This window comes from Melanerpes formicivorus, unplaced genomic scaffold (assembly GCF_026170545.1).
Source record: "Melanerpes formicivorus ecotype bairdi unplaced genomic scaffold, bMelFor1.0.p_v2 SCAF_32, whole genome shotgun sequence".
Classification (NCBI taxonomy): Eukaryota; Metazoa; Chordata; class Aves; order Piciformes; family Picidae; genus Melanerpes; species Melanerpes formicivorus.
The window spans coordinates 4187250-4320551 of NW_027142384.1; the positions used below are offsets into that span (position 1 = coordinate 4187250).

The 133302-nt window shown below is 40.6% G+C and overlaps 3 long non-coding RNA genes across 4 annotated transcripts; 2 read left to right on the forward strand and 1 right to left on the reverse strand.

Moving 5' to 3' along the window:
* Window positions 1-26016: 26016 nt before the first annotated feature.
* LOC137449719 (uncharacterized) lies at window positions 26017-103936 on the reverse strand. 2 transcript variants are annotated; one of them, XR_010989470.1, is made up of 5 exons: window positions 103611-103936; window positions 61743-61795; window positions 41089-41131; window positions 37405-37594; window positions 26017-26510 (listed from the first exon to the last, which is right to left on the reverse strand). It is a non-coding gene; the product is annotated as an uncharacterized lncRNA (long non-coding RNA). The 2 variants fall into 2 exon arrangements; XR_010989471.1 differs by lacking the exons at window positions 61743-61795; window positions 103611-103936 and adding an exon at window positions 52774-52958.
* LOC137449717 (uncharacterized) lies at window positions 103082-109610 on the forward strand. The gene is made up of 3 exons (XR_010989468.1): window positions 103082-103390; window positions 106889-107279; window positions 107993-109610. It is a non-coding gene; the product is annotated as an uncharacterized lncRNA (long non-coding RNA).
* An 8917-nt stretch (window positions 109611-118527) lies between these two features.
* On the forward strand, window positions 118528-121517 carry LOC137449718 (uncharacterized). The gene is made up of 3 exons (XR_010989469.1): window positions 118528-118972; window positions 119983-120159; window positions 120716-121517. It is a non-coding gene; the product is annotated as an uncharacterized lncRNA (long non-coding RNA).
* Window positions 121518-133302: the final 11785 nt, after the last annotated feature.

Here is a 133302-nt window from a genome sequence, read left to right on the forward strand (position 1 = left end):
CTGTTTCATGCAACACTGTCAGAAAACAGTAATTTTAAGAGATAAGAATACAGTAGGTACAGAATGATAGATGACATTCTACGATATTACTTGTTATTTGCTCCTAAATAAATTTCCAGGGTTATTCCACCCTCTGAATATCAATCAATCCCAGGAGCACAGAAAAGAAAGAGGATGGATGAGGGGGCAGTTGGAGAAACAAGCCTTTCTACTGTAATCTCAATAACAGATGAGAGTGCATCTGCTCCTTTGCTGGATCACAAGCAAGAGTAAGGAAAAGAAATCTTCTGTAGAGTTGACCATAGACACTGGGTTTGTGCACACAAAGACAGCAATAGGATAGAATGCAGCAAGTTAAAGACAAGTTTTAACAGCTAGTTTTGGACCTATCTTAGATTTCAGAAGTGGGTTAAATATAATCTCAATGAATTGCTTTCAGCACAGCCCTGGCCAGAGTTCAATATGCTTTCCTGGCTTGGTTGTAAAGACTTTTTTAGAAATCATCTTAACCATTTTTAATTTGAGACAAGGTACCTTCAGTGAAGTTAACTATGAAATAATGAGAACTCTATTTATGGCTTAAGGGTTTATTTCAGTTTAGGTTAAGTCAGCAAGAAGCAGGTTCAAGCTACACTGAAGTATGACATTAAATCAGAATAGACATTTACGCTGGGGTTTATAGAGACATAATTAAAAAGAGCTGTACATGGCTACAGTCTCATATCAATCTAACATGGAGATTGGACTGCTTAACAGCAGCAGCATTAAAAGATCTTGAAACATGGAGAGGCATGGTGCCTGGTAAAAGGCTACTTAAAGCACTCAAAAACTAGGTGAAGCAAAACTCCATTTGCCACTCATGGATTAGAGCCAGGTGACAGACAGAGACACACGGGGACAGCACTTCAGTACTGTGGAAGTGACAATATCCATTGTTATCACTCAGCCAAACAGTGTTATGAAAACATTCTCCTTACTCCTGCCATCCCACCTCCCTTGGCTTAGTTATATTGAGTATTGAACTAAATGATTCCTTGCCTCCTAGCTACCTGGACAAGAATTAGCACTGCCTCATTGCATTTAGGTGCTTAGCCAAGATATTTCAATGTTCTCAAGGTCACCATCTTTGGTCTCCTGAGGTTGTTGATCCTTTGGTTTGCCTTCGGAGAAGCAAGGGAGATAAACTTCCAAAAAGGAGATAAAGGACAAAACTGGAAGGGGCAATCAAACTAGAGGCCATTTTTACATCAGTCAAAAGTGCTAGGTCAGTTAACCTTGTCTGAAATGTACCACCATGGCTCACACATGGAAAAAACCCAAATTATCACTTTTTGGTGGTAGATTGGCTGGGTTGGGTTTTTTTTTTGTTGGTTTTGTGTGTGTGTGGTTGGTTGATTTTTTGTGGGTTTTTTTGTTTTTTCCCCTTCTATCCACAGCGCAGGCAAGGACACCTGCTAGAGAGACTTTCTCTCCCCAAAAGCTATGACTTCATAATTTTAGGCTGAGTAAGCTACTGCTGTCTCACTCCTTTCCATTGTGCAGCCACCTCTATCCTCACAGCAATAACGAGCTGCATCTTGTCTGCTGATAGGTGAGAAAACTACTTGGATTTGTGCATTGAGCAGAAGCTGATTTTCTGTTGTCTATTCCTTTCCCCTACCCCATTCCAGGAAGGCAAAACTCACTCTGGTTCACCAGTCAATTCCCTTTCATGGTTGGTGTAGCAAATCACAGAGTTAGTCCTGTTATTCTTACTACTTTCCGCTTTTAACCTGGTAAACATCCACAGAAGCTGCATCATCCTAAGACAAAAATATAAGTAATGGGGCTGATCATTGAACAGTGCTGGAACTCATTTGCCATGAGGCCCTTAAAACATCAAAAGCTGTTAATTGTTTAGATGCCTGATGCTTACTAACTGCAGTGAGTTGCCCCTAGCTAGCAGCAACCCAGTCACTCACTCCTCCAGCACATCCTTGGAGTGATAATCTGAAGAGAAATGAGAACTAATGGAATAAGAGAGACTGGATGAGGCACTTAGTATTATGGATTAGTTGGTTAGATGATATTGGGTGACAGGTTGGACTCAGGTTTCAAAGGTCTTTTCCAACCTGGTAAATTCTGTATTTCTGTATAAAGGATGGGTATTTACTTATCATAATGTGCCTTTCTCAGTGGTTCTTTCTGTAGAGAAGTGTGACTGAGATTTCCAAGCCACCTTGAACATTTTTTTCCTCTGCATTTACCACCATGAAACATAACCACAATGTAGAAAATGCAGTCTTCTCCTGTCTCTTCTTTACGAAATTTGTCTTCTGATTCATAAGAAGTGATTCTCACTTTCCAAACTGCCTCTCTTCCTGAAGGCTTCCTGTTCAGAATTGATTGATAAGTGAATGCATTTTCCAGATATGCTTTATTGCTTTTTTTTTCCCCCTCCTTTCCTTCCTTATATCTGAAAACAAGCAGTGAGGGGGAAGAAATAGTCTGTAAATGAGGCACAAAAGCAGAGATTTATTGAATGATGAGAGCAGACTCAAGGGGGCCTTCAGGTAAAAGTAATGTAATTAGCATATCATATGACTAAACAGCTCCTGCTCTACCACCACCATTTTTGCACCCATCCCAGAGCTGGGGGGTAAGACCCTCACCAGCCAAGACACCACACAGAGGAGCTCAACCCCAGTAAGGAGGCCCAGCCAGCACCCATGGATGATATTGAAGTAGACATGAATCATGTTCCTAACAACCGGGGGGCCACCAGGCCCCCCGGCCTTTGTTGTCACCACCACCATCACCCAGTGTGCACCAGGGGCACTCACCAGCAATGAGAGGAGGATCCCTCAGCCCAGATGGGCTCAGCTTAGGGCTGCTGCCTTTCCTGGGGGGAATTAAAAAGGGGAGTGGGTGGGGAGGGCCAAGTGGCCACAGCTGGGGTGGGAGGAGACTCCAATAGAGCCCAGGTGCTCTGGGATTTGACCGGAAAAAGGGGGAAAATAGGGCAGGTGAAGGACTTTTAGGGTGTCAGGTAATGATAGCACTAGGGGGAATGGGAAAAAAATAGAAATGGGTAGATTCAGATTGGATGTTAGGAAGAAATTCTTCACCATGAGGGTGGTGAGACACTGGAACAGGTTGCCCAGGGAGGCATTTGAAGTCTCTTCCCTGGGAATTTTTACTGCCAGGCTGGATGTGGCTCTGGGCAATCTGATCTAGTGTGAGGTGTCCCTGCCCATGGCAGTGGGGCTGGAACTGGATGATCCTTCAGGTCCCCTCCAACCCCAACAATTCTATGATTCTAAAATAATTTTGTAGTTTAGGCTGGATGTTAGGAAGAAATCTTGCAGAAAGAGAGATAGGCCTTAGGAATGTGCTGCTCAGGGAGGTGGTGGAGTCACCATCACTGGAAGTGTTTAAAAAGAGACTGGATGAGTCACTTAGTGCCATGGTTTAGTTGATTAGATAGTGTTGGGTGATAGGTTGGACTTGATGATCTCAAAGGTCTTTTCCAGCCTGGTTAATTCTGTGATTCTGTAATTCTGTGATTCTGTTTCATTAAAAAAAATAAATAAATAAAAAGTAAAAAAATTAAAACTATACAGATAGTTTGAGAAGTGGAACAAAGCTGTAAGCAAGCAAGGCAAAATAAGTAACACATTCATTACACATTACACATTCATTCATAGACTGACAGATGTCTAATCATTTACTTGAAAGCAGAGCTTCATCACATGTAATGGCTACTTGGAAAGACAAATACCATAACCATGAATATTCCCCTCCTCCTTATTTTCCCCAGCATTTACTACTGAACATGATGCCACGTGGCATAACAGTTGGTCAGCTGGGATCAGTTGTCCTACCTGTGTCCACTCCCAACTTCTTGTGCACTTCCAGCCTACTTGCTGTCAGGGCAGTGGGAGAAGCAGAAAAGCCTTGTGACTCTGTGTGAGCACTGCTCAGCAATGACTAGAACAGCCCTGTGTATCAACACTGCTTTAGTCACAAATCCAAAACACAGCCTCATATGGAGACCTATGAAAAAAAGTTAACTTCCATCCTAGCCAGATTCAGTACAACTGCCTTGTTTGTATCTGTTTCTGCACTTTTATGTTGTGACAGTTCTCATCTTAAATTAATATCTCAGATATTTTGGACAAGGTCTGTCTTTACCAGATATTTACCTACAGGCAAGGTAAACAGTACAAAAAGCTGACAGTGGCAGAGAAATGACAAACAAATAGTTAAGAGAGTCATGACTTACTCTTTTTTGTTTGGTTTGGGGTTCTTTTTAATATTTTTTTTTATTGAATGTAGAAAATGTCTAAGGAAGAGTGTTGTAGTAGACAACATAGAAATGCTTACTAAGAAAAAAATAAATGTTCCCCAATGCAACTTTAGTTGAAGTACACAAGAGAAAGGTGAGCACAGTAAGTCAACCAGCAGAAACTCCAGAGTCTCCGTTCAATGCCTTGTCCAATGAACCATGATACCTCTACTTTGAGCAATGAGGTAACCCTCACCTTGCTCAAAAGATGGGCACTTCTTTCCCAAAGGGCTTTGGTATCCAGATTTGGAAGCTATTTCTATGCAAGTCACCAGAATGTAAAAACCTTCTTAAGAGGTATTTAACTTTCAGGCACATCTCCTTGGTAAAAAACAAGACACAATGTTTGAAAGATTCTCTGAGGAGTTTTATTTGCATCCAGCCTTGGTAGCTAAATGAAGATGTGTCTGTGGATATTTTCAAGAAGTCCCATACATACTATTACACTATTAGTGGATAAGAAAATCTGTCTCTTTCTTCCTATGGAGTTGTAACTATTTCTCTCTCTCTCTCTTTTTTTTTTTTTTCATTTTTTCCTAAAGCAGAAAAAAACCTTTATGTTTGAGGAAAACTCAGCTCATAAAAATGAATTGAGAAAAATAAATTGTGTGTAGTCTAATCAGTGACAGAAACATAACGCACTGGCTAAGTTTCTCTGTAGATTTTGACTGTAGATTCACCTGGAAAAAAAAAAAGACGACCACAAGCTGGCAAAAAAAAAAGACACTTTTGGAGCTTTATTCATGTGAATAGTCTTGCCTAAGCCTGGGAGTCCTCATCCTGCACCTCTGAAGATAATTAGAGTTTTATTATGCTGAACGAAATTGTGAATACTTAACACAATTTAGCAATGTGCTGCCTGGGACTCGGGAATAAGACATATTTCTTCCTCCTGATTCTGTGACCTAGGGCACTCACAGCATCTCTTGGCTTTGCATCTCTTCAAATGGAACCAGTGGCTCCTTCCTTCCATCTTTTCAAATAGACCTTCTAGAGGAGAAATGGTGTCAGTCTCCATAGCCACTCAGGCCTGAACTTCTGCTATGAAACTGCCTGCAATATACTTGTACCTGTAATATGGAGTTTAATCCATTAGTACTTGAGACTGAGTTGCTTTTATGTAAGTTGTCAAAGAGCTGTCAAAGAGACCTACTGCAGAGAAAAAATCCCTTCCAGTGCTGGTTTCCTGGGTCATCTTGCCTGTCTGTCCTCTGCCACAGCCCAGGTTTCTCACTACATTTTTGGGTTTTATTTAGCAGCTAGACAAGAAATAGGACTGTGCTTCTGGGCAATTTCAGAGGAAATAATACCAAGGGGAGATACAATAACTGTCTGCATATAAAGAAAAGAATGTTACACCAGAGGACAGGAAGCAATTATTATCATTAGTCAGCAATGATAGAGAAAAAAGTAATTAAACTTCAGCTGCATCAGGAAAATTTTTCAACAAAATATTAAGAAAACAGCTGAAAAAGAAGACTAGGCTGAGCTGCCAAGGGAAGTTGTGGTGTAACTGCAGTATTCAAAGTCACATCTCACAAATGCCTTTGTGTAAGTAGGCTAAGAACACACTAGTCTTATTTCAGCATTCTGGGGGACTGAGATGGAAAACATTTCTGTTCATGGGAGTACTTAAACGTGCTTAAATCCCACTGATACAATCTGAAAAGCCAAGTAATTTAAGTAGTACTGGAGCTACTGAAGGGCACTGAATGACAAGGGAGCAGAAGTGAATCCTCCTCTGACACCAATATCGTTCACAGTACAAGAAGACTCTTGAGAATCTGCTACAATGAGCCTTCAACTCAGATGGATGCTTGGAGAGTCAGAGAACCTGTTTCTATGTCGACTACCATCATACTCTTCAGAATTTTTTAGTCTCATGATGACCAGTTTAAAGTGCAAAGGGAATCAAGCCCCTGGTCCATAGCAATGTAAGAACAGGAGGGAGGGAGTATCAGTTCCCTGTGGCTGTGACAGGAGGGAAGAGCCTGATCACAAGAGCAACAGGAGACAGTCATTCATTTCCACTGTTCAGCTTTAGCCTTGCAGAAGGAAATGCACCCAAGGGTAACATCAAGAATCAAACAATATATATATTCTGAATTCTCTCTAGAAGAGCCTCTCTCCCAGAGAAAATGCATGAAAAAGGGTGAATCCTCCTCCCCTCCTCCCTACCCCTTTATCCCACATGAAGCCATTTGAAGGGTAGGTCACAGCTTTTTTTTTTCTTCTCTTCTGAGCTCCCTTCCCATGTATAGCATGAAGCAGAACACAGAGAGAAATTACAAGGAATCATGTTTAGAGCAAAATTCTGAAAAAAAAAAAAAAAAAAGGCTAGAGAGAGATCATGTATGCCTAATGGCACAGGTTTTACGGCCTTTCTGTCTCCATATTTCATTCATTTTGCTAATCCAATGAAGAAATGGCTTACTGGCAGGCAAAAACTTGAAGCAGTCATTTAAATTTTCTTGATGGCCCCCAAGGCAAGTCAATTTTCAGTCTGACTGGCTTTAATCCCAGTGGAGAGCTCCGCCACACCATTACATGGCACAGCAGGAGTAAGACTGGGAAGGTAATCACATTACAGCACTCTTCCATTTGGTTGTAATCTGTAAAGATCTCACGAAAGCATCAACCATTATTATGACTCCTGATGTCCTTCAGGCAAAGTCTTTGTGGAGTTGTGGAGAAAAGGAGTAAAAAAAAAAAAATCTAATAAAAAAAATCTCCACCTGTCTGAAGGAGACAGGCACTTTCATTCAAAGGAAAGGGAGGTGAGATGTAAAAGTGACACAATATTATTTAAACATCCTATTCCTAAAATTGCAGATCATCTATATAAAGCTGAGAGATAGGACCTTAGTCTGTCAGCTAGACCAATGTACCTGCCATGCTTGCAGAGATGCAATGAGCTGAAGAAGCATTTGGGAGACAAAATTTGCTGTAAAAGCTTCCAGTTTCAGTCCATCATGCCTGGTGTCCTTCCCACAGCACTAAATAGCTTCTGCAGAAGGCAATGATGAGGAGGGCAAGGATGGATCTTCTTTAGACTATTGGTGCCCCAGTTCACATCTGGAGGCTTGATGCAACTGTAGCATAATCACAGCTGGTTTAGGGCTTGCAGCTCTATTAAGAATTGTATTTAAAATCAAGCTCCTTCACCTCTTCTAGCAGATGTAAGTTGATTATACACTGTGTGAAGAAATAGCTATCATTAGCAAATCTGCACAGCTATTAATTAAAGTGGCCAGCTCCAAGATGGAGTGTATATGGACCAGACAGGGTATTTGCAGAATTACTCCACACCTTCTGTAGACATTTGGTATACCAAGACAGCACTTGGACCTTACTTTCTCTGGCTGTAAATGGAAACTCCTGCCATGTGTGTAAATGGGTGAGCAAGGAATCATGACTGCAACATGAAGCAAGGGAAAGCAGTCAGTTTCTATGAGTCTTTTCTCTCATTTTCTTCCTCAATATTTTCTGAACTGCCTCAAGGAATATCAAGGAGGCAGGGAGGACTGAGGAATCTCAGTTTGGGATGGTGCTAAACAGAGGGAAACAAATAAGATGCAAAGAAAAAGGCATATGGAACTCATCCACAAAGATGACATTTTCTGGAGATAGTGGCAGGACTAAGAATATGATGCCTTTGTATTCAGCCTGTAAGAGGTGATACCAAAAATGGGCAGTAATCCAGCAGTTACAGTGAAGCTGTTGACAGCAGGAAAGGGCATGTGAATTGTGCTAGGACTCCCAATTCTCAGGGTAGGATGCACATGGAAAACCACAGCATGAAAGCTAAGTAACCACAGGAGGTAACTCTGGGGATGCTGAGATACTGCTGTGATGACTGATACTAGTGATCTAGAGTCAAGGGGAGCTCAGTCAGAGCACTGAACTCTGTGTTGAGGGCAGGACAACACTCCCGCAGGACCATACCCAGCAACAGAAGATGCCTCTGGCAGAAATCAGGTAACCAAGGAAGGAAAGGATTGGATTACTACGAAGGATTTGGAATAGGTGGAGCCTAGACCTGTCTCAGAAGGGAATGGGGTTAATCTTCCAGAACAGACTGGGAAAAGGTCACAAAAGGCTTCATCCTAAACTGCAGATTTGGTTTCTGCTGTGGACTCAGGAGTAAGGTAGAAAACTAAAAGGTAGAAGAGGAGGTGATGATCCCTTGCAGGAAGGCAGAAAGGAGAAGTCCTAAACTGAGATGAACTGGGATGAAACAAAGCCCAGAAGAGGAAGGAGAACTTGAAATAACACACTTGAACAATCTATCCACTAAGGGGATACAGGTTTATCCCTGAGCCTAAGATGCCTATCCTTGTGGATATTTTCTTTACTAGCTATATATGGGTCATGATGCACCTGACCTGGCCAGAAGACTGTGAAAAGGGGTACACACTCTCCCATGTAAAGATCGGGCCTGCAATCACAGGAATAAAGCAGATTAAGAACCTGGATGAGCACAATACAGTTCTGGCAGCTCACTGAGAAGGAATCATCTCAGACCACACAGGGGTTTTTTTTGTTTGTTTACAAAAACTATACTCATATCAGAGATTTGTGGAGAGAAGTGACGTGGGAAGTTTCGACCCTTCTGCTGGATTTTAATGTGGTACTTGGTGACTTGTAATGGAAGCAGATCTATTGTTTCTCCAGTAGCAATAAAGTAAGGTTAAAACAAACTCAAACATAAATTTTACAAACAACCCCATATAAACACAGCTGTTCAATGAACTGACAGGACTGATTGGTAGCCGAGTACTGCCCCCTAATGTTGTCACCTAATGGAAGTGCCCTTCACAATGTCTTTTATTACTGAAACACCTCTGTGGTATTGTGGAGAAGATTAAAAAAAAAAAAAACAAACAATAAAAAAATAATTGCTCTTGAGATCAGGCTAAATTTAATGTAAATGTAACCTGGGCTTTAGCAGATGTGGTTTTGGCTTGGTTGCCTACAGAGTCAACTTTTTTCTCCATAATCAAACAGAGAGATGATGTTTGATAACACTCATGTTTGGTCAAAAAGCTTGTTCTGGTTAGATAAAGTTTCTTGGAAAACAGATCTGGGAAGTAGATCATAACTTGTCTGTGTGTGTGTGTCTTTTTTTTGTCTTTTTTTTTCACTGAACAAGTTCATCCCAAATATACAATGTCTGGGAGAAACAGATACTGCTTTCAGGCATCCAGAGGTTCAGGTGCTTCTCAGAGCCACTGGGAAATGGGAATTCAAAATGGAAAGAGTCTTCTATGGGTTTCTAGTGCTTTCAACTTCTTAGAAATGGGACCCTCCCTTACTCAAGGCTTTTCATATTATCCCTATACATAGAATTCATCTTGCATACTAATTTAAAGTGTGGATAGTTTGTACAGCCATCCAGGCACATGCATTCCTGCTGGGGGGATAGAAATGCAGCATCACTGGAAATAACTCATACAGTTAAAGGTTGACTTTTGCCCTGATAGGGAAGATTTATAACCCTTTCAGTCTTTTGGCTTAGGATTAAGTGATCAGCTCCTTGCCCGCATGTGCCTGATGGAAGTAAATCCAGACAGAGAGGAACCCAGGTATCCTGAGGCCAGCACACTGCTTTAAAACACACACAAAGCTGCCTTTCTCATCACTCTCCACATCATTCACCACTTTCCAGGCTTCTTCAAGACTTCATTTTTCTCTCTGGTGGCATCAGCCTTAATCTTTATACCTGGTACTGCTAGTAACTCTCACCCAAGCCCTCTCTGTTCATTTTAACAACGAATTCCCTCCCATGCAGCACAGCTTGTTATATTTCATGCAGGATGTGGTGTGCACAGACAGCTGTGTTTTGCTGTCACACTGTAGTGCATCTGCCTTGCAAGAAGGCACTGAGTGGGGTCAGGCACTTTTTTCCTAATGGCAACTGGCTCTGACTCACCTTTCCTGAGTCACTTTTCCTGACACTGTCATACCTATCTGACAGCATTAAATCCCCCACTGTCACTTCACCAAAAGATTAGAAATCTTTCCATTGTCATTTGCCTGGGACAGAACAATTTTCTTTGGGGGACTATTTTTTATTTTTCCTCTTCTTATGGATGCTTGACAGGAAAGTATCTCACATTGTTCTGCTCCAAAATGTCACCTATCTGTGGAGCAGCAGTTCCCTTTCCCTCTCTTCTTCCCACACTCTGATGTTGTACCTGACTTTGTAATGGCAGCTCAGCAGACATCATAGAATCCTCTGTTTGTTTGTTTGTTTGTTTATATATATATTTATTTATTTATTTATTTAATGCCCAGCAAACTACAATTGTATATATGTATATATCTGCTGACCAGGAGCATCTGATCTGGAAACACCAAGAAATTCCAGGGCAGACTCTCATGGTTTGAATTAATAAGCAAAAAAATAACAGAAGACTGAAGTGGTATCTAGACAGGGAGGTAAGATAGTTTTTTATTTAAGTACTCTGCCTATTACAATTTAAAGGCAAGTGCCTTTACACAGATGTGAGATCTGCTGCCATTTCAGAATGGATGAGACTATGTGCTCTAAATTATTGCAGGAAACAGAAACACAAATAGCACTGTCTCCTGTATCTGGACAGATTCCCTTTTTATTGTCAACTGCCTGACAGCCAGGCTGTTGCTGCTTACAAAACCTGTCTGTAACTGAAATCCCCAGGGTAATAAGCTCCCTGTGAAACAGGTTCCTGACTGGAAAAATCTGCACATCTCCAGATTAAATCAATAACAATTAAGAATTCTTTGAAATCTAATTGGAAAAGCAGCTGTTTTGATCAGCACCATGATGTTATCTGGAAATTGTATTTTGTTTATCTACAGCAGAAGGAGGTTTTCTTCTTTGTGGGATTGGTTTGCCAGCTTCAGACACATCCTTTGATCTCTCAGATGATACAGTGAACTGAAACAGGGGGCAATCAGAGGGATTATCACAGGATGGGAAAATCATTTGATCTATTTTTAAAAGTATTTTTTTTATTAATAACTATGGGTGTTGGTTATCATTAAGAAAGGAAGAGACTTCTCTCCCATCTTTAACACTGTTAGATTTCTCTGAAGATGACTGATTCATCTAGTCAATAATACTTAGCATTTATACAGTGCTTCCTAGCTTCAAAGCACTGTGTGAATATTTCTCACAACAAACTTCTGCGTTATTACTTTCAGGGGGGACGAGGCTGTTTGATGTCTCTCACATTTCTGTGTATGGTTTTATATTCAGGTCCCTCTTTACTTGTCTCGGGTTAACTGGGACAGAAAACCCCACTGGGAGAGGGAGAAGGAGAAGGAATACAGTGTGACTGTTTCAAACACATCATCTGAAAACTCTCATACTCATCTTGAAGTCTTCTACACCTTGTATGGACTATTCTGCCAAGTCAGATGAGCTTCTAGTGTTTATTGTAAGGACAGTACTCTTGTTTGAAGATCTCCAGCAATAGTAATGCTCACACACACACAAAACACACCAACAAAACAACAAAAACAATGCAAGAACATAAGCACTGAAGACATACTGTGATTTCTGTGAGAATATCTGATGTTTAAAACAAAACAAAATCCAAACACTAGAATGAACTTGAAACTAAAAGGTTGGTGAGGCCCATCTTTTTTTCTTTTTTTTTTTCTTGAACCTACTTTTCTTATAGTACACATTTGTGCCAACAAATAGCAGATGGTGATGGCAGATATGTACTAAAACAGCTAAAATTGTATTCCTTGCAGGAGTATATCTCATGCTGGTTGGGTTGAACAGTCTGTGCTGGCAGAAACGTCTGGTTCACACTTGGAAGGAAAGATCAAAACCTTTCTTGAGATTTCTTTGGATGGTATTTCAAGTGATTCACATTACAAACAAAGGTAGATTTGCTCCTGCGGCTCCTGGCAGCTATTCAAGATAGAAATGTTGTTGTGTTAGCCATGTGTCTGCCCTGAGAGGACAGCTCAAAGCAAGTCAGCATCAGGGATGGAAAGGAAGGACCTCAGGTGAATGGTGCTCCCCTGCTCTAGCAAGTACCCTTTGTTGTTCAGGGAGTGGAAAGCAATTTACAGCTGAGAGCCACGGTCAACAGATGAGCTGGTCAGATCCAACATTTCTACTCATAATGTAACTTTTTCTGCTTTACAGGGGATTTTCTAAGAGATTTCTGAGTCTCCAGGTCTTTGGCTTCTGTCTGGCTCACTGCAGTCAGCTGTGAAGATGTTTCTTCCAGCACTGAAATTTGTTCACCAGGAACTGGCATAAGATCCATTTTGGAAAGGGCACTGAGGCTGTCACGGATAAAAGAAAGAGAATTAAGGGAAGCTTACATGTACAAGAAGCTCATTAAGGATCATGGCTGCCCTGGCCTCCAGGAGATCACTCCATCTGTGCTAGCATATTAAAGAGGGACCTTTGAGGGATTAGCACTTTTTCAGACACTAATATTTTTCAACCCAGTCCTCCAAAACTTCAAGTGGTATCCTTTGATCTCTAATTAAGGAATTTCATAGAATATGAACACAGACCTTACCCTTTCCGATCATATTCCTTCTCCAAACACTTTGGCATAAGACTACAGGATAGGATTATGCTACAGGAAGAGCAGGTGGCCTGAGAGTCTTAAGTCCTGAGCTTTGAACAGATCTGTCACTGCTTTGCATTGTGATCTCAATCCAGTTACAGAGGGCCTGGCATTGGGGAATGCTGACACCCACATCTCCCACTGACTTAAGAGGAAGCTTTGCGTCTTTGGTACTTTGGAACCAAAGAACCTTGACCATCCTGACTCTTTGATGTCTGTAACAAAAAGACATCATTTCTCATACCTATCTCTGTGGGATATTGCATCCCTTTGCTGGTAGTCATATGGCATTGTCAGATACACACTGTGAAAGAAACTACAGTAACTCCACTATGTTTCTCACAGTACTGGTCTAGCACAATTCCTGGGCTTTGAGAAATTGTCCAGATTTTTCTCTACAATCCTCCAGGCACTTTAGCAAGCTGTTCTCTTATATTTGACAGAGCTGGCTTTCTACAGGCATTCTGGCTGATAATCCTACATGGCTTTTTTGTAGTTATACTAGTTTTCCTTTATTTGTGTTGCCTACTGGTGATCTGATTTGAAGTTACCTGTTGCTTGTGGGTTCAGCCTCTTGTTCAGTTGCTTTGCACTCTTTTATTTGATTGCTGAAGAGAAAACTGGGCTTAGCTCAGAAGCAAAATCACAACAGCAGCACCAAAACCTGGCATTCATGTCCAGGCTTTGAAAAATGCAAGTGTGTTGGGCTCTAATAGAAGAGAAAGCAGACCCTGCTGTGTCTGCAGGGAGCACAGCCAGATCCAGCATATTTCATAGATGCCCCATCAGTCTTCATCAGTATGCAGATCCATCTGTGCTGCTGAGATATCTCCATGGTACAGACAGAGAGTGGGGGAATGCATTTATAAATAGGATCACTTCATCTTTCCCTTTCCTGCTGTCCCCACTCTCCTGTAATCCCCACTGATTGAGGTACTTCACCACTGAGAGCTTCTAGTTCCACCCTATCTTCATACATGCTCTAATGTCACCACACACTTTCTTCTTTGCATTATAAATGAAGTAAAGAAGCATGGGGTGAGACATAGGGATGAGGAAGGAGGAGTAGACTCCAGTGGCTGTTAGGACTGACAAAATACCTTTTACCATTTGATTAACAATGACAGACACTAGAATTTAGGACAGTCTGCCAATACAGCACCTGCATGTTATTACTAATAGATGTCTTTTACAATCTAAAGGGCAAATAATAATCTTCTTGGAAAGGGTGGACATAATAAACCACACATGAGCCTTCACCAAATATCTCAGAACACTGGATAAGGCTACCTCTTCCTGTGCACTGCACTAGAAGGTTGTTAAATGTACACTCACAGAGAAATGTAGCATTGTTCTTATTCATGCTTACTCACATGAGAAGCTGTTGAAGCTGTAGTCTCACTGAATGCAGCAATCATGTTAGTACATCACAGTAACAGTTGCTTGGAAGAATAAAACATAGCAAAAAAAACCATATGAGACACAGCTTCTTTGCAGCTGAGTTGAAGATTTTCTTCTGGCGCCACACTGTGATTTTCTAGCAAAGTCCTTATCAGAGTCCCAGGATCCAAATTTTCTTTCCCTGTTCTCCAACACATTAAAAACCTCTAACAAAATTGTTCCATGCACACAGTCCAGGTTCTATTTTTGTCTCACTACATGGCCTTTGTCTGTGTTCCCTCCTTCCCCAAGTTCACAATGCCTGTTGGTAAGATGATTTACCCTCATCTGGCCAATTGAATATATAGAAATTGAGCTTTGCCTTTCAGCAGTAAAGAAGCCACCCCAAATTCCCTGGGAGAGACCAACATCCTCCAAAAAACTTTGAAAGTCACATTTTCAACTCTTGTTAAGGAAGTTCTGGAAATTCCATTATCTGTCACTGGGGATGTAAATGTTCAGAAACAAATCATGCAGTGATGATCCAAATAAAAGAGTTACTTTTAAAGAAAAATGGAGAAGATACTGAATCTATTTGCCCTCTAGACAAATGAGTGACAGATATGTCAGAAGTCAAAAGGTCATAGCAAACACTCAGGGCAGTTCTACCATTTTCCCTGGGAAATAGATGCTCTTGTAATTGTTGAAACATGATATTGCATAAGAAGAGACTTCCTCCGCTGGCAGATAAATCTATCTGCCAGGACCTCCACAAATGTCCAATGGAGCAGATCAGCAGACTTGGTTTTCCAAACACAGCCATCCAAAATGTCTGTGAAGAAATAGTTACTCTTTAATGATCACACTGCCAAAAGGCTTACTAAGGAATCTGAGACAAGATGAGCTTGCATTAGGCAGGGAGAAAGTCCATTCCAAAGTGATTCCCTCAACACAGGACAGAGACTGTCCCTAACAGACAATCCTCTTCAAGTAGGTTATTACAGGCCTGCATTTCTTGACCAGCAAGGCACAACTCCTAATTGAGACAAAACTCAGTGAGACACTGACCTCAAGATAAGAAGCTCTAGTGGGAACTGACTTTGGCAAGCTTCAGTGGTTTTGCAACACCTCCCAGACTCTAGAGTGTCCACAGCTGTTCTGGATAGAGTTATGCAGGGGAAATTAGATGTGCTATGTGTTTTCCAGATCAGGAAAGAGCAGAGACAGGAGTTGTAATAAGGGATAAGCAAAGACATACATGAAGGGACAGGAAGGTAGAAGGCAGAATAAATTTGGAGGAAGAGAACAGAGTACACAAGTAGGAAAAGGAGTGTGCTGTAATCACAGGAATGAGAGATAACAACAAAGACGTGGTACTGGAGATCACAGAGGAGAATTCAACAACAGCCATCAGAGAGAACTCAGCAGTTTGTTGTACTATAGTTCATGAGCTCTCGAGCCCTCCTACACTCCTGAGTCTCTTCACTCCTTCTCACATGTCAACTCTGTTTACTAGTTTTTCCTTCACCTTACCTGGAGGAAGTCATCTCAGCAGCCCAGCTGACCAGGAGCTAACTGCATATGTATTTTCAATTCTGGATTATCTAGTCACTCTGTCAGGTAGGGTGCTGCTGTCTGTGTAGACACAGGGTAGGTCCTGGCTATGAACACATTGTATGTGCTGAACATCTCTACAGTGTTTGCTGAGTGTGACTAATGCATCCTAGAGGTGCTAGCTTTCACTCCAGACATGTTTGCAGAGTACTCACTCTGCACAAATTTCTGTCGAGGCAAACCCCAAGAATAAGTATGGCAGCCTTCACTCTGCCTGGGGTATTAGTGCTACGAGACATGCACTACACAACCTGTGCTTGCTTATTTCTCTCTGAGAAACTCTGATGGGAAAAATGGGATTGTTTAGCCTGGAGAAGAGGAGGCTCAGGGGTGACCTCATTGCTATCTACAACTACCTGAAAGGTGGTTGTAGCCAGGAAGGGGTCGGTATCTTCTCTCCTCTCTAGCAACCAGCACCAGAACAAGAGGACACAGTCTCAAGCTGCACCAGGGGAAGTTTAGGCTCGAGGTGAGGAGAAAGTTCTTCACTGAGAGAGTCATTTGTCATTGGAATGGGCTGCCCAGGGAGGTGGTGGAGTCACCATCCCTGGAGGTGTTCAAGAGGGGATTGGACATAGCACTTGGTGCTATGGTTTAGTCATGAGGTCTGTGGTGACAGGTTGGACTTGATGATCTTTGAGGTCTCTTCTAGCCTTGGTGATACTGTGATACTGTAAAAGAAAATATAGGCTTCAAGTCTTTGGGTATTCAAACTGGAACCTTTCCAGTACAGAACTGTGATGTTTTTCTCAACTGATATTTGGCTGTGGAACAGCAACTTATTCCACCAGTGTGATTGCTCTGCCAGTGGTTCATCCTATGCACCTTCTCAAGCATCAAACTTCAATACAATTATACCCTGAGACAGGGATAACTCCCTAGACCCTGAGGTATCTCACCACTATTTCTGTGAAGCAAAGCAGCAATGATACAAAGATGCGGTTGACAGCAGGCCCCCGGGTCTAAGCAGAATTTTAGGACTTACTGAAACTTTGCTTCTAGTACATTTTCTGGTTAGTAGCCAGATCTCACAACTTTGTATTTGTCACTGTAAGATAGACCCTACAGATCAATCACCTTGCTTGGCAATGTCATGTCAGTTTGGGATGACAGTAGATTTCATCAGAACCTGGCGTGGGTGCTTTTATCACTTACTTCACATATGGAAAATCTCATCTATTTTTGCCAAAATTTCATGTGGAGGAACTGGGAAGGGATGAAGAGGAGTAGAAGGGGAGAGGTGTGACAGCATTGTCAGCCTGTCCCATTTCTGACATTGGGGGGTGGGGGGGGTGGGGGGAATAAATCATATCACTCTGTGCTTAGTTCTGACCAAAAGGAAAAAGAAAAAAAAAAAAATCACAATGTATTCAAAAGCAAAATCTGAACAAAGTTCAGATGTTCTAAAGAAGTATTTAATTTCTTCTTGTACTCTTCATTCATAAAGATTATCAATATTCTTGCTGGGTTTCATTCTGACTTAGAACAAAACTGGACTTCAAACCCATATTCCTTCCTGGAACAGAGTTCTCATAGTCCCCTCCTGCAGTGCCAAGCCAGCATGGGTTCAGGAAGATGGCGCTGCCAAGAGTACTGTTGCTGACTCCACATTTATATCTTGGTCTCACCTTCTGAGTCAGTATATTAATTATAATACCTGTACAACCCCTAAATATTTAATAGCCTAAACCATGGGCACACAGGCCCAGAGGTGACATTTCTGTTATGCCAAAATCAAAGGCTGTCACAAATATGGATACCTAGAAAACACCAGGCCCACTCCCCTTTGCCACCTTGATTACCCTTGGGTAAAGCCAGAAAAGCCAGTAAAGCTAGGGGCACATTAAGCTACAGAAAAGTGAATAAGGCAGAGTTTAAGGCACATATAATGGGAGAAGCAAGAAGGCAGCCAACAGGAATAACCTTGACTGATGAACAACAGGATGTGTGATGTCCTTTCATGTGGAACAAAAGGCAAACATGAGACTTTACCCCTGTTCTTTCTGCCTGAAAAACACTGCTGATTACACACAGCAGAGGTGAAGTTAGAAGTCAAACACAAGCCTTAGCCTTCTTTTTTACAATCACAATCAGACAACAGATTGAAGGGGATAAAAAAATGTAAAACAGTGCAGTTGCAATGTAAAACCTTGCTAGAGGGATCCTAAACACAAAGAAGGGACCACAGGCACTTAGCAGTTTACGTGTCCTCTTAGGTGTTTGGGAAAGAATTGCCAGAGGGCGGAACTATAAATCTGTGATTTACTGAGGTTGTGTGTTGACTTCAAGCACCCCTGGCTCCCCTAATTTCTTTTTTAGGAGAGGAAGAGGGAGGGATGCTTGCTGAAGTCAACCCTTGAATAAAAACAGATCTAAGCAAATCAAGAGATTCCAGCTGAAAACTGACTAGGAAAGACTCTAGAGAAACAATGAGCTACAACACTGATAGATTTTCAGAGCCTTTCTCAACTGATCAGCAGTAGTCAACTGTCCACAGTGAGACAACACAATACTAACTAGAACACCAATAGGCCAAACGGGGCATAGAATGGATGTTATTTCAGGTTTTCACTTGCCTGCTTACAGAAGTGTTGCGAGGCACCTTTAAGCTTAATTTCAGCCTGGGGTCATTACTATCTTGATCATTCTGGACATTTCTTTTTTTTTCTGGGTTTGCTCAAAAACATTAGCTGAAGATCTGCTCCACTGAAACATCTAAATTTCAGGAGGTGAAAATGAAAATACTAAAAATAAAGCATTTCTGATGAATTTTCATTTCCAAATGGAAATCTAAAAATAATTCCCAACTAGCAGTAGTATAAATCACACATTATTCATGGTACCATTATCCAGTGAGAGTTTCTCAGGAGGGATTGCTTCCCCAGGGCCCAGGTTTCAATCTGACACTGATGTGTTTGGCTTCTCTCCCATTTCTGTAGAGTATGAGTAAGACTCCAGCCCCATGACTACAAATTCACCTGGGATGCCAGCATCTGCAGCCAAACAGATTGTTTAAAATGGTTCCCTTTGTCCCTGTAGAAGCTCATTTATTCTGATCTGTGGCAGGTAAGATACCTTTCCCTGTTTTGGCTACTACATGAAAACAACAATAAAGCTCTAAGTTTTGTTTATCTTTCTCCTTATATCCACTGTGTGCTCTGAGCTGTTACGGACTGACAATATCTCTGCCAATTCAGGCCTAGGAACATCTTTGCATCTGTACAGTTGTCTAGAGATTCCTTTCTCTTTCCCTCCGCATTTCACAATGTGTCTAGGGTATTGTTCTACTTTCTTGGTTACCAATGACTAATTTAAATTGCCCCAATTTTCAACTCCCTTCTGATAGCCTCCTCCACTGATCTCAGAGGAACTGCCCAAGACACTTCCCCTCCTTTCTTTCTCTCACTCTGCCTCTCCACTCAGTATCTAATAATTTATGCAAATGAATTCATCAGTATCAAAATAACATTGGAGGGAGAAGGAGGACCTGACTGATTATGAAAAATATGTGAGCAGCTCTGGGAAAACACTGCTGTCCTTTAAATCTCTACATGCTGCAATGCACCTCCTTAAAACTGCCTTAATCAAGACTCTGTTCACATTAGCCAGTGATACTTAAGCAATCTTAAGATAATAATTTACAGGTGAACTACATTTTCCAGGCAGTAGCCATAAGTCACTACTTGCAGTTCAAACACAGCAGACCATTTCTACTCCTAAAACCTAAAATTATCTTCACTTATAAGTTCTGCTGCTTTAAATGGACACATTCCTTAAAATGACATTTTCCACAAGTGTCTTACTTGTCTTACGGAGTAGTAGGAAAACAAAGATCATTTACTGATGAATCTTTGGCATTTGCAAACTTTAAAACCATGTAACTGCCAGAAAAAGGTTTTGCTGAGGACCCTAGGAGGCCACATTTCCTTTTGCCCACTAGCATCACTGCAATGACTGAGAATTTCTTCATTCAGTGACACAAAGGCTGATCTATTTCACTGTCTCCTGTGGTAGCTTTCCATCATTCCGTATTTTTTGGTGAGGACATGTTGGACTTGATGGATGCAGGCAAGAATTTTATTTCATTATCTTAAAACCTTCGAATTACACATGCAAAATAAATATTCAGAGGGAGGTGACATGAAGATTTTGCTGCATCTGACAACAAGAGTTACAAATGGCAGAAGGGACGGTGTAGGGCAGGTGTGCTAAGCACACCAAAAAAGGCTTGTGTCTCTTATTGGTGCACACGGTGCGGACTGATGCCTGCTAAACCCCTTATGAATCAGGCCCTACATACAAGACATGTTCTGCTTAGATCCATCTCCTAACACCTGTAGGGAATTGGGGGACGTTTTATGTTTCTACATTCATTAACAATTCTAAAAGACCAGTAAGTAATTGCATAAATTGTCTTGTTCATAATTTGTTATTATTTTCCTTTAAGTGGTACTTAGAAGAAAGTGCTCACAAATAAAGATAGGATCATAAGATAATTCAGCCTAGAATAGACTTCAGGAGCTCTGTCACCTGACTTCCTACTCAAGGGAGAGTCAACTACAGGATCAGAGGAGGTTGCTTGAGGGGGACAAGCCTTTAAAACCTCCAAGGGTGGGGAACTCACAACCATTATGGACAAGCTCTGCTTCCAAAAACTCTTCTCCATCCCACCACAGGGAGGGGGGCAGTTGTGTGAGTGGCTGGGGCAGACTCAGCTGCTGTCTGGGTCTAAACCACAACAATGTGCAGTTATGAAATCTGGTAATTAAGTTATAATATAAGTCCTGCCTCTGCCTTTTGCAGCAAGACACCTGAGCTTCTCATCCATTAGGCCTCCTCATCACTGCAACCATGAGCATGACACTTTAGAGAGACTCACAGGAAATTTTACATTCCTGAAATTTTTTTCCCTGTAGTCCTGGGGCTGCTTGAAAAGTAGTTTAGGTATGGGTGAGTGCTATGATGGTGAAGTAGGGCAGGTATGGGAGGGAGAAAAGGGGAGCAAACTGACAGTGATAACCTCATCAACTTTTCAAGGTAAGCCATTTCCACTCATCACTTTGGGTCCCTAATCACAGAGGAGCACCTACAAAACTGCAGAATTTATCTGCTGGAAGTAACCCTTCCTTTGCAGCCACCACAGGACTACAACATGGGTCTAACTAACACAAGTCTGTTTTGAGTACAAGATTTGTTTCAAACTGATGCAAAACACAGAAGCATGTATTATCACTGAAGGACATTTCCCTCTTCCCCCCCCCTAGAAGCATCAAACTGTGACAGGGGGTGTCTTACAAATCACATTAACCACTCCAGCCTCCTTATTATATTATTTGCTTAAGAAAGTGGGTATGAGATGCTTTGATTTTTTTAGCAGGTATCCAAACTTTTCCTAGGAAGTCTTAATTTGTATGAAACCTTAGAGCTTTTTTTTCCAATAGAGACATTCACGGCTCCGGCCACATAACTGCTGCCAGTGTCGAAAGGGGCTCTGAATCACACAGGCCCCCACAGAGAGCTGGGAACGAATTTCCCCTGAGCTGCCTCTTTGAAGTGCTGCTCCAGTACAGCCTTCACAGGCCACAAGTGAGCTGACATTTTGTGCACCTCCTGTTTTGCAAGCAGGCTCAAAATAAGAGCAAAGGAAGATCTTTGACCCTGGTTGATATTGCATATAACTAGATATAGTTCCAAAAGCATTGAATTTTTACTACCATGATTTGGGAGAAGGAGAAAGAAGCCAGAAACTTATAATTAACAAAAGCATAGGTATTTGCTTAATACATATTTTGCCATGCAAAACTGCATGTGCTTGTTTGGCTGAGCTCTACTCCTGAATCTCTTTGCTATGACATTTACTGTTAAATCACTACCTGATTATTTTTACTATTTAAAGAAAAGGTAAAATCCACTTGCTTTATCCTGGGGTGACTAGTTTGCAGGCTTCAACGCTGAATTCAGTATGGTTGTCTCACAAAACTAGTATCCTCTTGCAATTTCTATTCTGTATGTTGAAGCTGTTACTGTTCCTAGTCAAAAATTATTGCTCTCCACCTCCATTTTGGCACTCTTATATCCTCTTCTACCAAAACCTGCTAAAATAACCCTAATCATCTATTTTTACTGTTTGAGTTAGTGAGTGCTCATAGGACTCATTTTACTGACAGAGCTGATGGGCTTGCAGAAAGGGAAAAGGAAAGCAGAGTTACAAATTCAGACAGTAAAGCATTAGCTCAATGTGACAATGTCATCAGCTGGTGAAGATGTTCACATTAAATGTCTAACAGCCAAACTGTCTATTTCATTTGAGGGTTTTATTTTCTGTTGGGTTTTGTTTGGGGTTTTTCTGGGGTTCAGTTAATTGGTTGGTTTGGGTTGGGTTTTGGGGTTTTTTTTTTGTTTGTTAGGGGTTTTGTTGTTGTTGGGGGGGAGGTTGTTGTTGTTTTGTTTGTTTTTTGTTGGTTTGGGGGGTTTTCATTTTTATACTGCAGGATTACTCCTAACTGTTAATACAATTAAGAAAGAAAATTTAAGAAAGCAAAACAAGTCCTATGTTGGGGTGTTTGTTTTTTTACTTTCTGTTGGGTTTCTGGAAGAAGCAGTTTGTGGCAAGCAAGGAAGGCAAACCTGGAATCTCTGTGGCATTCTGCCTTCTGTTTCAAAGGATTTGTGATTCTATGTATAAAGAGAAATCCAACAAGTTGCCATGTGGCCCTAGAAAGTTACATAGGATAAACTTCTCACAATTCAACATCTAAAACTAATCCTTTAATCCATATTTAGGTTCCTGTAATGAACTCAAATGTTATCTGCAGGTGCTCAGATATACTGAAAAATTGATAAAGCATATACTTATTCTTACTTAAGGCATCCGAATTTGAATTTTTTTGCCATAATGACTTCTCCTTAGTGTTAATGAAGACTTTTATACATTAAAGGGCTCTTGTGATGTTTTTATAGAAATTTTAAATCATATTTCTCCATAACTGCTGATCATTATGCTTCAAGCACCAAAAGAAATTTAAAGTAGCAGGAAGCAAATTCTAGTGACTTTCTTTCTTATTCCATCACAGGTATTTTTAGGCACTCTTTGGGTTTGGGGGGTATGGTTTTTGGGATTTGGTTGGTTGGTTTGGGGTTTGGGGGGGTGTTGTTTGCTTGTTTGTTTATTTTTTTTTCAATATTTGGAGGAACTCATTCCTTCCATTAGCATGGAGAGAGACTTGTTGAAGATTGTGGTATTGGGGGTGGGGTCACAAATCTTTTTTATATACAGATTCTGGCTGAACAAAAAAGAAAATAAGATCATCTCAATAGTTAATGACATTAACTCTTTATTCTCTGCCTCTGGGATTGCAGCTACATGGAAAGTGTTTTCTTAGAAACCTAAGCTTTTCAGCAATAGATTCCCGTCTGTCCAAGCCACTAACGGTCAAAATGCTGTGGCTTCCTTTCCCAAGAGTCTCCATCTCCCTCTCCTCAAAGTGTTTGGATTGTCTTCCTTAAGTAGAAGAGTAATTGTGGGCTTTCAACATTACCTCGTAGGTGGAAGACGATAGAGGGAACAGGACTGTAAAGCAGGAAACAAGGAGTAAAAGTGTGCTAGTTTCTTTTATCAGACCTTTTCTAAGACTTTTTCCTTCCATTTCTGTCACAGGAGTACCATCCTGACTAGCCCCATTAAGTGAGGTAGGATGAATAATAAGGGATTTGGCTACCATTTTCTGTGAAACACTGCACAGGATTTGTCAAGAGAGTAGATTTTGGGGTAGGAAGACCCAGGCAAAATCTTAGAGACTGCACTGCTGTGTGCTGCCCATTATCTCTTTCCCCAGGGCTGAGCCACAGCACTAGTAGCTGAAGGGCTGGCATGTCACAGGCTTTTGTCTCTGGAACAGAATTTCCCCAAGTGGCTGATAACAGGCTCAGTCTATTCTGTGCATTCAGAGCTTGCCCTGATACGTTTACTATAAACAAAAGCTAAGGAAAGTTAAATTTCGTCTCTAACGAAATACTATTCTGGCTATTCAGATAAAACAAGTTTGGCTGGGATTTTTTTAGATGCAGAGCTGCCTTTGCTGTAGGAAATCTCACGTATTAAGGAAAGATCAATACCACAGCTAATGGCCTAAGGTATCAAAAAACCTCACTGGAGGAAATGAGAATGTTGTCTGGAAACCAGATGATGATAATCCCCAGGATAAATGGATTTAGAGATTTCTGAAGCTGTTTTAGTAAACAGAGGGCAGACTTAGGCAGCTATTTCAACAAGTTCCTTTACAAAACAGAAAGAGATTGCCACTTTCCTGTCTGGTTTTTGCATTGACGTTGATGAGTCTCACTGAATATTTATTAACCTCTTAAATGCAGCACAGACCTTTGAATAAAGCACCCTCTTCTTCTTTATGGAGAAATCTTACAGAGGTCATTTTGTCTTGTAAAAGTTGTCCTTGCACATATTGTTGACGACAGTTGGCAGAGAGCCATCAGTTTCCCTGGGGTCAAGCAAAGACAAGCAGAAAACATGTAAGGGACTTCAGGCAGAGCTCAAATAAGTACTACAAAGCAGACACCTCTTGATCCTGCTTTCAGTTTTATGGCTGTGAACCAGAAGACAACTAGAGAGGAGCAGTGTTCAGTATGGTCAGTAGGACCTTACAAACAGAGCTAGTTCTTCAGGTCAAAGGTTCATCTAGTCCACCTATCCCCATTCATCTTCTCTCTTACCACCCCTGCAAGTATCTCTTTTCCAAGCTGGTGACTGATAGCCTAGATCATCTCTTCTCCTATGCTAGCTACTTCATTATTTAGTTCTTACATGTTATATTTCCTAGTCGTACTGCCTTCTCTCTGAGGATAAAAAGTCCAATACTGCATTGAAAATCTGGGAGATTGTGGTACTTTTGCAGCCCCCAGAAACATGCTCTGCTGCTCCCTGTTCCCCTTACGTTTTGCCTGCTCCAGAGCACTCAGCCTGTATGTTTCATTTTTTCCTTCTTTAGACAGAAGCATGTGATCTACTTTACAGGACTTTAATGGCTTATGGTATGACAGCAGGAGTCCCATAACAGACTGTGTGCAGAACAAGACCAACAAAAAGGTGAAACACATAAGTCTAAACTGCTATAAGTGTCAGAGGAGTTTACCTTATAGTCAGAGCAGGGTCAGCTATGCCCATTCCACTGACTTTTAGTAAGGCACCAAGTCATTGCCATATAAACACATTTGAGAGAGAGAGAGGTTTTCAAATGGAAGCTCTTGTTTTGCCTGAGGATGACTTACCCCTCACAGTGGTAAGCCCTTGACTCATTTCAGTTTCAGATATGCATAAATTCCCACCAGGATTCCCGCTCAGAACTGAACAACTCATGGCTCCACCAGGCCTGTGCTATCAATTCTTCCTAGGTTTTACTGCAAGGGCACGTTGCAAATTCACACTCAACTCATCATCCAGAAGATCTGCAGTCATTTTCTTCCTGCTCTCTTCTGCAATGATAGCTCAGGAAGGAGAATCTTACTAACAACCCTGTAATTCTTTGAATCTCAGGCAGGGAGCATGCAAGGATGTGTCCAGTTACTCTCTACTCCTGTATATAAAAAGTGGCACACCAACACATTAAGGATCTGCTGGACTATCTGTATGCAACAGGCATGCAATGGTGTGTGCATACACCCAACCAGCCATGAAGCAGAGGATGAGGAAACATTGTTTGGGCCCCCATTCGCTTCCAGAAAAGGACACTTGGCTGACACAGTGAGAGATGGGCATCAATGAACCTCAGCATGTCTTTTTCAAAATAGGCATACAGCCTTGGGTCAATGTCTGCTGAAGACTGGAGAAAAGAATCCACCACTCAAAGGACCATATGCACTCCATCTGAAGTATGATACATAAAATTTTGATGACATGTTAGTTCCATGCCATTCTTCAAAACACTTTGTATTTGTTTGGTTGTTTTCAAAGAAGTGGCAAATTTGAAAGGCAAGAGGCCTATTGGCTAAAAGCAGTTTTCTCTGAGTACAGCTCCACAAGGACACCCTAAAATTGACTAACTCAGCTATATGAAAACAAAACCAAACCACACCCCCCCAAAAAAAACCAACAAACTAAAACCAAACAATCACTCAAAAGTTGGCTTTGCAAACCTTTATGTTTTATTAAATCTTCCTTTGGCCTTTGCCACTATTTTCCAATGAAATTTCATTTTTTTTTGCAATGACAGAATGCTAAGAAAAATTTCCCTGTAGCTTTTTCTGTGTGTTCTAAATATTTATCAGTCAAAAATATGTATCATTTTTAAGGAGTGCTTGCCAGTCTTGATTAAGGGGAGAGGACAAATAATCTTGGAATAGTCAGAAGGACTGGAGTTTATCCTTACAATCTTTCTCTTTTTTTCTTTTCTTTTTTTATTAATTTTGTTTGAAGGAGTTCAGCCTCAGTACAATTGATTTCCCAGCTCCCTCAAGTGGGTTCCAGTGTTGCTGACAACAGAAAAATTGAATGATTTGTTGACTATCCATAGATGAAGCAATCTTCATTCCATGTAGAAGTTTCACAATATCTTGCAACTTAAAGCTGATATTTTCTGCTCTCTGCTCATGAACTGGAAAAGTGAAAAGGTCAGTATTAAAAAATAAATAAATTATATATTAAAAAAAGACAGCAGCAACCTCCCCCCCCCCCCCCCCAAGGTCTGCGTCTGTGGGAAGAATAGAATAGAATAGAATAGAATAGAATAGAATAGAATAGAATAGAATAGAATAGAATAGAATAGAATAGAATAGAATAGGCCAAGTTAGAAAAGACCTTTGAGATCATCAAGTCCAACCTATCACCCAACACCATCTAATCAACTACACCATGGTACCAAGTGCCTCATCCAGTCTCTTTTTAAACAATGAGGATGCAGAGGTAGGAAAGAGCAGTCAGGACAATATGATGCAGAAATTTCTTAGCTTGAGCTACAACTTTGAATTTATTTGTTGGACATGGGTAAGTGTCACCTCATGCATCACATCCTATTGCCCAGTTATGGGGGTAGTAATAATCCATCACTCTCTGTCCCATAGGAGCTCACCCTCATCAGCCACCTTTTCTCAAAAAGATTTAAATTTATAATTCCAATTCCGAGCAATTATACCTTGCCCTAATTAGCTTCAGATCTATTTTTTGAGAGTTGCAGAAAGGCCTTTTGCCTAAAAGCTTCTCTGCTTCCTTACAAGTGTCTCTGTTGGTCTAATATATGGTATTACATCTCCATACTAACTTTTCCTTTTATACATCCTTCAAACTTTATAGTTGTAAGAATACTATCACTACAAACTCTCACTACTACATGCTATTATGACCTTTGTATTTCTGACTGAGCTGTAAAGTCAAGGAGGTTATAGTCATTAGAAAGCCCTCAATACATCTCACAAAACTATGCATGTTAGTCCAGATTAGCTGTCCCAGTAAATACAATCTGTACATAATGCTTCAGCTGAACTGTAGCTCCCTTTACTTTCTGTTGTAACTGTGAGCTATTAAACAGCTGCCATGATCCCCCCTGCTTCCCCAAGAGAATGAGCTGCAAATGAATTATAGATATAATACAAGCAGCCTTACACATGTATTACCCAGAGCCTCTGACATGGGTCAGAATCATGTGGTTATTGTCCTGCCAGATCTTTGGAATAAAAATCCATGGACTTTGTGTTACAATCCCAGTGTATTGATTGCTATAAAGGAGACTGAGAATCTTTGACTTGAGATAAAAAGATATCAGACATTTGTGATAAATGATTGTCTAAACTTGAGTGTTGCTGAGAGAGATTTTCATTGATTCTATCTATGTGCATCTCTCTGTGTGTATACTCATGCAACAGATGTCCATACACAAAGTGTTACAGTTTATAGATTGCACATATGTGCATGTCCCTATATAATACCTATGTGATTAGAATGTCACAAGGGTGACACCACCCCACAATGAGGATTCTGGTTGCTGGGTTTGGAGGCCAGCTCAGTGCCAGCCCATGGCCTGGCTATCTTGGGCTGGTTTACTCCGTGTCACTTCACTGTGCCTGATTCTGACCCCTCTACCCACAGTCTGCTGTCCCAGCCTGAACTTGAACTGTTCTCATCCCCAGGCAGATGCCTGATGCTCAGGGCTGCAGCTCTCCCTGGCTGCTCCCCAAGCCTGCCTGGCTCCTTTCTAGCTGGGGTAGGGCGGTGGGACAGGCGTTGGCTGTGAGGGTCTGCCCTGCTACCCTGGGAATGCTCCCCCAGCTCCAAAGAGCAGCCAACCCTCTCTGCACAGTGACACTATGAAAACAGTAAAAATTGAAAATGGAAAGGAAAAGGGGAAAAAAAAATAAAAGGAAGGGAGCAAGGTGGGTAGGGGAAAGAAGGTGGAAGCAAGAAAGAAGAAGACAAGAAGGAAGAAGGCAAGAAGGAAAAAAGGAGAGAAAAAAAAAAAAAAGAAAATGAAAGAAGGAGAAAAGGATGGAAAGAACTACAAAAATGTGCAGTATTAATACCTTCTTAGAGCTACACTTGAGGGTAGGCTTGTCCAAAAGTAAAAGCAAGGAGATGACAGTTAGGACTGAAACTTGGACTCTGTCCAGGGACTGAATTGACTTTGTCAATCCCATCCTATTTTGACCTTTCCATTTTTCAAGGGTAATTAAACACACCAGCTTCACTTTGGATCTTGCTTCTACTAGTGATTCACCTTTGCTGACAAGGTAAAGAGCTACACAGGAGAGGTCCAAACTGGCTGCCCAAAAACCCATGCCTATATTGGTCTTACTTTATGTGAATATAATGCCACCAAGTAATTAGCAATAAAAATACTGTGCAAGAACTGTGTATGTCATTAGGATTGAGTAATTTGGTCTTCAACCCATCTAGCAGCTACTGCAAGATGCACTAAGTGACTGAAACCCATATATCTCATTATAATAAATATTTTATAGATGACATCTCAGCCCAAATCACCTTCCATGACATTGTTTTTAAAGCCACTGACAGGTGACGGGGTGATTTCAGTGACTGGTAATTGGAAAGGAAATCTTCCATTGTCATCTTAAAATGAACCCATATCGATAACAACCAAGTGTTCTCATTTGATCCGTGTCAAATGTCAACGGTGCAATAAAGTGGTGACCCTGCTTCAATTCCTCTATGTCAGAGGACAAAAGTCCACTTCTTCCCCACTTTGGGTACCAATTCACCATTTTTCACGCTCAGACTGATGCTTAATTGTGAGAAAACTCTCACAGTGGACATCCTGCTATATTTGCTTTGTGGAGAGGCAGAAGACTTTACTATTTAAGGCTATAAATCTGGCATTTTCAGAAGTGCTGAAATTCACACCTTCACACTTCTTGCTGCATCCCTGCTATATAAGGTGAGCAAAGGTAACCATGCTGCTGATATTTGCATGAGTCCTTCATCTCAATCCTTTCAGAACTGTTCCCATGTACATAACTACCCTTCATCTCTGACGTCTGAAGCCAGCTCCTTATCCACTCTTATGTGGCTGTGAGTGACATAGCATCAAAGAAAGTTGCCTAACTGTGAAATTTATTAGACAGGAGAGCAGAGTCCTCTGGGGGAAGTGTTGGAACAAAGATCTATCAGAGGAGCTTTTAGAGCTAAAGGAAATAAAAAGTTGTGGAGGGAGATACAGCATTAAATTACAGTCCTGCAGTGACAGGAATTGAGTGGGTACTTAAAACTACTTCAACATTCCCCAGAATAGGGTGGGGAATGGGAAAATTTCCCCAACTCACGAAGCGGTGTCCTCTGCCGTCGTGCTATATGAAATCATTCATTAATTAATTGTATCATCTATCTTTAAATCATTCAGGACTCTCTCCAGCTCCCACAAGGAGAAGTGTATCTGAGTGATTAAAGCATCTAGGTCTTTCATTCAGTACCTCCACAGACATGAGTAGAAGGCCATGATTGAGACTCTTATAAATGGGTCACAATTATTCTGACAAGAGGCTCCAAGGCAACCAGAAGTGATGCTAGCCAAACCAGTTCCATTTGTGCAAATTTAATATGCCTGACGCAGTTATCACTTAACAAAAAGTAAGGTTGTTTTCTTGAAAAGCAATTCTTGATTTGTACAACTATAGCTCATCATTATAGCAAAGACAACCCACAATTGTCCCAGGGTCTCATTATCTTCATGGCTAAAAACATTCTTCTACTTTTTTTTTTTTAGGTGAAACCACTCTTGCTCTTTGCTGGCATGTATCCCAGTGCCCATTTATAGATAACAGTCATGTTCTCTCATTCTTAAATGTGTTAAAATTAACAAGCCAAGTTATCCTGGTGTAAGACAGGTACCTTCATTTCCCAGAACACTGTTAGGGAGAAAGTAATGAACAGGAAATGATTGTTCCTTATTTTCTTATAAACAAGAATTAGTGATATTAGAGGAAATAACAAGGCTCAATTTCTACAGAAGCCAAAGGTGAAGGTTTTCGTACATCTTGTGAATGCAGAAGTCCCTGCTGCTGCAGAGATGCTGAAAGTTCACATTGGTTCAGAATGTAAACTCCAAGCAAAGTGTGCAAAAGAAGGTATGGGAGGAAATCCAGGAGAGGAAAATGTTGCCTTAATATGTTAAATGCAAAAAAAAAAATAAGACCTTTTGCTCAGGAAGCCTTTAGATTGAAATTTACTGAAGACTGACAGCGTTTTGGGAAACTATTACATGTCCTTATACTGTGTTGTCTTCTTAAGCTTTTACTCTTGGTCACCATCAAAGAGGTTATTGCACTGAATATGCCTTTATTTTTGCTTCGGTGTAGTTTTTCTTATCATAACTAATAGGGTTTTTTCCCCTGAATCTTACCCAGTTTGAGAGCAGGATTCTTGCAGAAGCATAACTACTGTGGCAGACAGTATTCCAGGTGAATTTTCACAGAATCTAGTACAGGGCTGCTCAGTTCTTCACTCTTGCCCTATGGAAATATCTCCTTGATACAATACATTCGTCTGTTTTGACTCATAGTTTTCCTCTGATCAGTCACTATGTCTGCCTCTTTCTCCTGCCAAGTCGTATCCCCCCCAGCCTTTGCAGAACTCCTTATGGGCCCAAAGTGTGCGACTTTGCATTTTGAACTGTTGGATTTCATCCCACTGCTACTTCTCCAGCACATATGATCAATTCAGTTTCACTGTATGCTATTTCAGCCTTTTTTGAACTGATCATATATGCTGCTTCTGTGTGAGCAGCAGAAGTTAGTTAATTTATACGACACTCTGGCAGCATCCTCATGAGGGCAACTGTGGTGATGGCACATCACCATTACTTACGCCTCCTGCCACCCTGCTCAGACTCAACACAGGCAACAAGCAAAACTGTCTTTTGTTGGAAAAATGATAATCAGTCAAAAGCAAAAGCCTGAGATGGCAACAATCAGGTTTCTTTGAAGATTATATGATAAGAAATTGCTGTGATCTGGGAAGTCTCAGCCCTTCTCCTAAGGATGAAGGTGTTATTTGGAATCCAGGCTTTCCATTTCAGAGAGAAATTATATTTTTGTCTGAGTTTTCCTCTGTATTTTTTGTGTGTGAGGATTTGCACATTAATTTTGGTTAAGTAAAGGTCAGTTGTTAGAACCTCAGTTTTCCATAGAACACAAAACCCATTTCACATCTAATTTTACTACTTCCTAAACAAATTGAAGCAGATTTTTTCATTACTGTGCATATAAAGATGCCTTATAAAATCAACATAGCTGTGGCCTTTTTGGTAGCATTTTTATTATTTTTAAAGCACATTCTACACACCCTTCCAGCCCATTTTCATCTCCTATTTTTGAATCTATAACCTTAAGAAAATCCCATCTTTCCCCATATTTTCCCATTGTGTCCTTCAAAACTATCATTAACCATACACCTGAATTACTTTTTGTTCAGAAGAATTCATCAGAAAATGAGAAGGTAAGTCTAATCAGCCAGCCTTTGTTCCCTCACAGGTCTCCTTTGTCACACTTTAGAGAGCCTGACAGGCCAGAAAACAAAACCCTCAAATACTTTTTATAACTACAATGATAAACAAAATCTACTCTAATGCTACTCTAATTGACTTCAGAGTCTAACACAACCCTTGGATTGACCTCTTTCTGGGCAAACAGAACAGCCAGAGCAATTATTACAGTATCGGCCCAGACTTGAATCTACACACAGATTTCCAGCTGAACATTAAATAACATTTGGTCTTTGAAAAACTGAGCTCTGCAGTCTTCAATCAGCTTCTGTCCCTCTTGAGCTTTCCAATACCAGGAAAATACAGGAAAAGAATTGGCTGGACACATGATGTTAGACAGGTGGAAAGCTGACCTATGCTTTCAAGGGATGTTGCTCTATTAGCCAGGGTATCACAATTAAGACTTTAAAACCCATTACCACTCACAGCAATTCAAAGACTTTTCTTTTATTCCCACAGAGGCATTTTTTACAGTGAGCTTTTCCTGCCATTTAAAACTTTGCACTCTAGATTTATTGCTTATTTTATCTGATGTGCAGTGTTAGCAGCTGAATTTTTGCCATTTGAGTTTCTTAGCTTGTTAAACCAGCCACAAATTGTTGTGCTGTGTGTTATTCCAGTGAATTTAAAACGTGTGATATTCAGTTATGGTAGGATTGATAGTAATGAGACCATACATTTAAAAGGAGTACTATCAACTTCTAGTCCTCATGCAACACGTTGAGGAAGATTTGCTAAACAAAAAAAAATAACATCTTCTGTTTCAACAAGACATCTTAAATATTTGTTCACTTCCAAAATCAATTTAAGAATTAAATATCTTAAGGGACCTAACTGCAAGATCTGAGGAAAGAGTCTGAGTGAGAAAATTCTGCTCTACTCAGTCTTGTGTTTCTGCAAGTGACCTGCCTTCAAATACACAAATTGCTGCTGTCAAGGTCTGTTCTGTACTCAGGTTTGGGCTGAATAGGGCTCAGTAAATTGCAAGTTCCCCAGGCCATGTCTGTGTGTCAACTAGATGGAGAGGAGCCTTGGGATAAGAATCCATATTACATAGACACATATTCTTGGCTCTTCTGTTACAACTGTTGGAGAATTTTAAACAATTGATACTTTGTTGGAACAAACCAAACCAAACAAAACAAAAAAAAGAGGACATATACTTTTGAACTTTCTTATACATGAGATCTTGAATAGAGAATCACTATGACAAACCTTTCCAGGATTATTTTTAAGTATCTTATTATTTGGGAATCTTAATTTTTCTGTTTCAGATTTTTCTATGGGAAAACAAGTAGAGTGTGTGCGTGGGAGGGAAAGAGCTATTGACCTGTGACACGGAAAATTCACATTCAGATCTTCGTTTTTAACTGGATCTATTCTATTCAAAATAGCCCTCACAAGGTTATGGCAGGGTTTTCTGGGTTTGCTTACACTTCTCAAAACAAAAATACTTTCCCAAAAGATATAAAAATCATAGAAAAATATAGGTTGGAAGGGTGGGGGGAAGCAGACCAGAGAAGTTGGTGATACGTAATTCCTTTTTCTCCTTTTTTTTTTTGCTTCCCTTGAATTTGAGTGAGCATCCAGCATGCATTAGTCAAGAAACTCAAGAAACTTTGACTTCATGAATTTTGACTTGGATTCAACTCCTTGAACCATCAGCAAAGAATATCTACAGGACCAGAAATCATGGGCAATAACCCTAAGGAAATCTTTTTTCCTAACAGCTCCAAAATCTTCTTCAGGGCAAAAGTTCCTTAGAAGTACCACACTATGTTCAAATACATCTGAGGAAAGTAATCAGGTAGCGGGCTCCTCACACACCGTGCGTATGTGGGTCCTGCTGAACAGGCTTTATAAACCTTGAATTAAGGAGAACAATTATTTCCATTAATCACTGTAAGAAAACAATGCAAACCTGGCAGCAGAGTTTCAAAAGCCTCAATACCCAACACACAACTCCACTCCCTCAGACACCATTATTCTCACAACTGCAGTGTCTCTTAATCTTCTATATTGCCTCAGAGAGGAAACCAAAGAATCAGAGTAGGAATGTTATTGAAACGGGTCTTTTAAATGAAATATTATCTCAGAGCTAAGTTAGAGGGCACTGCTGGACTGTTTTGGGATAGAAGTTAACTTCCTGATTGGAGAAACATTACTGAAGGACTATACACATTCAGTCCCGTCTAACTTAAGCAACCACGGACAGCAGTCACAGTCTCCTGGAAGGAGACTCACGAGACTTAGAATAACCTTCCTCATCTTTGCCGTTCCTTGAGGTTTCTTTTGGTTCCAGGGAAATCACATAAATTTCAGTAGTAATGTCACCAGAGCTGCTACTATCACTCTGAGCAATAATGCAGGAAAATACAGCCACTGGAAAAAGAGGAAAATAATTCCTACATGCATCTCACGCTTATCAAATCTCATCATGGCATACTGTGATTAATCTTAGGCAGACAGTTTTTACAATTCTCATTTAGGGGTAAATATCTGTATTTCTTCAGAGCAAATAAATAAGTCCTTGCACCACCTCACTTGTGACACAAATGAAAAATGGTTAGCCCATGAATTTATAACATTTAGATTTGTTTCACTCCAGATCAGACATTTCAGAAATCCCATGCCAGATGAGCTGACCATTTCCACTCTGTATTTTGTTTGTGGTTAGAGCTCATGCACAGGTTCATTTTCAATGTCTTTTGATCACAATTTAAGCACTAGGCCTAAAGCTGTTTCTGGACATATAGGTCTTGATGTCTAAGATGTTTGTTTGTTTTAGTTGAGTTTTTTTTTAATAAATATTTTCCTGCAATTAGCTTGTCATTCTCATCTACTAGTACCCTAGAGTATAAAGCATGAAACTTGGCAGAGCCCTACACACTTGCATATTTTCAATCCTCTCACATGAAATTTCAGTTAAAACAGGGGACTGGAAGGGTACTGCTAGAGAGAGAAACTCACTCAGGCCATTGCTTTTTGGCATTCAGAGAACTGCACTGGACAGATCTAGGGACAATGGTTAATGTTGTCTTGTGCCTTATTCCTAACCATGGTCTCTTTCTTCAGAAAGCTGAAATAAAAAATGTCTTTAATCTTCTGGTCCTCTTACTTATCTATTACAATGCATTAATAAAGCATAATATTGCATAGTATTACTCCAGGAGTAAGCCTCACATCTCTCTCTTACCCTAGCTCATGTCACAGCTACACTGCCTTTCCAAATGAATGTGCCAGATCTATGGGATGCTGTCTGCTGTCTGTAACTCCTGTTCTATTAAGTTGACCTCAGAGCCAAGCAATATGTGTAAGTATTCTGACACCCACTTAAAACAAGCACTTCCAAAGGAGCTGTTTAAGCCACTGACAAAATTACCATCATCAGCATGCCGGCTTCAGGGAACAGATGCAACTTCAGGTCAGGACCGTAAGTGAAGCCTGAGATGAAACAGTGAAGAGCAGTAACTGAGAAGCGTGTGTGATGATATCACAGTATCACAGTACCACAGTATCGCCAAGGTTGGAAGAGACCTCAAGGATCATCGAGTCCAACCTACCACCACAGACCCATGACTAGACCATAGCACCAAGTACCACATCCAATCTCCTCTTGAACACCTTGAGGGATGGTGACTCCACCACCTCCCCGGGCAGCCCATTCCAATGACTAATGACTCTCTCGGTGAAGAACTTTCTCCTCACCTCGAGCAGGTACCTTGCCTTGCCTTGCAGGCACCAAGGTGAAAGAGAGGAGGAACCTCCCCTGAAGTCACTCTGAGGAGTACAGCACATCCTCGGGAGGGAGGTCCAAGAGGCTCTCCTGCATCTCCTAGCTGTCTCAAACAGTGGTACATGGGAATAATGCTACTGATCCAGCTTCAACCCTACTGGGGAGCAATTAGGATATGTTCTGACGCCTGCATGGTGGCACAACATAGGAGATCACATGAGAGTTGTTTCCTTGACATCTTCAGATTTATGGTGCAAAATGTGGTGTGGAGTCTTCCTGGGAAAATTCAAAGAGGAAGAGAAATGAAGTTGGGAGCTTCTACCCTCTGTCTTTTCCCCTACTTCTCTTTATCCTGAGAAAGCCCTCTCTGAGCTGAGAACAAGGCATCCTCAGAGCTATCAAAAAAGTTTTCATAATGAAGGACCTTAATGAAGGACTTTGTCAGCTTATCACACCAGGCGCAATATTTCCTTTAGTAATATCTATAGGCATGCCAGCTGGAAACGCCATCAAAACTGCACAACAGTTGGGCAACTTGCCCATGCAAAGGACCAGCCTGAGGCTTTCCTCTGAGTCTTTGTTCCAGCTGACAGGTTTGGGCTTGGGTGTTTTCTGCTGATATTACCCAAAAAAAACCCAAGAAACAATTGGTGTTCTAGCATGATTTCTGCCTGATGCCATAGTACTGTACAGCCTATGAAAATGTTTTCTCTGCGCCATGGTTTCATGTATCTTTTATTAATTTTTTCCAGAAGAGAAAAATAAAGTTATTATTTGCAATGAAAAAATATGAGTTGAGGGTTGTTGTTTTCTTATTTCACATTATTATTTTTTCTTTTCTTTTTAACAACCAGGAGGAACAGTAGCCATATGAGTTCTGCTCCTCTGCACTCCTTTGATGTAACTAACCAGCAAAACCATATTTCTAATCAAATATAGACTCCCATCCTTAATCAAGTCAGCTTTAAAATGTAGATCAATGAGATAAGAAAGAGCTGATTTAATTAGCCAAACCTCAGCATTACTACAGCATATTCTCATTTACAGAAATAATGGGGAGCAAGAGGAAAGAGATTCATCATCATGAAAAGACTGAGGAAGGCAGAGGAAAGCAGGACATTTCCTGCGTTAGCAAAGGGTGATTTTCACTCTGGCTAAAGAGTCAGCACATGTTTTATGAGACATTTAAATAACACTTAGGCCTTGTGCTTTGTCCTTTAGCCTAAGGATGAATTTCTTTCACTAAGTAACAACACCTCTGGAAATCGTCACTCTTGGGTTTAATTGATGAACCAGAGACAGCTCCCACCACCTGGTGAATAAAGAAGAGGAAATATGGCAGGCAAGAGCACAGAAATAATGGACATTTATATAGCTGCCTGGGAAAACTCATCCACATGCACTTTACACATCATAGGTCTGGTCAGGCACTCTAAATGGAGAGGTGGTGTGCTTAAAGGAAACAGCACAGTCTGTGCTTCCTCACTCTGCTACTGCCTTACCATCTGTCTACAGGAAAGTCACTACTTCCCTTGCATTTTTGACATGGAGGTGATGTCTTATTTTCCATTGCTTTGTTTCTCCATCTCATTAGAATCTGGAATTTTCTGCAGGGTGCAAGTACCCTCCAGACTGAGGGCCCTAGCACAGAGGGCCCTAGCACAGATGAAACTGAGGTGTTGCTTCACAGCTACTCAAAGAGAAAAAAACAGTGCACGATCTCAGCTTGCTCTTCCTCCTTTGTGGCTTCAAAGCAGCAGACCTTACCTTCACCAGACTTATATAATTTGGCTCCATGTGCTCCTCCTTGGCCCTGTAGCATGAGACTCAGTGGATAGGATTAGCCCAGGTTTGGTCATTGAGAGTGGAGAAATGACGCCGCCTCCATGCAGATCACCCAGAAAACTTCTGTGGCCACACGCATCTTGTAAATGCCTCAACAAGAGGAATATCAGACCTGTAAATGTCCAACAGGGGTTTTAGACAAGCTCCAGCAGTGGATTTGGGATCAGAGCCTGAGTCTTTGATGTGGCAGGTCTCAACATTTGCACTACTGAAAAATCAGGCCAAATCTACAAAGACAAGTTTATGTCAGATCCTAATTTGAGTGCTAATTCTAGGGATTAAATTCAGCCTCATGCTCATCCATCATTTGGAATGGAACTAGCTTGTGACATCCACATTTGGCAGTCACTGCCTGGGAGATAATTGCTCAACACTGAGGGGAACTAGTATCAACTGAGATAACCCCCAGGCCCTTTCTCCTCAGGGGTAGGAGTACCAGAGGCAAAGCAATTAACAGAGTAATTAAACCACGAGCCAATCATCTCTTTCTCTTTGCCTTTTTGTTGTTGTCATTGTTGTTTGTTTGTTTGTTCTTGGTGTTTTTTTTTTCTGTTTTGGTATTCTCACTTTTGCACTTTCCAATGCCTCAAAGACAGTAAGGAGAAGTCTTGCTCTGTCTGTTGTCTAGACATATATTCCTGCAGGTGTTCAGGCCTGAAATCAGGCTCTAACTCCCCTTCCTCTACTTCACAGGGGAGTCCAGGGGTGAATCCCTATGCTGCGTGTTACCTTGGGGAGACATGTTTCTTCTCTTGCTGGGCATCATGATCTTTGTGTCAGAGGTAGTCTTCAAGGTTGTAGACAAGCACCTTCTTGGGGCTGGATATGAGGAAGGGATAAATGCCTGCAACAGCCCCAGGTGGGGAGATGGACTCTAGCACCTTTCCTCCCTGGTAAGCTGCTTATGTGATCATTCCCTGGCATGCTTCACTAGCAGTGAAGTAGGTTAGAAAAAGGCCTACTGTTTGGACTGATGGAGTTGGGCAAAGAGCCCAAAATTCACCATCAGCCTGGGCTCAGTGGACATGGCTTGGCTACATTAAGCAGAACCAGTGCCATTTCAGTTCCTGAGAGCCAACAGAAAAGAGTGGTAGCTTAGAGCTCTTCTCTTGCCTGCAGTCTTCTCCTCACCTTCACCAAATTTGCCTCCCAAATAGTAAATAAATCTTCATGCAGGTTATAACAGCTATCCCAATTCTGTGGTTTCATGATAAAGGGTTGAACAAAAGATACTGAGACAAGTTTGGATGTACAGAGATCACAGAGAATCACAGACTCATTTGGGCTGGAAGGGACCTTAAAGATCACCTAGTTCGAATCCCCCTGCCTTAGGCAGGGACACCATCCACTAGACCAGGTAATTCAAGGGCCCATCCAACCTGACTTTGAACACCCCGAGGCCTACACCCTTCACAACATCTCTGGGCAACCTGTTCCAGTGCCTCACCATCCCCATGGGAAAGAATATTCCTAAAGTCTAATGGAAAACCAGCTTAATTACCCCTCATTCTGTCACTCCATGCATTTGTAAAGCATCCCTCCCCAGCTCTCCTGTAGCCCACTTGAAACATTAGAAGGCTTCTTTAAGGTCTCTGTGGAGTCTTCTCTTCTCTAGGTTGAACAACCCCAGCTCTTTCAGCCTGACTTCCTTTATTTTCTTGTCTCTTCCCTGATGTCTGGGTACTGCAGTAGCCCAGTATTTGGCTGGGAATGTCCCCAGCTTGTTAAGTTTGAAATGCCTCTGCTCTGATTTAAGTAGCTCTGGCTATTTAGAATTAATCCAGTGGGAGCACACGGAATCACAGGGGCCCGCTCTGATTCCTGCACCTCCCACTGCCCCGCAGCATGATTGGTCTGGGTCCATAGCTGATGGAGTTCATCAACAGGGGATCCCTGCTCCAGGCCTACAGCACCTCATGCTCTCCTCCTCAAAAAGGGGGTAAAATATATCCCAGAGACAGTGGGGAAAACCGCTCCAGCAGCCAGGGAAATGGCATAGAGCTTCATGGGGAAACTGGGCTGTGGAACTTGAAGATCTTCAGCAATGCACAAGGATAAGGCACCTTGCAACTGTGGAGTTTTGCAATAGCACAGAGTTAACGTGGCTCCCCCCTCCCCCATGCATCTTCATCATACATTATACAAGCCCAAAGTACATGGGGCCAGCTTGCAAACCTTGCCAGGAGACTCTGCATTTGTTCATCCAGATAGTTTTACTGCCAGATCTTACATTCAAGACAGCAAGTAACATCTTGGACACCTGAAGAAAAATCAGCTTCTCCTTTCAAAGCCTTAAAATTAAGCTCTCCATCAGTGGCACCTCATCATCAAGAATCTGCAGAATAACACTTACCCTTATCCTTAGCCCCTGAAGCCTGCACATCCTATTTAGAGGTTGCACAATGCTTTTGTTAATTAGAGCCTTAGTTTAATATGAGCTGTCAAAGTTCACTTAACTTCAATTAATTGTTTCTCCTGAGCTTAATTTCTTAAGTTAAGTATTGATTAATCATTGCTTAATTATGCTGGAGTCTCACTGGGTGATACTTCAACTGCACACTGCAGCAAACCATTGCTTTCTAAAAATACTCTGGGAATCATCAGGTATCTTATGCATTGCTATTATTTGGATGACTTTTAATATTTATCTTTTCGTTCCTTATGTTCCAAAATGGATATTTAACATGTCATGTTTAATTCCACTGGTTTGCAACTCATTTTTCTCTATGACGGTAGGTTTCAGACCAGAGTTTTCCATTGCATACTGTGAGGAAAAAATGGCTTAGTGTCTGAGGTCCAGCACCTTGTGCCAGGAGGAGGGAGTTAGGGAACACAAGTGAATGTTCTCCACTATGGCAGAACACTAACACACTTAAACTATCAAAATATTGATGGTATGGTTTGCCTGTTCCACATTGTTCCTTTTAGTTGGCATGCAACAAAGTTGACTCAAATACTATGTGTATTTCCTCAAAACTACAATGTTAGACCTTGTCTTATGAAAATAAGTTGGCAAGGGATCTCCAGTCTGAAATCTCAGTCTGTTCTGAAATATCAGGAAGAGAAGACTGTGAAGTTTTCCACCTCTGTAGTATCTCAATAGCTCTGTAATATCAGGGTGGATTGCAAGGATCTTGATTTTCACAGATAAGTAAAATAACTATTATTTTTTACCAAGGTATTTCCTGAATGCAGATATTTACACAGACCAGATATTGAGTTTGACCTGTAGTGAGAAATTAAACAATTACTTTTTCCCCCAGCAATAATTTCCCTGGAATCCATTTAGACATATAATTTTACCTACTCACAGAAACATTTTAAAATCATTTTTCTGAACAAGAGTCACTCCCCAGAGGATACTTCTTCACTTGCCATAGTTTTATCAGAGTCAGGGGTTAAATTTCTCCCTTTGGTACACGTTCACCATTTCAGAGATCTCTAAACCTACTACTACTAAAATTTCATTTTGAACATGTACTGTGGTATAGGAGTACTAAGCATTATTTACTACTGTCATCCCAGATGCTCAAATGAGCAACTGGAAGGAATATACCATAAAGACACTCATCAAAATGACATCCTTTTCTACTACATTTCACCTACCTGGGGGTGTAAACATCTGGCACTTTGGGAGTACACATCTTGGCTGTGTGAAAGACAAGATAAACTGGTTAAAACACTGATTATTTTCTAGATCATGAAAAAACACTGCTGTTCTCTGATGCCAAATGGCACAATACAATTAATTTTCCAGAAAGGAATGGATGAATTAGTACAAAAGTACTGACAGAACTATTGGTCAGGACTGGAACAAGTTCTGGTGAAAACAGTTCCAGACTTCATTTAACCTCTTCTTTTTTTATTAATTTCTTATTGTGACTCTGCATTTTTAAAATCCTAATCAATAGCAGAAACCAGAAGCCCATCTTCCACAACACAGATTGCTTGTATTAAATTTATAGCAACACACAACCAAGAAGTTGAAAAGTAAATCTGTTGTCATGACTTTCATTACAACTTCATCTAAGCACTGTGTACGAGTCCAGCTCTTTAGCATTATAGGTACAGAACAAACACAGTCCTGCCCAGATGTGCTTACTGAAGAAGAATCATAGAATTGTTAGGGTTGGAAGGGACCTCAAGGATCATCTAGTTCCAACCCCCCTGCCATGGACAGGGACACCTCACACTAGGTCACATTACTCAGAGCCACATCCAGCCTGGCCTTAACAACCTCCATGGATGAGACTTCCACCACCTTCCTAGGCAACCTGTTCCAGCATCTCACCACCCTCATGGGGAAGAAGAAGAAACAAAAAAATGGAAAAAGGAAATTTTACTCTCCCTGCATTCTGCAAAGGAAAGTGAACCACTGAGATACAAAGTGCAAAATTTATCAGTGTGATTTGGGGCCATATTTATTAAAATGATCAGGCAGTGATCTTAATTATAATTCCCAGGATTCTGCCACATGGAACCTAAGCTCTGTTTCTGCAAATCTTGTACAATAACTGGATGCACATCCCCAACTTTCTCATCCTAATGTCTAAGCACTTTACCCTTCAAATTTCATGAACTTTCTTGGCTTCAGCCACATCCTTATTGTTCACTGTTACTTACTTATACTGTAACAGGCTTAGCAGACACAGTCATCAACCACTTCTAAATCCAAGCATTAAGTTGGAAGTATGAGTTTATTAGGGCAATCGGTCAGGTCAGAAGGGATCAGAACTCTTTCAGTCCCCTCCTGTAGACTAAGCCTACCCTGATTAAGGTAAGGAAAGATATCTCTTAGTATGTAAATCATACACACAAGGTTCACAGTAACTTTTCTATCTGTCGCATCCATATTACAAAATGGAGGACAGTACTGTGCATTGGACTGCACCAAATTGCCTGCTGGAGTTTAGAAGTTTTATCTCCCACTGTGTTAATAGTTTTACATGTCCCCATTAAAACAATACCTTTAAATATATAACAACAATAACTTTAAATAAATAAAAATTAGGAGAGCTATGACTTATTTCTTTCTGCATATCTTCAAGAGACTAGAATCACATGACTCTCCAGACTGAGTCTTGTCTTCTTTCTGCTCAGGTCTCTGAACCACTTTTTTCACCTTTACAGTGCACCTGAGAAAAAGGCAAAAAGGTAAAAATTCCCTACAATTGTCTGTGAACACATACACCACGAGTGGCACATGGGAAGTCTGCAGCTCTGCTAGGGATTTCTGGTCTCTCAAGACCTGAGGTCTGCAAGGCTGGCTGAATTCAGGATATGACATCTTGCAGAGGAAGTACTGTGATTTGCTGGAGAAAACTGTTCAGGCATGAGAACAGAGAAAGAAGTTGTGAAAGTCAAAGAAGGGTCCTTGAAGGACATCAGCAGTGCCAATATATACTGGCACAATATGTAGCCTCTTTTATCAGCACATTTGCTTTGGACAAAGCCATAATAGCAGCTTCTCAGATTAGACAGGCAAATGTGTCTATTTGAATATTTATCCTGAGATGCTTTTGTTATTAATAAAGAATCCAATAAAAGCTGCAGGTCACCATAACTTTGTTACACTTCCCACCCCAACATTTTTTCCCTTTATGAATGACATTGTGGAAATGACTACAGCACAATTTGCTTCCTTGCTTTTCAACAAAATAATTGCTTCACATGGATTTTGCAGATTGTTGATAACTAAATTAGTGGCTCTTTTGTAATTGTTTCCTTTTCAATTTCTCTGTCTTTTACTTTAGATAGGATACAGCTTTGTTTTGAATCCCACTTTCTTGGTAACAGCAACACTTTTCTGTGGGCTGAAGCAGAGTGCTGGTTTATGGATGTTCTAATAAAGCTTTGTCAAGCAGACTAAAAGAAGAAAAAATGCAGATAAATTCTGAGGGATTGAATTCTGCCTAACTCAAACATATTATGTAAGTCTTTACCCTTTGTGTAGTCTTGTTGATATTAGTGGAAGTTGTTATTGCAGACTGTGAATAAGATGTCAGGATTTTGCCCTAAATATTTCACTTAGCAAAGAAAGCAATGCTGCAAAAGATAGCAGACCCCTGAGCTGCAGCAGGATGCAAAATTTGCAGTGACAATAAGAACAGGGCAGCCTTTTGCTTCTTTGTCATGGTGCCATCTTACTGAAAGCATTTAATAAACAGCAGTAGCGGTGTATGAATTAAATGAAAGACCCTGTTGTACAAACTGGGAGCCTTCTAATCCTTACAGCACCACAAATATTTCAAAGAAGTCTTGAAGTACCATGATAATGGCCCAAGATGATGTATTATTTGTGTTGTGTACCTCAAAGAATGCTCTAAAGGAAAAAATAATGTTGCATTAAGAAACAAACCCACATTTCTTTCAAAAAAGGAGACAATTTAAATTATCCAGAAGTTGAGGAAAATATGAGTTTAAGACATTTTGCAGTGTTTGCCTTTGAAAGCCTACACTGCCCTTAAAAGAATTTTATGGTAGATACTGTGGGCTCTAGATTAACATAAGTGAATCAATCACAAAATCTGAAAACCTTTATAAGGATGTTAAGATTAAGGACACAGCTCTTAAGTTCTACAAACGCAAAACTGATTTCAAAGGAATAAAGTGATGAGAAAGGATGTCCATGAAATGAAAAATAATATATTCATAAAGCCCTTTTTCAACAGTCAAGACAAAGTGGCAATCACTGAACTTGTCATCTGGGTTTAAAATTGTTTAAATTAAAGATTATGGGGAAAACTGAATAAAGAAAGAAAGAACTACAAGTCAGCTGTACCTTTGGTGTGATTGCACTGTCTTCAGTACAGACAAGGAACTGGTTGGTTGACTTTCATGATGTAATTTTGGATGTACATGAAGTAAAGGGAATGAACAACTGGAAAGTGTACAGGGGAAAATCTGATTTGGTGCCATCAAATCTTGGGGAAGAATAAAAGGGAAGGAGAATATGTTATTCTGTATGATTTTATAGAAGAAATAATCAAAAATGGACATTTTCCAAACCAGTGGAAGCACACAACACTGGGCATAACTGTCCTCTGATACTCTCATGTATCCCAGAATAATTTTATACCTTTCGTAGGCATAAAAATTCAAGTTCCTGACGAGACAGGGCCTTCTGATGCTTTGCATAGTCCCAGAAGCACTCAGAATGGAGGTGTGGTGGGACTGCTTGGCACTCATTTCTCCAACAACCAAACTGCTGGAGGCAGCATGGGCAAAATCCAAATGTTTTGCACTGCCTTTGATTCAGGCATAGAGCTGTCTGTTTGCCTTTGTCCCTTACACTCATGAAGACATACCCCTATATACATACTAGGGCAGAAACATCAGCTACAAAGTATGATGTGCTTTACTCCATATAGGCAGTGAAGTATAGCACCCATTTATTTGCTGTCATACCTTTAAATCAAGGCTAAACGAGGTAAAAAGCAAATAGATTTTAAGCCCTTCTAAACTCATAGGGCAAGCTGAATGGATAAACTAAGATGATTCACCATCATATATTATCCTGGTGTGTTAGAGTTAGCTATATAACAAGTTCATGGCCATCTTGAAATGAGTGGAAAGGTGAATGCTTCCATTGTGATTACTTGGCTAAAAAGTAATCTCTCTTCTTCCTATCCTCCCCATTTAATTGCAATATTTTCAGGTTAACAATGAGGAAAAGGCTATGTACTTTTCAGGGAAAACTGACCATTTTTTTGTTTGGTTTTTTTCAGAGATAAATTACTTAGAAACAGAGGGAAAACAGTATTCTTACTGAAAGTGACTCTCTAATGTAGATGTCCCTATTGGGCCAGGTTGAAGGATGGGTAGGCACACTTGCACATTAAGATGCAGTTCCTGCAAACCTGAGACTGGAGGAGAATCTCAGCCTCCCTCTGTCAAGCTGAAAGATCCAGTAGGAAATTTCAGTTCACCTGCTTGGTTGGGAAGAAAAGTTTCAGGAAAATAACCTGAGTGTACCTGCTAATGTACCTGAATGTATAGCCAAATTGAGGCAGCAGCTCTGGTGAGTGCCTCCTGGCATATTAATTTCTATGCAGCCCTTATTATAGATGCAGCTGTCCTGAAGGGCCTTTAAAGACCTAATTGTTATCTTTCCTAACAAATGACTGCACAACAGGAGTAAGGAGGAGAAAGGACGAGGGAACCAATTCCCTTGATTCTGAGAATTTCTCAGCTGCAACTACTCTGTTCTCTGAAGTATAAAAAGTCTCTCCTATCCCATCTTTGTGGTGAGTGTGAAGAGCAGGACCATTTCAGAAAGAAAGCATAGCAAGCACCCAAAAAGAGGGTGCTGGCTTCAAAGTCTAGATCAAAAGCACTGTTTGGGAGTGGGTTGAACTACTTAAGAAGCTATATCCAAGTCACACCTTGCTGCCCAGCTTTGTTATTTGGTTTTTGGAGCACCTTTTGCACTCATCTCTTGGTGATCCAGATGGTGTTTCTGGGTGGGAAATCACAGATGTAGCCTGAGCATTACAGTATATGCAGAGAAGAAATGTGCTATGTGGCTAGACAGCATTGCTCACTTATCTTGCCTTTTGACTGACCTGGGCTACCTCTTGATCTATAGTATTGTCATGAGCAGTCCAGGCTTGAGCTTGGTTACAGAAACAGGGTGCTGATGGGCATCTATCACCCCTTATACCCATGATTTGCTGGTCTGAATGGAGTTGTACACTATAAGAGCACAGCAGAGAGAAATTGCCAAAAAGTATCTGAAAGGACTTGTATGCACAACAGAGTCAGCAGAATTGTAGGGACTGCTAATGAGGCTGAAGTTTGTAGCTGAGGAGCCTAGTGTCCATGGAAGAGGAGCCTGGCAGTGGTCCACCCATTCCCAGTTTGACTATGCAGCTGAACAAACTGCTCAGGTACACCCAAGGAACGTTTTCCACTGTTAATGGATCTAGAATAGCAACCATAGATTCATTATAAAAGTTACCATTTCATTCCTGGTTGTCACAGATTAAAACAAAACAAAGCAAAATGAAACAAAAAAAACCAACCAACCAACCAACAACACCAAAAAAAAAAACCCACCACAAGAAAAGAAATGTCAAAGCACTTTGGAAGACAATCTGTTTCCATGTTATTTCTATGGTTCAGGAGAATCAGATAAGCCTGTTTTCTCCATGCTTCTCTAGTACCAAATTACAGTGTGTGGGGCTTTTTCTTTTTGCCTGTCACATTTTGACCAGCCTGAGACAGATTAAAATTGTTTCACTTATTTACAGCAGTTGCAGTAAATTTTTGGAGTAAATCAGGGGGCTATTGGACAAGGGTATGCTGTTTCTTTCCCTCCTTGAGTTAGGGCTGTGGAACATGGGAAGATGATATCAAGTTCTGGCAATTTAAATCTGTTTAGCAAGGTTCTTAATAATCTTTGCATGTATATCACAGAGAACCTTTCACATATTGCTTTAAATAATTCAGAACTGCTCCAATATTGCATTAAATAATTCAAGAATAGGACAGGCTTTGTGATTAATGATGTGTACCTGAAATTTCTGCAAATACAGCAAGGAGTCAAAGTATGCTCTAGATACAAGTGTCCTGGCACCAGATCCCATTTACACTTTGCCAAGGCAAGAGTGTGTATTAGAAGCTTGGAAAAGTGCCTGCTTCTCAATAGAAAACTGACTTAGGCCAGTGGTTAATGTGGTGACTGCTGAAAGAGTCTGTTCTTTCTGATAGACAATACTAACTTGGCTCAGAACCTTTATTGTCTTCTGATTCCTATTTTTAATCCTCATTGATAACATATGTGCCTGATATGAAAATTAAATCAAGGTATAAATATTTCTGCAGAAGCTGGGAGGTTGTCCTGGTATTTTAGCAGCCCTGCTCTGAGAGCATGAAAATTGTGTGCTTTGTAAAGCAAAGCACATAAGCTTATTTTGCATGTTAACTTAATCCTAAAGGGCTCAGAGGTTGCTGTTCTTCCCAGCTGTGCTTAGGTCTGTGATCATGAAAAGCACCTGGAGAGTCTGTTGACTTTGCATTTGTTTTTGTAAGAAGATGGGAGTGGTGCAGCATTATTAAGGCAAAAACCTAAATACTAGTATTTCTGCATTTTCACCCTATTAACACAGCAACCATTTTTACATCTTAGTAAAGCTGAAATGATCCCTGGTTTAGAGAGTAGTATCAACAATTTTTGTCTCTGAAGCGAACAAATTTCTGTAAGCTCTTTTTTTGTTTTGTTTTGTTTTGGGGGGTTTTGTTTTGTTTTGTTTTTTTTTGTTCAGGTATTTAAGAGACAAGGTGAAACAATGCTGCATTGAAGTAGGAATAGAGAGAACAAACCATCCTAACTATTGCTTCTTTTTTGTAAAAAAAAAAAAAAGCAATAAAAAGGAGTACTGATTTTGGCTAGGATAGCATCAATTATCTTCACGGTAGCTAGTGTGGGCTGTATTTTGGATTTGTGCTGCAAACAATGTGGCTAGGTATGTAAACATGGATGTTCTGTCTACCGCTGAGCAGCGCTTACACAGTGTCAAAGCCCTTTGTCCTCCTTGCATCAACCCATCAGCAAGTGAGCTGTGGGTGCACAAGAAGGTGGCAGAGGACACAGCCAGGACCCCAACTGACCAAAGAGACATCCCAGATCATATGACATCATGTTCAGCGTATAAAGCTGCAGGGAAAAGGAGGAAGAGGGCATGTTGGGAGAAGTGATTTCTTGCTTTCCCAAGTAACTGTTACATGTGATGGAACCCTGCTTTCCTGGAGGTGGCTGAACACCTGCCTGTTGATGAAAAGTGGTGAATGAGTTCCTTGGTTAACTATGCCTGCATGCATATCTTTTACTTCACCTATTAAACTGTCTTTATTTCAACCCACAAGTTTTCTTACTTTTACTCTTCCAGTTCTCTCTCCCATCCCACCTGGGGGAAGAGAGTGAGAGCTCTTTGATGCCTAGATGCTGGCTGCAGTTAAACATGAAAACAGCATATGCTAGTGAGCAAAATCGAACAGCTAGCAAGGAGATTCAAGACATCAGCACTATTGGAAATGCTCTGTAGATATCTTTATAAGAGTCTGATATTAGACTCACAGACCAGTTGCCTCAGTGAGCAGCCACTTTACAAACATCAAAAAGACCAGCTAATTTTATTGGATTTTGGATGTTTTCAATAGAAAGGCTCCACAGGGGATGCACTGAGAAGTGTCCAGCTTTAATATTTAAACACATTCAACATTCCTAGAGGAAGAAGGAATAAAAGAGGCCTGCTGCTGTGACAACTGTATTTGGTATGCAATGACCAGCACATTCCACTACACACGCCTCTCTTTCCCAGCAGCAGATGGTGGCCTTAGGGCCATATGGGTAAGGTGAGGGATTAGCCTGGGTAAAATACATTTTTACAGATGCTGATGTGCACAGGTGATCTTGACCTTAGATGTACAAGCTAGGGTTTGGGGTTTTTTTTAGGTTTCTTGTCGGGGGGCGGTCTGTGGTTTCTTTTAAAGGAAGGTACATCTTAGAAGGAATGTCAGGTATTTAAAGTCAGGAAAAAAAGTCAGACCATATTAATGACTGGCATCTAGAACAGTATCTATATACACATTTGCATTTAAATAGAAGAAGCCATTGAAAATCACCTACACGGTCTTCATTTCAGTGATTTGGAGATCCATGCTACAATAAACTTCAGCATCTTTTTGCTTAGGCTGAATGCAAGATGCTTCTCAACATTTCTTAATAAAATCAAAGCTCTGAAAGATTACCAATTAGTGTCTCTGGGAATGTCTCAGGGGTGAAGCATCTTTCTTAAAAAGAAGAGGAAAATGCTAATTTTCCATTCCTGCAGATTAGCTGAAGGACCCATACCACTCTTTCAATGTTGCAGGGCACCAAAGGTGAGAATGTCAGCCACCTTGGGGTTTTTATGGAGAATTTGCCTTCTGTAAAGACTTAATAATTCAGCCCATAACTATTTAAATTATAATCTTCCTGTTATTATAAAGTGATCTCTCAAAGGAATAAATAAAATTGACAAAAACAGTCTTCATCAGGGTTGACACTGATTACACTAGATTGAACTCCCTCATGCATGGGGCTCGTCCACCTTTAAATGTCATCATGAGATGACACCTGTCTATCCTGCTGTCATTCCTAAAACAGAAGAAGTCTCTGTTCCCAGTGGCTTCTTTTCCTAGCAAGATGAATTCTAAGTCATAAAGCACAGGATGACAAGACTTAAGCCAGTGAAAACTGAATAGATTCTTGTTATTCACTCTGTCTCATAGTAGGAGCGGGAGGAAAACCACTGAAGAGGGGAAGTGAGGGCAAATATCATGGGATTCATGGCAGATAAATTTAACACAAATAAAATGCTGGATACTGGTTCTGTAAAATTTATTTCTGCAAAGGCCTGTGTAGAACAATGATGTGACAGAAAGCATTGTCACCAGTAATGACATAGATTAATCAGCAGTGGTAATTCACTAGCCAGCGATTTCCGCTGCATATCAAGGACAACTGACCATGTGGTTCTGTGCTTCACAAGACTGATCTGCTGGCACATATTGTCTCATTCTTATTGATTGTCCATCTTTCAGAGTATCAGGCTCAGAATACAGTAGGTATTGCCATATTGAGCAAAATCAAAGGCCTAACTAGCCCTGAAGCCACTGTGGTAAGTATAAGAAAGTCTGCGAAAAGGAATCAGCCTATTGAGAAACAAATTGTGGCTGGCCTCTGTGACATGGCTCATCTGAAACAGAGATAAGAATGATATTCAGATTTTCTGAACTAGCTATAATCCTTCCTCCTTAATCACAAAATAATTTATTATTTCCTGATGACTTCCAGTCATTTTATTAAATTTCCCCTGCTGGAAAAAAGTATTCCAAAATGTGATTGTTTACTGAAACAGATTTAGTTTGCCTTTTTTTCCCCCTATTTTTGCTGTGGTTCATATTTCATTGCATTACAATAAATTGATATAGTGCCCTCATGCCTCTATCTGGTAGTGAGTGCCTCGGATATTAACAGTTCATCTGCCACAGAGCAGCTTAACTGGCTTCCCCTGCCCAACAGCACAAAAGTGAATGGTTATGGATACTCTGTGATACAAACTGACATACCCTCAGGGCAGCATATACATTTATAATTTCATTCCCTGTGAGTTATTTCATAGCACTAGAATGGTTTTCTGAGCTGGTAAGAAATCCTATTTCTGCTTCCAGATGGATAGCTCAGATAAAGTGCCTGCCTGCCTATATACCTTTTGTCCTGTGCACAGCAAGTTGTGTAGGACAACCTCCTGCCACTGCACAGGATCACTACTTTGGACAAGATGCTGAGAGGTAAAGAAACACACTTCAAGGGTCTCACTTTATAGATACTGCTAGGCACACTCCTGGTGGATAGTGCAGTCATGATGCAGTAGAAAACCATATGCGCATACACATTTATACTCGTATACATGGAATATTGCACTCATTAGCTCATAGGAGACTTCAGAGGTATATGATTGCAGATTTTTGCCATTCTCTCGTTCCCTTTTCTGTCTGCCATTTTACTTCTTTGAAGCCTTGAAAGTGCACTGCAATTCAGACTGGCCTATTCACATGACTGTATAAATGACAGAAAGAACTAGTTCCTCTGAGCTACCTTCAAATGCAAATTAAGCTGCACTTACTGAAGAACATGTTCAGCAGCAGCAGGAGTACCTTGTTCACGTTTTGCATTTTGTTCTAATACCCTGCTAGTCAAGAACTTCAGGCAAGGTCTACAATGGATTAAAATGGTTTTCCATCTCTCTCAGCTACTCACACAGCAGAGCCGTTCTGTAGCTGTACATATTACTCAAGGAAGGTATAGCAGCAGGTAACACCGCAATTACTGGACAATGGCATACCACAGTATTCAGCTGGTTTGCTTTTCAGAGGAGAAGCTAAGTCCTCCACAGCAACAAGAAACAAAAAAACCCAACCCCCTATTTTAATAAACAAACACATTTGACAATAGGATTATCTCAGTTTTCTGGGTTAGTGTCATGCCTTTCTCAGAAAGACACTAAGCATACCTCTGACACCTAATTAACACTATAAAAAAAACTAAACATATTGGTGTGGTACTAAGATTCTGTTTGCTGGCTGCATTGTCATGACTAAATAAAAAGAATGGATGTCTGCCTTCAAAAAAAAGGAGGAGGGTGAGCAGGTATAGTGAGAGAAAGGAATTACCTGCTGATTTATTCTTTTAGTTAACAGCAAAGGGGAACAAGCAATTTAAGGTCAGCAGCATGTTGCTCTGCTGGCCTCAGATCCTGCAAAATTACCAGCATTGTGTGTTGCAATAAATTGCATACTTTTGTCATCCTTGTTTGTTTGAAATATGTGTGAAATGAAGAGGGAAATAGCTAAGACCAGCACTAAGGACTGCACTGATCTGCTTAGGAGGTGAACAGTAGACAAAACAGTCTGTTTTGTTGTACCTGATGACACAAGTGCCCTTCTAACACAGAAGCAGTTCCACTGCTGTTGTAACTGCTTCCTTGCAGTTACCCTGCAGCCCCAGTACAGGCTACATACACAGCCAGGTTGGTCAAGAACAGGTGTTGGCAATCCCAGCAAAGCTACTCACCCCAATTCTCTTCCTCTGTAACCCACTGGCTCACCCAAAATCTGCACAGAGTTTGCATATTGTCGTGGTACACATTGGTCCTGCAGCCTGATCAGTCATCATGCTTACAGATGCATTTAAGATAACATACCCTTAAAATCTCATCCTATGCAAAAGGTATAAGTTATGCACTGAGGTGTGGCTCAGCCAAAGCACTGCCTCACACAGTAAGCAGGTTACTGACAGTTCAAGTAACTTTTCAGACTAATGACTCTCTCTTCAGTCCAGGAAAACAGATCTTGCTGCTCCAGAAGGTCAAACTGGCCTTTATTTTGCTCCTGGCAATGCAAGTGCTGATTATAGTGCAGTATCCAAGACAGGTAATTCATGTCAAAAGGTGGAGAAAGTGGCTTTGCTTATTGATGTGTTGTCATCGCAACATTCAGCCTTTCTGTTCATAGCTATTCATGTGAGTTACAGCAAACAATGCCCGCTCCTGGCATTAACTTGCTCCCCAAGCAGCTATTACTCAAAATGCACAATGGCCTACGGGACACCAAAAGATTTGCTATTGGTCTATTGACCAGAGGCAGCCTTGTATTGCACTGTATAATGAAGTAGCATCAAAAGACATTTTTCCAGAGAAAGTTACCAGGCTGGTGGCCCACAAGTATAAAATTCTTCTCTTTACTCACCAGTAAGGCTGCTTTTGACATCATCCAGTGCTGAAATGACCCCAGGAACAGGGAAGCAAACAGGTATAGTCAACATCAAAGGCATTGTGGCACAAGCATTCAGTGGAGCATCTCATCAAAGAAAGAAGGGCTGTTTCACCGTGTCTCCATTTTCATCAAGGATTGTCACAAAGAATAACATAATAGGTTGCTAAAACATCTCTACAAAACACAAGGCAAATAGCATCCTGGTCACCTTAACACCAGCTGAGAGAAAGAGCTGCTAGAGATTTGCTGTGTGTTACTACGAACCCTGCAGTTCTGAAATGTTTCCTGAAATCCCAGCCCAGGAAAGACTGAGATTAAATCCCTGTCTGGCTTGATAAAAGTGATCCACTTGAGGTAATTAATTAAATCCTCAGTAAAATCTCCAATAGTCAGTCATACTGATCTTTTCTAAGGCTGTGGATTTCAATGATCCTGATCCTAGATTTGAACCCATCTAACTACTAACTCTGAATGTGGAAGGTAACAATGAATTTCTTAGAAGACATCTAAAGGCTTGAGTTGGCAAGGCAAGCAGCTCAAGTGTCAGCATGATCAGCAACAGAGCACTCTAGTGTCGTGCACGGGCAGTTTTCTTAAACCAGGAAACCTCAGGGAAGCAGAGAGGCCCCCCAGCAGCTCACACAAAAGCAGTTGAGGAGACCTGAGTGAGGCTAGAAGCAACAATGGCCAAGCCCTCACATCTACAAAAAAAAGTCCCTTGGAAGCACTGGTGACCAAGGTGGCCAAACAAGTCATGGCATAGCAGTTTGCACAGAAGGGCACACTGTAAGGGCATGTCACTCTGCCAGCTCAACCAGGGAGCTATGGTATCTACACAGACAAAGGCCCTGTCCTCTCAACTCTGCAGCTGTCACAACTGATGCATCTGCCCAGACAGGGCTTGTGTTGGGTGATAGGTTCGAATTGATGATCTTGAAGGTCTTTTCCATCTTTTCCAATGGTTAATTCTATTCTGTTCTTACAGCCACCCAGGTGCAGGGTGTAGGATGTGCTTTATTCTTACAGCAGTACCAGATGGCAGCAGTGAGCACATCTGTGGGAGCAGTGTCCTCCTCCACTAGTGACAGAGCTCCAGGAGGTGGTAAGTAGGTTGAAGAATGTTAGGGAGTCTGAGAGGTAGATGGGACAGCTGGAACTGCACTTATCTTCTCTGGGACATGCTTGTCAGGCAAACAAGACATGATATAGAGAATTCTTTATCCTCTCTACCTGGGAGAATGCAGTGACTTAAGGCATAGGGGCCAATAATGACAAGTTCCTGTACAGTGCAGCAAGCACTTCTGCACTGTGACTCTCTCACCTTCCTTGGTGCTCTTCTATAATAGATATGAGGCTCTGCAGGGGGATCCGAACACTGATGAGGACAATGGTTTTAGATTGGAGGGAGATGTTACCAAGTTTAAGTCAGTCTATGCCTTGTATGACTTCCTACCCTGGTACAGAACTTGGTTTATTATCTATTACTGCTTTTTCATGTAGGAAGTGATGACATTGCAATAAGAAGTCCCAGGGTAGTTAAGAGACACTTCAAGGCATTGGGACAACTGGCTAATGGATCAAGAGCACAAGGAGAGCTTTCATCTACACTTTCAGTTACAGGAAATGATGAGGAAAGAAACAAGATGACACAGCAGATTAATACGTGATTCTGAGCCTAGTGTCACCAGCAAAATAGTGATTTTCTTGATCATGGATCAGTCTAGACAGCAGGCCTGGCACAGCAGATGGCACACACCTTTCTTGAAGGAGAAAAAAGATATTGGCACAGCATAACTCCTGCAAGTTATGGATTAGTTGTCAGGCCTTGCACTTAGGTCACAACAACCCTATGCAATGCTACAGGTTTAGGGCTGAGTAGCTGGAAAATTGCCTGGTAGAAAAAAATCTGAGGGTGTTGTAAATAGCTGAATATGATCCAGTAGTGGGCCCAGGTAGCCAAGAAGGCCAACAGCATGCTTGTGTGTATCAGAAACAGTGTAACCAAGAAATAGTGTGGGAAGAAATTGTTCCCCTGTGCTTGACACTGGTGAGGCTGCCTCTCAAATACTGTGGTCAGTTTTGAGCCTCTCACTACAAGGAAGATAATGAGGCACTGGAGATTCCAAAGAAGGGTAATAATGCTGGTAAAGAGTGTAGAGCACATGTCTGGATGAGGGAACTGGGAATATTTAGCTTGGGAAAAAGGAGACGGGGGAAGACCTTATTGCTCGAGTACTGTGTCCAGTTCTGGGCCCCTCAGTTTAGGAAAGATGATGAGTTGCTGGAATGTGTCCAGAGAAGGGCAACAAAGCTTGTGAGGGATTTGGAGCATAAGCCCTATGAGGAGAGGCTGAGAAAGTTGGGGTTGCTTAGCCTGGAGAGGAGGAGGCTCAGAGGAGACCTTATTGCTCTCTACAACTACCTGAAGGGAATGAAGTGCTTGGTGCCGTAGTTTAGTTGATTAGATGGTGTTGCATGATAGGTTGGACTCAATGATCTTGAAGGTATTTTCCAACCTGGACTGTTCTGTTCTGTTCTATTCTATTCTATTCTATTCTATTCTATTCTATTCTATTCTATTCTATTCTATTCTATTCTACTCTACTCTACTCTATTCTATTCTATCTACCTGAAAGGAGAGTGCAGCAAGGTGGGTGTTGGTCTCTTCTCCAAAATAACAGGAAATAGAATAAGACAAAATTGCCTCAAGTTGAACCAGGGGAGATTTAGATTGATATTAGGGAAAATATCTTCATGGAAAGGGTTGTCAGGCATTGGAACAGGCTGCTCAGGGAAGTGGTTGAGCCACCATCTTTTGGAAATATTTATAAGACCAGTAGATGCAGTGCTTAACGACATGTTTTAGTGGTTGATATGGCTGTACTATGTTACCTGTTGGACTCAATGATCTTAAAAGTATTTTCCAACCTAAACAATCCTATGATTCTAAGATTCTATTAATATGTCTGTCATATATGATAACTACACATGCAAATACATGGTGCTTCAGGGAAGCTTCATGTAAAAACTTGCTCACCAGTGTAACCCACATTTCTTTTTTTAAGGTCTGGAGGAAGCTCTTCTACAGCTACACAAAAAATTTAGCATAGCCTCCTATACTCAAAATGTCTCTTGTGTAACTGATAGACCTCTGGAAGCAGCATTTAATTTATTGCAACAACACAATTTTTCAAAGTCTCCAAGATTTCTGTACATTTTATTGTGAAAGGACGTTTATTGCAACTTTTATGTGTAAGCTGCCTACAGCTCCATAGTACTTGGAGTATAAAGCAGATGAGCAAAAGGCCTTTAAACTAGCATTGTTGCACCTCTGATCTTGATTGATGTTGACACCAATTAGCAGAAAAGGAATCTTCCAGATAAAGGAAAAGAAGATTTTATTAAGCCCTAAATGCCAAGAGTCAGAATTCAATGCAAAATTCATTAGTGTTTATGGCAGGAATCCTACCAGCTATTGCCAAAGGGTTAAAGGGAAATAAAAATTACATAAATAAGATTTTCTAGACTTTTAAATCCTAGCTTGGACAGTAAATGCATTTGGGTGATTTTAACTTGCTGTTCTATACTCCTGCTTTTAAAGGCTGTTGTGTTACACTCATCATTTTAACTTCTACTGAAATCAGTTGCATTCCTTTGAGCAGCAAAGAGAAAACCAGAGGTAATGTTTTTTAATTCAGTTCTAAAATCAGTTTTGTAAATATAACATCATCAGGTAGAGGAAGAAGTCTTCACCTGGTACAAATATAAATGTTAATGTTTAAATGTAAAACCATATATACTTCCATATACATACAAGATCAAAATCTGATTTTAAATTTCTGGCTCATGTACAGACAGTGACATGAAAACAATGACATGCCTTTGAAGACCTTTATCCATAAACAACTGCTCAGAAAAATAAAGGAGCTTTGCAAATTTCCTTCTGTTGTGTCACTAATAAATCCCAGTTTAACAAAGCTCTGAAATGCTATCTGAAAGCTTTGCAAAAATAAAGAACCAGAAATGAGATTGTGACAGTTAGCAGTCTGGAGAACTTCAAGCACCTGCTGTGTAAGAGAAGTGCCACAGCTGCCTGTTATTCTAATATAATTCACAGCTCTTAGAGGAACTATGCTTTAGGTATGGCACAAATATATGGGCAAGTTGAGGCAGTTTCTTCCTATGGCTTGTACTTACAGCGCTCAGGAATCTTGCATATGCATGTCTCTCCATGTTCACTAGAATGTGTTTTGCTTTCTAATCCTAAGTGCTTCGGTTTTGTAAGGAATATTACAGGTCCCAGTTCCCCAAAATCAAGCATTTGCCTGCCCAGAAATACACACACAGATTTTCATTCCTCACAGGGTGTCTGCTCTTTCAGTTCAAAGGACTGCACACATGAATGCTAATTTCTTGTAACTTAATTTATCTAATGATAATTTAATTTCAACATGTCCTAGGACATGTTCTTCCAATGGCAGAGGATCCTGATGACCAGCAGTGTACATCTACTTGTCAGAAGACCTGGGGCAAATGTTGACTCTGAATTTACCTTCCAATCTCATTTACTGCATCGAATGTCATCAGAGGTTTTGACAGCAGCACACGTAGCCAGAAATTTATTTCCTCTTCTTGCTTGCTGTGAATGTCAGGGATTTGGTTTATACATCCCTCATCTTCAGTTCTCTGTTTCACTTTACTGGTGTAGTACTATTCTCCTGAAAAGACTTAATTCTAGATTTATTTTCAAAATTAAAGCATCCTGTTGCCATCTTTGCACTGTTTGTTCCTCCCCTCCAACCAACCATTCTCTCTAATACATCTCTCTTGTCTCTTTGCTGCTTATAGCAGCAGTTTGTTTTCTTGCTATAGATTTGCACAACCCAGCACAGAGTGGGAGCTTTGCTTTCTGACTGGAGCTAAACACTGGGTTTACTTTTTTAAAAATCCTTGTAGATTGCTTATAAAAGAACTTGAAATCACTGTGTTCTGTTGTTAAATCACACCTTCTGAAAACTGGTGAGCCTGGAAACTCTAACTGGAGAAAGAATAGTTCTAGAAATGGAGATGTAGGATTTCGAGGAATATGTTATATAGAGTCCTACTCCTATCTTGTCTATCTCGTTTCTCCCCAGTCTGTTCCAGCCATGTTATGCTCTCACAGTGTTCCTGTGTTCTGTAAATGAAGATGGATGTCTGCTCATTGATATTGATTGTCTAAGCTGCTTTTTATTTTTGATCTTGATCATACCTCCTAACATATCATTTTATAATAGCAAACATTTTTCAACTAAGCATTTCAATGTGGAAAGCAGGTTTCTGTTCTGAGTGCAAAATTTGTTCAGCAAAATCTCAGCACTGGAGCTAGAATCACAGGCCATGGGTCTTCATTGCTCCTTCAGCAGCAAGAATCTGTTCGCTTCTCTAAAGGACCTTAGCAACAAAGCATTGAGGCATTTCTGACCAAAAGTTACATAACTTACATAACAGTACAAAATCATTGAAAAAAACCCCAACATCTATCCAGAGAAATATTATGCATGTTTTCAACCTCTGCATCTCTATAAGGATCTCTCCTTCAGTGTTCACAGAATAGAATAGAATAAACCAGGTTGGAAGAGACCTTCAAGATCATCACATCCAACCCATCATCCAACACCACCTAATCAACTAAACCATGCAATTAAGCACCCCATCAAGTCTCCTCCTAAACACCTCCAATGATGGCGACTCCACCACCTCCCCGGGCAGCACATTCCAATGGGCAATCACTCTCTCTATGAAGAATTTCTTCCTAACATGCAGTCTAAACCTCCCCTGGTGCAGCTTGAGACTGTGTCCTCTTGTTCTGGTGCTGGTTGCTTGGGAGAAGAGACCAGCCCCTGCCTGTCTACAACCACCCTTCAGGTAGTTGTAGACAGCAATAAGGTCTCCCCTGAGCCTCCTCTTCTCCAGGCTAAGCAACCCCAGCTCCCTCAGCCTCTCCTCATAGGCTGTGGAGGAATGTTTGGGAAACCAGCAGATGACATGTATTTTTGTTTTCTTTCTCTGGCTTCTTGATGAGGAAAAAGTACAAAAAACCCTTGCAGTGGAATTAGAGCTTGTGAATCTGTCTCTTCTAACTATGCTGAAAAAACTCCTCAGAGAACCAGAGTGGGACATTTACAATACTGAACTAACAGGGCATTGAGACAATCATGCAAAAGATATATTCTCAGTTGGTTACAAAATAAGAAAGAATTCTTGGTTAAATATCTGCTTGCAGGGAATCAGATCTATTTCAATGTTATGTGCAGATTCTGTTAGCTCTTCCTTCATTGCAAACAAAGAAAAGACTTTATGGGATTTGAAATTTACAGTATATCAACAAGAATATTTTAAAACTTTCTGTTGCAGAGACATTCAAAATTTATAATCCTGACCCTGTTCTCACTCTGGATTTACCTGTGAGCATTCAAGCAGAGAACAGAAAATGAAAATTGAGTGTTTTGTCATAGATATTCATATGTAACAGGACCCCAGCAGAAATGTTTGTATTGCCATTCCTTTAAGATCAACAAATCCTGCTAAACACCTAATATCACCACTAAAGATGTGCTTAGTTGAGCAAGCTGTCAGTTATTCATAAAAGGCCTCTTATCAGGACCAGCACTGATAATAATATCTGCAAATATTGAAAGGCCCTCAATTGTCAAATAAGAAATCATCTTCCAGCCGTGTGACAAGTGTAGCTGCCAAGTGCTAAGTCTACAAGCAAAATTTAAGGGGATAAACAACAGCTACCACCAGGACACAAAGAAAGAACCTGACCAGAGGCAGAAATATGAGCAAGATAGTAGGGTTATTGTTGTGCCTGATCCTGTTGTCATTGCAGCTCCCATTGTTGAAAGAGAACATCAGGAGTCCACCTAGAGGTGTTAGAGGCAGTTCTGTTATTTCTTTCTATACATCATCAGACAGAATGGTCAGGTTTAATAGTGGGGAAATGTGAGTCATTGTTTATAATATTGGCAGCTATCATTTCAATTGATGCTCAGCACAAGTCATGATGGATGGAAAGAGCAGAAGCAGGGCTGTGCATATTTTGAATCTAATTCATGATCCAAACTGTCTTCAGTCATGACTAGCAAAAATAAATACAACAATCTATATCAGGCGTCTGTCATCAGCACCATTGTTTAGACAGAGAGAAGGCATTATAATAGCTTCTATTAACTTGTATAATGTCTCTTAAAACATATAAACTTTTAGTATCCACGTTATCTTGTGGCAGGGAGCTCCACAGTTTAGCTGAAAGTTGTGTGAATTGTCAGATGTGGGAAATAAACCCAGGATTTTCTTGACTTCTGAAGTAACTTACTAAGTGAGGATTTATTTATTTTTTTTTCTGAACTGACAGAAGATGGAAGTCATGCTTCATAGAAGATGCAGACATAATCCATGACAGCAGAAAAGTATCAACAATTAGTCAGAATCCCTCTATTGACTGACAAAAGGTCATATATTATCAGTGCAGGCCAACCTCTTGAGAACCCAAAGTGTGTAAATTAGACACAATGTGTAAATTACACGGTAAGTGACAAGAATTCCAGAACATTGATCATTTTGAGTTAGTTATTTGAGGAATGAATTCTTTCAAGGATGATAAAACTTCTGGTTTTGATGATATCTGACAGCCGAGTAGATAAAATACCTTGGTTGAATTACAATTATCTGAATACTCCAGCCATTTTTTGTGCATTATTGTCAGTGTGTTAGTGCATGTATGTCATGGCACTCCAAAAACCAGAGCAGGATGCTTCAGAGCCAAAGAACATTAGGCCTAAGTCCATACGGCATCATCCTCACAAATGGCATTAACATCTGATCTTAATTAAATTAGTTATCACCATTTGCTAAATGGCTCCTAATATCAGAGCAAGCTGGACTCTTCCCAGAAAGTCCCTGCTGTTTAAATGCTTAACACCACCAAGCAGTTCCAAGAGAGTCTTGGGAGGGCAAGGACAGAGACTGTGCTTGTAGATCCACCAGCAGCTGCTCATGACACTGGAAAAATCTGTAGTATATAATTATTTGTAATTATTAAATTACACAAATTGATCATCGCTCCAGAGGGATCCATAGGATGAAAAGTTTACGTAAACCATGTGAGAAGTAGAACCAGTGGTGCAGACAGCAATATGAAGTAGCAGAAAAGGGTACTTAGACCAAACTTTTTAGCATCTGTCAAAATAAGCAACCAACCTATGATCGTAGGGAAACTTATTTCTTGCAGTACAAAATTAGGACTTCATTTGTAAGGACTTCATGTAAAATCAAAGTGATGTTGACCTGAGCAACTTTCCTGGCTATCTGATTAGCACATCCAAAGCCAACTGTACGTATTCAGATGAAACACAGAAGCCTCCTTTAGGATCAATAACCTACCAAACTATTTTGCACATCCAAGAATGAGCGTGTTTCACCCACAATTAGCACCTGGTCTGTTTGGGTATTATGCCAATTTGCACACTTTTCTGAAGGGCAGAGAAATCAAAATGCAAAGTTAGTGCCTGTAAAAGACCAGTTTCCAAATGGAGGTGAGGGGGAGATGAAGAGATTGATGGCAACCAGATAATGCTGTGAATCACTGAACTTTCACAATACTACTCAGCACCTGTACGTGAGCTCTGTATGGGAAAAAACAGATTTTGCAGAGTTAGATAGGCTGAAATGAATCAGAACTTCATTGTCTTACTGGATATTTCAAGTAAGCCAGAATCAGTATGTCTTTCTGGAGATCATCCTCTCTAATATCTTAAAAGCACTAGCTATTACCAGAGAATGCACATGGCATATTTATGGTGCCAAAAAGTTTTCTTGCTACAGTAGAAATACAAAAGCTTTGGTAACTTAAAAAAACAATAATAATAATAATAATAATAATTAAAAAATTACCTTACCTCCTAACCTGAGAATGGATTGGATAACTTGGAGATCTTCTTACATGAATCAGCTGGAAGAACAAGAATATGCAGAAAAGTGATTATTATAAATGCACAGAAATGTGTGAGCACACAGACTAGTTGAAGAGTATAGCAACACGGCGGTGGCAGCACCATGAAAGAGTTGTAAGATACTAAGGATTTAGCCCATGCAACTCATTGGTCCATCTCTTGTGTACACTTTATGAAACTATCAGAAAGCAAGAAAAGAACATATAATAGGAAAAAGGAAGCACAGAAGTAGATGTGCAGGCATGGAAGGATAAAAGACTTCTTTCTCCCCTTTCTGCAAATCAGAACAAAGGCAAAAGACTGAAAAGCCTTTTTCAAACCCTAACAGTCCTTGAGAGGAAAGGGGAAATAATGCTCTAATTGCCAAAAATGGCAAGGAGAGGAAAGAGGGCAGAAAGTCATGGTTACAATTTGTTTCCAATTCATTCTCTTTCTTCAAGGTTCCTTCTGCCCTTTAAGAAATCTGTACTTAAAAAATAATGGACTAGACAATTTCCAAACCAGAGGCCTGGTATAATTCATTTTAATGCCACTCCAGTTGGCTGGGCAATACAATAGATCATCACATTGCAAGAGAACCCTTTGGTCCAGACTATGTATCAGAGTGAACTTCTAGATGTATAGCTTATTTATCATGACTATGCTGTCACATAAGGTTATCATGCTGGTATGCAATATTTCTCCATCTCTCCCTTAGTGAATTTGATTCTTCTAGCCAAAATTGAGCTGATCAACATTAAAAAGCAAAACAAAAACAACTACACTGACTTTTTCAGAGTAAAATGCCTACCATGACACACTCAGAAAAGGTATCAGCAGACTGCATGGCTTTGCATAATCTTCAAGACTATTTTTCTTAGTATGGGCTAATGTTTAATCTAGGTGCTGTTTTGTACTTAGTTTCAGCTATACCAGGTATTCCTCACTGATTTTTCTGTTTAGAATGAGCTCTAAGAATAAACAGAGGATTTATTTTTTTCTTATTATTAGCCCAGAAAAAGAACATTCTCTATAGTACTGGGCCACTTTTTTCCAGGTCTACTGACAAATCACTTGGAACACTCCAGGTTTAGGGTCACTTATTCATGCTTTACTAAGAAGCCGAGCTGAAAGGTCCCAGACATCACAGGGAACAGAAAAAAAGCATCACAATTAATTAAAACTTTGTTTTGGAAGACATTCAGTGCTCTGAACTTCTGACAAATCCGTTCATTTATTCAAACTCCTTACTGTGAACGAAGGTCTCTGAACTTAGCTCTGACTGCTACTGTGAACTTTGATGCTGGAGGTTTAAAACACACTTGAGTAACAACAACAAAAAAAATAAAATCTACTTTTGCTCAAAAGTCATTGTCAATAATGTTTACTTTTTTTCTGGTCTTGTTTTCTCTTTCAGCATACATACATTTTTGTCTGTAAGTGACAAGTTTGACCAGACCAGAATTGATTAAACCAAACTCACAGACTCACTCAATATTTCAGTGACTGAGGCTTGCTGGAGGAAAAGAAATATCTATTTTTTGTTTCACCTTCTATTTCCAGATAGGAGTGAAGCCAGCAGCAGGAAACATCTGCTGTGTGAAGGCCTTCCTATGCTATTTCCATTCAGAAAGCCTCATGAATCCCTCAAGAAAGTCTGCTCTCAGGAGCATCCCACCTTGTTCCAATGAGTTTACAAGATCTGAAGAACTGAGTGGAAGTCCCTTCTGGCTAATTCTCTGCACCTATTTTCCTTCTCAGCATACACAGCACTGCAGGTAAAATCCTTATTCATTACCATTCAGACTGTGTATCTGTATTTTGACAGTCCTTAACCCTTTTCACTATATCTCTAATTCTATCCTTAAGGTCTTTTGTTGCTCTTTCTTGCCCATATTTAATGCTCTAATATTTATCATTTCCCTCTTGTTCTGCCCTCACATGGCTTTCTTCAAGCCCATTCTTTCTTCTGTTCCATCAGGGCTCTATCACAAGGGTTCTTGATCAGTCTCTCATTTTCTGTCTTCTGAACAGATTTCTCTCTCTACTCTTTGCAAGAACTAGAGATACAGTCTTGGAGTGGAGTCCTGCAGACCACTTTCCCCGAGTTATATTTGGGTAGGGCTTCACAGCACATCAGCCACATTTTGATAACTGATCACTTTCACACTCCCACCTCCTAACAGCTGTGAGGTGGTGTATACTTCCGAGAGGGAGCTGTTACTCCAGTTTAAGATTCTAATGAATCTCTAAGAAAGAAGAGAACAAAGCTTAGATGGAGTAAAGAAAAAACAGGAAAGAGGCAAGGATAAAGGCAAGCTGTGTGGCTGGAATAACCCATGTTTTGTTGCTGCTACTAAGAAGCAAGAGCAACAGCAGCAACAATAGTGTGCTCTTATTACTTTTTCATAAGCAAATTGATGTTTGCAGCACAGAGGAAAAATGAAACTCTGGCCACCAACATGTGATAAGAATCTCTCCAGTGGGCTACAGCTTCTTCAGCGCTGCTGCTGGGCCGTAGGGAAAGGGCATCAAGATGTTCTGCCCTGGCATGGAGTTACTGCAAGTGTTACCCTACAAATGTCTCATAGCAGCTGCCATAAAAGGAAAGACTTTGGGACAGAGAATGAGAGGCAAAGGTGAGATTTAGCAGCACCTGCACCTAACCAGGGAGCAAGTCTCTTTCATGGTGATGCAGCCTCCCAGACCAGCCTCAAGCCCACCCAAAGAGAAAAATGGCTTGATTTCACCTAAGCCTTTTCCCTGGAATACCAGCTTGAAGAATGCAAGTCTGGAAAGAGCAAAAACAGAGGCGACTGGGAAACACTTGCCCCAGGGCACTCAACTATTATATTCTTCATCACAGCAAGTTTCATACTTAGTTCAGGGAAAGCAGACTTTGGCCTAAATCAAGCAAAGCCCTGTTTCTTGGGTTGCATTGCTATGCACAGGACAAAAAGCTTAACCAGATAAATTTTGTATGATATTGGCATTAGAAAGGTGATCCCTAAGGCAGTGTTTCTCAAATGGAGGTTCTTTTAAGAAGCTGTGGTCCCTGCCTGACTTGGCTATACCACACCCAGGAAGCCATGGACCAAGTAAATAGGCTGAAGTTTTCTGAAATTATTTGATTACTGCATGTCACCATGCGAGGTGCAGCAATGAGGGACAATGCAGGTCAGATGGTCTCAGCAGACCACTGGGATCCAAGAGTTCTTGCATTGGTACATTATCCTCAAACACTGGCATAAAGCAATTGGCATTTCTGTGCTTTGCTCAACATGAATGTAGTAAGCATTACTTGAAATAATAAACAGCACATCATCTGAGAAAAGCTTTAAAGTTGTGAAAATGTTAGGTATCACAGAACAGCAGAACAGGATCCTCAGTCTGTTTGTATTGATATGAAAATCAGGGCTCCTGCTGTCTCACATTTTCAGGGTAATTGCTAAAAGAGAAAATTATCTATTTGTCAAGTTAACTCATTAAACAAATTGAGACTTTGAACTACTTGATTTGGGTGCAAATTTAATTAGAGAGTGAAGGGGTGAATTGACACATAACACACTTCCTATCTTCTGCCCTAGGGCCATTTTAGATATCTCAGTAACACAATATTCTTATTGTTATTTTATAAGCTAGCTGAAAATCAGCATTACTTCTTTTCCACAATGAACAGAGGAAGTGCTTATTCATGCTTCTGTAGTTAAGATACATTTAAAAAAGCAAACAGAGTCAGGGGGTGAGGGGATGGGGGCTTAAATGTCTCTCACCTATACTAATTCGAGCAGCAGGAGGACCAGGAGTGTGGTGCAGACATACTGATATAGTCACTTTGGAGATCAGTACCCTTTTGTTGTTCAGGATTTAACACAAGCAGGTAGAAGTGCAAAGTGCCCAGACCTCTCTGGCTTCCTCATGTTTTGCTGCTGGTAGTGCTTGTGATCCTGCACATCATAAAGTGCTCCCTGGTTCCGTAAGTGCACATCAACAAACTCATCAGGCCTCCCAGCTGAAGCTTGAACTTTTCCAAAGATTCATTTCCATATTTGAACAAAATCAATCCTACTCATTCCAATTAGGCAGCCAGTAAACAAACCTTTGGGTCTGTCATTGCAGGTTTTTGTGTTGTGTTGCAGACCGCTTAGAAATTTTCTCAAAGCACCTGCACTGTTCCAATTGTTTCTTTTCAACAGTTACAACTTTTTACTTTGGTGTAACCACAGAGTGTTTGCTCAAGGCACGCTTGTGTGCTGAGCAGAATCTGTGCTGTATTTACAAAGTAAAAGCCAATACTGAGAGCGCTCGCTGTAATGAACAGTGTTTGGAACGAAAAGTCTAATGAGTATAGATGCTATCAAAGCTGTTCTCTTGCTCAGAACTGAATGTTAATGCCAATTACTCATGTTTCTTGATTAAACTCTCTCCGAACGTTAAGTACTGCAGAAAGGAAAATCCTCCATCACAAAATATGCACAGTCGAGTTGAGTCAGAAGCTGGAACCAAGATTCCAGGGACAAAATGTACTGTGTTGTAGTCCTTTAAAGGAATACTGCCATGAACGTACCTTGGATGTGATTTATGCACGATGTCTGTGTTGGGTACTTCACTGGATCACAGTCAAATAAGTGGACAGCAGACTAAAATGTACTTCCAGGGTAAGGGAAGCACTTGTATGAGTAAATGAATGACATGGACAAATAGGAGGTTCCACTAAAGAAGTGTCAGTTTTCAAGATCTACAGCTGAGAATCATAAACCCTGAGAGTCAGCTAGCAATCTCTCATAGTCAGAATTGTGGCTAAATCCTCTCTATGACTGGATCCATGTCCATTACTCTATTTAATAAACTGTCTGTGGCATTTTTTTCTGTTAATACTTTGATATGATACAAAAGGGGAAGGCACCTTGCTATGGATCCACACACTTGAGTTTTGAAATAAGGGGAAATGCACCAACCAAGAAGAAAAGTCAATGTCAGGTTTCTTTTAAAAGGTGAATAGGCTTCTTGTCAAAGCAACAGGAATGTGTGTCTGTTTTCTATTTGTTAGATCAGAGTTTAAAAGCAAAAGGAATGCTTAAATAGTCTATTCCCAGCCATCTTCTCTGTCTCAAGCCATTACATTACCACTTTGCAGCTATCACTGCCTTGAAACAGAAGTTTCCCAGAGCTGTGACACAGTGACACCCTAAAACAGCCCTGGCATACAAAGCTACAGAGATATAAGACGGGGAGCAGACAATAACAGGAAAGCTTAGTGCTGAAATAAAACTGAAGGTATCTAGTGGTAGAGATGATTTTCCTTTTCATCCTTGGATTCAGACTGGGATGAAATCTTCCATCCAAAGCCTTAAGGGCTTCATGAGCATCCAGGATGTACTGTATCTGCCTCGCACCCAGCACCTACCAAATTGCTGTTCACCAGAAGAGTTTACAGCTAAACAGATGCACTACATAGAAGTTGTGGGGGAGAGGAGTGGCAGGAATGGAGAAGTGTCTTGTCCAAGGACAGACAGGAAGCCATTAGCAGTGCTGGAAAAGGCCACAGATGTCCCAATTCCAAAGACTCTGCTTTAAATATTTAACTACCCAATGTTTATCTCATTTGTTATTGACAGATCACAGCATCTGGCATAAATAATGCTTTACACTTTGAAAATATCACTTCATAAATCTTCATGACAGGCACTTGTGGTGGCTGGGTAACCAGCATTATCCTCACTTTACCAAACTGGGATGCTCATGCATCACAACAGGTAGAGAGAAAGCTGCTGAAAGATGGACCTGCATGGATCAGGTTAGCAAGAGCCTGAAGGCCAAAAGTGCCCACAGAAATTTTTCCATGAATTTCAGAAATAGCAGACCATTGTGATTTAAATCTAAATCTACCGTGGCTACTTGAGGATAATTTGCAAGAAATACAAGAGTGACTCCGGCTGAGCAGACAATTTGCTAAGCATAGTTTAGCTAAACAACCTCCAACAGGAGGGGGTGATCAGCAAGGCATCTGGGCTGTGCTAAGACTGGGGAGCAATGTCCCAGCACATTGGGGATGCCTGGATACCGTCTCTGCCCATGCAGAGCCTCCAACCAGCACAATTGTTTCTGGCAGCACTGCAATTCTCACACAAATTCAAGTTAGCCAGAGAAAAAGAAAGAGATTTGAAGTAATGGAGGACATATGAATTACATCTGCAAGTCCTCATGTAACTTAGTTTTGAAATTTAAGATTTGAACTAATGTATTCCTTGCCCCAAAGTTATTCTAGCTTCTCTAGGCAGGTAGTAATAGAAAGAAATGTGATCTTTTTGATTAAGCCAGAACATTTACTGCCACTGGGAAGTACCACACATAATGTACCATGGGGACATGGTGCTTTCTGCAATTTCTGCTACAACTGCAATATCTTACAGTAAACCTTCAGAAGTACAGTATATAGGAAGTCTCAAATCATCCTCATTAACTGCATTTATACAACAGAGCACCTATCTATTAAGGTGTTAAGAGGTGCTTTCAGTAAAATAAATTAAGTATTGGTTCTGCTTCCTAATACAGAGTATAAATCTAGACAATTTGCCCTACTTCTGCAGCATGATTCCAGATTTAAATCTACTCAACCAGGTGCTTAAATATATGCCTTACTTGGCCACTTCAGTGTGTCTATCAGGGCCATCAGGGCTGCTCTCATAAGCTTTAAATTCTCCAGTTTCTTTGAAATATGGGACTTAAAACTGACCACCAAGTCTAAAAACAACAGATTGGCAGAAAGCTGAAAGCTAATATAAAACCATGAATGAAAAATCAAAAGGCAGAAGAGCTTTAGGAAAAAGAGAACTTATACAATGTTTAGCAAAAGAATCAAGTCCTGGAAGGAAAAAGGAGAGCTGAAGCCTGTGAACATGACCTTCATCTCAAATACTCTAGTGTTTATTCCTTCCTTGGGATCCCTTCCTCTTATCTGTAGCTACATCCTATACATTCCATGAATATTTGCAATCAACTATTAGGGAAAGTAAGGTGCAGAAAAGAGAAACACCTAAGACAATATGACACACTCAAACACTAGGAAATGAGACCTGGCTATCCATTTATCCTACTGCCATAAATAAGGAAAACTCTAGGTATGTTTGGCAGTAAGATTTTTGAGTTTTGCTTGCCATTCAGGGTCATGCAGGAAATGGAAATTCCCTGCTCTTGTCAACCAGAAATACCTCTGAGGTCGGAACTGCTCGGATGGAAGACAGTAAATACCACAGTCTCATTTTTTTTAATGCACACAAGAAAGAGATAAACTCAGTCTAACCTTATAAGTTTACTTTGGGATCATCTTTATGGTCCAGGTAACTCCCAGCTCCAGTAATGCACAATGTCAAAGTGATATTGTAACACGAATAATAAATCTTTACTTAAGACCAAGTGGAAAGCTATTGAATGCTGACAAATGGTGCTGTAAAAAGTCACTTCAGAGATCTGTGCAAGCACAAGGGAAACATCTACATGGCTGTGGGTATGTTAGGTTGCCCAGAGAGGGTACATGGATACTTACCTTGCTGTCTGCAGGCAGGTCTTTGTCCACCTTCTCCCGCATTACACTTTGGACCACATACCTAATGTACACATTGATTTCTTCCCTGAAAAACCATCCCCCTGATTAAGCTGAATGCTGCTTAACTCAGTCAGCTTGTAAACACCAACTTCATTATTCAGAGTTCTCCAGATCTGAGGAAACTGAAGTGAAACAAAACCAAAGCTCCTCACAGGATTTAATACCAGCCCTACTGGTCTGCAAATTCCCAATCTGAGGTGCAGCATGGCTACCCCTCAAAATTCTTTGTCACATGCACACAGATGTGGGAAGATACAGTTGCCAATTACCTGCCAGGAGGACCAGTCTTTTCTCCCATCTTTTGACTGGCCAGAGACAAGCAACACGGGGACAATGCTTAAATAGGCACAGGGGAAGAAAAATAGACACACCCCTTCCAAGTGGTTAGTGCTGATTCTCTCACCTCTTTTTCTGAATCACAGCAGATGCTTCCTGTGGAGAAGCTGCCAGCCCCCAGCTGTTGCGCTGTTGAGTTCCAGCATGCCTATGGTGCTCATATGCCGGAGCACAAAGCTTAGGCTTCATTGTCTTCCAGCTGCCCACTGGCTTGGAGAATTGGAAGCAAATATACTCTCTCTCCTACCTGCTTGTGCATTTGTCACAAGCCAGAGCAGCATCCAAGCCTTTTGTTTGCATTGTCTCACCCCCTAGGGAAGGAAGGGATCCGGTTGAGGCTCACAAGAAAATAGCAAGCCAGCCATTTGGCTAGGCTACACACAAAAATCCCTGCCTTGGCAATGGATTAGAGTGGGCATCTCGACAGGGCTTCATTTTTACTTTCTTTTCTTTTGGAGATTGCTGAAAAAATACTAACAGGTCAGTTCAAGAACAGAACATGGAAACTGGCAAACAACTATAGAATGGAGTGAGATTCATCAGGAGAGGAAAATAAAAGTTTGCAGCTGGACATGCATTTCCAGAGACATTTCCAATTTGATGCAAAAGCATTTAGAAATTCAAATTTAATACAGTGAGTCAGAACAAGCCAAAAGCTGAGCTAGTTTCACCTGGAACGGTGATATTTTGTTTCAGTTTTCTTGAGTGTTTTGATTCTTTCCACACTGGACCATGTTAAATAAAAGGAAGTTACTGTAGGAGACTTTACAATCTCTCCTTCCCTTTGGTTGACCTCTCTACTTCACACACAACAGACTCTGCACCTGATTGGCCATTGGAATGGGCTGCACAGGGAGGTGGTGGAGTCACCATCACTGGAGGTGTTTAAGAGGGGACTGGATGAGGCACTTGGTGCCATGGTTGAGTTGATTAGATGGTGTTGGGCGAAGGGTTGGACTTGATAATCTCCAAGGTCTTTTCCAACCTGGTTAATTTAATTCTATTCTATTCTATTCTATTCTATTCTATTCTATTCTATTCTATTCTATTCTATTCTATTCTATCCTATCCTATCCTATCCTATCCTATCCTATTCTATTCTATTCTATTCTATTCTATTCTATTCTATTCTATTCTATTCTATTCTATTCTATTCTCCTCCTCCAGAGGAATTTCTTACACCCAACTGTGGGTTCTTCAGTGCAGCTCTCTGCATCTTAGCTCTCTGCTTCTCAGCAGAGTACTTGCTGGAAGAAAGCCAGGAGGAAAACTTTCACCCAGTGATGAGGCCACTTACCAAAGTGAACTGACTTGCATCATTTCCTCTGTAACCCACACTTTAAGCTGATTTTAAATTTCTTTGATCATGTACAGAAAATATCTGAAGGCAGCTGCCTCAGATCACCTCAAGCTTCATATGTTTCTACCTCTTGGCTTTTGTGGATCTAGGCTTCCTCTTTTTTATTTTTTTACCTCCAAGCAAAATGATCTGCTGCAGATTGAGCAGTTGAACAAAACACACATTAAAACATAAATAAAAGGTTTGAACATGCATAAAAAAGAAAACAGCTTATTTTAGGTAGACTCCCCCCAAAAAAATATTGCTCTATCCTAATCAGGTCAATGTAAAGACCCTGTCAAGATTTTTCACTGCAGTACCTAAGCACTGGAAACAGACAGTAAAATTTCTGATTGTACAAACATGGCTTCCCTGTGCCCTCCCAAATTTTCACTCAATCACTTTTTTCTCTCCATAGACATTCATTAATGGGATTTTTAGCAGGATCATTCACTGATTAGTTTTTTTTAATAAGTGTGACTGTGCAGAAATTTTCACATGCTCAACATATGCTCTCTTACAGTCATCCATGCACTTGTTTTTTAAAAGAACTTACTAAATGGTTCTAGACATAATCCCAAATTCAGAGCTGTTTTGAAACAGCTCATATTTGTTTTATCCATGATGGAGCTATTTGACACTGTTCTCTGTGATTTGACTGCAGCAGTGTCTTCTTTTCATATGGAGAAATACCAAATATTAAATACCCCAAAACTCAGGTATCACTATTCAGCCAGTTAACTATTCAGGTGGACTAAGTGGAGGTCTGGTTTTCATGAATAACTCACGGTAGTCTTTGCATTTGCAAGCCCTATAATAAGATCACATAAATACTACTAAATACAATTTAGACTTTAGAATCTGAAATTCAAAGTTAGGCTTTCCCACAGCATGACTCTCTCCTCAGCAGCCTGGCTTCAGTTGCTGATAGTTCTGTTGTGTAGGAGACAGAGTATCAGCAGTGTGATCATCAGGCATACCATTTACACTATTCACATGTGTAAAAATCCACTTTCCTTTATATGAGATTTGTCAAACTGAACATTATGTCTATAGATCAGTTTCATTCATCTCATTAAGAAAACAGTATTGGAAAATGATGGCAGATCTTAGCAAACCCCCAGTTACAAAGATCATGAAATTTCCATATGGTTTCCTGTATTAGAGGAATAGAGGTAGGTTGATGCTGCAGACAGAGCGTGTTGCAAAGATGGTACAAACAGATGAGCAACTTCAAGCAATAAGAGGACATCTGAGTATAATGTGTATTTACGTGGAGGGAAGTAAACTGATAGAAAAGATAGTGCAGCTCTCAGCACAGAGAGATAAACTCAGAGGGATACCAAAGTCAGACAGACACAGTAAAGCGGGGAAAACTAACAGCAAGTGTGAAGAAACAGAGTCCTTCAGGCTACACAATGAACTGTGAAAAAACATACCAAGTTCCCCTTTTGGAAGCACATAAGCTACTTAGTCTCTGTCCTTTGCAAAAGTAAGAGAAGCAGTTGGACAGGTTTGTGAAGGTGCAAAAAAATATAGGAAAGGACTGAAACAGGGCACAGTAATGGAGGTACCTATATCCCCAAGACATGATGCACCAGCATTGATCATATGCAACATTAGTGACAAATGCTGTTTCTCCTTTCAATAGCATCAAGGAATCAAATTTATAGGAACATTAGGTTTATCTTTTTCACCCTTAAGTTCCAGAACTAGAAGCACTGTGGTTTTCATAGTGAAACACTCAAATGTTTTAGCAGGGACACTAGATGGATAGTACTGGGGACATCTCTCTCCACAGTAAGTGGCAGGAGTTAATCATCTGTTTGCAAAAGGCTCCTACCTCACAGTGCTATTAGGAAGAGACAAATAGTACAAGGAGGAGACACAACTGTTTTCTTTACCGTGGGGCAGCAGAATATGCTTTTTATCCCAGCTGCCAAAGGACTTCTGCACATTCTACTGTGCATAAAGAAAAACATCTGAAGTATGTGATCAGGATCTCCTGGAATTTCCTACAAATTATCCTCCTGTATTAATATCCAAAGTAAAAACCAAACCAAACCAAACCACTTACAGAATGCAAGCATTCAGCTGCAAACATGCAAACAGCAGAATTTTTAATTTTTATCTTTTCCCCCCTGTTCCAAAGCGGGTCACTAAGCACAGAATGTATTACAAACTGGTCTCCACTTTACCCATGGCCCTCCAGGTCTCTTTTCATGAGGGCAGAGTATAACACAAATAACACGGCTCTGCCATGGCTGTCTTCAGCCCTTCAGGGGACTTAACAGCCCTAAGTGCTGTGTCACGTGTAGTGAATCAAATTGTTTCTAGGGGAAAATTGTTTCAAGGATGCCTAAATACAACTTGTCTGTTAGACTGCAAATTCTTTGCGTGGGGAGGGGTGAAAGGAGAGGGGGGCAGCGAATAAAAAGAGTCATACTGTTTAAGGGCTTGGAAGACATCTTGTATATATAGATGTTCCTGTGAATAAATGACAGGCTCCCTCAGCCTGAGTGACTTGCAGATTCCTCCCGCCCAGGTGGCACCTGAGCTAATGATGTTGAGCTACAGGCCTGTGTACCCCATTACCCATCTGCAGAGCCAGCTGCTCCCCACATCTGAAAAATATGGGCAGAAAATGGTTCCCTTACAGATTTCATCTCTGACTGGGATGACTCCTGCTTCTTTTGCCCTAAAGGAAACTATACTTGACAGGAACAGAGCCTTTGAATCAAGTAGGATTTCCAGCACTGTGCAATAGCTTTTTTTTTTTACCTCAAAAGTTAAACTTTGCACAGTTTGAAAACAGCTCTTGGAGAAAATGGCAGCAGCTGAAGAAGTCTGGCTAGAAATTGTGTTACCTCTTGATCCATCACCACTGCACAGCAGCTCTGTGTGCAGACTCTCAGGTCGTTTGAAGGTGGTTGGGATGGCTTCAGGCTTTTGGCTTTTTATACAAGCTGATTTTCATGCTTTGATATCTTCTCTGACATGACTTTTGATCCAGCAGAGGGGATGCTGACACTTTTTTCACTGGGAATATTTTATTTGTGTACAGTACTGCTAGAGCATGGCAGCTGCCTGAGTTATTTTTTGGAGGAGTTCTTTCACAAAGGTACAGCTACTAAGTGTGAAGAAAAGTGAGAGCTCCACTAACTGCAGTTAGGGCACCTGCCCTGGTCCAGACCGAGGCATTGTGGGTTGGAAGCACAAAGGGACCATCAGATGTGATCCAGAAGGGGTAGGAGAGAAGGGGGAGCACAGCACAGACTATTTTGGGGATCTGTGCAGTGAGAAGGACACTTTGGAGTAGCCAGATTATTCCTTCCAGAAAATGCAATGATGTTTCCAGCTGGCAGACTGGTAAATTTGGGGAGAAGTAAAGAAACCCTGATGGAAATATGCACTGTGCTATCTCTGGCAGTGTAAAGTGGTGCAGCAAAGAAGGGTCACCAGATAAGGAATACTATGTGCCTCAGGGAACCCCATGCTGAAGGACTTTCAGCTAACTGAGAAAGTCAAAACATCCATATTCCTGCTTAACACAAAAGAAAGAAAGAAAGAAACAGGCTGCATTACCTTCATCAAGCATTTTAGCTACAAAGGGAATTGTTCATAAAGGCAGAAGGAATTAAAGGACGTACTATTTAATGGGCCAGATTGATGTGCACACTGATGAGGTATGCTTCAAATTGACTAAATGTCTGTTTTGGCCGAAATAGTCTGCCTTTTTTTTTTTTCCCTTTCACTTAGCCAACGTTATCTGTGATTTTTGTTGTTTGTAAGCCATGTCCTTTGCTGTGACCCCAGCCAGAATTGACACTAGCCAAATATAAGGGGAAAAAAAAAATTAAGAAAAAAAAAGTCAAAAAGACTGTATGCTCTAATTTATAACATTCTAAGGCCCACTGAAGCAAATTAATTTTGTGTTAATGTAAGTCTCATCCCACCTAAAATAAATCCCAGCCCAATTGCAGCCTGCCTGCCTACAGTATAAGGACTCACTAGGGCACAATGCAAATTATACCAACTACTTACCAACACAGCTGACCTCTGCACTAACTGAAGGAGAGAGATGAGACTGCACACTATCATTTCCTCTTCCCTTTCCTAAACTGATGAGGCAGACTCTTTTTTGTGTTTGTGCAATGGTATGAAAGCGCAGTAGCTGGGAGCTAGTAGATGTTACAAAGAGCCAAACTAGCCTGAATTTATATTCATGCAACTTTTCTAGTTGATATAGTTAACTAAGTGCAAGCCTGTGTAGTGTGACTTCCACCAGAGTAAGTCTTGCACATATTTACTTCATGAGAGAAATATATCCAAGCCAGCTAAATCGTTTCAGTGTGGAGCACTGAAAACCTAGTTTAAAATCTATGTGTACAATGCAGCGTAAAAGCTTGTTTACATGAAGCTGCTCAGAAAGGTTGATCTGAATTTTTAACTGGATTAGTAAAGTGCAATAATTAAAGCCCTTTGTGGGAACTGTCAGAATTAAAGTGTCTTTGATTTGATTTGGTTTACTTCTCTCTTCCAAAGCTAAGTCATATTGAGACGACTTTTATTGTGAAACAGGAGGTTTAATGCAGTTTAGCTAAATTCACTTTAAAATCCTGCCTTTAGTTAATTTAAGTCATTTTTTCTGATTGTCCCTGCATAGATGTGACCAAAGAAAAGCAAAGACCACTTTAAACAGAAATACTTAAAAGTAAAGTTGAGAAAGTTCACTAGCACTTCCAGGATGTTACTATTTTTGTCACCAACAAGCTTTGGAAATTGCAGGTAACAATGCCAGGGTCCAAGGAGACACCAAGAAACAGATCCTCAGCGCTGAACTACAGTTACTCATCAGGGATAGAATGGTCAATCCTGCACAAAATTTTAACTCCAAGTTAAGAAAATGCCTACGAGAGCTCAGAAAAAGAGGTCTTGGGCCATGAGCTGTGGAGGGGGAAGAAGAAAGCTGCCTGAATATGTGAAAGAAAAAAAATACCCAGAGCTCTGGTGACAATTTCTACATCCTTTCTCCTAATTCAGAAGGCACAAAAAATATCAGTGAAATACAATGGAAGACCTGGTCTTGTCTGCCCTGCAAGCATCATGCAGACTTGTTGCAGGAACTAGTAACAGGCCATGCAGCCATGCAGAAGCCTGAACTCGGTGATTTGAATGGTGGAGTGTGTCCAAAAGGGGCAAGGAAGCTAGTGAAGGATGTAGACAATAAGTCTTATGAAGAGCAGTTGAGGAAACTGGGATTGTTTAGTTTGGAGAAAAGAAGGCTGAAAGCAGACCTTATTGCTCTCCACAACTACTTGAAAGGAGATTGTAATGAGGTGGGTGTTGGTCTCTTCTCCCAAGTAACAAGAGCAAAAACTTTGTGTTGCTTGAGGGAAGCTTTAAAACCATAGAATCGTCCAGGCCAGAAAGGACCTCTGAGATCATCAAGTCCAGCTCCACTCCAGCGAGTCTGTCTAGTCGGATATTAGGAAAAATGGCTTCAGAGAAATGGTGGTCAAGCATTAGAACAGGCTGGCCAGGGAAATGGTTGGGTCACCATCCCTGGAGGTATTTAAAAGGCAGGTAGATGTGATGCTGAAGGATGCAGTTTAGTGGTGGACTTGGCAGTGCTGGGTTAATGGGTGGACCTGATGATCCTAAAAGTCTTTCTCAATCTAAATGATTCTATGATTCTGTGATTTGGGATGTGGTGGTGTACAGGTGATTTTGCATAGTGTCAGTCCCAGCACTGCAGGACCAGCACAGAGAGTTGATCTACCAGCCCGTTCCAAATTTAAGAATTAAAGGTGAATCTTTGACAACTGTTTATTTCTAAAGGTGCAGGTTGCTTTCATAAGACCATTCAATGTCCATTAAAATCTACAAATTTTTTTGCATCATATTTTTAAAGACTGGCCTTATGCAAGAGCACAGCAGTCACTGCTGTGGTAAAGCAGTCTTTGTAATGACTGGGTTATAGCACCAGACAAATTACTAGAGTAAGGAGCTGCCACATTAAATGAGAGGGAGTATAAGACAGGCTTCTTGTGTTGCCAATATCCATTGTAATATAGAATCATATTCCAAATGGCAGCCTAAGTGAGAGCAGAGGTGGTGATTAGTAGGACTGTGTCTATTTGGAGATGGCTGTATGCATGACTGAGCGTGAATGGCCTGATTATGAGTGGGTGTAACTCCACTCAGGGGGACTGAGCAGGCAGAGCTGAGGTAGCAATGATTAGCTGCCATGCAAGGTAAGTTACTGTCTCCTGGGATGCCAAAGATATACTGCACTTAATAGTTCACTGGCTAAATGCATCCAAGTGGTTGATATTGCTGCAGCCGGAAACAGTCATTCAGGTAATTAGTTTACCTTCCTACTTTAAGCCAAATAGAAAATCCCTCTGTAAAGCACTCTTAAGATGGGTGTTGCACTGGTTTTGATCAGCACAGTCCTTTTGACTTTGCAAAGGTGCCCAGTTTTCCCCAGGAGCATGAGAGGTCCTTTAATCCCTTACTTTATCACAGCCATTGTAGGGCTGCTCTGGAATCTTCTCTGGATAATCTGACCCCAAGATTTGTAATGGCAGCTGCTGAAATCAATGGAAAACGAGCTGTCGTGTGACAGGGTTGTTACCTGTCAGTGATCTTAATTCCAGGTGTGTGACAGGGAGGACAGGAGATGACTCATTGCTTGTCAGAAATCCTCTGTGTCACAGATGTGAAGCTATACTTTTTTTCCAGAGGAACCTCAGCTACTTGCCTGTAATAAATGATCTTCAGGTGACTTTTCCCTTCTCTGGGAGTCATGAATATTTGACTTAACAAATTAATCTTTTCACTCTCTTTGTAGGAAGACAGAAGCTTTTATACACAGAGTACATGAGACAGGTATCCAAAAGTAGTCTGGATGCGGTCCTGTGTAATCTGGTGTAGGTGATTCTGCTCTGGCAGGGGAGCTGGAGCAGATGATCTTTCAAGGTCCCTTCCAGACCCTGAAATTCTGTGATTCTGTGGTTCTGTGAAGAAAAATGCTTCTCAACTCGGCTGAAGGGCTTATTTCACATCTTTGGAATTAAAGGCATGTCTGGTGCCAAACCCTCAGGTGACTGACAGTGCTGAGCATGGTGCAGCATGAACTGCAAGACTCACAATTCTTTTTCTCTGGAGCAAACCAAAGATTTTGCTGTGGACTGTCCTGTGCTACACACTTCAGTTGGACACCAGAATGAAATACATGAATTAGCTTCCATCTGCTTGTTTCACTGCAGGCTATTACATACAAGCTCTTTAACTGACAGGACCACAGGCAATGGCAACAAAGTCAAACACAGGAGGTTTGCTCTGAACACTTTTTACTGTGAGGGTACTGAAGCACTGGCACAGGTTATCGAGGGAAGTTGTGGAGTTTCCATCCCTGGAGATATTCCAAAGCCATTGAACATGGTCCTGGGCAATTGGCTCTAAATGGCTCTGCTTGAGCAGGGAACCTGGACAAGATGACCTCCAGAGGTCCTGTCCAACCTCAACCATTCTGTGATTGTGTGATTCAAGAACATGCAGACTTTCTGCAAATCAACTGACACACAGTAACTGGTTCAGGTCCATCAACCTTCTTTCAAGTTTGGCGCAGTAACTGACTGATACAATCCATTTGTGTGATGCCACATCTTAGTGGGCTCATGATGAACAGTCAGGAACCACAACCTCTGTGTGCAAACTGTGACCTTCCTTTGAAGACCAACAAAATGGCAGATAATATAAATTATCAGATTGTCAGTTCATAATTTCCTGGGGAGCGGACCTGTTAGCTGTGTAGTCTTCAGATGGGAAAACTTAAAATCCCCAAAGGCTCACTAGTCCTATATATTTTTCACTTAAAACAAAAAAGTTGTCTAAGGTTGCTCATCTGTTACCTGCAGTAGCCATATTGCCCTTGAGGGAAGCAAGTGCTTTCAATTTCTGCAGAGATAAATGGTTACATGGGGTGCAAAGCAGTGACAACTCAAGCCTGCAGTGTTTTCAGATGAGATGAGCAACACCAGCACCTGAGAGACCTCATGAGAGTTCCTGTCTACGTTTTGCAGGCACTAGGACACACACTTCAGCTAAGCTGTACTTTGTGATGCTCTTCTGAATCCAGCAAAGTTCTGATCTGTTTACAGCTTTTATTCACTCATCGTTTCTCATTTGCTTTTTTTAACCTAGAAATCTTAATCCGATTGTGAAGATGACTGTTCTAAATATCTCAGCATCTAAACACATACCACATAAGTAAAGGAGTAAGTGCACCTTGGACATGTTTGCAAGCTGCAGGAGGTGCTGCTGCATAGAGATGACAGCATAAGTCAATAGCAAATAAATCCTGATGGAATGTTTTCTGCTCACCTGTTTCTCTTGCAATGGATCCAGTGGAAATCTGGCACAGCTGGGACTTGAGTAAGGGGCTCTTTGGCTCTGAGTTTAGCTGCTCCATCACAAAATGTAGTGATAGTCAGAAAAGTAACTGCATAAAAATGGCACCTAGACACTGTAAATATGTGTTCTCTGTGGGTCTCCTGAGACATATGTGCGGAGTTTAAGAACCATTTGAGTTTTTTACTTCTCTCTCTTTCCTGTAGCTAGGGATGTGCTAGCCATGCCATGCTCAGCAATCCTGCCTCTCCTACAGTACTGCCAGTTAATGTCTGATTCCAGAAGCTTTGCAGTTGGCAATGTTTTAATAAGCAGAAAGAACACAGCTTGATTCTCAGGTAACAGGCTGAGCTGGCTGTGCTGGCAGTCAGAGAAAAAAAACACGGTATTGACTTGAAGACTGAGTGAATTTGGAATAGAAATTGTGGAGGAGGAATAAATATGGCATACCAGGATGTCACTTACATTTTCCAGATGATAACTGCACTTTAAAGTGGAGAATCTCTGACAGTGACATCCTCTTTTAAGCATCCAACGTGTATGCCCATACGTGGTCCTCCTGCAAACCCCCAGCTTTTCCAGCTCTCTCTGACTCACGTTGTGTATTCTTCACAAAATGCACTGCACAGGCTCTGTTTATGAGAGTTACTCAAGTTTGGTTCCAAGTTAGAATTGCTGTTTTATGAGGAGGTGGCTGGGTTAAGAGGAGAAGTTTGCATTTGTGGAGAAGACTATTCAAAATCACTCACTGGGAATAAAAGTTGCAAGCTAAATAGCACACACATCTGACTGTGCTGCATAAAAAAAAGGGCCAAGAAATTCTTTTCTTGCCCCTCACTGCAAGGCACCCATGAAATAAGCATCCAAGAGAAGTTTATTTTATCACCTTCTGCTACACTATTTACCAGGGAATTCACCTTATCCCTAGGAATTCAGTAGATGAGCTGGCATCTGTCAATTGCCTGAGGTAGCCAGGATGCCACCAGGATAGAAGAGATGCCTTTTGCAGGGCAAGGCTACATGTGAGTGTGTGACATCAGCATGTCCACAGTGCCCACAGTGCCCTGGAACAGAGGGAAAGGGGAGCTGTGGCAAAAGCGTAAGCTAAAAGCTTTGAGTAGCTAGTGTTCTTTTGAGTGGCAGGATCAGTCCTTGCTGGCAGACCTTGAGGCACTGAAATATCTAATTTATTTTCAGGAAAGGGTGAAAAAAGGATTAAAAGCAAGAAATCAGGCTTTTTATTTTTCTGGAAGACAGAGGCAGTCTGATAATAAGCTGCTTTCCCATCAGCAGCTCAGGGCGATGCACTTCCAAGAGCCACATCCCCCAGGACAGCACTCGGTGAGCATGGTTGACCCTCCAGAAATCTTATTAGAGCGTGAAAGCAAATGTCTGTGTGCGAAGGATGCTAAAGCATCTTCCAGAGGGTGAGAAGCTGACCCTGAAGGAAGGGATGTTTCACAAACTGACCTGCACCAGGTTGCTTCTAACCACACCAACCTCCCGCCCCAGGAGACAAACACACTCCTTTCCGTCCACTGCATCTGCTCCCAGAGACAACTCCTCTCTTCCAGGACTCCAAAGGCATTTTAAAACAAGTCTCTCTAAAAGACATTACAGCATGAGTTTGTCAGGACAAATTTGGTACCAAAGATCAAAATCAAGCCTACATAAAAATCATTAGCAATATGTGATTCAGGGACAAGTCAAAGGCAGTGGGCTTGCTTTGTTTGCTTGCCTCTAATAAGTATGCTTGCAGCCTGACTATAATAGTCCTGGAGAACCAGAATATGAAAACAACTGGAAAGAAAGCTCTGAATATCACAGTCCTCTATCTAGACCTTGCATAAAGTAAATAGTTAACAAATGTTCCTAATAGGAGAAAAAAAAAAAATATTAAAAAAAGGTAAACCAGTTATTTTTAAATTTTATTTTAATGGTTACTCTCCTAATAATATATTCAGAGAATTATTTTTAGCTATGTCCCTAGATCCAGTGAAATTATTTCATGCTCTAGGACAGCAGTAAAAAGATGAGGAACTGCATGTATCTTACTGACCAGTTCCATAAATATGTCTCAAGAGAGATTTGTTAACTAATTATAGATCAAGATGTGCATTAAAATTAAAGCCATGTGCAAGATATAACAGCAAATGTAATGCTCCCAAGAGATCATAGAGGGACAATCTTGGAACCTCAAGTGGCTGTGCAGTCTTTGTAACCTCATCACCACAAAACTAAGTTTTCATAAATTATGCCCCTGTCATACCTCAAAACAGACTAGATAGAAATGGTGGTAGGACAGGTCATTACTTGGCCTAAGAGTTTGTGCCCTCTCATCACCAGCTGAGGTGAACATGTGTCTGGCAAGGTCTGGTCTGAGATCACACCATGCTCTGCAGCAACCACCAGGACATTTTTCACATTTTAACAGCCCTGGACTAGCTGCCAGATTGAAAAAGCACTAGGCACCTTTTTCAGCCAGTCCTGTTTGGGGCCTTGCTCAAGAGTAACCCATTCAATTTCTTGATCTGAAGACCCTCTAGAAGATTTATTAACTACAACACAAATTGTCCCAGTACAGTATTTTGATATTGTAAGACTTTGGCCATGACTGTCCGGTGTTTTGTTTCACAGTACTTCATGTGATGGAATCTTGGTCCATGATTAGTTGCTTGCCATAATATGCACCACACAGAATAATACAGAGGCACTATGCTTCTCAAAGCTGTATTTCAAGGACGTGAAGTCTACTTCCTGATCTAATGCTGCTACAGTCAAGCAGACTTGGTGCATTACCTGGACCTAATAATAAGACTTCATAAGTATTTAAAAATTATGAATAACTTGAGAAGGAGAAGAAAGTGTACTGGCAAGTAAATAATACCTCCTTGTAAATCATACACAGAATCCTGGAAATAAGCCTGGAGCTGAGTGGCTGACAAAGGCTAAACCCCAGTGAGCACACACAGGGAAACTTCATAGAATAATAGAATCACAGAATGATAGAGGTTGCAAGGGACCTCTGGAGGTCACCCAGTCCAACACCCCTGCTAACACAGGTACACCTAGATCAGGTTGCACAGGAACTTGTCCAGGCACTTCTGGAAAGTCTTCAGAGAAGGAGACTCCACAACATCTTGAGGCAGCCTGCTCCATCACCCTCAAAGTAGAGAAGCTTGTGCCTCTGTTCAAAGTGAAACCTCCTGTGTTCTAGTTTGTACCTATTGCCACTGACTACCACTAAGAAAAGACCACTCCCATCCTCATGACCTTTAGATATTTATAGATATTTATATATAAGATCTCCTCTCAGTCTTCACTTTTCCAGGATAAACAGTCCCAGGTCTCCCAGCCCCTTCTTGTAAAAGAGTTGCTCTAGTCCCCAAATCATCCCCATGGCACTCCATTGGAGTCTCTCTAGTAGTTCTCTCTCCCTTTTGAACTAGGAAGCCCAGACCTGGAAACAATACTCCAGGTGTATTCTCATCAGGGCAGAGCAGATGGAGAGGAGAACCTTGCTTGACCTGCTGGCCACACTCTTCTTAATGCACCACAGAATACCATTGCCCTTCTTGGCCTTGGGGGCATAGTGCTGTTTCATGGTGAACTTGGTATCCACCAGCACTCCCAGGTCATTCTCTGTAGACCTTCTTTCTATTTTAGTGTATCACCTGCTGCATACTTTTCTGGAGAAACACCTCTAAGAACAAACCCCATGCAATACCAAGGTAAACATGGATCAACTGCAAAAGACAACACTGAAAAAAAAGTGAGAAAATTATGGACTCAAGCTGAGTCTTTCTTTTTTCTTTTTTTTTAATTGGGATTAAACTTTCCATTTGTCTCTAGAGAATAGAGCATCCAGTTGCAAAGAAGCTGGTAGGTGGACTGCAACATTCAATTACAAGTAATCCGTACCACTAGGTACTTTTAATGTGCCTGAAAACTATTTTGACCCCACACTAATTGGTTTACTGTGTGCATTTACAGCGACATGAAGAAAATAAAAATTGTGACTGAGCTAAAATTCAGCTCATTATTTGCTATTGTGGCATTAATTATTGACCAGATTCTTATGTTACTGCGCAACTGAAATCTGCCACTAGCGGTAGTCATTCTTCTGAACAACACGGTGGAAGCTGGTACGAGGAATGAAACCCTAAAAGGTAGAGTAATAGCACAACCCAGTGGCTTTGCAAAGAATAAGCCATCACTTAGAGATCCAGGGATCTGGGCAATTTCATGTATTTTATTAACAAGTCTGGAAAATGTAAAGATGGAAAATTATCCTAGAGTCAGGTAGAAGCAAGGGATCTTTATTCAAAGTCCTTTTCTTTACCTTAAATCACTCTGAAAAACTGCTTTCAGCTATGCTGGCTGTAAAGCCCAGCTGTGATTCTCATGCCATTTTGTGTGGAATTATTTAAAATTATGTTGCAAAATGATATTTTGAATGTTGTTTTTATTTAGAATCAATTATGTTCTGTATTATGTTATTATAATTGTAGTGTTATAAAATATTATTCTATACCTCATTATTCCCTTGTATGCTTGCTTGGATGTGCTTTTACTCTGTTTCACAATTTGCATATATCCCATACTGCATATATTTATACTGGCTTATGTACACCTATTTATTCCAGAAAACATGTAGTATCTGACAAAAATCATACATTCTCCCACCATCACCCCTAAATTCATCCTGGGTGTCTTACACTTGGGGGTGTTACAGCAACAGGTTAGAGGAAAGGAGTGGCTTGTTGTGCATAGGCACCAGCTTCTGTGCTGGGAGCTTCAAAAATACCCACAGACTGATACAGGGTACATAGTGAGGAAGTATCTTGTAGCACCAGTTGCAGCTCTGGTCCTCAACTGTGCAACCCGAGGGTCGTCTTGGTGCCTTTCTGGCCCACCCATGTAGGTTTTCTCCCATAAGCAGGCAGGGTCGTGGGAGGTTGTTGTCCCATCCCATTAGGAAAACAGGATGCATTTGACAGTGTTCTGGGACAAAGGCCAAGGAAGGCCTCTTAATTTCCTCACAAACAGTCCCTGTCTGGGTATGGAACCATTCTTCATGGGAGAAGAGTCCAAACAGGGCTGCTGGACACCTGAAAATGGAGCCTGTTGCATTTTAGCACACAGGGAAGGCAAATACCTGGTCATGTCTCCAGGAAATACAGTGGAAAGTGTTGTGCCTTAGGTCTTGCTCCCCTTAAGTAAACACAAGTACTTTAATTTAAGAACCACTGCTCTTTCTCCTGCAGTGCTGACCCCATCACTTCACAAGTGACACAGCTTGTTGCAAAACCTGCACAGAATCTGGAGCTGGAGTATGGATATGCCAACTGGGAGGAAGGGGATGGGAAATCCTATTGGTAGTGAAAACATCAAAAAGCAAAAATAAAAAATTGTATACTGATCAAACAAGATTAAAACCCCTGCCAGAGAAGTGGGAAATGAAAAATGATGGAAAGAAAAAGCCTGTGAGGTATTGCCACTTGAACCAGAAGTCAGGTCTAAGAGCCTGTATTGGTAGTATAGCAAACACGGGCTCCCAGAAGCTAGATAGGCATAGACTTCCCTCTATTGACTAGAGGACACAATGCACCTGTCCTAGGTAATTCCCTACATGAATTGTACCAGAAGATGCTACAGATAAGAGGTGACCTTGGGCACTGAGTCAGTTTATTAGGCAAGCTACAGATGAGAGAGCTAAGTTCTGCAAACCACAATCCTGTGAATCTGAATTTTGGCATTGTCTGTGGTTTAGACACATAAATTCAAGATTGCAAAGAATGGAACTAAAATAATAGTAGTTACTAATAAAGAAAAAAAAAAAAAAAAGAGTAAAAAGAGTCAGACCCTGAGCTGCATTTAGTGCTTTCAGATTTCTATGCAGACTCTAAGAAATGTAATTTGCTGCCATCTTGTTCAGAAAAAAAAACCCAAAACATAACAAAACCCAAAAAGGTAGATGTTGCTAGTAAGAAAGTCCCTGAGAATTTAAGGACTCTTGAAGAGACTCAAAGGAAAAGCTTGGCAGCCCTTTGGGCTCTAAGTATTGACAACTGCAAACAGTACTGATTTCACAAGATGTAGCCTAAAGGCCACAAGACACCATAACCCTGAGAGTGAGATCATCTCTAAGATGTGATCTGGTGTTAACAGAGAGAGTCCTCAGCTGGCCATTATGTATGAAAGAGTCCCAGGCAGTGAGACTTAGCAGCTGTAGAAATGAGTACATGAGAAACTATAACATCTCTGATGAGAGAGAGCTTCAGAGAGAGGGAAATATCAGAGATCAGCTGGATGGTTTCCAGCTCATAAGAATGATGTGGTCTCCTGTTTTGAAGGTGTGTGTGGCTGTTTTTCTGTATTAGTGCTGCCATGACACTTGCCTTCAGGACCAAGTATGGTCTCTGAATGGTTTTACTTGTTAGGATAGAGGTAGCAGACAGCCATGAAGCAGTAACTCAGTGTTGTAGTTTGAGCCCACCCAACTGGTGACAAAGCACCATGCAGCTGCTCCTTCACTCCTACTCCTCTTTGGTGGGATAGGGAGGAGGAAATACATAAAATGGCTTGAAAGTTGAGACAAGGGACAAGGAGGGGTCACTTCCCCAGACCCAGGGTGACTTATGAGAGCATTCTTCCAATCCATTAGATGCTGACAGATGATCTCTTGCATGCATGTTCCCTGGGTGACAGAGAAGGGACCTCAAAAATGGGAGAAAGTCCACAACTGTGGAGCCTAGCTCCATCAAGATGCTTCCCAACTCATCTTCATGTGGCACTGTCTGCTGCAATGGAGGATGTGCCCTATCCTAAATATTCTCCTGTTGATCAGTTGTAGGCAAAAGCACACTGAGTAAAATATTTTTTTCTGGCTCCCTGTTCAGCACCTCTCTTTTTTGTTCTGTATCCCTCCTCTAAGTCTCAAACTCTGATTAGGGTTGATGCTGTCTCTTCTCTTTTGGCAGGGCAGTCTTCTTTCCTGATGTTCAGGTTTCATCCTTCAACCTTTCAGGCAAAAAGTGTTTGCCTATCCAAGTCTTCCTCTTTGACTGAACTTTACACTCATGTAGTCAGTCCTCCAGAGTAGCTCTGTCCTCAGCCCTGCCTCTGCTGTTCAGCAGCAGCCTGTAAATTATGAGTTGTCGGTACAGCCTTCTGTCATTCTTGAATCCATCTCTGGACCCTGTGTTTTCTCCACTTGCTTCTCTGTCATGTTTTCCATGAGTTCTCTCAAACCTCCTTGGCAAAGAAAACCTCCACGAGGAACTTCACCAAAAATCATGTCCACAATTTAAGCACCCCGACATTGATCACAACCAAAGTGTAAATCCACTGAACCAGTCACCAGATGACAAGAAAAACAGTATTTCATTTCCCTTTCCTGGAGTTATGGATGTCCTTTCATCAACACTACAAACTACCCTGTATATTTTTTCCTGTTTGGTGGCTATGGGATGGGAGGATCTTTTTGATCCAAGATCCAAAGGGATTAACTTAAGCATTCACATTACAGCTTATAAATTAATTGTTCTTGATGAAACATAGGATAAAGCACCAGTATTTTTATGTGTAAATTTGGAACTATTATAATACCATCCCTTCTCAGAGACTTCACGAATATGCAGAATATTTTTTATTATTGTTGGTGGTTTATTATATTATTGTAGACTATTTCCATTCTCTTTTTTATGATAAACTCAGTCTAAGTTGTCACTACAGGACTGCCATATTTTGTCCTTTGTCTTGAGAGGACTGTTACCTGAAGGTCTTATTTTAAAAAGTAATATCATATTTGTGATTCTCCTGCTAATTTTAGCATTTGATTTATTTTCTTGAAGAATGTCATAATTTCTAATGGTAAGCACATGGTTCTGAAAGCTGCAGATCCTAGAAACCTTTTTTTACCTAGGAAAAACAGCAGGATGCCCTTCAAAATACAGTTCAGCTTCTCAGAGATCTAATCCTAGGCCTTGGGTTCTGTTCCTTTTGGTATAGAATAGAATAAACCAGGTTGGAAGAGATCTTCAAGATCATCACGTCCAACCTATCACCCAACACCACCTAATCAACTAACCCATGCAACCAAGCACCCTGTCAAGTCTCCTCCTGAACACCTCCAGTGATGGCGACTCCACCACCTCCCCGGGCAGTCCATTCCAATGGGCAATCACTCTCTCCGTGTAAAACTTCCTCCTGACCTCCAGCCTGAACTTCCCCTGGCGCAGCCTCAGACTGTGTCCTCTTGTTCTGGTGCTGGCTGCCTGGGAGAAGAGACCAACCTCTGCCTGTTTACAACCCCCCTTCAGGTAGTTGTAGAGAGCAATAAGGTCACCCCTGAGTCTCCTCCTCTCCAGGCTAAGCAGCCCCAGCTCCCTCAGCCTCTCCTCATAGGGCTTGTGTTCCAAGCCCCTCACTAACTTCGTTGCCCTTCTCTGGACTCGTTCCAGCAAGTCAACATCCTTCCTAAACTGAGGGGCCCAGAACTGGACACAGTACTCGAGGTGTGGCCTAACCAGTGCTGTGTACAGGGGCAGAATGACCTCCCTGCTCCTGCTGGCCACATTGTTCTTAATGCAGGCCTTTTCCCTTTGCCCAATCACATTGAGCAGGAAGGAGGATTGTTTCATTCTATTCCTTGCCTCAACCCTCATGAACTTTGTCTTTTCCATGCATATATTATGTCTGATTTTTGCCTTCCTCTCCTAGCATCTGAATTTATACAATTTATGGCTTGCAATGGTTTCAGATGGATAAAATCTATCACTCAGGAATGGCTTGGACTGTGCTTGATGTGTTTCCCTTCCTCATTCAGAAGGTGAAGTGTTTCAATAAAACAATGTCCTTTGTGTCTCATTTTCTGCTTTGACTTGATCTTTTCACTCTCCTTGAAAGCAAAGTGAGTAAGTACTTGGGGACTATGTAATTCACTTATAATTGAAACAATAGACCATAAAGGCTCCTCGAGAGCAATTACATCTATCGAGCCAATGAGTCAGTTGTGCATTTGCACTAAGTCCAAGTAGTAAGATTACTTTTTTTTTAATGAAAGTTCCTGCTCACTCAGTCTTTAGAGACAGCACAATGCAACGTGAGACAGGGAGGCTTAAATGTGAATCTACATGAGCAGTGTGCGTGACTTGTCATGAAAAAAGGGCACAATATGCTTTGCCTGGGCATGCTGCATCTAGCCAAAGAGTTAGCATGTGTGTGATTGGAATCAGCCTGAGACATAATGGTTAACCTATAAAAATCAAAGTGAATTTGAGAGTGTGGTGCTCAAGATTAGATAGTGAGAAGGGAATAAACTGCATATTACTAAAATTAGAAGTGCCTCAGTTCTTTTGTTTGCTTTTATCCTCAACTACATCATAGTCTGACTCTGCTGACAAGCTTAGTTGAGGAGAGAAAAAAGCAATTAGACTGTATTAAGCCATCCGTCCAAGAGGGATTCTGGACAAATCACATCCTGTGCAAGGCACCGGACTACAAATGAAGGAGACAGGGATCAGGCACTAACTGAGACAGAAACATGGTTGTGTGTTTCATCTGTGCCACACAATCCTCTGTGACTCTGGGCAAGCCACTCAGTGGGTACCAATATCCAAATGATGGTCTCCATAAAAGGAGACAGCACACTTCTCTTTTATTTGCCCTCTGTCTTCTTGAGGCTACCAATAAGATATATATGCTTTCATGAGGCAGTACAGACACTGTAAACTCCATGGGGGTTTGGGGCAGGTGTAGCAGACCAACACAACTCAACAGCAATATGCAGGTGTTAACCCTTAGGCGGAAGGAGTACATCCTCCATGTGCAAGACAGAGACAAGGAAAAAAACATATTCAGGGCCTCACTCAGTTGAGGCTTAGCAGCTGTATGGTCTCACTAGCTCAGAAGCGTACCCAAGGTAGCTGCAGATTAGTGCAGTAAGAGTTCTGCACTAAAATAGCTGTGCTGCTTCCAGCATCAGAACCAATACTCTGTGTCTTCAGAACCATGTAAACACAGCAGCACATCTGCAGGCTGCTCAGGTAGCTCTGTTGCACCTTTCAGTGTGCTTTGCACGAAATATGTGCTTATTATGCTTTGTGTGATGAGACTTGCTCTCTGCTCCACAAACAAGCTCTTTTCCATGGTGAGTGTGTCAGCTCCCATATAAAAGTAGGTGTGCATTAATGTGCTGTTCACAAAGGAAATAATTGAGTATGTCCCTGGAGGTTTTTAAGGCCAGGCTGGATGTGGCTCTGAGCAACTTGATCCAGTGTGAGGGGTCCCTGCCCATGGCAGGGGGGTTGGAACTACATGATCCTCAAGGTCCCTTCCAACCCTAACAATTCAATGATTCTATGATTCTGTGTACAACATCTATCACAGTATAAGCCAAATCTCAAATACTAGGGCACTATGTATAAAAAACAAACAAACAAACAAACCAAAAAACCCCCACCCAAACGAAAAAATCCCCAAGCCATAAGATTTTCATCCCAACACTTTGTCAGCACTAAATCCATTTAGAAAAAGAAACCAAGTGGCTATACAGAACCTAATTCCATAGAGTATATGAGCACTAGTGCAATACAAATAAAACTTATAGCTATTGCTACTAAAATAATTAACAATGTTGTCTTTTGCAGATTCTTCTAAGACTTTATTTATTTTGCTTTCTAAAACCTTTCATATTGTTCTGTTTTAAAAATTGTTAAGTCATTAAAAAGAAGATTGAATGTTTTTATAACAAATACCAAGTAACTGCAAACGTGCATATCCAGGTTATAAAGACGAGGTTTATAATAGCAATGCTGACAGATCATTCCTGTTACCACATTAGCAGGGCATCACCATAACATAGTGCTCTACAAAAGTGACATACTGAGCAGTAGTGAAAATAAAAACAAATTTCTCAGTAGGTCTGATGATTTTTTTTTTTTCTTTACTGTTACATCAATGAACCAGCAACTCTGGTTTTCTTAGTTTGCTTTCTTGGTTTGCTTGGGGATTTTTCAGAGATAGTGAGGTCATTACAAGAAAATGCAGGTGCTTTTATCTGCCCTGTTTTAATTTTTACATTCCCCCTGAATTTTCAGGGAGAAAACGCTATTTAAATACCACTTTTACAACACTGGCAACAAAGAGTGGCTATAGCTTTCCTTTTATGAGGTCAGAGATTCTTCAGGAAGAAATAGGCTTTTCCAGATTTTTACAGTTTCTTTCTGCTTCTTCACAGAATAATAGCAAATTTCTGAAAGGACAGACCACCTGCAACTGCAGCTTCATTGAAAAAGGGGTGGAGGTACTTAGTACTTCCTCAAATTCAGGCCAGATTCTGTATTTACTTTGACACTTATTTAAAACTGATTAATGAGTTTGTGCTGACAGAGCTAATGCTCAGAAAGAAAACCACCTGTCACTAAGCTAGGTACCTCATCCAAGCTTGTGTGCCAGGTGGTCAGCCTCATTGACCATCAGTTTCTGAATCCTCTAAGCCATTACTTCTATGAATATCCCTGGCATGAGCACATCTAGCTCCTCCAAGCTTCAGTAGCCCTTCCTGTACTGGCTGATCCTTTGCAGACATTCCCAGAAAGTTTATGCACTTTTTCCTAAGACACAGATCTGTTGAATTTTTAAAATGGTAATAAGCCCCCTCAGAACTCAAAATGTCCTAATTTGGAATGTGCATAAGGGCTCCCTCTTAGCTTCTGAATTATGCAAAGCTTAAGGTATCTCATGTAGTTTTAGGATAATTTTCTCAAAGACATGCAAAGGTCTCCCCCTTTGCTTCTGAAGAGCACATTCATTAATAAACTAAAGTGTACAAAGCAACTTGGCTGCAAAAACAGAGTGCAGCATAATGCAATACCTCATCCAGTGTGGAAAGGAAAACACAGGTAAAATAATTTTCCTCAGCCTTTAAAATGAGACCAATCTGGGGTGCATTGCAATGAGCAAGAGTCTTGTATAGCTTGAGTTTACGTTGACTTGCTTTTCAATCCATACCATAACAAAAAGGCACAAGTGAAATTTGCTAGTGTAATACATCTGTCACATACCACTTACACACACGCACAGACTGCACAATGCGCTATGACTGAACAACAGTTGAGACTAGGGCAACTGATGCAAAGTTTAAAGCCAACTGCAAGATGCCACAAATGACTTGCAAAGGTCACATTCCCTTCTCTTCAGGCTTACACAAAGCTCAGGTTGGGAAGGTCAGTGTTGGTTGACCCCACAGCCTCACTTGTAGTCTCCTTCAGGGCACAGAGGACAAAAAACCCATGCAGGTGCAAATTGAGGCAGCTCAGAAAACAGCATAATTTTGGCATAAGTTAGTAAGATTTACTTTTTTTTTTTTTTTTTTTTTAATTTAAAAGGATAGTTTCAAAACATACCATGCCCAAAATGGCTGTGCCAACAAATTTGAGATGTGAAGGGGAAAAATAACAAAAGTAGGAGGGTGGAGGAGCTGAGAGATCTTTAAGAAAAATATCCCAAAGGAATACATTGCTGCCCTTTCTTCTGGATACTGCTGCGATTGCTTTCTTGTTGCTTAACACTCCTTTGATGAAAGATGTCAAAATAGGCAAATCCTGAAAATATCATATAGAATTAGGGAGAGACAGGCAATGCATTCACTTCTTATTGCCTTTTCTTTAGGATAGGGAAACGATGTAAGCTGCATCTGTCCTTCAGGCCTCCTCCTGATTCTCCAGCCATCCATCTCTTCTTCATCAAACTGCTTTGTGTTTATAAGCTGTTGCTGACTAGGCAGCTCCTACCTGAGAGTGCAAAACTGTAGAGAAAACATTGTTTTTGTGTTCCTTCACCCTATCTGGAAGCTGGCCAGATCCACATCTGAAGGCCAAGGGGAACAAATGTGGTGATAAGGCAAGGCAAGGATATAGTGTTACACTGGGCACCAGCAGGAAAGTAATGTTGTTACTGTGATGCTGGCATGTGATACAACAGGGAAACATAGCACCACCTCAAGCATACAGTCACAATTTAACCCAGCTCTTAGAAATGATTGTGCTAAATATTCAGGGGTAAAAAAAGGAAAAAGAAAAATAAAAAAAAAGAGAAAAAAAAAGTTGAATAATGTCCTAAGGGATAGGAACAGAGAACAGACATCAAAAGAACAAAGCTAACTTCTGTCTGATGCCATTGGAAATGTTTTCTGCCCTGCTGTTGAGGCTGACAGAGGGGAAATGGACAGGCTCCTTTCTTGAGAACCACAGTGCAAGAGTGGAACTCAAACCACACCAACTCCTCACTCCAAAGTGTGATGAAAGGTACCTACACTCTCTAGAGATGCCCACCAACCCCGTTGTTGACTTTCACAACCTTCCCAGCAACATGTCCCAGTACGCAATTATCCTCCTAATTCCTAAGTATTTCCTAATGCTTTCTCAAGATTGCTCTTAGTGTTTAACAAACACTTCTTTAGTCCTGTTCTGGAGCTGGGGAACAAACAGTGCTCCTCTTTGGAGCACTGTTCTCTGTTTGAAACCTGTTTCCACATCCATATTTGATGCTTTTTAAAATTAAACAGCCCTGCTCTGTTCACCTTTTCTTGATTGGTCATGCTGTCTAAATCTCTTAGCACTTCTGTGGCTCTTGCTGAGCTCTCCCCTATATACAGAGAAGTATGCAATGCACATGCACACACACTAATTCTGAAAGTATTTGTGCCCTGCTAAATAGAGTGGAATAACAGCCTTTCATCTCTTACATGTGGCATACAGAGAATGGTTCAACAGCTTCTTATCTGATAGTTTATATTCTGGTCTAATATAGCCCTGTACTCTTTTTTTCACTATGCAGGAGTACAAACCAATCTTCATCATTTTGTTGGTTGGTTGGGTTTGGTTTTTTTGCATTTCATTTTTCTTTCAAAGGTGAAACACTTTACAGTCACTGTTATTGAATTTTACTTTACCATTTATAGGCTGTTTCTCAAAGTTTTCACAATTATTTGAATTCTAACAGTCTTCCAAAACACTTGCATCTCTTCCCAGAATGTTATCTTCTGCAAATAGTGTAAGAGTATGCTCTTTATCACCAGGAAACTTGGCAACAAGTACATCCAACCATTTCAGAAGTGAGGCAGACCTGTAAGTCCCAAATTAACTCAGTGGTGGAAAGTGAATAATTTATTAAGTTCTCTTTGAGCATGACTTTTTCAGGCAGTTGTCCTCACCACCTGGTAGCAATTTTCTCTGAACCAGGATGTTCCTCCTTCTCAAACATTTTTATCATGCCTTCCTCCAGCCACTGGAGGCTTCTTCATGCCTTGTCATAGAAATTAGCTTCAGAGACTTCATGTGCTGGTCTTTGTCTGCTGCTGTGGGGTATCACTTGGGTTAAGCAGTGCTCATCTAGAAGAATTTTCTTGATCTGTCAGTGAGGACATTTCACAGAGTTATGCCAAGAGTTTTACTACAGCCAAGACAAAACTCGTTTGTCTTTATGCACTGGGTTAAAGAACTAAAGCAAATTCATGTGTTATGCTTTATTTTTAATAGATTCATGTTGGCTGCATCTGATAGGCATCTAATCCTCTAGGGATGAGCAAATAATTTGTTTCTGTATCTTTCCAAGTATCAGAGCTGCAAAGTTTGATTTACAGTAGTGGGTCCTCCTTACCCCTGTTTTGTAAAGATAGAATTTAACATAAATCAGCAGAGCTGCCATGCAGGTTACACCCATATGAATGAATGGAACAATGCAGGGAAAGTTACTGGGCACTGAGACTGGAATCTTCCCTATCTCACACTGAGAGAAGAGTGATAGTTTTATCTCAGCCAGCTAGTGTTTTCCCAAGCAATTCTGCATAGCATGCAAGGGCTGGTACAGTATGGATGAGACCTCAAGGCTGAGGGAGAAGGGCCTGTTTTCTCAGGGGGTGGGGGAAGACCAGGGACCATCTGAGAACTGCCTACCACTACCAAGTTGGGAACACTAAAGACAATTGAGACAAACTCTGTCAGCACTAGCAGACAGGGTAAGAAGGAGCAACAGCCACAAAAGTCAACATGGAAAATTCAGGTTGGACCTGATGATAAAAATCTTTTCTGCATGAGAGTGGTAAATCTTAGGAATAGGCTTCCCAGAGTGGATTCTCTGTCCTTTGAGATCTTCATGGCTTAGAAGGACAAAGCAATGGCTGATCCCAGCAAGTACTAGATAGAGCCCTGTTTTGAGCAAGTGGTTGGACCAAGGACCTCTAACAGTCTCTTCTGATGAGTACTTCAATGATTCTATGATTAAAGTGTAAAACAAAAATGTGGTGGGCTAGTTTTGAGAAGGGAAGTCATTTAAGTCAAGAAGAATATTTGCAGTCACTGCAAAAGAGCTCCTATGCTTGGAATAAAGAGTTAGAAGGTTAAGTCCTCCTGAGGAAAAATTGCAATGAAGTTAGCATACAGAAAGTTGGTGAGATTATAAAGACCGATAACCCGGAGGACCACATGTTCTTTAACATTTATTTTGTTTTGATCTCCTTCTTAGAAATAAAAGTGCTGGTCTTTTTTCAAGGGAAGCATATCAAGGAATGTTTCTTGCAGTAGAGGAATAGCTGAGCAAATACTGCTATGGTCCTGCAACTGCTGGAGAGCAGGTGGGCCTGGGATCTCTCTCAGAGCCCTGACAGCTCTGCTCAGCTGTGTGACAGCATCTTTTCCTTGTGCACTCCAAGTGTTTGGGGCTTGGACACAGATGGAAGATCCAAAACTAAGAAGGAGCTGAAAGCTATCTTAAATATAGGTATGAATCCGACTCAGCTTGTGCAAAGGGTTTCTGCACTTCTAGCAGAGAGGAGTCAAGAAGGCAAAGTGTCACCACCCAAAGGATGTGCAGGCAGGACTGCCAGGATTTTGGCTGAATGAAAGAGTTGAGTCTGAAAACCCATGTCTCCTCAAGTACCCCCTGGGATGAACAGAAATGGGATGTGGGGACCATGACTGATAGATACTATGGATGTTATTACATGTGTAATGACTGGCAAGGCTGAAAGCAGGTCTTGCAGACCTGTGGTGTGCAGCTATGGTCCTAAGAAAACACTGCTGTCCCTCCAGCCTTCCTCAAAAAATGTGATCACATCTGACTGACCAATTTCAGAAAATACATTCAATGTGGACTAGGTAAAAGTTAGGGCTCTATGAAGGACCATGAGAATGGAGAACCTATTTTACAATGTCCTGTTTCATAATGAGTCTTGTTTAGACTGGCAGAAAAGTGGCTGCAAGGGAACATGACTGCTTTCTATAAATACAGCAGGGAGGGAAACACTGGGGAGAACTATTTAAGTGAAAAGCCAGTTCTGGTGCAAAAATAAGTTGTATGAATTGGCTCAGAAAAAAATGAGCCCAGAAGATTTCTAATAGGCCAAATAGGAATGTCTTAAAACTGCTTAATAGATAGAGTGTGTGGAGGAGGGGCACCTAAACTAATTTTCTGACAGAGTTTGACAGGAGCTGCTCTGCCTATGGCCCTGCAGGGTTGGTGTGTCGTAGGGCAGAGATGTGGCATCCCTCATGCTGTTCTGCCATCAGGACAAAATTATTCTGCTCTTTAGACTACTTCAGTAAACACAGACTAAATGTTTTCTTTTGCCTTCACAAACATCTTGTTAAATTTGTTCCCCTGGTGTCTTGGGGAGATATTGCAGTCCAGCCAAAGAACCACCACTTTCTTCTATATCTGTTTTTTCCCAGCATCATCTGACACTGCCTCTCAAGCCGCATACCTACTATTCCCTCTTCTCCTTTATCTCCATTTTCTTACATCCTTCTCATTCTTCCTCCTTATTCTTTTTTTTTCTGATCTGTGCTACACCTGCTTGATCTTCCCCGTCATCCTGGATACCTGACTTCACCTCACAGCTCTTCTTGTACTACCATTCACTGCTTGTCTCCCACATCTTCCTGAAGTGGGGTTGATAGTACTTATCTGCAAACTGTTATTACATGAGAATCTCTACCTACCAGATTCTCTGTGGAGTGTCATACAATAGAGAAAATAAATTAAACAAGAACAGATGTACAGTGATACAGAGTGTGGCTTGAGGAACTACAACTCCTTATTTCCATGAATGAACAATCAAAGATTCCAGAAAATTGCAGGAAAATTGTGTTGGAGAACACAGAAGCAGCACAGCTGGGTTAAGGGGGACTTTTTGCTTGGGAAATTGATTTCCTTTCTGAGGTGTATGCCTTCTAGCTGGAAAGAGTCCCAGGCTCCCAGTTCTTTGCTACACGGCTCTTCCTATGTGTGACTGTTGCTGGTGTGCAGAGTGTTTAATTACATATCAGCATGCTCACTAAAGACTAAAATACAAGCTGCTCTGAAAAGCATGTCATCTGAAAATCAAGCAAAAGAGCATAATGATTACACACCCTAAAGTGGCCACAATAGGGTCTAGTCAACTGGATGCTCTTTAGGTTCTGCTGTTATCTCTGTGTACTCTAGTGAGAATGTAGATGCCCACACACAGCTACTTACATTTAACCAATTGATACGCAAATGTCAAGTGCCATTGGAGATGCCAAAGGGCATCTCAGATATTCCTACAGGACTAGTAGACACTATACAGGATCCACTGTGGACTTCAGACCTACTGAAACAGGACCTGGAGGTTAGGCAGAGGCCTCTAGGAGATTTTTAATGGCACTGAGGTTCCGTGTGCAAGCAACAGAATCATGGTCTGTGTTTTAAAAGGGAGCTGGACTATCCCTGAGTAGGCTCACAGCTCAATAAATACCTTTATGTGTGGCTGAAGAAACCAAAGAAGACGCTTTTACAATCTCCAGAGTTCCAGTGCAACACTTGCAACATGGTATTGATTACCCACTAAGAACAACACATACCTAAAAAAAAAGGAAACTCTCATATCTCCCAAGAGGAGCAAAAGCAAAGCCTGAGTGAAAAATGATAAAACCAGGCAACTGTTAATTGATTTATATCACAGGATACTGTAGCTTAAGAGTTTCATACTGTAAATAAGAAAACAGTGTCAGAAATGGCCTAAATTGAAATAAGACCAACTTTGAAGGAAAACAAAGTGTTCACTGTCTCAGGGATGTGAGATTAATTTAGCGCCTCATTCAATGGATCAAAAATTGCATTCATCTAATACCCTGACTTTCCACATTATGTCGAGAAAATGTAACCTAAGTACAGCTACACTGGAAGACTGGTGCCTGACAAATGCTTTTTTTCCTCTTGATGGAAAATTTCAGTGCCATTTTTTCCAGTGGTCCAAAACATCCTCTGCTTCCCACACTGTGAGATGACAACAGTGTTCAGCTGTCTTTGGCCTGAATTATGGTGCCATGCCAGAAAGTATCTTAAGTTGTGAAAAGTCTTAAATCGACACATTCTACCACTGTGGAGTGAGGAAAAACAATTTCTAAACCACATGAAACATTCATGTCTAGCATCTTGTGAGATACCATCTGCTCAGATCAAACCAAAGCAGAGCTGATAGTGACACAGAAACACAATGGATGGAAAGCAGGATGATGTGACTTGAAAATTCACTGGTTCATGACCTACAAAAGACCAGTACAAAACCAGCAAGGTTTATTTCAGGAACAATTGACTTTTCAAACAAAGAAAAATCTGAAAGAGAAACATTGATACTTTGGGTCTGTTATTAGGAAAACTATAATATACTTCAGATAAAGCCATGCCTCTTCTGAAGGCACTGACAATTTAATTGTAATCTACTATTTGCCTAAAAACTAAAGTATCTTAAAAAAACACCCAAACCAATCACTAAACTAACAAACAAGCAGTTCTACAGCCAGAAGAATAAACAAAGGGCAAATCCTGCTACAGTACTGTGATCTCTCACCAGTTCATATTTACATTCCTAGAAATAAAAATGTCTTTTTTTCCCTAAAAGCCACTGTTCACAAGGCATAGTACAGAGACTTGGGAGACCTGATTTTTTCTCCCGCCAGAGCTGCATTTCTGATATATGACCTTGAGACAAACATTTTGCTTCTGTTACTGCTTCCCCTCCTACTTCCAGTTTCTTCCAGACAGAGACGGTTTTAGTGTGCCCTATACAATGGGGCCTCTAGGTGCTATTGCAATGTAAATAGTGGCAGCACAGGTGCAATTGCCAGCGGAATATGGCTTTTATTATCCAGTTACAAGGTCATCGTTGGGTGAAAGGAATGCTGCATAAAACATTACTGAGCCATCAGCCTATGGCTGCCTCCCAATTATATAATAATGTTATTTCAAACGCAGGGAAAGTACCTGAGGCTCTCTCAAGCTTGCCAGGTTTGCGGCACTGCGGAGCATCGAGGTAAAACGGCCACATGCAAGTGAGTATGAACAGAGATGCTTAAACTGCCAGGGCCTTCCCCATGCTGTCCCCGTTGTTTGCAATTTACCCATTCCTTTTCTCAAGGTTAAGCTTCATGACACATTGGAAGATAAGGAAATATTTCACAGTGCTCTGTGGAGGGGAAAGATGAAGCAGGCAGAAATGAAATGGCTGCCTTGGAGTGGCAGAGCTGCAAACAAGACCAGAGTAATCTCCATTCCCTCGCCGTGCTGTGTATCTTGTTTTAAAAACTAAAATGCTGCCACTTTAACAGCAGCGTCAATCACACAGAATGGGCTCTGCATAGGCTTTGAAAACAAGGGAAGAGAGCATCTAATGTTCCGGCCCACTTAATTTGAAATCTGCCTATACTAAACCCTTGAGAACGTGTAAAACAGACAGGTCAAATTACATGGTTACACAAATCTCACTGGATTTCTGGCATTTAGAAGTAAAAGGGTTTGATCTGTTCAATTTAAAAGTGCCTAAAACATGCATACACTATGCTAAAATCTAACATTAACTGCTTTTCTTTTTGTGTTTTCCAAAAGCTTAGCTAGAGACAATTTTGATGCAGCATGACAAAACTTTGCCTTAATAACATAAACAACTATGCACAAGTAATCTGGTGCAAAATATTTTATATTCAGCAAGGCAATAGTTCTTATCTAGTTCTTATATACAAAACCCCTTAAAGAAACAATCTATTGCCCTTTAAAAGCTCCTCTCTATTCCTCTTTCCCATCTGTCTTATTTATAGCTCTCTCCTTTTGTAAAGCCCTTCAAGACTCATGAATGAAAAGTACTCATAAAAACTGTGTGAGACAGGATTTGAAATCAGCAGCACTTATGGATGTTATGCATATGAAGGAAAGACTTTGGTGCAGTGCTTCAGTGTTCACAATCAACCCTACATCAGTGTCCTTGTCAACAGTTTTGCTTTAAACCACTCTACGTCTGTATATATTCATCAAAATATTCCTTAGCCCTCCCCCACTTATTTTAGCAGGCATTTCACTGTGCCCATGGTCAGGGATCCTCTATTTTCCCTTATTGCACAACTGTCTTTCTATGGGCCTCTTCAGCAGCACCAGCCCTTTTGGAAAGCAGAGTTTATTCCTCCTCTTTCAGCCTCCATTGAGGAGAAGGTCTATGGCAGGGACTCCATGCCACAGAATGTCAATGCCAGAAGTGGCCTTTCTCATGGAAATCAGGCGCGGGAGTCCGGCATTGTCTGTGCAAGAAGGAGAGACATTGCTCGTTTTTCCCTCTCTCTTTCTGGGAGATTGTATTTGAACCGATGAGCTCTGGCTCTCACATGCCTCATGAGCGCCAGATCCTTCCTCAGGACTGATTTCTCCATCTCCTCCCTCACCTACATTGTTGCACCATCTCCTCTTCATGATGTCCCTACAGTTGTTGTAGGATTATCTTGGCATTTTTAAGATTTCATGGATAAAAATGCCAAATAAGTGGATCTGACATGAATTTACTCATGCTGAGGTCCGTATTTATCTATCTTACATTATCTGCGGCACACAAGCACTGATTACACCATTTGACCCACTGGGAGAAAGTGCTCTCCTTGCTGAACTGGGGGACAACAGGAGCTATAAAGGAAACACCTTCCCTGCAGACATGCTACTCATGATATTGATATACCTTTTTTAGCATATTTATTTATGCCTTTCCCAAGAATTTGCTGTTCAAAGTCTTCCTGATAATATGACTTGAGGGATTTTGTGAACAGATCAATAACACAGGCATTGAAAATTTCCAGCATTATGAAGGCCCAAGTGCTGGTATCTTAATATGCTGCTCAATGTGGCTGACAGTCACATCAGCCCCAGATAGTCACATCAGCTGCCTTCCACCCCAGAGCTCCTGCTCTGAGTATCACCAAACTTGAGTGTTTTGCTGACACTCGGTTATATAGCAACCTCTATCATATGAGGAAAGGCTGTGAGAGCTGGGCCTGTTTAGGCTGGAAAAGGATGAGGGAGAGATCTTATTAATGCTTACAAATATCTGAGGGGTGTCAGGAAGATGGAGCCAGACTCTTCTCAGTGGTCCCCAGTGACAGGACAAGATGTAATGGACATAAACTTGGGTGTAAAGTTCAACACAGGAAGTTCCATCCGCCACAAGAAGGAACTTCTATTTTTGAGGGTGGCGGAACACTGGAACAGGCTTTGTGAAGTCTCTTGAGACTTTCAAGGCTCACCTGTACAGGTTCCTACATGACCTGCTTTAGGTGATCCTGCTCTGGTGGGGGCTGGATGGGGGCGGGTGGACTTGATGATTTTCAAAGGTCCCTTTCAACCCCTACCATTTTGTGATGCTGTGATAGGAAATAAGCCATGCCACAAATTCAGTGACAGATAAAAAGCTCTCTTTAATTCCTTATTAAATCTCTGCCTCAAAATGAGCAAGACCCAGCCCGTATATAAATTCACACTGCCATGAAAGGATTTAAACTTGTTTGTTAATACCCAGGAAGAAAGGTATCATGCATTTCAAAGGCAGGGAAACTGTATCCACTGCCTTTTTATCCACCTTCAGGAAGGGTTTGGTGAATATATCTCAGTAGCTACTTCTGATGAATATTGCATTGTATTTCAGAATGAATATTTCTTATAAAAATCCTTTGAAACTATGGTTTTGGATCTCTGACAGGTATGTAGCACATATAAAGTACACACAGTGTTCTGCATGTAGGGTAGATGAAAGACACAGCGTAACGGCTAATTGATAGTGTATTTAAATAGCATGCCTGCCTTCTTATCTCAGTTTAGAACATACAATTTGTAAAGTGCTGTTAACACATGCACACCTTTTATGAAACAAGGTACAAACCCAAAGAGTAATACACTGACCTTGCACAAATTGTGTGGTGTGCACAGAACCTTTTCACAGCTCCAGCATTTACACATACACAAAAAATGTATGCACGTTGTGCACTGAGGTAGGCACCCTTCCATATGTCATACATATTACATATATGATATCCATGCCAAATACTTTAGAGAAAATTAATGCAACTGCCCATATGATCCCCAAAAAATGCAAGCATGCTGTTAAGTTGTGGGACTGAGGAGGCAGCTTGACCTTCAGAGAGTACTGAAGCACCAGAGCATAAGAACACTGGAGGTGGAAAGGAGCAGGCAAACTGATGGCACTAGCTTGGCCTGTGTATGTGTAGAGAGCAAAAACGCAGTATTTAAGGTGCTAAGCCCTCCTTTCTCCCTCTGAAGAGAAGGGAAGGACTCATACCTTTGAGTGTGTAAGAACACATCCTCCTCCTTTGCCCTTATCTTTCCTCCACAGGATTAGAGGCTTTTGCTTTAACACACCTGTTTTGCCCCAGGCTCCACTGCAGCCATGACCAGCATTCATGCTCCTTCTCCCGGTTTCTGCTCCTACTGCCAACATTTTGATTACAAGAATCATAGAATGGGTTGATTTGGAAGAGACCTTCAAGATTGTCTAGTTCAAACGTCCCTGTCATGGGCAGGCCACTTTCCACTAGGTCAGGCTACTCAAAGCCCCATCCAACCTGCCCATGAACACTTCCTGGGATGGGGCAGCCACAACTTCTCTCTGAAACCTGTTTCAGTGCCTCACCACTCTCACAGTGAAGAACTTATTTCTTACATCTAATTTAAATCTATCCTTTTCTAGTTAAAGCCATTACTCCTTGTCCTATCACTACATGATCCTATCCCTGAGGTTTCTCCCATTTTGCACGTCCATCTGCCTGCCCCACACTGGTAAACAGCCGTGTCCTGCCACCCCTCAGCTGTGTTTCCGTGTCCTGGAAGCGACCTCCAAAGGGGACAGAGATAGAAGGTCCGTTTTCCCTCAGCTCTTCCACATGCTCCACCACCATCCTCCCTTCTACACTGTCCCTAAGTATCTTTCAGGGCTTGCAGAACGCGAGCGGTGACCTCCACACTGGTGGCGGCTACGGCAGGGTACAGTTCTGAGTACGATGGTCCCGGTGTGCGGAGCTCCGCCTGCATACACACACCGCACCCGTCAGCCCACACAGGGCACACTCAAAGCGCACGGCGCACCACGCGCGCCCTGCACGACCAGCGCGTGCACAGTCCAGAGGCTGCCCGGAAGCGCCCCGGAGAGCACGCTCATTGGCCACGAGAGAGACAGTCCAATCTCTCCCGGTGGCGCTGCTTGCGTGCTTGCGTACATGCATGCGTGAGGGCGGTTGGGGGGGACAGTGGGGGCCGAGGGTGGCCAGCGCGCGCGCGAGAGGGAAGGGGGCCGGGATTTGTTGCCATGGGAGTGACGTCAAAGTGTGTCGGGGACAGGGAGCCGGAGACACGGAAAAGGTCAAACTAAAGGCGAGGTGGGAGACGCGGCCGGGGCCGAGCCTGAGCTGGGCCGGGCCGGGGGGCTTGGTGGGACCCGCAGGTCGAGCGAGGGCGGTGGCTGCAAGCGGGGTCCGCGATCAGGCCGGGGCCGGACGAGGCAGCCCTGGTGAGGAAGCTCCTGAGGTCCCCGCAGCGGATCTAGCCGCCCCCCGCCGCCTCCCCTCACAGGTTCGGGGGAACGGCGCCCCGACGGGGCCGCCTAGCTGTGCAGGCGGGCTGGGACTGGGAACGGGCCGCGGCGTCAGGCGGCGATCGCAGCGCGGGGAAGTGGACAGGGCCCTGTCCGTGGATCTAGGGCGGTAGGACGGGGGTAGGGGAGCGTTCTTCCTGTGCCGACGGGCGGAGGGGTGCCCTGGGCAGCGGGTTGTGGGATGGGTTTGCAGCTCACCGTTCCCCAGCGACGGTCAGTGAGCCTTGGGAGGGAACTTCCCACCGCCTTGCACTTTGCGGAGTGGGACGGGGCTCTTAAGGCGAGAAAGCAGTTCGGCAGCGTTCACCGCGTTTCCCCTTCCCGTGTCCGGGGTCCGTTTCATACCATAGAGCCCTTGGGGGCTGTGCACCGTTCGCCACCGTGCTTTGACCTCTGTGACCTGGGAACAGAAGTTGTCCTTTTATTTTACTTTTTTTTTTTTTTTTTTTTCTTCCTTGTGGGCTATAGGGACTTCCACCCCCGCCCCGGCCCCCAGCTTTGCATAACTTGTCTCCCGAGTTGACTGTCCCTTCATCCCTGCACTTTGCCCTTGCCCGGTGGTCTGTAACATGAGGGTGTAAAACTATTCAAGGACTTTTTTTGTTTCTCTAGTAAGAGAACTGGAGATATATATATCCCGGGTTTTGCCACAGCAGCCCAGTGCTGAAGTATCATTCCTTGATAGTATGGAGCAAGGCCCTTGGGTCTGGGGTTTTTTTGGAAACCCTGGAGTGAAGTTGCTATTAGCATGCAGTCTGAATACCACTGGCGGCCTGTTGTCTTTTCGTGTTTAAGGAATAATTTATAGGAGCAGCAATGACTCATTAATAGAAAGTATTAGTTGCATGAAGGCAAAACCGGGTGAAGTTTCTTACTTAACCACAAACTTATTCTGTGACCTTGGATCAGTCTTTCTGCCTCAGTCCTCAGTTTGCTTAAGAATCGGGAATAACAATGCTTTCCAAATGCGTACTGTGAATAATTACACTAATGACTGTGACATGCTTACTTGTTATAGTAATAACAGGTAGATAGCAACGTTATTTTGACTATAGAAGGGTAGAGGGTCTAGCCAGGATGCAGTTATTTAGCTTGCAGAACTTTCCTGTAGTAGCTGCTCTGGGGTGAAAATAGGCACTGTTTAATAACCTGTGATATTTTATGATCTGAAAGGGTCATCTTACACTTCACATTTTTACAGAGAGTGTGCACTGATACGCTTCGAAAAAGCTACCATTCCACAGTGCACGTAGTTTGTAGGTGTGTTTCCTTTATGATTGTCTAGAGAAAAGCTGGTGTCCTCTTCCGCTGCTAAGGAAACCTTATGAATTTCTAACGTGGTTGGTTATCTCTGATAGTTAACATCTCTGAGCTGTATGGTCTTATATTTGGTGTTTTGATAGGGAACTGGAAGAGAGGTGTTCTGATACAGTTGATGTGATGAAGAAATTACTTTTTGCATTTGTTTGTGACTTGCTGTGGTACCCTTCAGTTATACTTGCTGGGGTTGGGTAGTTGCATTAACTATTTGGAAGAAAATACTAAAGGAAGTGACAGTAAAGTTCATGACATGTAACGAAAAGTAAACCAGGTTTGCTTTACTTTTCCTCAGTTTAAGGAATGGCATTTTCTCTCTCACCTTATACTCTCTATAGAAAATCAAATGTTTAACTATGCCGTAGGCAAAAGCCCCAGTACTGGAATCCTAAAATTGTGAAGGAGTTACCTGTTGTGGTTTGTTCACTGCTCTGAAGTGGCGTGCAACCCCTGCTGTAACAGGTGAAGGCAGCCAGGCACAGAGCTGAGAGCTGTTGCCACTGTGAATACTGCCTGAGTGAATTAAGTTTTGTCTTTACAGTTTTGCTTTATACTAACTTGTGCAGCTAGATTACTTGTCTCTCCTTTCTTTTTTTATATTTTGTAGAAGGAGTCACCTGGAGGAAGCACTGACTGTTGTAGGGATTTTTTAAAAGTAACTTGATCTGTGCTTTCTCACTTAAGTGTACTCAAGTTAATATGAAACTTCCATACTCTGTTTTAACATTAAATAGGAAAGCTTTTATGTGTTGAGAAGGAGGTATGCACAACACAGTTGAGGCTGGTTTTGTTTGTTTGTTTGCTTGTTTGTTTTTCCCCTCAACAAAACTGAAAGCTGCTCTGGTAAAATGGCACTTCATTGTTAAGTCATAGTAAATAGGTGCCCTGGAAAAACCAAATACCCGGTTTCATACCTACCTTTGGGCACCTTTAATTTATTCAAGCAAGGCTTACTGAGTAACTAAGTCTCATTGACCTTAGTAAGTTTCAGAGTTCATATTTTAAAACAGATAAGTTGTGCCTGAACTATTTTTTCAGTAAGTACTTGTGCACATAATTACATGCTTTTTCCACTTCTCCATTACATTTTCTGTTTTTCTTTAGATTCTTGCTTGCAAGTACTACAGCAAATCTAGAATCTTCTTGGATTCTTTTCTAATCTCTCATCTTAATATTAGGAAAAAACATGGGTCTTAAAAAAACAAGTTACTTTTTAAGATCCCAGTAAAACAGAGCAAACTGAGGTTTTGCAAACAGCTAGAAATGCCAGTTTTAGGATCAGAGAAACTTGGCCAGTGCAGCACAAATGTACATAAGTGACATCAGTGTTTTCCTGAGCCATTTCTGCTATTCTCTTCTGTTGGTTCCCAGCAGTGCCTTGTGTCTCATGTAAGCTTGCACTGTACATCCTGTCCTGCTGTTCTCATGCATGAAAATTCATTGGCGTTATCTTACTGTAGGTTTTAAGAGCTGGATAGTTACTGGATGCTTGTTGTCTCAAATATCTACATGCAAATTTCTTACAAGCATGCCAAAGAGATCTATGCCAGGAGCATAATACTGTCCTTCTAGGAGACATCAGAGGAATAATTTGGGAGGCAGACAGAACTTGTTCTACTTCTTTTGGTAATGGGAACTGTAACTGAAGTAATGTGGCTATGGAGATGATTGTGAGAGAGGTTTTACTGGACAGAGGCTTTATCTGTATCTTCCATAGATGGAACACTAATGCAGTTTTGATGACTGGTGATAAAACAGCTGTAAAAACCAAAGGACTAAAGTTTCAGCAGAAGCTTCAATGACACTAAGTCCAGAAAATAAAGGCTTTTATATGCCATTACTCTGTACTTCTTGTTACAAGGTCTTGGAGAAGAATTGTGCCTTCTGATGGCAACACTTAGTCATTTAGTCATACATAACAAAGATACTGTCAACTGGTGGGTGAAATTGAAGCAACCCCTCCATTATAAACTCTCAAACCCAAATATTCCTTCTGTTTTTCTTGCTAAATCTAGCTGAAACTTGCTGGCATAAAACCCTGTAGTGACACAGTGTTTGTAGTTTTATTCTAAGTAAGTTGGACACCATCCTTGAATAGTATGTAATGTTTCATTTAAAAAAAAAAAGTGATTCTTAGATGTACTCTTTTAATGCTCTAGTGGTGAGAGGGAGCCAAATTCTTCCTTGTCTGTCTCGGTGAACGTAGTTGTCCTTGTCTGGCTCCATGGCTTCTTTTGAACATCTGGAAAGTTTCCTTACACAGTCATGTACGTGACTGTAGAAGATGTATAGCTCTGCAGTGGAACCATCTACAGAAGGGAAGAAGAGCTTATGTGGAGAAGTGCACCTGGAGAGGAGTGCTCATGTGGCCTGTGGAAGTAGAGAAGTAATTTTCCCCATGACTTTCCACAAATGATCTGTTCCATACTGCAAGAAACAATGTCTCATTGTAATGGAGAAACGAGAGGAATATAAGACTTGACAAGGAGACTGGTTATCTGAAAAGGAACAGGTGCAGTGCTTTGACACGTGAAAGTTAAACAAATTCCTGTAAGTGAGCTGTTCTTGCAGAGTTAAGGAAATTTATTGGTAAACCATCTAAGAGCAGCTTGAACTTTAATTTTGAGTAAGGAATTATCATTATTGCTTTTATCGCATAGATCTAGGAATGCATGTGCTTTTGTTATTTTTGGAGGATATGCAAATCTGTTTTTAAACCATATGCTGCAAAATGGACAGCAAAGCAGTTGTTTTAGAGCCTTGTAGCAGCTCTGAGAGTAAACCTTGTTAAAAAATTACTTCAAAGCATCTACTGATCATACGTTTAGGATTCCATTAAGTTACATCTTACTGCTTTACAGATACGTATGAGAATATGAAGGCTAATTTATGTTGTCATATAAGCCTTTCATCATCATGAATAGCCCTTTCATTCTGTAGATGTAGGCAAAAAAAACGTAGTCTGGATGCTTAAATCTGCTAAAATACTTGTAAGAAGTTTGGCTTTTTGAAAACGTCTCCTACAGGATGCAGTTGATACCAGGTCTAAAGGTCAGTGGCAGAAAGTGAAGTTGAGGCTGTTTTGGATTTATTTGGCTAGAAAAAAGACCCCAAAACAAACAAAACATGAAATTGTTCTTAGGTAAAGAAGCATGGAATCCCTTTGTTACTTGCTAAATTTTCAAATTATAATAGGCATTTGCAGGTTCATTTGTGCTTAAGTGTTTTGTTAAAAAACCTTTTTTGCTTTTTTTTCCCTTTAGCTGAGCAAAGGAAGAAAAAACAAAACAGTGCAGTTAATATATTCATGAACTCTTAGCACAGAAGTTCCTGGTGTAAATCAAAAAAGCCAGATGGAGTTTGAAGCAACTGTCATGAGCAACTTAGGAGATGAACATTCCTGATACTAATAAAAGGGCCAGATTGGAACTACATAATTAATCCTGGTGTCCTTTTCAACACATGATAAGATTTGGCTTATAACAGCCTTGGAGTTAATAGAGACAACTGTCAAGTTCTATGAAGCAGTGAATTGTATGCTTAAAATAAAAATACTTGCATGTGTACTCTCGTCCATGTCTACTGGGGATTACTGCTCATGCTAGAGTTCAGATGGGAAAATAAGTGTGGATAGTGGCTGACTTGGTCTTGAATCCGTTTCCTATGTCTGTAAATATATGCATTTACATGTTTAATAATTAATCTGCATACATATATAAAAATATTTTTAAAACCAGGAAGTGAGTATATAAGTATATATTTTAAGTGTTACATGGCAAAATCTTATCTTCATTAGAGTTGATTTGAATATAAGACCCGGGAGCCCCAGGAAGCATCTTGCAATTAAGTTTATCCACTGTATGTATCAGTGACCTGGAAGAGCTGTGCAGGAACGTGCTAAAAAAAAAAGAGGCAGAGAGTCTGTGTCAGAGAGTCTGTGTCAGAGACAGACAGGAGGAGGAGTGGGCAGATGGCAGTCAGTACAAAACAGGTATTGGAATAATCAGATTGAGAACAAGCTGAATAGACTGCAAGTGAGTATGTGTTTGCATGCTGCTTGCATTTTTGGTTTAGTTAACACAATGGGGGGATTTTTGCTGTTGTGATCTATGAAACAAAGGTAAAAATCTTGTATCAGGAAGCATGTGTGGTGAAAGTACGCTTGCCTTTGTCAGAGGGACTTTCTGGGGGTGGGTAGAAGGATCAATGCTTTCAGAACTATTTGGCCTAGAGAAAAAGTAAAAATACACACACACACAAGAAACAACAGCGAAAAAACCCTGTTCAGTTTCATAGACTTCACCTACAAGTGTATTCAGATCTATCTGGTGTGCATGACAGGGAATAATACCAAAATGATCCAAAAATGTTAGTGCCTGAGTAATGCAAATGTGCTGCATGATGATAGATTTTATTTTTTTAACAATTATTTTGAATGATCTAGAAGGTAGCAAGACATATTTGAGATAATTCATTTACATAATTTATTTCACCTGGTTTGTTTGAAAACTTTTTTGGTAGATGTTTAGTGTAACTGTCCGTTGCCTGGCTTGATGATCTTTTCCAGATTGTTGCTTAGAGGCACTGTTAGGAGTGACGAAGGTACAGAACAAAGGGATGGTTGTACTGATGAGTTTTTGATCCCATAACACCTAGTACAATGTGAAGGATTATTTAAAAAAAAATATACAGAAATGGAAATCTCTTCCTCTCCTGATTCTTGATTCAAAAATGTCATAGTAACAATTATGCATATGCTTAGAAGAGAGTGTAATGAGATTGTTTTGACCAGTGTGTCAGTAGGTATGTCAACACAATGCAATCTCAGTCTTTCCTGTTTATATTTGTTTCAAAATTTTCCTTTTTTTTTTTTTTTTTTTTTTTTTTTTTTGCAGAGAGTTTGGTGAGTTTAAACAGCAGTGAACTGGTTTAATTGGAGAATGTCCTACTACCCATTAAAAAGGCATTGCTTTGTCTGAGCTGACACTTAATGAGAAAAAACACAACCCACGCTGCAATTTAAAATTTGGTTAGTACAGATAAGTTTCCTATGCCTAAAGTTAACCTTTCATAACACCAATTTGCTCCTTGTATACATTTGTTTTAGGATGCCTTGGTCTGAACCACCAGCAAGAGTTTTAACAGCACAAGAAGGCCGAGGGAATTAGGTCTATATTTCTTCAGAAATGAAGGTTAGAAAGATAAAGGATGAAAGATTAAAATATTCACAAGAAGTGCCCTAGATAAGATTGTTTCATGTCTGAGGGCATGTTGAATCCTGGGGGAGTGAGGAAGCTAAGCCACTAAAAGGCTGTTTAATTCTCATGTTTCGCACTGAATCAACACAGTGTTAGATATCAAAGTGGTATTAGTGGAATTTGTAAGAATGTGGCAGTTTACATAAAGAATATAGAACTAAAATAATTTAATCCAAAACAAATCTTTTGCTGTGTCAGAACAGCATGGAGAAAGAACATTGGAGGCTTAATAAATCAAATATTGGTGTAATAAATCAAAATGCCAGATGGGCCTCAGAGGACTTTCTTTGTTGACTTCATTGTTTTCTCTGCAGATACAGCACAGTTCTGTCAAATGCAGGGTCATCATTCTTCAGCAGTTCAAAGTGTTTCCAAGTGTTCTGAGGACTGAGTGCTTTTCTATGCGTTACCTTAAGCTGCTCAGTTCAGAGCACTGAGTACTTTTATATGCAGAAATCACAGTGTGAGTTCACAGTTTTGGGTGAGTGGTGAGGTATGTTGTGTATTATTGATAACCTGCACAGAAAGGTTTGAATCTGTACCTTCTAAAAAGTCCTGTTTCCCAAAGCTGATGCTTGGCAACAGAAGATGCCCTGCTGACCCTCTGCAGGTTGGCAGAAGATTCTTACTGCATGCGCTTCCTAAGCATATATCTCAGGATACAAACTACTTGGGGCTGCTGGCCCAGAGTAATTTTTTTTATTTCTTTAACCTTCACCAAACTGTCTCCTTTCCCTATATCCTCAGTACCTGGCAAAAGAACAGTGAAACAGAGAGCACAGTTTAGTAAGATAGAAACTGGAAACAAAAGGTTAAAAGTATAACAGGCTGGGAACTGTTCTGGTTTAAGCAGATGGTGACCTGTAGCTCTTTAGCTGCTGTTACCCAGAATTTCTGAGGCATGTCTCAGCTGTTGGACCTGGACAGCAAGTACTCTTAGCAATAGTCTTGCAGCAGTGTTACCTTTGATTAGATAATTAAAGTTAAAGCAGTGTTTTCAAGAGTGTTTTTCTTGATGATGATTCTATGAGCCTAAGTCTCAGATCTCCTTGTAGGTCAAGGACATCTGGATTTTCACATAGCCCTTTTCTGTGGGGTAACTAAGCTGTCTGCTGACAGGATCAGGCACTTTCAGGTCACTGGAACACTGGGTATCAGGGAAGCTAGTTCTTCTGCAACCTGTCCCTCATCAGTCCTGAATATATCAAGGGACTAATTCCAGGAGATACGAAGGAAAGCTAAGGTGACTTTAAAGCTTTATGGAGGTTGGTGTGCTGTATCTCTGGCCTTTATTGCAGAAAACCATAACACCAAATGACTTGTCATGTTCAGAACATGGATCAGCTGTGATATAGGACAGATTCTTTAACAAGGAATCTTGTGATATCTCTATAAAATACATACTGTCTATTGTGATTCTTCCATCCTGCTTTTTATTTCAATTAGTCTGTAACTTGATTAGTTGCCACATCTGATCCAATGCATCTAATATTATTAATTACAAAACAAATGTAGTAGTTGATATCCTCAGATATTATGTGATGAAACATGATTGTCTGCTCTCCTATTTTTAATTTGATTTCAGCCTCTATGACTGGTTTGAGTGTAAAAGCCTGGTCAAAACTTTATAGTGATTTTTTTTTTGTTGTTTCATTGAATATGGTGACAAAATTGCTTGTCTTGATAAACACACTAGTTGGATCAGGAACTGCTAAGCTGGTGGTTCAGTTAAAAGTCCGTTATGACAGATAGTAACTAGAAGCAGTAAAATCTCAGGAAAGTAAAATGAATCTATGTATTTAAACATTCATTTGCTCTAACAGAATCAGAGTTTCAGTCAGTTTGTTAATACGAAGCTGTGTACTACAGTGTTGGGAAGAAGTACTGGTTGATTTGTTGCTCCTTCTTGCACAACAAAAATTTCAGTGCTATGTTCCTTATTGTTGTAGTTAATGATATCTGACTGCTTGCTTATATGTAAATTAAGAAATACAACCTTTATTTACACAGCTTGAGTTGCTGTTACGTGCAGCATTACTTTCAAATTTCTCCTAAAAATACGAAGCACCCCAGTAAAACCGAACATCTGTTGCAGTTCTTAAAGACTGTTAATCAGTAATTATTTTTTCTTTTTGTAAAAAGAAGAGTGTTCTCTTAAGTCACCTGTTATAAATGAAAAGATGAATGCTGTTTTTCTGTCAATTTATTAGTGCTCTGCAGATCTACCATTGTGGAATTTTCCTGCCTGGTTTAGACAGTTTATAGTGTGTTGTTAACTTGAACTATGTGGCTATCTGCTTCAGTCACTTCTTCACCCCTTGTACCAAGAAGTTGTTTTAGCTGTCTATGTAACCTTTGCACAGATAGAACTTTCAGATTACTGGAGACTGAAGCACTGTAGTGTACAAGTTGTTGGTAACTGTGTAATGTTTCCTACTGCTTTAAGTTGGAGAGTATAATTAGTTTGAGGAATTCTTCATTCAAATAGTGTTGTAGTTAAGTTGGAATTGCAAATGATTAAATATGGGATTTCATTTGAGCTTGACAAATACTGCCAGTTATGGTATCCTCTTTCTTGCACTTAAGTAGAGTCAAAGACAGCTGACCTTTCTTGTGGCTTTGTGGAAGGGCAGTGAGTTTTGGTCTGTGATTGGTGCTTGAATTTATTTACTACCAAGCCCTTATTTGCAACATTTCCTTAGGTACACCTTTATTGGTCCCATTAACCTCTGTTTAGCTATTTTCACAGAGTATGTCCTAGAAATGCTATTGTTGATGCTTATTACTCTAATAGCAGTTATGTTTTAATTCTTAACATTGAAAGAAGATTACAAACTCCACATGAAATTGATTTTATTCTTTAAAAAAAGAATTGATTCCTTAGAGGAATTTCCTGATGGTTTTGGAGCATTTCTGTTGCTGGTCTTCTGTATTTGAGATACAGCAGATCCAAAAACACTCTGAGAGTTTTCAGCTGGTCACTCAGATAGAAAAACAGAAGTATCAGAGAGTCACAGAACAGTAGGGTTTGGAAAGGACCACAGAAGATCATCTAGTCCAGCCCCATTGCTAGAGCAAGACCACTTAGAATAAATCACATAGGAACATGTCCAGACAGAAAAAGTGATGATAGCTGTTGTGGAAAGCCGAATGAAGATACCTTGCACAAGGTGAAACAAGGGTTGTAGCATACTTGCTCTTCAAACCACTGTTAGGGAACATCATGAATGTTATGAACAGAGTGTGGCAGAATTCCTGTGAAGAGCCACACATTTACTTATTTTTATTTCTGTAAGCACATTACTGTTCATATGTAAATGTGATGACTTCAATTTTTAAACATTTTTGGTTGTTTATTTTTGGGACATACCTGGCTTAAAATCCTGATAAAATCAAATTTATAATGTAGAAACTTCAGATTTAATGATTTTGTGTGGGAGCTCTACTTTTGGCCAGCTCTCCTGCAAGCTTTTTTGCAGAGCTGTACCCTTGACCTAATGAAGTAACTAATGTGATCACGTGTGAGCAGCTGGCCAGCCAGCAAAGGAGGGTTGAACCACAAACTTGGTTAGAGGTTTTCACAAATATTCTTCAGTCATATTATTATTCAGGAGAGTATTATACTGCCAAGTTCTTTAGGGAAGATTTTGCCTAAGTTGCTTGAGATGCTTCTGACTACTCAGAAACATTTCTGTTTATTCTTGCATTCTTTTGGTTTGTCTTTGCCTCTCCAAGGTCAAGATGCTTTGTGGACTAATCTGTACTGTCCACATACCAGCAGGTGGAGCATTAGTAACGTAACACAGACTTCTAATTCCCTCTAGCATTTAGGAAAAGTGACTACCATGTAAGTCTTGCTCAGTTGACTTCTATAGAGGTGGAATCTGATGGTGGTTTGACACAGAAATCTGTGGGAAGAGCTCCATGTTAACTTGCACTGTTAACAAAACAGGACATTAAAGAAAAAAGGACAGTAAAGGACAGTTTTCAGATTCGCAGTTGGGATCCACTTTAATGCAGAGAGTGAAAGGCAATTTCTTGTTCCTCTGCTGTTTTTAAATGTCAGTTTCCTTTTGCAAGGCATGGAAATATTGAAGCTATGGCTAAATGGTTTTAAAGTTGGTAAAACCTGTAAGGGAGTGTGATTTTGCCAAATTAAATTTTTGTTGTTGTTTACTGTCTCTTCATGTACACCTCACTACTCTGAGTCAAAATGTTGGTATCAGAGGTTATCTTTTTTTTCTGGGAGGGTTGTGGGAACAGGTTGTGGTTAAACAATTCCCTTGTATTAATTTAACACTATATTGCCACCAAAACATGCACCAAAACCTTCCTGTTGGTGCTAAGGATTGTTCTGCCATCCAGTAACTGATATGACCTCCCTGGTATAGCAGAGAACTGATCTTTTTTTCTTTCCTTTTCCAGGATTGGTTTGAGGCTAATATAGTGGCTGTCCAAATAACTTGCATCATGAAATTATAGCATTCCTGTAACAGCAGAGGAAGCAGAAGTCCCTTAGCTGGAAGATAGAGATCAGGGCTACACTTTTCCCACAGTGCTCTTACCATATTCAATTTCAGTCATCCTGAAATAGCATCAGTAGTCAGGCGCTGCAGTGTGAGTCTTCACTTCATGTTTTCAGAATGGTCATTGTGCAACAGCCTCCCTTGTTAAGATAATTATAAAGCAATACTAAATTACACCGAAAGATGTTCTTACTGTGTAGTTGTTTTCTGTTTGAGGTGTGACAAAGATCTCAGCTGCATGTATTGTTGCATTCATGCATGACTCTGTATTTTGAAAGCATGCATAAAATTTAAGTGTTTTGCTTCTGTAGCTTAAAATGCAGCTAATAAAAGTGGCTTCAGGGTTAACTTTGGAAAAACCACATTATGTCCAGAATGCCTATCACCGTGGGCTGCCTTTGCTGCTGATCCTTCCAAACATGCAGATCAACTTCTTTTGGATGAAACAAAATTGAAAAGTCTACTTCTAGACTTGGCTAATGCATTTGGTTTGTGGCTGTTTAGACCATAGGTAGGATTAGATCTCATTCTGCAGTGAGATCCCCTGCGATATATATGGTTTGAGTATTGTCTTCAGGACAAATGGTTCTGTTCTGCAGATCTCCTTTAGCAGATGTGTCTGTAGGTTGGGGTTTTGTTGGGTTTTTGTTATTTGGGTTTTTGTTTGGTCATTTTTGTGTGTGGGGGGGGTTTGTGTATGTTTTTGTTTTGTTGTTGTTGTTGGTTTTTTCCCAGATAAATACATCTGTTAACCAGAGGGTGTGAAAAACACCAGTCAGTGCAAGGAAGAGTTCATTTTTAGCTACTACACTTACTGATGAAATTGAGTACTTCTCATTTTTAGTTTGAAACTTGGTGACAGCATGAGATAATTTAAGGTTTGCTGAAACAAGAATACCCAAAAAGCAGGATTTTAATGTCAGCTAATAGTCTAGATTCCTCCTTCACTAAGCTGTTCTGTCTATTGCACTGAATTATTGCTTCATCTGTGCAGTCCTAGGAGTGACTTGTAGGAACCAGTACTCCTAAGTTGGTCCTGAACTGTTTGATTACTGCAATTGGCTTAATTCTGATTATCATTAAAGCTCTGCATTTGTAGTATAACAAAAGAACAGTTTAATGTGTTATACTGTCTATCTTCTGTATTTAATTGTGCTTTCAAAACCAAAATGAGACTTGCTAGGGAGAAATAAGACACTTAAAATGTGTAGCCTATTCTTAACTGTAAGGCATCCTTATGTATTGCTTAAGTGACGCTTCTAAAACTTCATGTTCATTATGTCTTCTGGGAAACATTCTACTGGCATTTTTAAATTAAAGGGAGATTTTACAAGCTAAATGAAAATATCTTTCATATTGCCTATTTTTAAAGATACTGGCATAAAATTACAACCTTGAAGGTGGTTTTTTTCTTTTTTTTTTCCTCTTCTGGAAGAACACTGAGTGATCTATAGAGGTGACTGTGGGATAGTACTTGGCAGCATCTTGAAATTCAGTAGGCTTAGATATGCAATTTCTATTTTCACTGTAGTTTATTTTTTAAATTATTTGGTCCAAGCTGACCAAAATAGTTTTAACATTAAGTATTTATGATTTCAGCACTGTTGGAGCTGCTAGCACTGTAGTCTATTGATAACACCTGGCTATTTATAGGAAAGTCTGTACTGATGTCATCTATGGATAATTCTTTTTCCAAAGGCATATTGACTTCATCATGTCTGAGGATAATTATATAAACAAGGCTATAATTGCTGGAAGCATATCACAGGAACTAATGAGATCATTGAGTTGCAATTACAGTAGTCAGAAGAGATGTCTGGAGATCTTTGGCCCAACCACTTGTTCAAAGCACAGCTCTAGCTAGGATTTGGTGGAATCAGCCACTACTTTCTCCTACTAAGCTGTGAAGACCCTAAAGGGCAGAGAATCCATAGCCTCTCTGGGAAGCCTGTTCCTGGGCTTCACCACTCTCTTAGTGGAAAGGTTTTATCATCATGTTCAACCTGAATTTTCCATGCTGCCTTTTGTGGCCATTGCTGCTTCTTACTGTATCTGAACTGTCTTTAGAGTTCCAAGCTTGGATGCTGTAGGCAGCTCTTAGAGGGTCTTCAGCCTTTATTTGCAGAGAAAACAGGCCCATCTCCCTCAGTCTGTCCCTGTGGGTGATGCCCTTGAAGTCCTAGCCACCTTGGTAGCCAGGGCTAGATGTTCCTTCCCTACAATCCACTCTGGGGTTTGCCTTCTCTGCAGTGAGATGTTAGCTCACATTTCAGCTGGCTTTTGCCCCAGCACCTGGGCCCTTTCCAGCTGGGCTGTTACTCAGCCAGCTCTCCCAGCCTGTGCATGGGGTTATTCTTCTCTCGGTGCACAGTTTTCAGCATTTTTCTTCTTGAACCTGGTGACTTTTCTTTTGTCCTCACCTTCAGGTTTATCCTGGCATGTCTGTGTTGGTAGAAGTGCTGCCATTCACTGTGTCATCCCTGTCTTCACTGCCCCCCTCCACTTAGCCACCACCTGCCTGTTTGCTGAGGGTGCACTCGGTGTTATCTTCGTGGTTGCTGATGAGTTTGTTTGGAGCCCTGTGGTGACTCTGAGGGTCCTCCCTTGCCAGCTTGCAGCAGGATATTTAGATATTGGTTGCAGCCTTGTGAGGCAGAGACCTGACCGGTTTTCCAGCGCAGCTTCTTTCTGTCCATTGAGCTTGGGCTTCCTGTCACGTCCCACTCGACCCAAGAGGGAGGAGGGAAAAGGGAGTGACTCAGATTTGATGATTTGCTTGGGTTGAATTAAGGAGGCTTACACCATACAGAGATTTAATTAACTGCCTGACTAAAGTTATATGTGTGTATGTATGAGTCTAAAAGAAAGGGCTACCTGATGTGTTTGTTGGGTCTTTGCTGGTGGGTGCATGTCTGCCAGTGTGTTCAAGTCCTTTATTTCCCTGTCAAGAGTGGTGGTGTTTGCTCCATGAGGTATTCCTTAATTTACTGAGAAGCACTGGAAGGCAGCATGTCCCAATGTGCATATGTGCTAAGGGGAAAGGGCAGCTTTAACTCTTTCCACCAATTGAGTTGGGGGTTATAGAGACCCTGTATTTTCCTGCCCTTTGCACAGTGAGCAGCAAACTTCCTTACCTCACTGGAACAAACGCTAATTTGGCAAGGAGGTAAGGCCATCCATCCTCCAATGCGTTTCAGATCCTCCTGAGCTGGCATATTTCTTTCCTTGTCTTAACTACAAAGCACAAACTTGCATTAACTGCAAGGCTATTGCCTCACGTAGTGTTTGAGATACTAATTCATTTGGATAAGTCTGACTTGGATGATCCTCCAGGTCTCTTCCAACCTTAGTTATACTGTGATACTGTGACTCTTCCGTGGCTCCCATCTGAGACTGGTGGGAGGATGTCTCCAAAGCTGTCCTAAAGTCAAAGTGTGTTACATGGTCATTCAGTTTTCATATGAGGTTGGTCTTTGGTAAATCTTTAACTGTTCATAATCATCTTCATCTTAAAAAATGAATTCCAAATGGATTTGTTCCATGTGCCTTCTGGAATTTGGTGAGGCTTTCTACCTCTGTTTTTGAGTGTGGTACTTTATGTGATTGTCAGGAAACTTCTGTGAATGCTATGATGTTAGTATCTTACAGCAAAAAGTAAGTCTGTCTAGAGTTCAGCAAAGGAAGGCTAATGCATTTGGTACTTGGCAAGCAAAACTTTGAAGTCAATATGAAAATCAAAGATAATTTTCAGTATTTAGAAACCATTTTTCTGCCAAAAGCCACTTCTGTCCTCTCAAAAAACCCCAAAACCCGAGTACCTCCTCTTCTTATTGTAGTCCAATAATTAACTATTAAATGTTACATTGCTCCCAATAGGGAAACATGACTCAAATTTGTCATATTGGCATATCTGCAGACTAGAAAAGTAATTTTTGATTCTCATTGCATTACAAACTATTGAAGGAGGTGGCTTGATGCAGGAGGTTTTTTTTGAGAGAGCGACTATAAAAGTAGTCATTTTCTAATTGTATTTGTCGGATCCTATCTAGGATTGATTTGACAACATGAAATGGTATTTTCAAAATTCACTGTTTTGCCAGCACATTTTGTCCTTCAGTAGATCCTGAAAATTATTTTCTGCTGAGAATTTGGTGAAATCTACATGTTAAGAAGAGATAATTATTCTTGCAGCTGAAAGGTGCTTTGTGTTAGTTTTTTATGTTGCATGGTTTTTGAGATGGTTCATCCTGAAGTGGATGCCATGATGATACGCAGTTTCTTTTGTGGAAGTAGGCTGTATGTATGTACTTGAAAGAATGGATCACTTGGATATTACTGCAAACAAATAATTAACTTTTGTTTCTTTTAACTTGTGCTTAAGGAAAAAGACGCTTTGTAAAACCAGGTGCTACACATTCATGACTTTTATGTTTGCTGGATTGATCTTACTTTCTTTGAGGTAAATAAAAAAAAATGGTATATGCTCTAGGAGCATGGATAGGATTATACTGGTGAAGAGATCATTTCTCTGTCAGACATTCTCAGGATTTAATGGCAGTGGAGGAGTTGAGCTCATGTTTTACATCAGGGGAAATATATTGTTGGGACACTATTCTCCCCAAAGCCTACTGCAGTAACAGTCTCCAGACTCTGCTCACCAAAATTAAGTGAGAATGACAAATTTTGTCTTATTTACAGCTGTACTTGCTTGCAAGGATTGGAGCATATTCACACAGGATTACCCTTAAAATGTGAATATTTATTTTGGTATTGCCCACAGACCTCTTGGTGCCCTGACCCTTCACAACTTTTCCAGCAATCTTGTAGTAAGGTGTAGATTTAACTGTTGGACTGCTTATGTTAGCAGACTACCCACGTGTCCTTGTTCAGCAAAGGTGAGCAAAGGGACTTTGCAGTATGAATGTCTCCTTGAAATTCTCAACTTGTTTCCATTACAGAGAACTATTGTTGGCAGCTGATATCAATAGAGAATTATAAATGCAAATGTGAGTGAAAAGTCATTAAGTGACTGACTGTGTTAAATGTGTTATCGATTTGAGTCCGCTAAACCAGACTAAATTGATATCCACTCAACTCCAAAACAAAATAAAGCCACCAAACACCTAGCCTAACAAATGGTATATCCATATAGCTTTTCTGGTCTCCATCTCTTTAGGGAAGTTTTCCATTCATGCTTGATTGTATTTGGGTTAGCAGGCATGGAGGGCTTCAACATTTTAGGAAACCTGCTACTGAAAATAGTAAAGACTGAAATGTTTGGCTACCTGTTTTTTTTTGTGTGTGGGTAGAGCTCTTCTGATGCTACTGATACATTCTTTGTTACTCTTCCAGGTCATATGTTAGGGTTTTTTTGGGGCCTCTTGCTTCTATCTTCCATGCGCTTAATGAAAGAGTGATCATATCAGTTATTGTAAATTCAGTAGTGTGAACTCTCTTTGTATTTTTCAGATGGGAGGATCTCTGAATCTTAAAGATGCCTTTACAAACAGAGCTCATCTTCTGTGGACAACTTTGTTGTCTTGGACCAGAAATACTGGTTACCTTGAAAGAGGAAAAGGCAGACTATGGGCCCAAATCAGGAACTGGAAGACTCTTCAGGAAAATACGGAGACATGTCATGTAGAGGTAGCTGTGAATTATTTACAGTGATGTCTTTTACTAGTTTATAATTAAGTATATCTAAGAATGTACTTGAGATTCCACAATCTACTTTTAGTGTAGTTCTTCACTAGGAATGAAGCAAAAAATTTATTTCCTGTAAGAAACAAAAAGAGAAAGGTAGATACCCAAAACTATGAAATATGAACTTATGCTGTGGACAGCACTTTTGAGTTATGGTAAACATGTTGAGTTTGTACAATCAGAATTTCTTGGTAAATCTGAGAAAGGAATACTTCTATGAGAGCATAATGGCTGACTCATTCTGTGAAATCTGACCAAATGCACCCAGAGTATCCAAGTTTCTCCAAAGTTTGCAGTGCTAGTTCAGATTTCTCTCAAAGTCCTTGGATTGCCATGGGGCTGTCCTGCTAGAAAAGCTGAAAACCTAACACAAAATAGCAGTGCAAGTTGAAATGTAGCATAGGGCTATATTTCATGTATAACATCTGTACTCCAAGGAAAAGAAGTACAAGTAAGGATACTAGTATTTTTCTTCTTTTTTTTCTGTTCTTGTCTGCAGATAACCTATTTGGGATTTTTATGAGAGTCATACTTTATGATGAGTTCTTACTGTAGTAGATGGATTTAAAATTTTTTAGCTCACTTTAAAGCAAAATGGTCTTTGACTAGCTACTTCCTGCCTCCTGTGATGACTGCAGTGATAGGTGATTACTGCAGAACTTTTTGAGTTATGTGAAATAAAGATGTAATACAGCTGAGTGACTTCTCGTGTATGTTATTCCACCTAATGGAGAGCCAGGATAGCAGGATAGTATCCTGTAAATAAAAATGCGTTTTCTTCAGGTTGAGCTGTGTTGCTCAGCCCAAGGAATACAGGACTGTGGTGGAGCCACAGGAGGTGTCTAATTTTTGCTGTTATTTTTGGCCATAGCAAACTAAATCTGTGATTTGGTTCTTTGCCCCACATCTGAGACTGAACAGTTTTGAATCAGGATCTGAACTTTATTTGGGTTCACCCTGTCACGCTTTTTATGTAGTTTACCCTCTTTACATCTCTTTTTGTTAGGTAAGAATATTATTTTACAACACAGACTTGTAATGTTTGCTTTTCTCAATTTCATGCATCCATCCCTCATTTTAATTCAGTCTCAGCTATGTTAGTAACATTCTGATATGATGCTTTCCTATACGTTTTGAAAACATCAAGACATTGGTTTTTTTTTTCCTGTCTTCTTTACAATTGGTAATACTCAGTTCAATCTTTAATCATCTTAGAATGCACAGCCCAAATTAAAAGAATCCTTCTACCTCTTGGACCAAAATAGCTAGTTGTGCTGTGTATGTATTAGTGATGAAAAGAACCAGAGTGTATGCTTCCCTGAAATGCACAGGGAAAATGCATGCTTCCTAATTCAATAACATTCATCATGCACTGTTAACTTCTAGTGCTACAGTGAATCCACTGTGGGTGTTATAAGGACACTACAACATACAATCAATATCCAAGTCAGTTACATATGTGTCAATCCCTGTATATGTGCTCTTGGAGATGATGTGATTTGCATTATCTATGGTTTGCAAGCTACAGCTCTTAAAATGTGATGCTGATTCAGAGGCACTATTTGAACCAGTGTAAATACCTTAATTTTTTCTTTGTGATCCCTGAAAAAAATGGAATAAAAACGCTTGTGAACAGTAAGGCTAGTTAAAAATGTATTTTAAATGGTGAATACTTAATAACTTACTCACAGTTTAGGTTGGAAGGGACCATAAACATCTAGTTCCAAATCCCTAGACAGGGTGATTGGATAGAGACACCTTCCAGCAGAACAAATTGCTCAAAGCCTCATCCAACCTGGCCTTTAGCACCCTCCCCCAGGGGTGGGGGGGCAGCATTCACAGCTTCTCTGTACAGCTTGTCCCAGTGTCTCCCCCTGTACTATATAGTATGCTATCCAGATTGAACTAGAAATTGTTTAAAAATTTGTGTGCAGTTCAAGAATCCCTTTTATATTTAGGATGTAATGTTTAATTCTCATTTCTTTTCTAGTCAATGTGCCTGACTAAAAAATTCATAGCAGTAGTGAGCGTTTCTCTCCCTCTGTCGCTTCTAGTCACAGTTCGCTTGCATCAGTCATCTGTGGCTAAGCTGCTTTGACTTATAGATGGACTGCTTGACAAGACCTTGACTGCAGAACACACACCTAGCATGCCTACATGGATAGTCTCCTTTTGACTCCTTTTACCTATTTCTGTACCACAACTGAGGCTTCAAATTTAGTGAGTTATAGTGGTCATGCTGATTGTAGAGTGAGGATATTTTAAGATAGAGGGAGAAAAGAAGGAAGAAGCTTTCTTTAGCTGCTCCCTTCCATACCCTTTTTCTTTCCCTTCCTCCCGCCCTTCCTTCTGTCTCACCGAATTCTTTGCTCAAGGTGCTCATGTAAGGTGCAGTAACATTCAGTGTGACTAGTAAATTAATGCTTGTGGATTGGGAAAATTACAGTAAATTTGTGACCTGCATGTTTTTGACTTGAAAATTGTTCCTGAGTGCAAACTTTAGGTAACATAATGGTTTCCCCTTTTCATTAGTAAATATTTTTTTGTTATTCTGGAATAGTGACAGCTGAAGGAAGATCCTAGCTGTTGGAAAATGACAAGTGGTAAACTTCCTGTGTAAGAAGACTACTTTTATGTAGTCTTTAAGATTTGCATCCTTCTGTGTGTTCTCTACAGGTGGAGTTAGGATGGGATTTCACATGTTTAAGAATTAAATCTTTATTACTGTTCTTAAGAAAAAACAGTTAAGGGCATCGGCAGAAGCCAGCAGTCAATATTCTTCAGTTTGTGATTACATTAGAATAAATCCTGTTTGTTTTCAGTGCTTTTGAGCTCTACACAAATGAGGGGACAATGCCCTTAATGAAAGCCAGAGTATGCTGTCTACTTGCATTTTAATTTTAAAAACTAAAGTGTTTGGGAGAATAGCTAGAGATGATTCTTAAACACACAACTTCAATTCTCATTAAGCTTCTATAGAAGTTAGATCTTTTGAGTGTGTAGTCGTACCAAATGATCTGTAATGCCTCTACCACATTTGGAAATGAAAATTTCAACTCCTCTTACATAAATACTGTCACTGTAAGATGCTGTAAAACATATGTTGTAAACAGTGAGTTTGATAAAACAGCAAGAGATTTCACTGTCATGTATATTGGCTGGTTTGTGATGATTTACATGTCAAAACAGAGGTTTTCAGGAGTTTGTACTCTTTCGGTAGGTGACTTTGTAGTAACCTTCATTACTCCTTAAAAAAATAAATGTAAAAGCAAAGCAGTATAAGAAATGGTTCACTGCAGCTTAGTACTCCGCAGCCTAATTAGTCAAATACCGTGTGCCTACCTCTGCATGAAATAGCCTATTTCTTTTCAATGTAAAATAGGAATTTTCAGTTTTGGAACAGCCTGAAGAGGCCTTTGTTGCAAATGACCACTGGCTTTTAAAGTATTTATTCTTAAAAATAATGAAGGTCAGCATGGTATCCATAGTGACTGCATGCAGCTTCCTCATTAATCTTGGCATACTGCTGTAATAATGAAATTCACTTACTACTAGCAAGTTTTCATGTTTCAGAAGGAAACCTTTGAGAACTGAGTTTAATTTGGTTTCTATAATAGAGAAATCTTGAATATTGTTGGTTTCCTTCTCTTCTGAATGGCTATTTGTGAGTTGCTATGGAGGCCTAAACAGCAAACCCCTAGAACAAGCAATCTTAAATTGCTTATGTCTACATATAATCGAGCCATAGAAAACTTTTTGCTTGCAAAATTACTTCTTTCTGAAAGGGAAAATACTGCTTAGTGGGAACACAGCAATCCGATTTCAACTCTGTTAGTAAAAAGAAAACTTTGCTTTGTAAGCCCCAAAATTAACATGTGTAAGTGTTATTTGAATGTGATCAAGCCAAAATTAAGACTGCAAAAAAAATAATCTGTTGATAGCAGTATCAGACCCTCCATGTCTATTGCAAAGATGGGGAAAACCTTTGCAATAGCAAGTGCATCACAGGAGTAATTGGGAATTTGACTTCTGTGCACATCTGTGGAACTGGAGAAGGAGGAGAATATGCAAGAGCTAAGTCAGTGCAATGCACCTAATCAATTATTTTATTTAAATACTTTTCTTTTTAAGTGTTAGGCATTGCAAAATGATAATTTTTAATATGATGAAGGCTCCATTAAGGGCAATTTTATTGTTGCAGAACAGAACAGTCTTATGGGAGTTTTGATGGGAACTTGTTGAAGATGGGAAGTGAAATGGTTCAGTCTCGAGGGTGTTCTTTATTAATGTCACATCTTGTCCCTCTCTATTAATGCTTGCCCAAAGATAAGTGGGATTGGGTTGGTCTGGTTTTGTTGGGTTTTGTTGTGTTTTAAAGTTAGTTGGTTGTGATAGTTTTAAACTGATCAGGTAGGATTCTGATACTGAAAGTAAATCTTTTCAGAATTCTATCAAGTTCCTGATATTTTCTCGTGAACATGATCCGTTTTGCTATTATCTTTACCTTTGTATATAGCTTTATGTAACTATTCTTTCAGAATCACTTATATTTTAACCTCAACTTTCATAGGATGTTCAAAGTGAAAGTTCATTTATTTCTGAAAGCTCCAGAAGTTAGGGTATAAGAAAGTAAAGTCAAGGGAACTTAAAAAAATGCTTTATTTGTATGTATTTTAAATGTATAAATAGAAATACATATTTATAAATAGAAAATATATGAAGACACTGGAAGACAAACTCATCTTTAAATGTATATATAAAACTGAGAATTTGTATTCAAATATCTTGCATTTAGGAACTTTGTTAATTTAATGTAAGTTTTTAATCTAGAGCCTTATTATCGAATGTGAAAATAAGGATTTCTTCAGAATTAGCTGGACAGTTATAGGTTGGAATCTTACAGAAGCTTGTCTTAAGTCTTTTTTCTTTTTTTCTGTTATTTTCTTTTTTATTTCCTTTTCTCCAAAGGTGACCTGCTGCTTGGAACTGGTGGACAGTTGCAGTGATGTATAGTAGTAGTCTGTTGCTGTAAACATCCCCGACTGGAAGCTGTATCGGTTCTAGCTTTCAGTCAGATGTTTGCTGCACCTGGCTATTCTTGGACAACATCAGAAGGAAAAGCTGTCATGAGTACATCTGCACTCATCTATATATTTTAATGCTGTCTCAGTAGACACAGTTTGATTTGCTTCAAATGGATTAACCTGATTGTTATGAATAGTGTAGGTATGATTCCTTGAACTGCAATGTGAAATGGAGAAGGAAACCTGTTGCAGGTGTATCTCAGCACAGCAGAATTCTTTGCTGTGTTGTGGTATGAGTTACGTGTTCTGCTTCACTGAAACATAACAGCTAGTGGTGGTTAGTTTCATGAGCAGTTATCCATAAGTCAGAGTTGGTTTATGAATTGCCTTTTTGAGCAGCTTCTGTTGCCTAAAGCTCTTAGTAAAAATTATTCTAAATGCTGTCAAATATCTAGCAGGCATTTTATCTGATGTGCCTTGCTTTTTGTTTTTTCCTGAAATTCTATGTTCCAAGTCTCCTATGAGTGGGTGGTGTTCTTATTGTTTGTAAGCTGGATATAACCCAAGGCCAAAATAAAGGTTAGAAAAATAAAGACACGGGATGTATTTTTGCACTAACAATGTAGAGTGTATACACTTACTCATGGTATGATCATCTTGGTTTGTGCTACCCCCCACAATGGCACTACAGTGATTTTTTTTTCATGTAAATAACAGCTTTTGAAAGTGCTTCTTCAGAATTAACTCTTCACTAATTCAGTTCCAGAACAAAGCATCATGACAACAGGAATAGCTATCTGCAAAACTGCTACAGCCCTTTCCACTTTTCTTGGAATGGGATCTGTACATGTTGTTTCCTGGATCTTATCTGGGATTTTTCTCCTTTGTTTCTCTCTGGCCTTCTGTTTTTAAAAGAGTGGCCTATGTGAGTATATACTGCTGCTGCTAAGAAAGAAATAGTTTTGAAGTTTTCTCTATTCTTTTTCCTCCCCAAATGTCTTTTTATTCCCTAACAGAAAAAAATGTTTAATTTATCTAACTTATCTGCTAGTACAGTAGTATTTGTTCAGCTTTGCTATACTGATTCTGTAGAAGATCTTTCACTAAAAGATTTTCGCTTTAATTTATCAGCATTAAAACTGCTAGGATTTCTTGGTTCTGAGAAAGTAAACTTGTTAACTCATAATTAATCTAGTAGATGTTTTGGTTAGTTCTGTCTTAACTTTTCCACATGCCATATAACAGCAGTGCTTTTTGTGTTCATGGTGTTTTTTATAAGCTCAGTTCATGTGCAGTTTGTTAGTCCAGTCTTGTGGCATTTTATTTGTGTATACATTTCTATTGTTCTAGCATCTAATACTTGTACTCAAATACAGCTGTCATATGTTTGCACATGAGAACAATCTGAAGTGACTTGTAACTGCAGGAAATAAATAACATTTTAAAAATACACTGCATTTGGTTTCTTTTGATTTTTTTCCCCAGTTTTTGAAATACAAGGATCTCCTTTTTTTCTATATACATGAAATACAAAGTACTGAACATCTTAACCAGTCTGAAACATGGCTTGCACCCGAAGAAGTTGGCATCTCATAAACTGTCCAAATGCATATTTATTATATGACACTAGTTCAGCTCACAGTGCTGGGATATTTGGAAGAGATGATGGAAATTTGGCCTGCTAGCTGTGTAGTTCTGCTGGTGGGGAGGAGGAGCTGAAGCAACTATTACAGAATTAGGCAGGATTAGGATTTGTAGAATGCAGGAGGTGGGTTTGACATGTCAGCCTGGTGACCAACAAGCAAGTAAACCCATATTCTTAACATGAAGCTTGTTCCTATTGCTTTTATTTATAGAAGGTCATGGATCAGTTTCTGATATTTTGCAGTGCATTAATTTTGAAGCAAAGGAAGAATATCTGAATGAAAGCTAGGTTGGTGGTCCAGATGCCAATAGTGGAATTTGGGTGGCTGTCGCATGCATTATATGCAGGTGCAATGTACAGTTACCTTTGGAGATGGGAGCTAGGGAGGAATACAAAGGTCCTCATTTGTTGAGGAAGCAAAGTGCCTGTGAAGATTAGTGCTTGGGGTCTGGATTAATTGCCTGTAGTTTTCCTCTAAGTGTTTTTTATGACTGCTTCAAAGTCCTCAGTAACTCTAGACTGGCCTCCATGAAGCACTGTCATGCCTTGCTGTGAACTCACAGCTGCATTCAGCAGAAATGCTTGAGCTTTTTACAAAGAGCCACTGTTAAGCATTTGGAGGGCTTCCCTCCCTTTCTTCTCTGTGTATGAAATAATCTGTATCTGTGGTTCCTTGCCCTAAATCTCCACAACACCTGTTCAGAGATGAGCTTTGAGGAGTTTGCGGCATGGTTTCTTAGCTGATTTGGTAGTCTTTTCCTGGACTGCAGAGATCTGTTTGTTTGAGACTAGACATCAGATTAAAAACCTGTAAAATATAAAATGTTGAAGCTAAAGTAATAGTATTCTGTTCTCTTGCTGTTACAATGACTTCTGTTTCTCAGTAGCTAAAGCCATGTGGAGGAAAATAAGAATGAGAAAGATTTAGATGAGAGTACCTTGAGAAATTTCTGGAGGAGGACTGGTAGTAAGTTTAAGAAAATACAACACATTTAAGAAGATGCACAAATGTAGTAACAAAAGCTGTAAAGTTTAGCACACTAAGGAAACTGTTAGAATGTTCAACAGTTCTATAAACAGTTTGAATTGGACCTCTTTGAGGACTGTTGCCCAATTTATATGACTCCATTAATCTCCCATGTATATTTTCATGCTGAGTTTCAGTTTTAAAAGTTACTTCAAGATTTTGTAGAAGGTATCTATGCTGAGCATCAAGGGCCTTGGCAGGTAAGTTCAAGAGAATGCTGATCTCCACAGGCTCTGTGATACTTCTGATGCAGCATCAGGGACTGTACATGTGCATTACTGTGTTCAGATACATAGATTAAATGTTTAAAGTCTTCCATCTTCATAATGTTGGGTTAGTTTAAATGTTGCACATGCCTTATGAGTTGCACAAGTTGTAGCTCACATGGTATTTTGAATTACTTCTGTGCGGATTCATTTGTTGGATATCTTGAAAGCCAGTGCTGTATTTATATTGTTAAGCTAATTTTTAGTTCCTGTAAACATCCTACACTCAGCTATAACAAGTGGTAGGGCTGGGGGGTGGATGTTTACTTCAACTGACTTGTAAAGGCAGCTTTCCTCAATGATCAAGTGACATATTGGCAAGAACAGAATACTATGTTTTTCAGTAGTATTCAAATAAGATTGTTGTAATAATTCCTGTGGTAGTATGTATTTCTATAAATGTCTTCACACTCAAATTATGATGTATATTGGCTGTACAAAGGTGTACATTTTTTGCAAAGCAGTCTTTAACTGATGAAATTGTAACTTCTTCTAATTGCAAATAAACTGTGACATACTTTTGCTTGAAAAGTAACTTCTGATACCCTGATAATAGAAAAATAATGTACAATCCTCCAGTGAATGTTCATTTCTCAACTGCAGCAGTGATTTATTGATCTACTTGTTCATTGTCAAGGGAAGGCAGTGTGGGGAAAAAACACCCTACTAGTTAGTAGTCTTTTACATCTAACAAAATAAGAAAGATGTAGTTTTGACAGGGAAAATCTAAATAGGAGAACAAGGAAGGAGACAAACATCTTTTACTTTCCTTGTAACTCTGAATTTTTAAACTATTGTAACTCTTGGAATCCCATTCCCACTAGTGATTGATGTGTTGTAAGGCCTGGCATTTGGAGAATATTAAGTACCAAATTCAGCCATTCAGAAATGACTCAAATATTTTTGTTCAAATGGAATAACGAATGACATGGGATTTGTTGTCATCGTGAAGCATAACCGCATTTCTTGAGGATCATTTTTACCATTTTCTATCCTTGTTAATATTTGTAAGGCTTTCTTGCTTACAAGGCAAAGACCATAAGGACTTATATCCTAAGATACAAGGATAATAAAAATAATAGGATCCTAAGATATCGATTTTTCTGCATTTAAATTTGCATACATTAACATCTTTTCGTTAAACTTTTTGTCATGCTCTTTATTTTCTGCTTCCAAACTAACAGAGGTCTTTAACTTGCAGAAGTCCATGTGGGCAGGTTATAGGCAGTATATGGTACTGTAAACAACTGCATGCAAGAAAATGCATCAGATCCTGTATTTACACAGAATTCTGGTGTCTGAATGTTGCAGCACAATCATGTTTCCTGTGTGTGTGTCTGCATATAAAAATCTCTAGTGGGTTTTGATTTAATGCATCTGTTTAATGTATTGACTTTTCCAGTTGGGGTGAACTGAGGCAATGTGAGCGATGCTAATTGTCCTCCTTAGGGGAGAGATCATGTAGTTAAGAAGCTTACCTCCCAAAAAGCATTGACATGTTTTGAGGATTCTGTTTCCCCAATTTAGATGCCTTATGGCATCTTGGTGTTAGAGAGAATTTCACTGGAGATTGCTGATGTATTTCTTCTCGCCATGCTCGAAATGCACCCTAAAGTTTCCGTGCTCTGGGAGTATCATATTTTGACAGGCACAGAATACAGAGAGAGGCAAGAAGGATATACCTGTGGTGCTGTAACACAGTGCAGTTCTGTGGTTGTGAATGACATGGTGATTAATGTTGATATGCTTTTGACCTGTTTCACTAATGACTTTTACCTTTGCTCATGTAAAGGAGCAAGCAATGTATACATATCTGTGCACTTGCTGTTCTTTCTCAGGCTGGATCAGCTCCCTTGCTTGGTGTATTCTGTGCCACATGCTGATGTAGCCATGGGATAGTGCATTGACAAATAAAGGCTTGTTGGCAAGATAGAATGCTCAGATTAACATTACTGCCAACCAAACGATGTAAAGATCCATCTTTTCAGCAAGTGCCTCTATCAGGAATTAACTGGTAACATGGAGAGGGAGCAAATTGAGCAGATGTAGGGTGTATTTGCTGTTTCAGCTGGTTTTAAATGCATTTGAGACCTAGAATTGCTAAACGTGCCTAAAACAAGAGCCTCACTGTTTTTCAGGTTTTGGTTTTGGTTGTAATAGAACAGTTGTGACTGCTTTTGATGGGATACTTAAGTAGGAGTAATAAAAATGAAAACCTATTGAAGCTTGAAATGAGTTAACATTTTGAAAGTAGTTTGAGTTCTAGAGTGTTTTCAGATTTAGGATGTTAAATTTTTCTCCTAAGGGACATTCACTGAGAAGTGACAGAACCAGTATCATGAGATGAAATTCCTAATGATAAGCCAAACAGTTGGGAGTTTGGGTGGGATGTTTTTTTTTTGTGGTGTTTGACATTTGAGGTTTCCTTGGATTTTGTTTTCTCTTTTGGTTGTTGTGGTTGTGGGTTTTGTTTTGGTTTTGTTGTTGGGTTTTTTGGCTTTGTTGGTTGGTTTTGGTTGGTTGATTTGTTTTCTTGTGTTTGTTTTGTGTTTTTTTTTCCTGTTTGGTTTTGTGTTGCTTAGGGTTTTTGGTTAATTGGGAGGGTTTAATTTTATTTTAGGATTTGATAAGAGCATTAGTTTTGTGTCTGTACACGTCCTTCCATGTGCTTGGCTGCACGTGCAGGCATTGTAAGAGTGTAAGCTGCTGACTTGTTTTCCTTTCTGTGAAAATCTTAACTTGAGAATTAAATACAGTAATTCTGCTACTACTCCTCACCCATATTTTTCAGTTGATGTCTGTCATTCTAGTTTGTGCTAATGTAAAAGAATTAAACCTCTAACCTAGAGTATTTGTTCAGAGGTTCCAAGCTTAAAAACAGAACCCCACTGCAGAACTTGGAGCACTGATTTAATTCATATAATTCACTTCTTTTTTTTAATTCTATTTTTAAGCAGATAAGCCATAATCCCATGGTGCCAGTGATGGCATGAAACAACACTGGATGAATAGCTGGGAAAAGGATACAATGAGCATGACTTATAAGATTGTTTTAGGTAGATCTTGCTGCAACGGTAAGTCACTTAATGTTAGCTGAAAATTAAATTTCTATTGAAAAACACATAGGTACAATTAGTGCTGGGGGGTTAATGGCAATATTGAAAACATGCATTTACTTGTCTGGGTAATCCTTCCTGGCTTTGTCTTTATAAAATCCAAATGCATAAATAAAGGTACAATGATACCCACCTTTCTTGTCTATTGTTCTTCCTGTAATTGGAATGCACTCCTCCTTAAGCAGCTCTGCCAGTTCTAACCACTTCAGGTTTTGTAGTGGTTCTGTGTCTGTGGTGAATAAGGGCGTAGCTAAAAATACTTAGATCTTCAACATTTCTCTATAGTAGTTGAGTATGAGTAATAAGTGTCTTAGCTCTGATGCTGAAGTCTGTTCAGACAGTCCTGGAAAGCTCTTATTTGTTTGTTGGTTTTTTTTTTCTCCTCTGTTGGGGAGCAGCAGACCCCTAATGTGCATCTTTGAAAGGAAAGCCTAACCCATGAAACCATGCTCAGGCCCTGTAATCACAGTGAGAGACATGTAGCTTATGTCAGTCTGGATCACTTGTCATCTGATAACATCACTTTCTCTGCAGAGAAATAATTTCCTGTAAACATGACTTTATCTTAACAATTGCTATTTTAGTAAAGTGAAATATTTATTTTGCCAAACTTTACACAAGCCCTATCTTTGACACGAAAAAAGGGAGGTGACAGGAATGAAAGAAGCTCTGTGAACTGAATTCTCTTTACTTCAGAGAGAAAACATGCTGAAAACATACAAGAACATAGCTCAATGCATTTTTTTTAATAAACACATTTTCCCAGATATTAATAAATTGATCTGCCTTCCAACTAGCAGAAAACACAATCTGTCAATATTTTCTTGAGGTGTTTCCAATTTAAATGAATTTATAAACTAGCAAATCTGTCCTTAACCTGGATTCCAACTAAGTGCTAATAGTCAACAAAAACATTACAGCTGAGTGTGATTTCATGAAAGAGGGTATCTTACTAGTGCACACTGTATGTGAAGTATGGCTGCTATAGCTACTGTAGGTGGTTTCCTCTCTCCTGTCTGCAATGGAGACAAAATATTCCCAGTATTTCCACTTCTGCAGCTGCTCTGGTTCCCTAGGTATAGGCACTGGCTTTCAAGATAGCTAAGGAATTCTTTTTCACTGCTACTTACCTCCTCAGCAATAAAGGAAGAGATCTGAGAAGCAAATAGCAGTAAGGCAGAATCTGAGATCATGTCTTTGGTGGCTTTAGTATGAGGACACCTTGACAGGCTGGAGAGGTGAGCCCATGACAACCTCATGAGGTTCAACAAGACCAAATGCAAGGTCCTGCATCTGGGTAGGGCAATCCCAAGCACCAATGTAGGCTGGGCAGCGACTGACTTTAGAGGAGCCCTGAAGAAAATGACTTGGGGGTGCTGGTGGATGAGAAGCTCAATGTGAGCCAGCAGTGTGCACTTGCAGCCCAGAAAGCCAATCACATGCTGGGCTGCATCTAGAGAAGCATAGCCAGCAGGTTGAGGGAGGTGATTCTCCCCCTCTACTCCACTGTGGTGAAACCCCACCTGGAGTACTGCAGCCAGTTCTGGAGCCCCTATTGCAGGAAGGATCTGGAAGTGCTGGAATGTGTCCAGAGAAGGTCATGAGGATGATTAGTGGGCTGGAGCACCTCTCCTATGAGGACAGACTTGAGAGAGTTGGGGTTATTCATTCTGGAGAAGAGAAGGCTCCAGGGAGACCTTACTGTGGCCTTCCAGTATCTGAAGGGGGCCTACAAGAAAGCTGGGGAGGGACTTTTTAGGGCCTCAGGTAATGATAGGACTAGGGGGAATGGTAAAAAAAATAGAAATGGGTAGATTCAGATTGCATGTAGGGAGAAGTTCTTCACCATGAGGGTGGTGAGACACTGAAACAGGTTGCCCAGGGAGGTGGTAGAAGCCACATCCCTGGAGGTTTTTAAGGCCAGGCTGGATGCGGCCCTGAGCAACCTGATCTAGTGTGAGGTGTCCCTGCCCATGGCAGGGGGGTTGGAACCAGATGATCCTTGAGG